At 41.7% G+C, this 144,179-nt stretch overlaps 9 protein-coding genes across 18 annotated transcripts in view; 5 read left to right on the top strand and 4 right to left on the bottom strand.

The window, feature by feature from the left end:
• The window catches only part of LOC110485277 (5-hydroxytryptamine receptor 3A-like), a 14,029-nt gene extending 10,098 nt beyond the window's left edge, over positions 1–3,931 (top strand). Inside the window, exons 9-10 of the mRNA XM_036941876.1 lie at positions 2,112–2,261; positions 3,057–3,931. Coding sequence (XP_036797771.1) covers positions 2,112–2,261; positions 3,057–3,280 — 374 coding nt within the window. The 3' untranslated portion in view covers positions 3,281–3,931. The remainder of the gene's footprint in view (positions 1–2,111; positions 2,262–3,056) is intronic.
• Positions 3,932–37,655: 33,724 nt separating this feature from the next.
• On the top strand, positions 37,656–50,795 carry LOC110487426 (5-hydroxytryptamine receptor 3A). Its single transcript, XM_021559360.2, has 9 exons — positions 37,656–37,726; positions 38,747–39,063; positions 40,699–40,743; positions 40,829–40,935; positions 41,146–41,315; positions 46,369–46,490; positions 48,501–48,711; positions 49,083–49,232; positions 49,655–50,795. Exons 1-9 carry the CDS (start codon positions 37,666–37,668, stop codon positions 49,897–49,899), a joined length of 1,428 nt encoding a protein of 475 aa, XP_021415035.2. The 5' UTR covers positions 37,656–37,665; the 3' UTR covers positions 49,900–50,795.
• On the bottom strand, positions 50,796–72,685 carry LOC110485275 (exocyst complex component 7). Its single transcript, XM_036939777.1, has 18 exons — positions 72,626–72,685; positions 72,224–72,289; positions 71,694–71,878; positions 69,956–70,061; positions 69,471–69,678; positions 66,360–66,905; positions 65,843–65,989; positions 64,590–64,732; positions 62,742–62,894; positions 60,727–60,825; positions 60,401–60,460; positions 59,987–60,122; positions 59,779–59,862; positions 57,413–57,533; positions 56,192–56,287; positions 54,678–54,747; positions 54,494–54,535; positions 50,796–51,018 (listed from the first exon to the last, which is right to left on the bottom strand). The coding sequence occupies exons 1-18, from the start codon at positions 72,683–72,685 to the stop codon at positions 50,815–50,817; spliced, it is 2,526 nt and encodes an 841-aa protein (XP_036795672.1). The 3' UTR covers positions 50,796–50,814.
• A 234-nt stretch (positions 72,686–72,919) lies between these two features.
• Positions 72,920–77,384, bottom strand: fa18b (FAM18B). Of its 4 annotated transcripts, XM_036939704.1 has the most exons (8): positions 77,166–77,356; positions 76,859–76,882; positions 76,362–76,441; positions 76,035–76,179; positions 75,705–75,794; positions 73,865–73,990; positions 73,543–73,671; positions 72,920–73,319 (listed from the first exon to the last, which is right to left on the bottom strand). In XM_036939704.1, the coding sequence occupies exons 2-8, from the start codon at positions 76,868–76,870 to the stop codon at positions 73,296–73,298; spliced, it is 606 nt and encodes a 201-aa protein (XP_036795599.1). In that variant the 5' UTR covers positions 76,871–76,882; positions 77,166–77,356; the 3' UTR covers positions 72,920–73,295.
• Positions 77,385–77,791: 407 nt separating this feature from the next.
• On the top strand, positions 77,792–79,941 carry LOC110485274 (protein amnionless-like). The gene has a single exon (XM_021556335.2). The coding sequence runs from the start codon at positions 78,110–78,112 to the stop codon at positions 79,544–79,546; it is 1,437 nt and encodes a 478-aa protein (XP_021412010.2). The 5' UTR covers positions 77,792–78,109; the 3' UTR covers positions 79,547–79,941.
• A 448-nt stretch (positions 79,942–80,389) lies between these two features.
• On the bottom strand, positions 80,390–89,379 carry LOC110487432 (tripartite motif-containing protein 16). Of its 2 annotated transcripts, XM_036941873.1 has the most exons (6): positions 87,537–89,376; positions 85,790–85,885; positions 85,268–85,501; positions 83,628–83,799; positions 83,186–83,275; positions 80,395–81,303 (listed from the first exon to the last, which is right to left on the bottom strand). In XM_036941873.1, exons 1-6 carry the CDS (start codon positions 88,797–88,799, stop codon positions 80,678–80,680), a joined length of 2,481 nt encoding a protein of 826 aa, XP_036797768.1. In that variant the 5' UTR covers positions 88,800–89,376; the 3' UTR covers positions 80,395–80,677. The 2 variants fall into 2 exon arrangements, with proteins under 2 accessions (XP_036797769.1, XP_036797768.1); XM_036941874.1 differs by lacking the exon at positions 85,790–85,885 and having other exon boundaries at positions 80,390–81,303; positions 87,537–89,379.
• Positions 89,380–92,805: 3,426 nt separating this feature from the next.
• Positions 92,806–122,102, bottom strand: LOC110487153 (Usher syndrome type-1G protein homolog). 2 transcript variants are annotated; one of them, XR_005035637.1, is made up of 5 exons: positions 121,721–122,102; positions 100,374–100,830; positions 98,512–99,384; positions 96,196–96,347; positions 92,806–95,937 (listed from the first exon to the last, which is right to left on the bottom strand). XR_005035637.1 is itself a non-coding variant. In XM_036941872.1 (4 exons), the coding sequence occupies exons 1-3, from the start codon at positions 121,882–121,884 to the stop codon at positions 98,551–98,553; spliced, it is 1,455 nt and encodes a 484-aa protein (XP_036797767.1). In that variant the 5' UTR covers positions 121,885–122,102; the 3' UTR covers positions 92,806–96,347; positions 98,512–98,550. The 2 variants fall into 2 exon arrangements, 1 of the variants encoding a protein (XP_036797767.1); XM_036941872.1 differs by having other exon boundaries at positions 92,806–96,347.
• On the top strand, positions 100,093–129,598 carry LOC110487424 (proton channel OTOP2-like). 5 transcript variants are annotated; one of them, XM_036941867.1, is made up of 8 exons: positions 100,093–100,253; positions 101,177–101,271; positions 126,134–126,549; positions 126,847–126,983; positions 127,109–127,167; positions 127,378–127,505; positions 127,824–128,695; positions 129,121–129,598. In XM_036941867.1, exons 2-8 carry the CDS (start codon positions 101,228–101,230, stop codon positions 129,289–129,291), a joined length of 1,827 nt encoding a protein of 608 aa, XP_036797762.1. In that variant the 5' UTR covers positions 100,093–100,253; positions 101,177–101,227; the 3' UTR covers positions 129,292–129,598. The 5 variants fall into 5 exon arrangements, with proteins under 5 accessions (XP_036797762.1, XP_036797763.1, XP_036797764.1 ...); XM_036941868.1 differs by having other exon boundaries at positions 100,094–100,253; positions 101,198–101,271; positions 129,121–129,597; XM_036941869.1 differs by having other exon boundaries at positions 100,095–100,253; positions 101,198–101,284; positions 129,121–129,596.
• A 7,909-nt stretch (positions 129,599–137,507) lies between these two features.
• LOC110487088 (proton channel OTOP2-like) lies at positions 137,508–142,805 on the top strand. Its single transcript, XM_021559012.2, has 6 exons — positions 137,508–137,828; positions 139,921–140,057; positions 140,183–140,241; positions 140,452–140,579; positions 140,956–141,827; positions 142,610–142,805. The coding sequence occupies exons 1-6, from the start codon at positions 137,531–137,533 to the stop codon at positions 142,778–142,780; spliced, it is 1,665 nt and encodes a 554-aa protein (XP_021414687.2). The 5' UTR covers positions 137,508–137,530; the 3' UTR covers positions 142,781–142,805.
• Positions 142,806–144,179: the final 1,374 nt, after the last annotated feature.

Raw genomic sequence — 144,179 nt, 5'->3', positions numbered from 1 at the left:
CACATAGAGTTGACCAGGCTGTTGCTTGTGGCCTGTGGAATCTTGTCCCACTCCTCTTCAATGGTTGTGCAAAGTTGCTGGATATTGGCGGGAACTGGAACATGCTGTTGGAACACAAGTTGATCCAGAGCATCCCAAACATGCTCAATGCGTGACATGTCTGGTGAGTATGCAGGCCATGGAAGAACTGGGAAATGTTCAGCTTCCAGGAATTGAGTACAGATTCTTGCGACATTATCATTCTGAAACATGGTGATGGCGGCGGATGAATGGCACGACAATGGGCCTCAGGATCTCGTCACGGTAACTCTGATTTCAAATTACCATCGATAAAATGCAATTGTGTTGGTTGTCCGTAGCTTATGACTGCCCATACCATAACCCCACCTCCACCATGGGGCACTCTGTTTACAACGTTGCAAACCGCTCACCCACACAACGCCAAACACGCTGTCTGCCATCTGCCCGGTACAGCTGAAACCAGGATTAATCCATGAAGAGCACACCTCTCCAGTGTGCCAGTGGCCATCGAAGGTATAGGATTTGCCCTATGAAGTCGGTTACGACGCCAGTCAGGTTAAGACCCTGGTAAAGACAACGAGCAGGCAGATGCGCTTCCCTTCGACTGTTTCTGACAGCTTGTGCAGAAATTCTTCGGTTGTGCAAACCCACAGTTTCATCAGCTGTCCGGGTGGCTCGTCTCAGACCATTATGGGATCAGCCGTCTTGCTTCAGGGGAAGATGTGGCGATATGCTGATATCTACAGTATCTAATGACGTTATGTCAAGTTCATAAACACACTGCCAGGCATGCACAGTACAACCTGTGATGTTCTATACTGAACAAAAATATAAAAGGCAACATGTAAAGTGTTGGTCCCAGGTTTCAAGAGCTGAAATAAAAGATCCCAGAAACGTTCCACATGCACAAAAAGCTTATTTCTCTCAAATGTTGTTCACAAATTTGTTTACATCCCGGTTAGTGAGCATTTCTCCTTTGCCAAGATAATCCATCCACCTGACAGGTGTGGCATATAAAGAAGCTGATTAAACAACATAATTCCACAGGTGCACCTTGTGCCGGGGGACAATAAAAGGCCACTCTAAAATGTGCAGTTTTGTCACAAAACACAATGTGTTGTAGGACCGCTGAGCTGACTGAAGACCGCGGGCATTCAACTCGCAGTAGTTGATATCGTTTCCACGGTAACATGTATTTACATCACATGATGAAGCTTTGAAACTATGTTGCAAGGTACATTCGCAGCAAGGTTATGTAGAACGAGTATCACATGAAACATTCCAGACACTGGTTCTTGCCATCTTGGCATACTTTTGATTTGACAGAGAACTATATGCTAGCCTAAGGTTAGACAGGCTAGCCTAAGGTTAGACAGGCTAGCCTAAGGTTAGACAGGCTAGCCAGCTCCCCCCAGTTTGGCAAAACATATGGTCGATAAGAGTTTCTATTCGCCTCTTCTTTTCTACTTTAGCCTACACACAGAACTGAATTAGATGACCATCTTGAGATGGCGAGTCACTCAGGTGGGGTGAAACCACAACCCAAAGACAACTTTTGTTTGGCTTCAATCACGACCGCTAGCATTTCATAATGAGACAAATCTAAAACGAGGCCAAATCAGGAATTTCAGCCGCCCTTTAAGAATGTGCAGAAAGCTCACTCCACAGCTAGCTTGAAATGTTGCCGAGGGAGCTATCAAATTGGATATTTTTCTATAGCTCAATTGTTTGGTACGGTGTCGAGGTGGACGGCTGATGTGTGTTTGGGAGCAGTGATCCTGAACAGCAACAGTGATCCTAGTGATCCGTTGGGAGCAGAGATCCTGAACAGCAACAGTGATCCTAGTGATCCGTTGGGTGCAGAGATCCTGAACAGTGATCCTAGTGATCCGTTGGGAGCAGAGATCCTGAACAGCAACAGTGATCCTAGTGATCTGTTGGGAGCAGAGTTTCACTATTTCCAGCCCGGTATGTCACAGGGACAGTAAAGAAAGATATACTGGTAGCAGCACACTGATGTTGGTTTCATGTATACAGGACCTCTCTGCCACCATATAACACTCACACATCTCTCTCGTTGTTCTCCATAGGAAAGCACTTCTGTTTCTGTTTGGTCATCCTGGTGTTGAGCACGTTGCAGTCTATGGTGCTCACACGCCTGGCTAAGTGTGGCACTCTCTGGCCCTGCAGCCTCTCCAAGTCCAAAGACTCACTGCTTAAAGACACAGGCAATGAAGAGGGTAAACGTTTTCATTCTTCTGTCATCTCAGTTACCCACAGGGCAAGATGTATTTTTTTCTGGTTGCCAAAGAAGACGTTACCAAACCTCCTTATTAGGGCAGCCAGAATTAATCAGTTAAGTGCACAATATTTTATTTACTATTAATCGCATTGTGTGAAAGTGTTGAATACACTGAAAACATCAAATACATAATCTATACAGCAAAAATGTACAATACCATGTAAAAACAAGTGGACATTGAGATGAAATAACGTCCTTTCTTTGACCTAATTTGACTAACTATTACATTAGACAGAATCAAGACGTCAATATTCTTAATGTTTCTTTGTATTTAAAAATCCTAAAATTACAGCTCCCTTTGGAATGTATTTCCCCTCCCCCAGTTAATTGTTGACAGCCCTAGTCTTTATGCAACCATTTCTAACCTGACCATGATGTCATAATGACTTTATTGCAATCAGTCTACATTAAGGGGTACCCCATTTAAATATATGCTTATAGGGGGTATTTAAACCATTTACTTAAACCATTTACTGACACTGTTACTGTTTGAGAGTTTTTATTTTTGCCATCATTTCCAATTGGTGGTCAAATATGACACCTGTTGGCACTTTTAGGGTTAAAAAAATAAAATCATCACCATAAACAAGTCGGGGTATTTTGTTAATGCACAACCATTCTTACTCTCTAGCTGCAGTTGGCGTCTTACCCAGCCTATTTCTCGCATGTCCACAAATAATAATGTTAATCATGTTATCCCTTTTCCTCTCATTTACTTTGTCTGATATTAAAGCCTCAGAGGAAGAGAAGAATACAGCCCTCCAGAAGGTGGTGAAGTTTCTCAACAAAATGGCTGCACAAGACCACAAAAATGCTATACACCATCGCCTTGCCAACAAAGTGGACTTGATCTGTTTCTGTATCTATCTCACCGTCCTCATCGTTTATGCAGTCGTCATTTTATTTTTCTCCTTTGGTTCTCGATGTGAGATCAACCATTTAGAATTCTGGCATTAAATTCTTTATTTGCGTTTAACAATGATATGTAAATAAACATAAAGTATGTGTGTATTCTTCAGTAGAGATTTAACAATATTTATTTCAATATCTTTGAAACACCTCTGCATATCTATCCATTTTCCATTCTTCCTGTGCCATCCAAATTCCTGCATAGCCTACTGGTCAACGTACTGTAGTCAAAAATAATGCGAACGATGATGGTCAGCGATGAAGATGCGTCTAGCAACTTGCTGGTGCCGAGGCCCAGCATGATGACTCAATCACGATTTATGATATTGTCTGAATGACAGACCATCTGGGGGCTATTACAGGGGTCAAACACCTTATCTGTGGCAATCTCGATGAAAACACATTCCCATGGAAGTCCTGGGGGTCACTGACGCCAGGATAAGATGTAAAGACGGATGAAACTTGAATCGACTAAATGAATGTTACTGTGTGAATGAAATTGTCATGTTTGGATTATTTCAAGAGTTCATAAAGGGCTATGTATTTTTATATGTTTTATAATACTATGCTATGTATTTTTCTACGCTTTTAAGACTTAGGATATTCTATATTCTCTTTATCGTGAAGATTACTGGTATGTACCATTTGCTAATTGTATTCTTATTGCGTAACTGTAATAAATCGGATTACTTTCAAATAGATACAAACCGTAGTCCTCACATTTGAGTAATATTCCTTGAATTATTATTTGGTGGAATGTCTAATGGTAAATGGTATTCACAATATACATAGCATATATATCTCTAACTGTGCATCTCTGAGCTAAGGTTAACTCAATAATGTAATGCTAGGACATCGATTGCAAGATATTACCTCCTTGTCCCTTAGCCTCTTAATGACTGCCTAATGGTAAACCTACACACGTCTTACAGTATTCCGAATGGTGACGCAAGGCTTGCAACCTTGGCAATACCCACTGGATCCGATAATGGGCCCATAGTGTTCACATGATAATGGAGTCAGGTGGTATATCATAGTAGGGTCATAGACCCCTACACTAATTCTGTCATCCTCAGACGAAGTGAATGTTCACTATTCTACATTACCAGGTTGTTAGCTAGCTAGGTAACATGACTAAACAATCCACTGGGCAAAAACTGGTTGAATCAATGTTGTTTCCATGTCATTTCAACCCCCCAAAAATGAATGTAATGACATTGAATCAACATGGAAAACTGATAGGATCAGCAGAAAGTCATCAACATTAAGGGCATTTCATATTTTTTTTCACCCAGCTTTTAAACCAAATCCAATGATGTGGTGACATTTGTTGTTGAATTCATGTTAGTTGACAACTCAACCAAATTTAAATCAAAACTAAACATTGAACTAACATCTGTGCCCAGTGAGAATGTTGTTTGTTATCAAACCCCCAAAATAGCGACCCACAACATGGTTATATACAATGCACATAACAAGTATAACAAGTAGCCTCTTAGAGAAAAGGGTTCCAAAAGGGTTCTGCGGCTGTCCCCATAGGTGATCCCTTTTTGGTTCCAGGTAGAACCCCTTGTGGAAAGGGTTCTACATGGAACCTTAAAGGATTGTACCTGGAGCCAAAATGGGTTCTTCAAAGGGTTATCCTATGGGGACAGCCTTGTTATCTAAGAGTGTAATATGGGGCACAACTTTTGAACGGTGTGGGCTACAGACACACGGTTTTCAGCAGTGGAAAGGTGCAAACATGATTGTGACGAAACCGTGCTCCGTTTGTCCTCTATGGCAGTCAGGGGTTGACCCTTAATGAATTCATGGAAAGGGGACAGTAGCTGTAGAATAGATGCAGTGTGATGACCTTATATTATCTCCTAACTAAGCAGGTTCTCAACCTTCCTGTTTCAAATTTAAGAGTATTATCTGGTGAGAACGCTTTAATTAAATATACCGGTGCTGTTGAGTGGAACAAACTATGACAGCAAGTCAGAGCCATGCCGACCACAACTTCATTTAAAGAGAATGTTAAAAGCTGGCGAACTGCAGCCCCCCAAACGATTCCTTCTCGTTTGAGTTTGAGCAGAGACTGTGTGTATGTTTTGTGTCCATCATAACATTCAATAATACATTAATTGCATTTCATCTTGCACCATGTGATCAATTACCAATCCTAAACATGTATTTTTCATCCTCTACAGTATGCTGTTATTACTGCCTGCAGCATGATCTCTTTTACAGTTGTTGGTTGGAGCAGGTCTCCAGAGCCGCTGAGCCGGAGGAGTTTGTATTAAAGGCCTCTGCATGGTCAATCTGACAGCTGCAGTGGTTGTACAGCACTTACTGCGATACGGGCTCCGCAAAAGTCAGAGCAGACATACAATAGATTTTTGGGGGGGTTTGTATCATTTGATTTACACAACATGCCTACCACTTTGAAGATGCAAAATATTTTTTATTGTGAAACAAACAAGAAAAAAAGAAAACTTGAGCGTGCATAACTATTCACCCTCCCCAAAGTCAATACTTTGTAGAGCCACCTTTTGCAGCAATTACAGCTGCAAGTCTCTTGGGGTGTCTATAAGCTTGGCACATCTAGCCACTGGGATTTTTGCCCATTCATCAAGGCTAAACTGCACACCCTCCATACGAAGCCTCCGACCCGACCACATTGGCGGTTCAAGCATAAATTGGCTTTTAATCCTGTTGTAGTCATTGCAGCCAGCAGGTCAAATGAACAACGAAATGAATGAGTCTCTCAGAAAAACTAGTCATGACTCTCGAGTCAGTAAAAAGAGTCATTAAAAATAACAAATTGTTCGCAAACTGCACATCACTACTGGAGAGACCCTACTTATTTGTACAGTAGTTGGCAGTGTGATGGACCCCTCTGACTGATTCAGGTCATATTCAAATCAGAGTAATTGTCTGTGAGTAAATCTGGAATGTGGTTCAAGTTGAGGTATAGAGAGCAGCCATTCAAGGTCAACCTTTTCTGCAACAGTAAATTCCTAGGGGGTACCTCCATGGTTTATCTTCTATTCTTTTACATTCTTAACATGGACATTCAATTGTGTGATAAAAAATAACCTTGAAATATAACTTCTATATATTCTGTGATGCAGCAACCTACTACAATCTTTTTGTTATTGTTGAATTTTACACAGTGTTAAATGATGATCATATCTGACAAAAAGGGAAATTATAATCAGTGTTTTACTGTTGCATTGAGCATTAACATATACATGTCCTAAATCTAGACTACAGTTGACCACACATCTGTTGGGCATTAACATATACATGTCCTAAATCTAGACTACAGTTGACCACACATCTGTTGGGCATTAACATATACATGTCCTAAATCTAGACTACAGTTGACCACACATCTGTTGTGCATTAACATATACATGTCCTAAATCTAGACTACAGTTGACCACACATCTGTTGTGCAACACTTCCCCTTACTGGAGAAGAAACAAATTTCTGTAGAAAACGGTTTTGTCGAAAAAATATTGTTGACAAAAAAATATACATAACAACACTCAGCTGTCAAAACAATCAATATTATAGTGGTTTATTTTGATTATATGATATTAGTAGCTGTAAATGAAATTTTCTTCCAAGCTGTGCACAATAGAGTTAAGTGGCCATTTACTGACTGATGGATCCTGCTGTAAATGTTCACAATAGCCAGCCAAGGAGACAAGCATGGGGACTAGTCTTGATAAATCCATCAGACAGATGTTGGTTTACACTGAATCTCCGTTTGGATATTGGTTAGGCTACAACTAGGCTGGAGGAAATGTTAGCTAAATTGAGTGCTGCTCATGATCATCTTGTGTAGTTAGCTCATTTATTAGAACATTTTGTTATTTAGTTTAACAAGTGGATTATTTTGCTCTTCACTCGCGGTCGCTTAGTATCCCAGGCCTACTCCTGACCAGAATCCTGTGCCTTCACTGACTTGTCTGATAATCAATCAATGTGATTTTGTTTCACTGAATCTCCGTCTGTATAGGCTATCTGGTTAAATGATTTCTGTTTGGGCAAATAAGTGGAGGTGTTTTAGCTCAATTATTTGTTTGGTCATCTGTCACTGATCAGAAACATTTAGCATGCAATGATGTAGTCTAAATCCAGAGTTGGCCTATTGTTTGGCTCGATCGACTCCAAAAACCCGCAGAGGTTGTGAAATATGAACACGAGACTCACACGCTTTTGAAAATAGGATTACTATTATTTTCTATCAGTATCACGATGAAGATAAGACCAGACACCAGCTCCCTAACAAAGTGGACTGAGTCTCGTTTAAAAATGGGCTCGGTTTAAAAATATCACTTTTTTTATATGATGGCGGTTCCACGTACTTTCCCTTGACAAGTTGTGTGGGAAAAATACTCTTTGTATTTTATTCTGTTATATTCTTACTATAAAGTATATGTATGTTGACTGTGATCGGGTAGGTGTGTCTTGTCTGTTAAATGAACAAAATAACAAACTATTGATTTTATTTGGATGTACAGCCCCGTAACATAGGTCTAAATAAACTCAAAATATGCTATTATTTTCTTTAAAAAAAATACTTTTTATTCGTCATGTTTCTTAGGACCTGCCTAAACAAATTAATAATATACATACAGTTGAAGTGGGAAGTTTACATACACCTTAACCAAATACATTTAAACACACACATTACCGGGGGCAAACTACCTGCCCTCCAGGACACCTCCAGCACCCGATGTCTCAGGAAGGCCAAAAAGATCAACCACCCGAGCCACTGCCTGTTCACCACGATACCATCCAGAAGGCGAGGTCAGTACAGGTGCATCAAATCTGGGAACGAGACACTGAAAAACAGCTTTTATCTCAAGCCCATCAGACTGTTAAACAGCCATCACAAGCATACTGACCACTTTAATAAATGGAACACTAGTCACTTTAATAATGGCATTTTAATAATGTTTACATATCTTGCATTACTCATCTCATATGTATACTGTATTCTATATTATCTATTGCATCTTAGCATCTGCTGCTCTGACATTGCTCATCCATATATTTATATATTCTTATTACATTCCTTACTTAGATTTGTTGTGGAATTGTTTGATATTACTTGTTAGATATTGTTGCACTGTCAGAACTAGAAGCACAAGCATTTCGCTACACTCGAAATACCATCTGCTAACCATGTGTATGTGACCAATACAATTTGATTTGCTGATCTAGGGTGTAATCATTAGTCCAACAGTTGCAAACGAGAGTTTCTGTTGGACAGATTCAGATATGTTTATCCTCATTTCAGTCCGTTTGCTTCCATTTCAGAAATGTTTTTCAACAGAATCGGCGGAATGGGTGCAGTCCTGATCACACGTAAAGACAGTTACATTTCATAGCAGCCAGATCATATAATTCCTTCTCGCATCTACCTGCTGTCCTACTCAACTTTTTCCTTTGCTTGGTAACTAGGTAACATAGCATCCCTCTCTGTTTGAGCCAGGTGTTTGGATAGGCTAAACTAGCTAGCTGCATTCGCTAGCTAAGTGAACGTGAAAAAAATACTAAATATAACTAGCTTTCTCTCTCTCTCTCTCACTTGCTTCTCCATTTTTTAAGAAATGTATTTGTTCAAAACTGTTCTACTGTTTTTTTCCTCTCTATTTGAGTCAACTACTCACCGCATTTTATGCACCGCAGTGCTTTGATTGGGTGGACATGTCAGTTCATGTTGCAAGAGCTCTGATAGGTTGGAGGAAGTCCTCTTGAAGTTGTTATAATTATTGTGTAAGTCTAAGGAATGGGGTGAAAACCACAAGCCTCCTAGGTTTTGTACTGAAGTCAATGTAGCCAGAGGAAGACAGAAACTAGCTGTCCTCTGGCTACACCATGTTTTTGAATTTTGAATTTCACCTTTATTTAACCAGGTAGACTAGTTGACAACAAGTTCTAATTTGCAACTGCGACCTGGCCCAGATAAAGCAAAGCAGTTCGACACATACAACAACATGGAGTAAACAAACATACAGTCAATAATACAGTAGAAAAATCTATGTACAGCATGGTGCTGCCCTATAGAGTGCTGTTGAGCCTACTGTAGACCTCCATTGCAAAATAATGTATTTTAATGAATTATTTGGTGACATGAATATATTTTGTATAGTTTTATCTTTTTATGTTTCACTATTTACATTTTTATGAAATTCACTGAGGAGGATGGTCCTCCCCTTACTCCTCTGAGGAGCCTCCACTGATGTATAGCCAACTGCTATGGTAACACTGCATGCCATCTATCATACATTAGGAGTTAGCATGGCAGCTTACACAGATCTGGGCCCAGGCTAGAACATTTGTACGACATGCACCACCAGCTTGGTATGTACAGCAGCCACTTCCAGCAGCATCACGAACCAGTTCAGCTGTTTCTCTGCCAGTCAACCTGTCTGTCCTGTGTGTGTGTGTGTCTCATACTCTTCGTCCTCGTCAAGTAGCTTCTCATCAAAAGCATCTTCCTCCAAGAAGTCCATGACCTCTCGGTCCTGCTTATCCTGCAGGTCTTCCTCAGAGATGACCCTTTAGCACGTAAGATGATGAATCTAAGGGAATTGTGAAGACACAAGATATCAACCTGTTTGTAAGGTGACAAAGTTCCATTTTATAATTCTAATGTTTTCTCTATAACATTTGAGAAAACAGTTAACATAATTGTATATCTGAAACTCCATAACTGAAATAATATGATCATGTATGCCTGTAGCAAAGACAAACCAGCTTGACCTCCAGCCTGAGCTTTCATAAGGCTTATGATCTATCATAAAGGTTATACATTCATTCTTGCATTTAACAGCCAGAAGGTTTACTATTTTGGAATCATATCACAGATAAACATTGTCAGAGTCGCGTCAATTCGAATCTGGTATCAGGATAAATATGACAATGAGTCACCGATTGTATACTATGTATTTTTTATTAGCTAAGCAATAAGTGGTAAATGCAATTTTCGTATATACGGGCTCTCTGTCCCACCTCGCAGGGCAAACAGAGAACTGACTTGTTCTTGACAAAGATATTATAAATATACCCTGACAGAAATAGTTCCTGCTTCCGAGCCGGCCTGTCAGAGTAGAGACTGGGCGTGGTTTAAACTCACCCAGCCTATCGTTGATTCTTGGCGCAGAGGCTGGTCCCAGCCCCCTAAGCGCTTCAGTTGATAGATGTAACTGTTGCTGTGAAGAATATCTATGCGCTCATGCTCGATACCGTTATCAGGCACCTGGCTCCTGTTATCTAACAAAAGACCGTTTGTTCTCGCAACACTACGTTCTGAATGTCCCCCCCCTACTCATTGCACAGTTCCTGTCCTTATTGTTATTCTGTATTTTTCCATCATGAGAAAGGCCCATGGCCCTGAAACTTAACAATGTTTCAAGTCAGCTATGTTGCATAACACCTACATACATCCACACAAGCCAACAGCAGATAATATTCAATCACATATATAGTAACGGGCTATAGTGCATAACACAGAATCCTCATAACATACACCTAATGAGATATCTACCTAGCTAATAACATTACTATACCCTCTCTCTTTTTTTCTGGATGTCAGGCTAGTATCTACTAATGCAATCACATCCCAGTTTGTATTTAGCTCTAATACTAATGAATACTCTTCAAATTGTACATTTTAGCATTTTACTTTGTACAGCCATCAAAAGAAAACATTAGCATCAAAACCACAAGACACAAGTTAAATCAAGTAGGCTACCTTGGTCTGTTTTGGGTGACTGACAGAATTTTGAAGAACAGCCAACAGGCTAGCTAGCTACCGTTAGTTAGCTCACAGACTTTCGTACTGCAGCTAGCAATCTAGCTAATGCTATCTGAGGAGACACACAGGGAAAAATGTACATAAAGTAGACAAGTAATTAGTAAGAAAACAAGTTTGCCATCATTATCATATCGTCAAATGTACTTTAGAAAGATGGCAATTGCCATACAACAGGTAGAACCGCTAGTCAAAAATAGCTAGCAATACTAATGGTAGCTGTCTAAAACTCATGAATAGCATGTCCTTTACTTATAATCTAAAAATAAATAGCTAATCACTTACTTCATGAATGGTTGCTGCTGCTGCCCGTTTCAAAATCCACGTGTGTACCTAGCCTGTTTTGCAATGCAGTCTGGTGAAAAGTGTGCTGTGCATATGCAAATGTTCCGAACTTCAGACTGAACTTCTCTTGACAATTATTATGAAAACCAAATCGAAGCCAAATCAGACGTAGTGATTGCTTGAATGGAAGACAGTGCAAAGACACTGCACAATCTCTTGCTTATGAGCGGGACCAGCACCAGAACTAGGAAGATATGTAAATAAACAATGAACCATCTTGTTCATTGGTCCATTATCATCAGATCGCCTTGTGACCTTATGCTTTGGGCCCAAAAACTTCCCATCTGAGCCAGATGAAATTCCAAGCATTTTTTTAAAAAACAGCCCTTACACAAAAAGGGCATTATCATATTTTCGTGAATTCCAGAGTGTTATTTCGACCTCATAACGTGGAAATAGCATGAAAAAAATGGGAAATAACGTTTTTTTTTTTAAAACTACACTGGGCCTTTAAACCTAATAATCTATAGGGTTTAATGACAGGTGGCAGTATTTCCGCTTCTGATCAGTCAAAGGTAGTAATTACATGTCTGTTGTGGTTGTTGTTTACACAGGATGGTGAAAGGAATCCTGGGAGGTTAATTTAAAAACTCATTATTTGGGGATTATGGCCAAGCACACACTGTATAATATCAAGAATCATAATAACGTGTAGACAGTTTGTGGGGGTGTGTATGTTCTCATGGAAGACTGCCGTGACCAAATGTTCCAGAGCAGCCTTTATAAGGGTCAGCCCAGGTGTGGCTTTGGCTTGAGAGGAAAGGAGAAGGCAAGTGGTGATCACTAAGCATCTAAAGGTTGGTTTTCAGTCCTTCATCTAACCGTTTCATTGGAGGAAACTCGTCATTTCTACTAAGACTGTGCAACAATGTCTAACTGACCATGTACTTTGTGACAGGAGGACGTGCAGGGATGAGACCCATGGACCACAGCGTGCTGAAATGTTGTCTCTTCTCTCTACTCTTGCTAACAGGTAAGACATTGGGCTCCATTTTACTCTTTTTAAAACAACACAAATTGCACCAGAAGAATGTCATCTTTATTGTTCCTATTAGCATTTGTAAAGTATTCAGACCCCTTGACTTTTTCCACATTTTGTTACGTTACAGCCTTATTCTAAAATTGATTAAATTATTTTTCCCCCTCATCAATCTACACACAATACCCCATAATGACAAAGCCAAAACAGGTTTTAAGAAATGTTTGACCCCCTCCCCCAAAAAACAAGAAATATCACATTTACATAAGTATTCAGACCCTTTACTCAGTACTTCGTTGAAGCACCTTTGTCAGCGATCACAGCCTGAAGTCTTCTTGGGTATGAAGCTACAAGCTTGGCACACCTGTATTTGGGGAGTTTCTCCCTTTCTTCTCTGCAGATCCTCTCAAGCTCTGTCAGGTTGGATGGGGAGCATCGCTGCACAGCTATTTTCAGGTCTCTTCAGATATGTTAGATCGGGTTCAAGTCCGGGCTCTGGCTGGGCCATTCGAGGACATTCAGAGACTTGTCCCGAAGCCACTCCTGCGTTGTCTTGGCTGTGTGCTTAGGGTCGTTGTCTTGTTGGAAGGTGAACCTTCACCCCAGCAGTCTAAAGGTCCTGAAAGCTCTGGGGGAATTTTTCATCAAGGATCTCTGTGTACTTTGATTCGTTAATCTTTCCCTCAATCCTGATTAGTCTCCCAGTCCATGCCGCTGGAAAACATCCCCACAGCATGATGCTGCCACCACCATACTTCACCGTAGGAATGGTGCTAGGTTTCCTCCAGACGCGACGATTGGCATTCAGGCCAAAGAGCTCAATCTTGGTTTCATCAGACAGGGGAATCTTGTTTCTCATGGTCTGAGAGTCCTTTAGGTGCCTTTTGGCAAACCCCAAGTGGGTGTTTTACTGAGGATTGGCTTCCATCTGCCACCTGCAGAGATGGTTGTCCTTCTGGAAGGTTCTCTCGTCTCCACAGAGGAACTCTGGAGCTCTGTCAGAGTGACCATCTGGATTTTGGTCACCTCCCCGACCAAGGCCCTTCTCCCCCAATTGCTCAGTTTGGCCAGGCGTCCAGCACTAGGAAGAGTCTTGATGATTCCAAACTTCTTCCATTTAAGAATGATGGAGGCCACTGTGTTATTGGGGACCTTCCATGCTGCAGAAATTTTGTTACCCTTCCCCAGATCTGTGCTTGACACAATCCTGTCTCTGAGCTCTTCGGACAATTCTTTCGACCTCATGGCTTGGTTTTTGCTCTGACATGTTTTTGCTCTGACAACTGTGGGACCTTATATGGGGTGGCAGGGTAGCCTAGTGGTTAGAGCGTTGGACTAGTAACCGAAAGGCTGCAAGTTCAAATCCCCAAGCTGACAAGGTATAAATCTGTCGTTCTGCCCCTGAACAGGCAGTTAACCCACTGTTCCTAGGCCGTCATTGAAAATAAGAATTTGTTCTTAACTGACTTGCCTAGTAAAATCATGTCCAATCAATTGAATTTACCCCAGGTTGACTCCAATCAAGTTGTAGAAACATCTCAAGGATGATCAATGGAAAGAGGATGCACCTGAGCACAATTTTGAGTCTCACAGTGAAGCGCCTGAATAGGTTAGGTTTTTTATGATTTATACATTTGCAAACATTTCTAAAGACCTGTTTTCACTTTGTCATTATGGTGCATTATGGTGATGAGGATTTTATTTGATTTGATCCATTTGAAAACATAACAAAATGTGGAATGAGGGAAAGTTGTCTGAATACTTTCCGAATGCACTGTATGTACAAAGGTATGTGAGCACCTCTTCAAATTAGTGTATTCCGGCTATTTCAGCCACACCTGTTGCTGACAGGTGTATAAAATCAAGCACACAGCCATGACAGACGTTGTCAGTATAATGCCCTTACTGATGAGCTCAGTGCCTTTCAATGTGGCTCCGGTCAACTGTAAGTGCTGTTATTGTAAAGTGGAAACAGCTAGGAGCAACAACGGCTCAGCCGCGAAGTGTTAGGCCACACCAGCACACAGAACGAGAAGCGTGTAGTGTCTAAAAATGGTCTGTCCTCGGTTGCAACACTAATCTGCCTCTGGAAGAAACATCAGCACAATAACTGTTTGTCGCGAGCTTCATGAAATGTCCACATACTTTTAGTCATGTAGTGTATTGGGGCGATAATGGACTAGCGATAGAGTATCAAGTCACTTTTGACAGATATTGAGTCACTACTATGAAGACATGCAACAACCTTATCCCATTTAATTTAGATTAAGTTGGTCATTTCTTGCACTGTGTTGTTGAACTATTGGAAGGCATCATTGGTTCCTGGAAAAGCACTATATAAATCCAATGTACTATTCTGAAATTAAATACCTGTCTCTGGTTCCACAGTGTCTGCAGCATACCCTCTATCCAATGCAGCCATTTTAGCTAGTGAAATGACTCCAGGCAATGCATCCAATACAGCCAATGCAGGCCAAGCACCCAATACAGCCAACACAGCCAGTACAAACCAACCATCCAACACAGCCACTTCACCCAGGGCAACGACACCCTCCTGTACAACACGTCGATGTCTGGCCAGCATGCTGATTGCGAAAGAAGCTCTGAGTCAGCCACAGTCTCCATCATGCATCTCAAATATCAGTGTGCCGTTAATAGTGTATGAAACTCTGTCTGTCGTAAGTCACTTTCTGTTCCTTTTAATTTAGTTTTGTACAATGTGATGAGTTTCAGAGATAACTTATTGACAGATATATCATTATGTGATGAGGAATTATTCTCTTCCTAATAGGACACAAAAAACCTCCGCTTCGAGAGTCGTCTGCAGGTCATACTGGTAAGTACACATCAAACATCAAGGGAGACATTCAAGTAAATGTGGCATTTTGTAATACTTCTCATGACTATGATTCTTCCCCCAAGCCATAAGACTGCTGAACACTGAATCAAACGGCCGGCCGGACTGTTTACATTGACCCCCCTCCTTTTGTTTTTACTCTGTTGTTACTCACTGTTTATTATCTATGCATGTCAACCTTTACCCCTACCTACATCTATACATGACCTATGACCTAGACTAACCTGTACCCCCACACACTGACTCAGTACCGGTACACCCTGTATATAGCCTCGTTATTGTTATTTTATTGTGTTATTTTTTACTTTAGTTTATTTAGTAAATATATTCTTAACTCTTGAACTGCATTGTTGGTAAAGGGCTCGTAAGTAAGCATTTCACGGTAAGGTCTAAAGCTGTTGTATTCAGAGCATGTGACAAATAACATTTGATTTGATTTAAAACTAGTCTTGGGAAGACCCTGATTTATCATGGGACACATCAGTCTATCATCATGATGTGGTGGTCCTGCCTGTCAGCAAAATCTGGACTCCTGAACTCCATGTGACTAATGGGTGAGTCCACTTACAACAGAATACAATAACCTATGTTAGGTTTCATTCATTTTAGGAGGCTTGGTGATGGAAAAGCACACTTCTAGATTTATCTCAGTCTTATTAGTATCATGGTTATTATATTTCTTCTGCCTACTCTAGAGTTGAAACGATTTAAGTTACTAACACGAAACCAACTTCCAAATGTCCAGACTGAGTGCTTGCATTCAGAATTGTTATAACATTTAGACTTTTTGAACTATAACCATTTTAAATGATCATAAAAGCTCCATAGGGTTGAATGGAAAGTATTTTAAAATGATCATAAAAGCTCCATAGGGTTGAATGGAAAGTATTTTAAAATGATCATAAAAGCTCCATAGGGTTGAATGGAAAGTATTTTAAAATGATCATAAAAGCTCCATAGGGTTGAATGGAAAGTATTTTAAATGATCATAAAAGCTCCATAGGGTTGAATGGAAAGTATTTTAAAATATGCCACTGCTCTGACACCAGTCAAGCTATCGACACCAACCAGCAAGTTCAACAAGTTCAAACTGAGACAACTTAGATTGTTTTTATACAGATTTGTTATACTATTTATACTTTCTGAACTATAACCATTTAAATTAACATGGGTTTGAATGAGAACCATAGGAATACACAGTAAGCTATTCAAAATGTTTATCAACTATAAGCATTGCATAAATTAGCATGAAATAAAACTCACCAACAATAACTCTTGAACTGTTCAAGCTAGAGACGCCAAACCGACGTTTACATGTTCACTAGATCAATCTTCAGTTGTCTGTTTAGAGTGGCCAAATGTTTAGGTGTGACAGTTTTAGTACATCAATCCTCAGTCTGTCCTCAACCTCTCATGTCTAAAGAGTGCAAACAACGATGAAGCACGGCAACAAGGATGTACTGGTGCACAGAAACGGGACTATAGAGCACATGGTCATCATGAACACTGTGGTGGGCTGTGAGGTCAATCTGTACAACTACCCCTTCGCTTCAGATTTCTGTGCCATCGGAATCAATGTATGGGTATTTAGTGGTAAGTGCATCACTTCAATCCTCATTCTGTCTGCTAAACCGCTCTTGCACACTTACTTACTTACCAAAGATCTTAATAAAAACAAGATGTTACTAAAAACAACTAAAACATTTTTAAATCTGTGTAGCCTACTGCAATTCAGTTTATTTGTCATCTTTGGAATTTTCTATGCTCCCTGACTGTCTAGTTTTTATTTTTGGGCTGGACACAGTAAATATTATTTTTGGTGGTTTTTTTAAATAGATTTTTATTTGAATTTATTTGGGGGAACAGACATATACAACAAAATGTACAATGTGGACCCAGAGGATATCACTTGAAAGTATTCATTAAAACGTTTCCAAAGTGGTCCTCAATGGTAAAACCACTAACACATATAATGATTAAAAGACCAGACAAAATTATAAACCACCATAAATACATTGATTTATATTGACATCCCAGAAAAGTGGCACTATTCACTGCCCTTCTCCCTAACCTTAAAAATCAACCATATTCATTTCACATTAAAACAATCTGTTCATTGAACATCATACCGATCCTTCAAATAAATCCACCTGACCAGCGATCCTTCAAATAAATCCACCTGACCAGCAGTAGGGGGCACAAGGGGCAGTGGAGTGGTTTCCTTTACTTAGACAACCTTCTCCAAATGAAACATTTTGCCTGCTTTTTAAAGCTATTTTTACTTTTTATTTGCTTGATCTCCAAGAGAAGACTATTCCATAGACAAATGACTGTATGGAAAAACGTGCTCCTAGCAGTACTGTTTACTCTTGGGATTTTACAAGACATAACACTAGCTCTGGTATTGAGACTGTGTTGGTTATAGACCATTTCAATGTGTTTTTTTCATATAACCTGGAGCACGATTATTTAAGATGTCAAACATATGATTAAGTTTAAGTTGGTCCACTCTGGACTCCAAAGGCAACAAGCCCACCTCCCAGAACTCCTGTACCCCTATGTGGGTCCTAGCGGGGACATTCAGCATATACCTGATAACATTATTTTGCATGCCCTGCATTCTCTTTTTCAGCTTTTTTTGAAAGCCCACTATACCAAGCAGAGCAGGCATAATCAAAATGACACTGAATCAAGGTTGAGAGAAGCAGTTTCTTAACTTTAATGTTAAAATATCTAGTGTTACGATATAATAATGTCAATTTGTTTGCCATTTTAGAAAGAATTTTAGCAGCAATCAGGTCTCCAGAAAGGGATTGATCTAGGAACACACCAAGATAAGTTACACTTGTTTGAGATTCAATCTCCTTGCCTGCACAGTTTACCGTTATCTTGTCAGCCCTAAACAATCTACGTTTTGTTCCAAACAAAATCGATTCAGTTTTTCACAAATGTAGTGACAATTTGTTGTCAGACAACCAATCTCGAACAAAATGCAATTCCTTACTCAGGGTCTTCTTTATGTAAACTGTATCCTTCCCTGATTTGTATTTATTTATTTCACCTTTATTTAACCAGGTAGGCTAGTTGAGAACAAGTTCTCATTTACAACTGCGACCTGGCCAAGATAAAGCATAGCAGTGTTAACAGACAACAACACAAAGTTACACATGGAGTAAACAATAAACAAGTCGATAACACAGTAGAAAAAAGAAAAAAAGAGTCTATATACATTGTGTGCAAAAGGCATGAGGAGAGGTAGGCGAATAATTACAATTTTGCAGATTAACACTGGAGTGATAAATGATCAGATGGTCATGTGCAGGTAGAGATAGGTGAGATACTGGTGTGCAAAAGAGCAGAAAAAAATAAAAACAGTATGGGGATGAGGTAGGTAAATTGGGTGGGCTATTTACCGATGGACTATGTACAGCTGCTGGGATCGGTTAGCTGCTAAGATAGCAGATGTTTGAAGTTGGTGAGGGAGATAAAAGTCTCCAACTTCAGCGATTTTTGCAATTCGTTACAGTCACAGGCAGCAGAGAACTGGAAGGCGGCCAAATGAGGTGTTGGCTTTAGGGATGATCAGTGAGATACACCTGCTGGAGCATGTGCTACGGGTGGGTGTTGCCATCGTGACCAGTGAACTGAGATAAGGTGGAGCTTTACCTAGCATGGACTTGTAGATGACCTGGAGCCAGTGGGTCTGGCGACGAATATGTAGCGAGGGCCAGCCGACTAGAGCATACAGGTCGCAGTGGTGGGTGGTATAAGGTGCTTTAGTAACAAAATGGATGGCACTGTGATAAACTGCATCCAGTTTGCTGAGTAAAGTATTGGAAGCTATTTTGTAGATGACATCGCCGAAGTCGAGGATCGGTAGGATAGTCAGTTTTACTAGGGTAAGTTTGGCGGCGTGACACCTGGGTACTTATAGATGTCCACATATTCTAGGTCGGAACCATCCAGGGTGGTGATGCTAGTCGGGCGTGCGGGTGCAGGCAGCGAACGGTTGAAAAGCATGCGTTTGGTTTTACTAGCGTTTAAGAGCAGTTGGAGGCCGTGGAAGGAGTGTTGTATGGCATTGAAGCTCGTTTGGAGGTTAGATAGCACAGTGTCCAAGGAAGGGCCAGAAGTATACAGAATGGTGTCGTCTGCGTAGAGGTGGATCAGGGAATCGCCCGCAGCAAGAGCAACATCATTGATATATACAGAGAAAAGAAGCTGATACCAGTATGGCTGAATCATCAGCATAAAGCAAGAGTTTGTACTACTGTATCTGGCATATCATGAACTTAAGAAATAAGAGAGGTCCTAAAATTGATCCCTGCGGTACTCCACAGGATATTTCTTTGGCCTCTGACAAAACATCACCATTACATACACCATTACAAACATCACCATTACATACACCATTACAAACATCACCATTACATACACCATTACAAACATCACCATTACGTACACCATTACAAACATCACCATTACATACACCATTACAAACATCACCATTACATACACCATTACAAACATCACCATTACGTACACCATTACAAACATCACCATTACATACACCATTACAAACATCACCATTACATACTTGTGTTCTGTTGGTCAGATAGGTGGATAAGTCAAGTATCAGTGGAATGAGATGTTCTAAAGCCAGATTGGAGTTCATAAAGAAGTTTGTGCTCCAGAAGGTATCCCTCAAGTTGATTAAAAACTTTGGAAGGTGGTGAGGATTGACACAGGCCATTTGTTTTACTGCTCTTCTTGTGGAGCGGAACCATCCGGGCTGTTTTGAGATCCTTGGGAAATGTACCACTACTAATATAAAGGTTTACAATATGCGTTATCATTTTAGCAGTGACACAAGCACTATCCTTTATGAATCTTGCAGGAAGGTTATCCAGCCCAGTTGCTTTGTTTGTGCTCATTAAGCATAGTAGATTGGAAACATTGTCCTCTGTTACCATGCACAGCTCAAACAAATAATTTGTGATACCTTTGGTATGGTAAAAGTTGTTAATGAAGGACTGGCCATAGTGTCCAGAACAGGTGGGTAACTTCTTAACCAGAGATGAGGCTATAGTGGTAAAAAAAAATGTGGTAAAATCATTTGCAACCTTTGCCTGCTGATAGCATAAAACATCAATATCCAGGCCAATACTACAGGATTTTACCTTATGGGGAGTTTTTAAGCCAATGTCCTTTAAAAATGTCCATAGTTTACAAGACAGATGTAAGTTGTCATTAACGGCGTCTATATAATGTTGGGATTTGGCCTTTTCCATTTTGTACCTTGCCTGGTTTCTACAGTTAATATAACTGTCATAATCTTGTTGTAGATTTGTCCTTCTGAATCTGGCCAGGTAGCGATGCCTTTTCCGTATGAGGTCTAAGATCTCAGAAATGATGCATTTCCCTGACCGCTGTTTGACTGGAATTTGTTTAAATCGGAGCCAGAGATTCGAGTGCAGACAGAAACAGATCTTTAAAAAGATACCAAGCTTGATCAACATCATCACAGTTTAGTACAGGAGACCAATACAACATTTCAAGTACTTCTACAAAACGTTATTTTGAGTATTGTTTCATAGACCGTACCTTCATGTGTATTTATTACCTGCCTCTAGTAGTATTTTGGATTTCTTACGGGTACAGTAGGTTACCGTATGATCACTAAAACCAATATTTAAGACTCCTGACTGACAGATGTTCTCTTGATCTGATACAATAATCAAATCCAAAGTTGATTTACTGTCAATACACACCCGGGTTGGCTCAACAATCAGTTGTTTTAGTCCAAATAACTGATTAAAGTTATATAGGGCATTTACTAGTGTACTTTTCTTGGGTGATAACTGCACATTTGTATTAAAATCACTAAACAGAATACATTCTCTATCAGAAAATACAATTCGATTCAAGTAAATCATAGAAATGGTTCTGCTTAGGAGGCTGATAGCACACACCAACAAGTATAGGACGACATTAAGGAAGATGTACCCATGCAACCTCAAGACCATCCATTTTCAGATCTGAACGAGGGTTAAAATGCATATAATTCCTAGTAAACACACACACCGCCACTGTTTCGGTCAACTCTATGAATGCTATAACCTGATAGCTCAACCTCACCGTCCTCAATTGACCCATCGAGCCATGTTAGGGGGCTGGAAACAGTGAATATAATTTTGGTACTTTTTAGTGGGCTGCACACAGTGAATATTATTTTGGTGCTCATTAGTGGGCTGGACACAGTGAATATTATTTTGGTGCTCATTAGTGGGCTGGACACAGTGAATATTATTTTGGTGCTCATTAGTGGGCTGGACACAGTGAATATTATTTTGGTGCTCATTAGTGGGCTGGACACAGTGAATATTATTTTGGTGCTCATTAGTTGGTTGGACACAGTGAATATTATTTTGGTGCTCATTAGTGGGCTGGACACAGTGAATATTATTTTGGTGCTCATTAGTGGGCTGGACACAGTGAATATTATTTTGGTGCTCATTAGTGGGCTGGACACAGTGAATATTATTTTGGTGCTCATTAGTGGGCTGGACACAGTGAATATTATTTTGGTGCTCATTAGTTGGTTGGACACAGTGAATATTATTTTGGTGCTCATTAGTGGGCTGGACACAGTGAATATTATTTTGGTGCTCATTGGTGGGCTGGACACAGTGAATATTATTTTGGTGCTCATTAGTGGGCTGGACACAGTGAATATTATTTTGGTGCTCATTAGTTGGTTGGACACAGTGAATATTATTTTGGTGCTCATTAGTGGGCTGGACACAGTGAATATTATTTTGGTGCTCATTAGTGGGCTGGACACAGTGAATATTATTTTGGTGCTCATTAGTGGGCTGGACACAGTGAATATTATTTTGGTGCTCATTGGTGGGCTGGACACAGTGAATATTATTTTGGTGCTCATTAGTGGGCTGGACACAGTGAATATTATTTTGGTGCTCATTAGTTGGTTGGACACAGTGAATATTATTTTGGTGCTCATTAGTGGGCTGGACACAGTGAATATTATTTTGGTGCTCATTAGTGGGCTGGACACAGTGAATATTATTTTGGTGCTCATTAGTGGGCTGGACACAGTGAATATTATTTTGGTGCTCATTAGTTGGCTGGACACAGTGAATATTATTTTGGTGCTCATTAGTGGGCTGGACACAGTGAATATTATTTTGGTGCTCATTAGTTGGTTGGACACAGTGAATATTATTTTGGTGCTCATTAGTGGGCTGGACACAGTGAATATTATTTTGGTGCTCATTAGTGGGCTGGACACAGTGAATATTATTTTGGTGCTCATTAGTGGGCTGGACACAGTGAATATTATTTTGGTGCTCATTAGTTGGCTGGACACAGTGAATATTATTTTGGTGCTCATTAGTGGGCTGGACACAGTGAATATTATTTTGGTGCTCATTAGTGGGCTGGACACAGTGAATATTATTTTGGTGCTCATTAGTGGGCTGGACACAGTGAATATTATTTTGGTGCTCATTAGTGGGCTGGACACAGTGAATATTATTTTGGTGCTCATTAGTTGGCTGGACACAGTGAATATTATTTTGGTGCTCATTAGTGGGCTGGACACAGTGAATATTATTTTGGTGCTCATTAGTGGGCTGGACACAGTGAATATTATTTTGGTGTTCATTAGTGGGCTGGACACAGTGAATATTATTTTGGTGCTCATTAGTGGGCTGGACACAGTGAATATTATTTTGGTGCTCATTAGTGGGCTGGACACAGTGAATATTATGTTGGTGCTCATTAGTGGGCTGGACACAGTGAATATTATTTTGGTGCTCATTGGTTGGCTGGACACAGTGAATATTATTTTGGTGCTCATTAGTGGGCTGGACACAGTGAATATTATTTTGGTGCTCATTAGTGGGCTGGACACAGTGAATATTATTTTGGTGCTCATTAGTGGGCTGGACACAGTGAATATTATTTTGGTGCTCATTAGTGGGCTGGACACAGTGAATATTATGTTGGTGCTCATTAGTGGGCTGGACACAGTGAATATTATTTTGGTGCTCATTAGTGGGTTGGACACAGTGAATATTATTTTGGTGCTCATTAGTGGGCTGGACACAGTGAATATTATGTTGGTGCTCATTAGTGGGCTGGACACAGTGAATATTATTTTGGTGCTCATTGGTTGGCTGGACACAGTGAATATTATTTTGGTGCTCATTAGTGGGCTGGACACAGTGAATATTATGTTGGTGCTCATTAGTGGGCTGGACACAGTGAATATTATGTTGGTGCTCATTAGTGGGCTGGACACAGTGAATATTATTTTGGTGCTCATTGGTTGGCTGGACACAGTGAATATTATTTTGGTGCTCATTAGTGGGCTGGACACAGTGAATATTATGTTGGTGCTCATTAGTGGGCTGGACACAGTGAATATTATGTTGGTGCTCATTAGTGGGCTGGACACAGTGAATATTATTTTGGTGCTCATTAGTGGGCTGGAAACAGTGAATATCATTTTGGTACTTGTTAGTGGGCTGCACACAGTGAATATTATTTTGGTGCTCATTAGTGGGCTGGACACAGTGAATATTATGTTGGTGCTCATTAGTGGGCTGGACACAGTGAATATTATTTTGGTGCTCATTAGTGGGTTGGACACAGTGAATATTATTTTGGTGCTCATTAGTTGGCTGGACACAGTGAATATTATTTTGGTGCTCATTAGTGGGCTGGACACAGTGAATATTATTTTGGTGCTCATTAGTGGGCTGGACACAGTGAATATTATGTTGGTGCTCATTAGTGGGCTGGACACAGTGAATATTATTTTGGTGCTCATTAGTGGGCTGGACACAGTGAATATTATTTTGGTGCTCATTAGTGGGCTGGACACAGTGAATATTATTTTGGTGCTCATTAGTGGGCTGGACACAGTGAATATTATTTTGGTGCTCATTAGTGGGTTGGACACAGTGAATATTATTTTGGTGCTCATTAGTGGGCTGGACACAGTGAATATTATTTTGGTGCTCATTAGTGGGCTGGACACAGTGAATATTATTTTGGTGCTCATTAGTGGGTTGGACACAGTGAGATATTATTTTGGTGCTCATTAGTGGGCTGGACACAGTGAATATAATGGTTCACAAACATGTTGGATTGGATCAGTCCTTGGAGTTTTGGCTGTTTTTTCTCCGTTTCAGGAAGGAAAAAAATACCATTACACCCTTGTTTGTAAATTATAATAATAATGATCGACAATATTTACTGCAAGTTATCGTCCAAATGAACGCCTGCCAGAATTAATCAAACAGCTTCTTAGGGCCATGATTGACAGCTAGTATGAACTTGAGAAACATTGCTTTGATATTAATGACCTTAGAACCTGATACCAGAGCCACTGTAAGAATGGATCCTATCAGTGATGTTGTTACACCAAAGTGGCTCCCTCAGAAATATTAGTTAGGCTACTACCACTGTAGTAGGGTTTAAAACGTTGACTACTTTACTCAAAATCATTTCTCATTTAAAACTGTTTTTTTTAATGTGATGGTTTTTCCATCCATTTAGTTTTTCCCATCCTCTCCTGAGAACCCAGATAAAACCGAACCAAGAGCCAAAAATCATTGGAATGAACAGGAACCAAATATGTTGTGAATCGTTACACCCACAATGCCTATGGTTAGAAACATTTTTTTTGTTGTTATAAGCTATGTTATGATCTATGAATGACTGAACTGGTTTCAAATATCTGCCTTTCCAGGATGTGGCATGTTCCTGAACTTTGGGAAAGTGAGCACAACTAGTGCAAACCGCGGAGACTGGCTAACCGAGGAGGTGGAACTCAATGCTAAAGGAGGCAGAGATGATCGCAACTATCTATGGGTTAGTGAGTGTTCCTGGTGATTTCAGTAGTTTATGTGACATGTAGAGTAAAGTATCTATCTATGGGTTAGTGAGTGTTCCTGATGATTTCAGTAGTTTATGTGGGACATGTAGAGTAAAGTATCTTTATCTATGGGTTAGTGAGTGTTCCTGGTGATTTCAGTAGTTTATGTGACATGTAGAGTAAAGTATCTTTATCTATGGGTTAGTGAGTGCTCCTGGTGATTTCAGTAGTTTATGTGGGACATGTAGAGTAAAGTATCTTTATCTATGGGTTAGTGAGTGTTCCTGGTGATTTCAGTAGTTTATGTGGGACATGTAGAGTATCTATCTATGGGTTAGTGAGTGTTCCTGGTGATTTCAGTAGTTTATGTGACATGTAGAGTATCTATCTATGGGTTAGTGAGTGTTCCTGGTGATTTCAGTAGTTTATGTGGGACATGTAGAGTAAAGTATCTTTATCTATAGGTTAGTGAGTGTTCCTGGTGATTTCAGTAGTTTATGTGACATGTAGAGTAAAGTATCTTTATCTATGGGTTAGTGAGTGCTCCTGGTGATTTCAGTGGTTTATGTGACATGTAGAGTAAAGTATCTTTATCTATGGGTTAGTGAGTGCTCCTGGTGATTTCAGTGGTTTATGTGACATGTAGAGTAAAGTATCTATCTATGGGTTAGTGAGTGTTCCTGGTGATTTCAGTAGTTTATGTGGGACATGTAGAGTAAAGTATCTTTATCTATGGGTTAGTGAGTGTTCCTGATGATTTCAGTAGTTTATGTGGGACATGTAGAGTAAAGTATCTTTATCTATGGGTTAGTGAGTGCTCCTGGTGATTTCAGTAGTTTATGTGGGACATGTAGAGTAAAGTATCTTTATATATGGGTTAGTGAGTGTTCCTGATGATTTCAGTAGTTTATGTGGGACATGTAGAGCAAAGTATCTTTATCTATGGGTTAGTGAGTGTTCCTGGTGATTTCAGTAGTTTATGTGGGACATGTAGAGTAAAGTATCTTTATCTATGGGTTAGTGAGTGCTCCTGGTGATTTCAGTAGTTTATGTAGAGTAAAGTATCTTTATCTATGGGTTAGTGAGTGTTCCTGGTGATTTCAGTAGTTTATGTGACATGTAGAGTAAAGTATCTTTATCTATGGGTTAGTGAGTGTTCCTGGTGATTTCAGTAGTTTATGTGGGATATGTAAAGATACTTTACTCTTCCTGTTTTATAAGGCGAAGCTTGAACAACAATTACACCCAAAAAAGACAATACTCTTGAATCAACATTAGCTAGATGTACACAACCAATGGTGAAGGATGTGGACTCATTGACATTAGAGTTCTGAAAACACCTGACAGTTTGATTTTGAAGTGTAATGCTCTTCTCTTTCAATGTCAAACTAACGTTTAGATGCAAAAACTCTTTCTCTCTTGCCTACCTGTCTGTCTTCACAGGTGTCGCTGAAAATGCGGTCTGAAAACCCGTTTCTGTCCCTGGTCCTGCCCAGTATACTGATCATTGTGGCAGATGTGGTGAGCTTCTCCCTGCCACTGGGAGGGGGCGAGCGTATCTCATTCAAGGTTACACTGGTTCTCAGCTTCATCATGTTCCTCATCATCCTCAACGACCTACTGCCTGGAGGAGGCCAGTGCAGCCCCATCATCCGTGAGTATCCCGTGTGTAATGCACCAGAATGAAACAGCATTTTGTTATAAACGGTGTGTATGTAACAGAGTTAAGAATGTTCCATAAACTTATTTCACAGCTAGCTTGAAATGTCGCCAAGGGAGCTATCGAATTTGATATTTTTCTGCAGCTCAATAGTTTGTTTGGTATGTTGTCAATTTGGGAGCAGTGATCCTGAACAGCAACAGTGATCCTAGTGATCCGTTGGGTGCAGAGTTTCACTATTTCCAGCCCGGTATGTTACAGGGACAGTAAAGAAAGATATACTGGTAGCAGCACACTGATGTCGGTTTCATGTATACAGGACCTCTCTGCCACCATATAACACTCACACATCTCTCTCGTTCTCCATAGGAAAGCACTTCTGTTTCTGTTTGGTCATCCTGGTGTTGAGCACGTTGCAGTCTATGGTGCTCACACGTCTGGCTAAGTGTGGCACTCTCTGGCCCTGCAGCCTCTCCAAGTCCAAAGACTCACTGCTTAAAGACACAGACAATGAAGAGGGTAAACGTTTTCATTCTTCTGTCATCTCAGTTATCCACAGAGCAAGATATATTTTCATGGTTTCCAAAGACATTAACAAAACGTCCTTATACAACCATTGTTAACCTGACCATGAAGTCATAATGACGTTACTGCAACCAGTTTTACTGGGGACCCCATAAATGACCATCATCATAAACTAGTCAAGTTGTATTTTAATGCTCAACCTTTTAATTCGTACCCTTTAGCTGCAGTCTTTCCCAGCATCTTTTCTTGTTAGCATCATTTGTCTGGCGTTTACGCTGGTCTGGACAGCTACTCCATTTGTCTGGCGTTTACGCTGGTCCGGACCGCTACTCCATTTGTCTGGCGTTTACGCTGGTCCAGACCGCTACTCCATTTGTCTGGCGTTTACGCTGGTCCAGACCGCTACTCCATTTGTCTGGCGTTTACGCTGGTCCAGACCGCTACTCCATTTGTCTGGCGTTTACGCTGGTCCGGACCGCTACTCCATTTGTCTGGCGTTTACGCTGGTCCAGACCGCTACTCCATTTGTCTGGCGTTTACGCTGGTCCGGACCGCTACTCCATTTGTCTGGCGTTTACGCTGGTCCAGACCGCTACTCCATTTGTCTGGCGTTTACGCTGGTCCGGACCGCTACTCCATTTGTCTGGCGTTTACGCTGGTCCGGACCGCTACTCCATTTGTCTGGCGTTTACGCTGGTCCGGACCGCTACTCCATTTGTCTGGCGTTTACGCTGGTCCGGACCGCTACTCCATTTGTCTGGCGTTTACGCTGGTCCGGACCGCTACTCCATTTGTCTGGCGTTTACGCTGGTCCGGACCGCTACTCCATTTGTCTGGCGTTTACGCTGGTCCGGACCGCTACTCCATTTGTCTGGCGTTTACGCTGGTCCGGACCGCTACTCCATTTGTCTGGCGTTTACGCTGGTCCAGACCGCTACTCCATTTCATCTTTCATCTGTCACTGAAAACTATGTCATGAATGGTTTAAGGTTTAAATGAAGGATGTGCCGAGTACAAAACGAATATCGGACAAAACGAATATCATAACGGATATGGAAACTTCCAAATGCAATAATGATACAAGTCTTTTTTGTAGTTACCTGTGATCAGAACATGTTCAGCTGCCAGCACGCATCTGTGTCACAAATAGTGTGAAGCGTTGTAAATAGCCTAACTAAATCGCCTGTAAAGAAACGGGCGGGGTATAGGATAAGGCTGCTGTCACGATTAGAACAAGCGCATCTCTCCCTCTCTCACTTCCTGACTGTCATTCCCCGGCACCAGTCACACATGTGCCGGGTTCACGTGCTTATCGATACTTCCTAACTTGTTGTAGTTGTACACGGGAGGTTGGTGGCACCTTAATTGGTGAGGACATGCTCATGGTAATGGCTGGAGCGGAATGAGCGGAATGGTATCAAATACATTCAACACATTGTTTCCATTCCATTAGCTCTGTTCCCGGTCATTATTATGAGTCCTCCGGTCAGCTGCCTCCTGTGTTATACACCTACCTAGAGAAGAACCTTTTAACCACTTTCAGGAACAAGTGTTCTGTCAACAATGTCACTAAATAATGTAGGAACTCTAAACAAGGCACAGCAACCCTGGCTATTGGCGCCGTACAGACAACATCAGCTGCTATAGAACCACACAGGGTCACAGATACATTATCAGTGTTTCCGGCCCAGAATGGAGCCAAACTTTAACCATAACATTCAACACTGGCAGACATTTGATACTGGCAGTTTAACAAGTCATCAACAGATATGAGTTTAATATTATTCATCTTAAATTCCTCACTAAATCCTGTGCATTTTTAGCTGTCGGGATCGTTTCTTAGCTTTGATCAATGTGTGAATGAGTGAAGGAACATACAGATGCGTTGTGAGTTGTGTGAATGAGTGACGGCGCAGTAATTTGTGAATGAGGTTATGTTTCTTTACCTGCATTTAAAGCACACGTCTGGGTTTTCTGATCTCGAGTAAATCCGATTACAACAATCAACTGTGATAAAATGAATACGGTTACAAATAGTTTTTACAAAAATGTCTTCGTTTTTTATCTCTTATTTAATAGTGTTATATTTAGGTAATAAGGCCTGAGGGGACGTGGTATACTGTATGGCCAATATATCACGGCTAAGGGCTGTTCTTAAGCACGTCACAACGCAGAGTGCCCTTACCCGTGGTATATTGGACATATACCACAAACCCCAGAGAGACCTTTTTGCTATTATAAAACTGGTTACCAACTAAATTAGTGCAGTAAAAATGTATGTTTTGTCATACACGTGGTATACGGTCTGATATACCATGGCTGTCAGCCAAATCAGTATTCAGGGCTCGAACCACTTATTTTATAATAACTTATATATTTTTTTTCCCTCTCTCTTACTTTGTCTAGTATCCAAATCTGATATTACTGTCATCAAACTGAAAGCCTCTGAGGAAAAGAAGAATACAGCCCTCCAAAAGGTGGTGAAATTTCTCGACAAAATGGCTGCACAAGATCAGAAAAAAGCAAGACGCCATCGCCTTGCCAACAAAGTGGACTTGATCTGTTTCTGTATCTATCTCACTGTCCTCATTGTTTACGCAGTCGTCATTTTATATTTCTCCTTTGGTTCTTCATGCGAGATCAACCATTTAGAATTCTGTGAATACTAAATTGTTAATTTGCTTTTAACAAAAATATTAAAAGAAATGGTGGTCATATGATAGAGAAAGCATTCCTATACCGTTCCTATTATGGTGTCTGTGAGAGCACAGGCAGCGCCATTGAGGCAATCTCCATTTTGAAGTAGTCAATTTTCTTCTTCTACTATTTCTATGAGTTGGTAAACAAACTGAAAGGGTGCATCCTGCCACATGTAGTGAACAGGTATAAAGTTAAGGTTGATGATTTACTGCCACATGTAGTGAACAGGTATAAAGTTAAGGTTGATGATTTACTGCCACATGTAGTGAACAGGTATAAAGTTAAGGTTGATGATTTACTGCCACATGTAGTGAACAGGTATAAAGTTAAGGTTGATGATTTACTGCCACATGTAGTGAACAGGTATAAAGTTAAGGTTGATGATTTACTGCCACATGTAGTGAACAGGTATAAAGTTAAGGTTGATGATTTACTGCCACATGTAGTGAACAGGTATAAAGTTAAGGTTGATGATTTACTGCCACATGTAGTTATGGAATGTTTGCTCACAATAATTAATTGGCTGATCCCTACTGATGACCCAAATGGAATCATGTGATCCTTCCTTAGTCCTTCCTTCAAAATGGTTCAAGTCCCATGCTGCTGCCAATGCTAATACAGGCGTTTGGCCACAAGAGGTCTCTATCACTCTTTATGGTTTGGTCATCACAAATTTGGCAAGAACTAGCAAAAAGCTACCGTTTGAGCTTCTGTGTGGGAAAAAAAATGTATTTGTGTATTCTTCACTAGAGCTTTAAATTGCAACATGTTTAAAAATAGATAGTCATATGTGGAATAATGCATTTAGCAATTAGAATTCTAATGAATACATGTAATGGGGACTGTAGTGCTATAATCCCCCAGAATAGAGGCCTAGAACTCTAATGAATACATGTAATGGGGACTGAAGCTGTAGTATTAGTAGTGTGGAAACAAATCAACAGTGTGTTATTTACTATAGAGGCAGTGTGAAGGCCTTATATTATCTCCTAACTAAGCAGGTTCTCAACCTCAGGCTGAGATATCAAATAGTCTCTCGATCATCTCCTCCACCTGCGCTGGGCTGTATTTGTGGTATCTCTCAGGGTGTTTGGAGAAATCATGGTCACATCTGTGTAAAGTACAGGTAAAGGACCATAATAAATTAATATCACTGTACCAGCGTTCTGTATGAAATTCTTACTGCACATCAATATTGAACAGTGGTGAATTAAAAATATACTTGACATACAGTGCCTTGCAAAAGTATTCATCCCCCTAGGCGTTTTTCCTATTTTGTTGCATTACAACCTGCAATTTAAATGGATTTTCATTTGGATTCCATGTAATGGACGTACACAAAATAGTCCAAATTGGTGAAGTGAAATGAATAAATCAAATGTAAAAAATATAGAACGGAAATGGCTATGAAGCCCCTAAATAAGATCTGGTGCAACCAATTACCTTCAGAAGTGACATAATTAGTCAAATAAAGTCCACCTGTGTGCAATCTAAGTGTCACATGATCTCAGTATATTTACACACCTGTTCTGAAGGGCCCAGATTCTGCAACACCACTAAGCAAGGGGCACCACCAAGCAAGCGGCACCATGAAGATCAAGGATCTTTCCAAACAGGTCAGGGACAAAGTTCTGGAGAAGTACATATCAGAGTTGGGTTATAAAAAAATATCAGAAATTTTGAACATCCCATTAAAAAAATGGAAAGAATATGGCACCACAACAAACCTGCCAAGAGAGGGCCGCCCACCAAAACCCACAGACCAGGCAAGGAGGGCATTAATCAGAGAGGCAACAAAGAGACCAAAGATAACCCCAAAGGACCACTTTAAGCCGTACACTCCATACAGCTGGGCTTTACGGAAGACTGGCCAGAAAAAAGCCATTGCTTCAAGAAAAAATAAGAAAACACTTTTGGTGTTCACCAAAAGGCATGTGGGGGACTCCCCAAACATATGGAAAAAGGTACTCTGATCAGATGAGACTAAAATTGAGCTTTTTGGCCATCAAGAAAAACGCTATGTCTGGTGCAAATCCAACACCTCTCATCACCCTGAGAATACCATCCCCACAGTGAAGCATGGTGGTGGCAGCATCATGCTGTGGGGATGTTTATCATCGGCAGGGACTGGGAAACTGGTCAGAATTGAAGGAATGATTGATGGCGCTAAATACAGGGAAATTCTTGAGGGAAACCTGTTTCAGTCTTCCAGAGATTTGAGACTGGGACGGAGGTTCACCTTCCAGCAGGACAATGACCCTAAGCATACTGCTAAAGCAACACTCAAGTGGTTTAAGGGGAAACATTTAAATGTCTTGGAATGGCCTAGTCAAAGCCCAGACCTCAATCCCAATTGAGAATCTGTGGAATGACTTAAAGATTGCTGAACACCAGCGGAAGCCATCCAACTTGAAGGAGCTGGATTAGTTTTGCTTTGAAGAATGGGTAAAAATCCCAGTGGCTAGATGTGCTAAACTGATAGCAACATACCCCAAGAGACTTGCAGCTGTAATTGCTGCAAATGGTGGCTCTTCAAAGTATTGACTTTGGGGGAGGGGTGAATAGTTATGCACACTCAAGTTCTGTTTTTTGTTGTTGTCTTATTTCTTGTTTGTTTCACCCAAAAATATTTTGCATTTTGAAATTGGTAGGCATGTTGTCAAATGATACAAACCCCCCCAAAAATCAATTTTAATTCCAGGTTGTAAGGCAACAAATTCAGAAAAATGCTACTGTAGATATCAAAACATACATGGTACACCTCAGAGTTTCAGCTACAGTATTTGAAACATATCATTTATCCAACCACTATAGAAGTATTTTTACAAATTCAATTTTAAATGCAATGGGCAAATTATAAATCAATATCATGTTTGCAATTCCTTTTCGGTCAATGGGGTGTACATTTTGTTATTTTGATTTCCGAGTCAAAACGGAGTGAAAAAAATGAAAACGAGAGCCTTATACCCATCGAGTCACTTCCCGTGGAAGGATCAACTGGTTTCAGGGAGACGAGGACCGAACCTACAGGCACAAACAGAAGACTTACACATAAAAGTCTTGGACGATGTAGGAGTGCGGTGTCAAAGCCTGACAAATCGTGTCAATACAATATATAAAAAGCCAAACGGATCCTCGATCTGCCCCAAAATGTTTTTTTGAAGCTCATTAAAGAAGGACGTGTGGTCAATGGTGAGAGCTTATGGTGAGGCAGGAAAAGCCTGTCCCTGGTGCGTGTGTTTGCATGTGTGTTCATTTCTGGACTGATGTAATGGATATAAATTCCATTAAAGAAATGCACTAGAAGGTGAATATAATTGCTTCAAACCACTCATTGCATTATATTATAGCACTGCAGTGGTAGTTTTAGTGCTGGCACCTATTGTAGACATACTGCCTAGTAGCCAACGCAACTTGTAGAATGTGCAACTCAATGCATTCAATCCTGACTTTTTGTTTTCACAGCATCTCCACAAACAACAGACAAGGAGCCAGAGATCATCAGACACCAGTGGATAACTGAAGTACCAAAAAAGCCAGTAGATGGCATACTGACAGAGACTTTTTAAAAGTATAAAGTACAAGTCATATTATATACTGAAGTGGTGCAGCGGTCTAAGGCACTGCATCTCAGTGCAAGAGGCGTCACTACAGTTCCTGGTTGGAATCCAAGCTGTATTACATCCGGCCGTGATTGGGAGTCCCATAGGACGGCAGGGGTAGGTCGTCATTGTAAATAAGAATGTGTTCCTAACTGACTTGCCCAGTTAAATAAAACTATTTAAATAAACATTAAGGGCAGACGTGCGTTCTGTTTGCTATGTTGCAGAACGGTTTGTACCGAACAACACGTTTTCCAAAAATGCCGTTGTACGTTCTTGAACAGACTTTTTAGGTATGTTTGCTCCCGTTTGGTGGGTGCGGCGAAGTGTGAATTGAAGCAATGAGTGACATGTTTAAAGGGCAGTGGCCATGCTGACAGAGTTCCCCAACCCAACCCCTCCCATTCATTTTTTTACTGATCGTGCAGCACAGCACCGTTTCCATTCAATTGAACGTTCCAGAACGTAAACACGTACTGACCGCAGCCCTGGTTTCCCTGACACAGATTAAGCCTAGTCCTAGACAACAACAAAAAAAGCACTTTCAATAAATCATCTCCACTGAGCTTGATTTTTACTCTAGGACTAGCCTCAATCTGTGTCCATTAGCAGCAACAGAAATATTACACTAAGTAGGTGTAGGTAGGTACAGAGCCATAGTGGGCAAACTATTCTCCAACTTGCCACTAAAATTACCATGACATTTTCATTCATTATTTAGTTTTATTGTGGCCATGGAACCTTTGGGTCAGCATAGCACCCACCAAAATTGTAATGTCAAACACCCTACGAGAGTTTTTAAACCCAGTCTCTACGTTCAGCGGTGTACACTTTTGACATTAGGATATTCTGTGGGAGCAGCAAGAACCTTTTAGCACTGAGGTTGCTAATAGGTCAAAGAATATGGCTCCGTTTCACAACCAGGGGCAAATGAGCAAGAATTACTACATTGAAATTAGGACTGTGTTTTACTTTCTTTTTTTGTTTTACTCTTGACCGAAAAACAACTGGAAAATGGGCTTTCTGTTCACGTTACATTTTCAAACAGCTCCATACAAGTGTGATCTATTACCTTTCAGTAGAGGTGGTAGTACATTACTGTCATCTAGTGGGTGAAAAATTGTACAACATGGGTATTCTGTACATACACTACAATTCTGCCATTTTTTAGACTTGACCCAGGATTAGGACCATGCCTTTGAGCAGTTCTTTTCTAGGCGGTAACACCAATAACATAAAACTCAGTAAAAAAAATAAAAATAATGAATTGTCTCTTTCCTAAATTAGCCTTGGATGGAGATAGGGATTTGGACATGTGGTTTTATTTAATTCTCCTTACTGACCAATGATTATGCCAGCGATTCTGATACAACCATTAATTCATACATTGTGCCCCTGGCCTGAGAGGATGGAAGTTCAATATGTAGCTAATGTATGTAGGCCAATGTTTACTAGCGGCACATCGTTGCCCATGAAAGGAAGTTCGGTTGCGAGCAAGTATTTTAGCCAGGTAGCCTAGGAGAACTGAAACTAAAAGTGTGTACTGTATGACAGAGTAATGAAAGACAGGAGGATGGCATTGGCGTTTCTCTACAAGTAGGGTGAGTCAACATGTTTTTTCAACTTTGCATGCACACGCACACACAGTCTTGAACAACTAACCTTGTGGGGACACACAATTCAGTCTCATTCAAAATTCAATTTTCCCTAACCCGTACTCTAACCTTAACCTGAAAACCTACCCTTAGCCCTAAACCTCCTAACCCTAGCTCCCAACCCTAATTCTAACCCTAACACTAATTCTAATCTTTACCCTAAACCCCCTAGAAACAGCAGTTGAACTTGTGGAGACAACAAAATGTCCCCAGTTGGTCAAATTTTGGTTGGTTTACTATTCTTGTATAGTTAAACACGTCCACACACAAACAAATCAGTACTGAACAGCCACATCATTTTATCCATGCCTCGCTACTGGTAGTTGATTTTGGTAGTTACCTGTATGTAATTAAGCTATAGAATAAGTAGTACATGATTGTAACAATAAAATAAAACTGTGTGTATCTGAAGAAGTCTTCTTTTAAAAGTGGCACGTTTGGATGTCTGCCTGTTTATATAAGCCTCAGTTATTGGTAGGACCAGACCGACATAACTCAGGAATAATATGTGTCTGTTGCTAGTAATGTAATAGATAAAAAGAAAATGCTTCAGCCACTAACATCAGCATTGGTCAGGGTGAAAGCCTGTCAACGATTACATAAACACTCTCCTGACTTCTGTTGAGAACTACATCCATGTAACATATCTGCATGCATTTCTCAACAAATAGTCTTTTTCTAAAGGATTGTGCTTATTATAAATTCCTCCTGAGGTGTGTATGGATAAATACATAATGGGCCGGTTTCCCAGACACAGAAGAAGCTATTACTGTGGAGAACATGTGTCTGGGAAACTGGGAGTCATTCTGCCATGTTTACAGACTAGAGATGGCATGGTATATCCTCTTCTCTATGGCTCTCAAACACACAGTAATGGAACATTTCTGCTGAAACGCAGAACACCATATCATCCATGACCCATCTCCTGTGGTCATGGTAGAGGTGCAGTGTACATGTGGACCCCCAAAGTACATCTGGTTATTCTCAACAGTCTGGAAATGATTCAGTTGTTCCTGATGCTTTCATCAGAGGAAGGAAACACCAATTTTGAACATCTTTGAACATCTTGGCCATGTTCTGTTATAATCTCCACCTGGCACAGCCAGAAGAGGACTGGCCATGTTCTGTTATAATCTCCACCTGGGACAGCCAGAAGAGGACTGGCCATGTTCTGTTATAATCTCCACCTGGGACAGCCAGAAGAGGACTGGCCATGTTCTGTTATAATCTCCACCTGGGACAGCCAGAAGAGGACTGGCCATGTTCTGTTATAATCTCCACCTGGCACAGCCAGAAGAGGACTGGCCATGTTCTGTTATAATCTCCACCTGGCACAGCCAGAAGAGGACTGGCCATGTTCTGTTATAATCTCCACCCGGCACAGCCAGAAGAGGACTGGCCACCCCTCATAGCCTGATTCCTCTCTAGGTTTCTTCCTAAGTTCTGGCCTTTCTAGGGAGTTTTTCCTAGCCATCGTGCTTCTACACCTGCATTGCTTGCTGTTTGGGGTTTTAGGCTGGGTTTCTGTACAGCACGTTGAGATATCAGCTAGATGTAAGAAGGTCTATATCAATAAATTTGATTTAATTTTGATTTGAACCCTTCTGATGCTATACATAAACACTATTACATCAGAATTACTCTTTAATTTAAACTGTGGGTAGTTTCATATGTCCAGACAATTAGTCCACAACCAGCTGTCAAAACAAGCTGCTTCATGAGCCACTAGTGAGGAGATAGCAACCTTTCTCCATTACCCAGAGAGGAGACGGCACCACTGAAACCACAATGCTGTCTGGTGCCCATGCATGATGACATTTCAAATAAACCAACTCAATCCCTTTTGTATTATTGTCTGTATGAAGTCTGTATGCTCAACAATATGATAACAGCCTACGGTCCTATTGAGGTCCAGTGAAACATATAGCCAACTATAGGGTTTGGAGGCAGGTGGAGGTGCAGTATATCCACTTCTGCCTAGTCACAGTAATTACCTGTCTGTTGTGGGTTGTTGTTTACACAAGATGGTGAAATGAATCCTGGGAGGTTAATTTAAAAACTCATTATTTGGGGATTATAGCCAAGCACATCCTGTACAATATCGAGGATAATATTCTAATGTAGACAGTTTGTGGGGGTGTGTATGTTCTCATGGAAGACTGCCGTGACCAAATGTTCCAGAGCAGCCTTTATAAAGGGTCATCCCAGGTGAGGCTTTGGCTTGAGAGGAAAGGAGAAGGCAAGTGGTCATCACTAAGCATCTAAAAAGGTAGGTTTTCAGTCCTGCTTCTAACAGTTTCATTGGAGGAAACTCGTTATTTCTACTAAGACTGTGCACCAATGTCTAACTGACTATGTACTTTGTGACAGGAGGACGTGCAGGGATGAGACCCATGGACCACAGCATGCTGAAATGTTGTCTCTTCTCTCTACTCTTGCTAACAGGTAAGACCTTGGGCTCCATTTTACGCTTCTTAAAACAGGCACAGATTACACTAGAAGAATATCGTCTTTCTCGTTCCTATTAGCAGATTTTAAGTAAACATTGCGAAACAAGCATTTAAAATGGTTAGCGCAAGCTGAAATATTCAAAACATGTTTAAAATTGCCTCGTCCCAGATTATCTTACTAAAGTCATGAAAAACAATTAGAATAAAAATATTCAAATACATTTTTTAAGTGTATTGAAGCTCTATAACATGTTGCACTAAAAGCTGGCAATGTAGTATGTTGTTTGATCTAAACATGGTACTCTTATCTCTAGTCCATTATCACTCCAATATAACTGATTTAGAGTACCAGGTTTAGATCACTTTTCAGACTTATTGAGTCACTACTATGAAGCCATCAGAAATACTCTAAATGGGGAGATGGGAAACTCCATTTGATTCGTATTAACGTGTACACGCGTTGTCAATTTGCCGCACAGTGCATTATGGGTAAATATGGGACAAGGAGCGCACTCCTTCAATGAGCGAATGGGAGTCAATTGAGCGCTAGCTCAAAAACCCAACATTAGCATGAATTACACGGGAAAAGCACAACATTAGAAATATATTCTGAGATATGTATCTTGTTTACCTAGTTATTTTATTTGTGACATTACTTACTTAAGAAAATAAACATGTTATGCGTCTGGAAACTAACTTTCTACAAGGGATTTCGGCGCGATTAGTTTAACAACCGCGTGAGACAACATATGACAACGTGAACGCGATTGTCAATGAGCGGAGCGTTATACGTTATCCATTAATTGACCAATGAGATTCCTATCTCCCCATTTCTTAAAGTATTTCTGCTACCATGAAGCAAGTCAACAATCTTATCCGATTGAATTTAGATTAAGTGTTTTATTTATGGTACTGTGGTTGTTAAAATATTGGAAGGCATCATTGGTTCCTAGAACATCGCTATATAAATCCAATGTATTATTCTGAAATGATATACCTGTCTCTGGTTCCACAGTGTCTGCAGCAGACCCTCCATCCAATGCAGCCATTTTAGCTAGTGAAATGACTCCAGGCAATGCATCCAATACAGCCAATGCAGGCCAACCACCCAATACATCCAACACAGCCAGTACAAACCAACCACCCAACACAGCCAGTACAAACCAACCATCCAACACAGCCACTTCACCCAGGGCAACGACACCCTCCTGTACAACACGTCGATGTCTGGCCAGCATGCTGATTGCGAAAGAAGCTCTGAGTCAGCCACAGTCTCCATCATGCATCTCAAATATCAGTGTGCCGTTAATAGTGTATGAAACTCTGTCTGTCGTAAGTCACTTTCTGTTCCTTTTAATTGAGTTGTGTACAATGTGATGAGTTTCAGAGATAACCTATTGACATATATATAATTATGTGATGATTAATTATACCACAGCGTTGTTGAATACTCATTTCTAATTGGCTGAAAGGGCATTCTAAAATGGATATTAAAACCAGCTAACGGGAGAGTTGAAAAATATATTGTGCCAGTTGGAAAATAAATTGGGACACCTTGCAATCATGATGCATTATGCAGACCGTACTTGCTACAAAGTTACAAAAAGCTAAACCAACAACCACACAAATCGAAATTGGATACATTGTAAACGCAGGTACAACGGGGAAAAACTTCGCTAGATATCATTGATTTGTTTTTGCATCTGATGACCTTACAATTTTGCAGTCATGACGGCGGCACTATGCTGTCAAATCTTCCCACGTTTCTAGTTTGACCAGCTGTTTTCAACTGGTATTTTTGATTTAGGTTCCCAGACTTGCTAGCAACAAACTATTTAGCCAGTTTATAGCCTAGTGTGTGATATGCAATGCAATCTTCTCGTAATGAGATGAGCTCACTTATGGATGTATCCAAATGAATGTCAATAGAGAGAGTCTTAAACAAACAAATCTACTTTGCTGTTATTCTGACTGCAGAGATCGTGATTTTCGATCGAGATCGAAAATGGACAAATTCACTCACTCATCAAGAGAACACATCCCTACTGCCTCTGATCTGGCAGACTCACTAAACACAAATGCTTCGTTTGTAAATGATGTCTTAGTGTTGGAGTGTATCCCTGGCTGTCCATCCATTTTAAAAACAAGACAATGGTGCCAAGACAATCTGCTTTGCTTAATAAGGAATCTATTTATACTTTCTCTTTTGATACTTAAGTATATTTTTAGCAATTACATTTACTTTTGATACTTAAATATATTTAAAACCAAATACTTTAACTTTTACTTGAGTAAAAGTATAGTATAAAAGTAAAGAATACCTTATTAGAAAGTTACTCAAGTATGACTATTGAGTACTTTTTCCACCACTGCAAAAACGTTGGCAGCGAGCTAACAAATAGAACGCGACCATAAATATCTAACTAATCGAACGAACGACGGTCTCTAGCAACAAAAATATGTGAATGTATGAATTATCTTTATGAAAATATTAAAACATTTTTATGCCTAGCAGTAAATGTGTGCTTTAGTATTTTCTTTGGCAACTGTGATATAAGTGGGATAAACTCCTCAGTTCTGTACATTACAATGGAAAAATAAACTGCAAACGGACTTGACACCGCCGCGTCGTCCATTATTTCCAAGGTAATCATCATCTTCTCAGATATAATGGCGGTCTGCAAACCAACGTTACAGGTGCATGCCGTGTAAGGTCAATGTGTGAGGTCAATCACGGTTTACAACATTTCTAAATCATCCTACCTAAATGTAGTACTTCTGTGGAAAAAACAGAGCCCTACTAACTTCTAATAGACCCTCTCCCATCCCCAAAATCCCCCCCCAACGATCCTACACTTCCATCTGTCCCTCTCTTCAACATACTTACAATATAACACATGCTCCACCGTTTCTTTCCAAGGGAATGTACAGAACGTTGGTATTTATCCCTTATTATCTTCTAAATAGGACACAAAAGATCTCCGCTTCGAGAGTCATCTGCAAGTCATGTTGGTAAGTACACATAAAAAATAATCCAGAAACATTCAAGTAAATGGGACATTTTTGTAAAACCACTCATTATGATTATACACTACAGTCTTGGGAAGACCCTGATTTATCATGGGACACATCAGTCTATCATCATGATATGGTGGTCCTGCCTGTCAGCAAAATCTGGACTCCTGAACTCCATGTGACTAATGGGTGAGTCCACTTACAACAGAATACAATAACCTACCAGTAAGTTATATTTAACTTATTCTTGATTCCTTTTATAACATGATCTTCTAAATAGTGAGTAAAACATCTACAGAAATCAGAGATACAGTATTTATTTTTGGAGTGGCCAAATGTTTAGGTGTGACAGTTTAGTAGATCAATCCTCAGTCTGTTCTTAACCGCTCATGTCTAAAGAGTGCAAACAACGATGAAGCACGGCAACAAGGATTTGCTGGTGCACAGCAACGGGACTATAGAGCACATGGTCATCATGAACACTGTGGTGGGCTGTGAGGTCAATCTGTACAACTACCCCTTCGCTTCAGATTTCTGCCCCATCGCCATCAATGTATGGGCACTTAAAGGTAAGTGCCTCATTTCAATCCTCATTCTGTCTGCTAAACAGCTATTGCGCACTATTACTTACCAAAGATCTTATTAAAAACAAGATGTTACCAAAAACAACTAAAACATATTTTTTAAAATCTGTATAGCCTACTGCAATTCCGTTTGTGAAGCAATTCAGTTTTTGTAATCTTTGGAGTTTTATATGCTCCCGGACTGTCCTCCCTACCAATGATGTACAGTGCCTTCAGAAAGTATTCATACCCCTTGACTTATTCCACATTTTGTTGTTATGGCCTGAATTCAAAATTATTAAATATATTGTTTCTCTCTCACCCATCTACACACAATACCCCATCATGAGAAAGTCTTTAGAAATGTTTGCATATTTATACATTACAAAAAAAACACAGAACTCGAATTTACATAATTATTCACACCCCTTTCCTATGACACTACAAATTGAGCTCAGGTGCATCCAACTTCCTTTGATCATCCTTGATATGTCACTATCCACCTGTCTATGTAAGGTCCCATAGTCGACAGTGCATGTCAGAGCAGAAATTATACCATAAGGTCCTAGGAACTGTCCGTAGATCTCCGGGAATTGTGATGAGGCATATCTGGGGAAGGGTATAAAATAATTTCTAGAGTGTTGAAAGTTTCCAAGAGCACAGTGGTCAACATCATTGGGAAATAAATTAAAACATGGAACTACCCAGACTCTGCCTAGAGCTGGCTGTCAAATCAAACTGAGAAACCGGGCAAGAAGGATCTTGGTCAGGGAGGTAACCAAGAACTCAATGACCACTCTGATAGAACTATAGAGTTTCTTGGCTGAGATGGGAGAACCTGCCAGAAGGACAACAGTCTCTACAGCACTTCACCAATCTGGGGTTTATAGGAGAGTGGCCAGACGGAAGCCACTCCTGAGAAAAAGGCGCATGACAGCACGTCTGGAGTTTGCAAAAAGGTATTTGAAAGACTCGAGCATAAGGCAAAAATATTCTGTGCTCTGATGAGACAAAAATGGAACTCTTTGGCCTGAATGCAAACCACTATGTCTGGAGAGAACCAGGCACAGCTCATCACTCTCTAACGCCATCCCTACCCTGTTGAGCAGCAGAGATTGAGAGACTGGTAAGGATAGAGAGAACATTGAATGGAGCCAAATACATCCTTGATGAGCACCTGCTTCAGAGTGCAAACGACGTTAGACTGGGGGTGAATACTTGCAGCCAAAGCAACGATGGAATGGCTTCAGAACAAGAATGTGAAAGTCCCTGAGTGGCCCAGTCAAAGCCCAGACTTGAATCTCATTGAAAAAAACTTAAATTGCTGTTCATCGCCACTCCCCATCTAACTTGAAAATCTGCAGGGAAAAATGGGAGAAAATCCCCAAAAATCAGATGTGTAACACATTTATTTTTAGAATAAATCAAGGGGTATATAAACCCTGGATTGCTGATGCTATGTATTAGCCATTGAGAGGCATTGAAGCAATACCCCAGTAGGAGCAGTGCTCCATAGGAATGAATGTAATTATACAGTATTTCAATTAAATGTTTCAAGGACAAAATGACATGCATTTAAGTATTGTTCTGTTATTGTGGTGACAGTAACATTTGTAATTCCAAAAAAGTATACTTTGAAACTCCCCTAAAGTCTATGCCCACGACCCTGTGGACATCGAATTAGCATAATAATCCCCATAAAAATCTGTCAATTTAAGATATCTGTTTTTCTCATGAAATGTGTTTCAATCCACTGCACCTGCCAATATCGCCCTTCCGCATCTGCGATGAAAGGTGCCAGAGCTAGGGCGGTGTTTATCAGACCATGAGACATCCCGAAAATCGGTCTTCTCACAAATGTCTGTAGAGTCCATACGGTTTGGCCTACAAACTATTAAGATGAGACTCTCAGGAACATGACGGTTCTCTCCGTTTTTGCTCTATGACCCCCACAACAGTCACAGGACTGGTCTGAAGTCAGTACTGCCGATATGCCAACTTCTGTCTGTAGCATCCCAACAGTTTGGGCTACACACTATGACCCTTCTATGGAAAGGTGAGTCTCTCACGAGCCTAGTTTAAGTTTAAAGAAAAAATGTATGCAAGAATATATGGAGATAGTTTAGTGCCTAAAATATGGGGTTAAATACTGTGTATCCATGTATGAAGCTGTTATTCAAGGTGTTTCTATGGAGTCTGTAAAATAATAAATGTAGCAAAAACAAATGTAGACATTAATAAATTCTTCCAAAAAAATACAATGATGGGGGGGGGGGGGGGGGTGCCAAGATGTAGGCACGGTGGTTCAACACAGCGCCCCCCATCAGTCATCTACTGTACAGTGTGTGTATATATATATACATCATTGTCCCTTCCAGGTTTGTGGTGACAGAGGTGTGTTTGGGCCGGTGTAGCATGCTGCAGACCCAATTGGCCTTTTGGGCTGGACAGTGAATATTAGGGGTGTAATGGTTCAAACATTTTGATTTGGTTCAGTCCTCGATTTTTTTGCTCAATTTTCAGGAGGGGAAAAAATGACCATTATACCATCCTGTGTAAATGATAACGATGGGCAATCTTTAATGTAGGCTTAAGCTATCTCCCACATTAAATAAGGTAAATGAATAAGTTAAACCTCTTGATATTCCCCATCCCGCATGCGGGAGTGTAATCATCGCCTGACAATAAGTAGCATAACGCAACGGACATAAATATCCCTAGAAAATATTCATGAAAATCACAAATGAAATATATTGAGACAGAGCTTAGCCTTTTGTTAATCACCCTGTCCTCTCAGATTTTCAAAATATGCTTTACAGCCAAAGCTAGACAAGCATTTGTGTAAGTTTATCGATAGCCTAGCATAGCATTTTGTCCAGCTAGCAGCAGGCAACCTTGTCACAAATCAGAAAAGCAATCAAATTAAATCGTTTACCTTTGATGAACTTCAGATGTTTTCACTCACGAGACTCCCAGGTAAATAGCTGAAGTTCATTTTTTCCCAAAATATTATTTTTGTAGGCGAAATGGCTCCATTTGTTCTTCACGTTTGGCTGAGAAATCGACCGGAAATTGCAGTCACGAAAACGGCAAAGAATATTCCAAATTAGCTCCATAATATCGACAGAAACATGGCAAACGTTGTTTATAATCAATCCTCAAAGTGTTTTTCTAATATCTATTTGATAATATATTCGTCGGGACAATTCGTTTTTCAGTAGGACCGATTGGAGTAATGGCTACCTCTGTATTTTACGCGAGAATCTCTCTCGGAGCCACCATGTGACCACTTACGCAATGTGGCCGCCTACGGCTATTCTTCAACATAAATGCGTAAAACTACGTCACAATGCTGTAGACACCTTGTGGAATACGTAGAAAGCGTAAGCTGGTTCATAGCACACTCACAGTTCAATAGACTCATTGGAACGCAGCACTTTCAAAACCTGGGGCACTTCCGGATTGGATTTCTTTCAGGCTTACGCCTGCAACATCAGTTCTGTTATACTCACAGACAATATCTTTACCGTTTTGGAAACGTTAGATCGTTTTCTATCCAAAGCGGTCAATTATATGCATATTCTAGCATCTTGTCCTGACAAAATATCCTGTTTAAAACGGGAACGTTTTTTTTTCTCCAAAAATGAAAATACTGCCCCCTATTACCAACAGGTTTTAAGCACAAATAAGAATTATATAAACAACATAACAAATGCAAGCGTATGTGTTGTATAGTTCAAGTCAGAGTGAAATAGACAGATACTGGGGTGAATGGTTTTAGCAGTATTGCATGACGATAGACATGAGAACTGGGGGTGTTATAAAGAGCATATTTTATGTGTCGTATAGTTCAAGTCAGTAGAGTGAAATAGACAGATACTGGGGTGAATGGTTTTAACAGTATTGCATGACGATAGACATGAGAACTGGGGGTGTTATAAAGAGCTTCCGGAGGAAGACCAACACTATGTTCTGAGCGGTATGAAACACCATGAGAGGAGGCAGTGTTTTATTAGTGTGTATGCTGAAAGCAAGAACACTCTAGAAATCCATATTCTTATTTGATTTCTCCTTAAGCTTTAGCCTTATTGGGGAAGTTCATGATTTTACAACTTGATGTTAGATGGTTCCTCACCCTGAAAGTATTCTATGGGCCTGGAGAAACATTAACCCATGGTTCAGTTCTCTCTGAACAACAACTACTAACAAATCAAATGTATTTATATAGCCCTTCGTACATCAGCTGATATCTCAAAGTGCTGTACAGAAACCCAGCCTAAAACCCCAAACAGCAAGCAATGCAGGTGTAGAAGCACGGTGGCTAGGAAAAACTCCCTATAAAGGCCAAAACCTAGGAAGAAACCTAGAGAGGAACCAGGCTATGTGGGGTGGCCAGTCCTCTTCTGGCTGTGCCGGGTGGAGATTATAACAGAACATGGCCCAAGATGTTCAAATGTTCATAAATGACCAGCATGATCGAATAATAATAAGGCAGAACAGTTGAAACTGGAGCAGCAGCACGGCCAGGTGGACTGGGGACAGCAAGGAGTCATCATGTCATCACATTAGCCACCGCTAACAAAAAAAATCAACGTGAGTGATCGGGGCAATTGTCAACATTTCATGGCCAAATCAACCATATTTAGTTTGACGTTACTTAATGGTGATTTGGACACTTGTTTTTTATTGCATTTTGCAAATGATGTGGCACTTCTCTCTGAGACCCCACGCTAACAAACAAAGGATATGGCTGCCAGAATGAATCAAAGTGAGGTTGTTTCACCAAAGTGGCTCTGAGATATGTGTTACAGTAGGCTACCACCACTGAAGTATTATAGATTTTGTATTATTATTTCAAAAACAAAAAAATTACGTAAAAACAAAATGGGTCATTTTTCCATCCTCTTCTGAGAACCAAAATAAGAGTCATATCAAGAAATGAACCGAACAAAAAATGTAAATCTTTACACCCCTAAAACACCAGATTTTTAGGGGTGTGAAGCTACGTACGGTATGATCTTTGAATGACTGAATTAGTATCAAATATCTGCTTTTACAGGATGTGGCATGTTCCTGAACTTTGGGAAAGTGAGCACAACTAGTGCAAACCGCGGAGACTGGCTAACCGAGGAGGTGGAACTCAATGCTAAAGGAGGCAGAGATGATCGCAACTATCTATGGGTTAGTGAGTGCTCCTGGTGATTTCAGTAGTTTATGTGACATGTAGAGTAAAGTATCTTTATCTATGGGTTAGTGAGTGCTCCTGATGATTTCAGTAGTTTATGTGACATGTAGAGTAAAGTATCTTTATCTATGGGTTAGTGAGTGCTCCTGATGATTTCAGTAGTTTATGTGACATGTAGAGTAAAGTATCTTTATCTATGGGTTAGTGAGTGCTCCTGATGATTTCAGTAGTTTATGACATGTAGAGTAAAGTATCTATCTATGGGTTAGTGAGTGTTCCTGATGATTTCAGTAGTTTATGACATGTAGAGTAAAGTATCTCTATCTATGGGTTAGTGAGTGTTCCTGGTGATTTCAGTAGTTTATGTGACATGTAGAGTAAAGTATCTTTATCTATGGGTTAGTGAGTGTTCCTGGTGATTTCAGTAGTTTATGTGACATGTAGAGTAAAGTATCTTTATCTATGGGTTAGTGAGTGTTCCTGGTGATTTCAGTAGTTTATGTGACATGTAGAGTAAAGTATCTTTATCTATGGGTTAGTGAGTGTTCCTGGTGATTTCAGTAGTTTATGTGACATGTAGAGTAAAGTATCTTTATCTATGGGTTAGTGAGTGCTCCTGGTGATTTCAGTAGTTTATGTGACATGTAGAGTAAAGTATCTTTATCTATGGGTTAGTGAGTGCTCCTGGTGATTTCAGTAGTTTATGTGACATGTAGAGTAAAGTATCTTTATCTATGGGTTAGTGAGTGCTCCTGATGATTTCAGTAGTTTATGACATGTAGAGTAAAGTATCTATCTATGGGTTAGTGAGTGTTCCTGATGATTTCAGTAGTTTATGACATGTAGAGTAAAGTATCTTTATCTATGGGTTAGTGAGTGCTCCTGATGATTTCAGTAGTTTATGACATGTAGAGTAAAGTATCTATCTATGGGTTAGTGAGTGTTCCTGATGATTTCAGTAGTTTATGTGGGACATGTAGAGTAAAGTATCTTTATCTATGGGTTAGTGAGTGCTCCTGGTGATTTCAGTAGTTTGTGTGACATGTAAAGTATCTTTATCTATGGGTTAGTGAGTGTTCCTGGTGATTTCAGTAGTTTGTGACATGTAGAGTAAAGTATCTTTATCTATGGGTTAGTGAGTGTTCCTGGTGATTTCAGTAGTTTATGTGGGACATGTAGAGTAAAGTATCTTTATCTATGGGTTTAGTGAGTGTTCCTGGTGATTTCAGTTGTTTATGTGGGACATGTAAAGATACGTTACTCTTCCTGTTTTTAAGGGCAGAGCTTAAACAACATTTACACAGAAAAAAACAATACACCTAAATAAAGATGTATCTGATGTTTTTATACCTTTCATAAGTAGTATGAAATAAGTAGTACCTGCACATCCCAGGCTATGTATTGTGTAGATCTATACCTGCACATCCCAGGCTATGTATTGTGTAGATCCATACCTGCACATCCCAGGCTATGTATTGTGTAGATCCATACCTGCACATCCCAGGCTATGTATTGTGTAGATCCATACCTGCACATCCCAGGCTATGTATTGTGTAGATCCATACCTGCACATCCCAGGCTATGTATTGTGTAGATCCATACATGCACATCCCAGGCTATGTATTGTGTAGATCCATACATGCACATCCCAGGCTATGTATTGTGTAGATCCATACATGCACATCCCAGGCTATGTATTGTGTAGATCCATACCTGCACATCCCAGGCTATGTATTGTGTAGATCCATACATGCCACAATTCCAAATTTGCAGTGCGTTTATTTTCCCATTAATTGGGGTTAAGGCATAGTTGGATCTGCACAACCGATGGTGAAGGATGTGGACTGATTGACATAAGGCTTCTTTTGAGTTCTGAAAACATCGGACAGTCTGATTTTGGAATGTAATGCTCTTCCCTTTCAATTTTAAACAAATGCAATACGTTTAGACGCAAGAACTCGGAAAAACAAATTATTTCAGTCTGGCCTACCCATCTGTCTTCACAGGTGTCGCTGAAAATGAGGTCTGAAAACCCGTTTCTGTACCTGGTCCTGCCCAGTATACTGATCATTGTGGCAGATGTGGTGAGCTTCTCCCTGCCACTGGGAGGGGGCGAGCGTATCTCATTCAAGGTTACACTGGTTCTCAGCTTCATCATGTTCCTCATCATCCTCAACGACCTACTGCCTGGAGGAGGCCAGTGCAGCCCCATCATCCGTGAGTGTCCTGTGTGTAATGCACCAGAATGAAACAGCATTTTGTTATAAACGGTGTGTATGTAACAGAGTTAAGAATGTTCCATAAACTTATTTCACAGCTAGCTTGAAATGTCGCCAAGGGAGCTATCAAATTTGATATTTTTCTGCAGCTCAATAGTTTGGTATGTTGTCAATTTGGGAGCAGTGATCCTGAACAGCAACAGTGATCCTAGTGATCCATTGGGTGCAGAGTTTCACTATTTCCAGCCCGGTATGTTACAGGGACAGTAAAGAAAGATATACTGGTAGCAGCACACTGATGTCGGTTTCATGTATACAGGACCTCTCTGCCACCATATAACACTCACACATCTCTCTCGTTCTCCATAGGAAAGCACTTCTGTTTCTGTTTGGTCATCCTGGTGTTGAGCACGTTGCAGTCTATGGTGCTCACACGCCTGGCTAAGTGTGGCACTCTCTGGCCCTGCAGCCTCTCTAAGTCCAAAGACTCACTGCTTAAAGACACAGACAATGAAGAGGGTAAACGTTTTCATTCTTCTGTCATCTCAGTTATCCACAGAGCAAGATATATTTTCATGGTTTCCAAAGACATTAACAAAACGTCCTTATACAACCATTTATAACCTGACCATGAAGTCATAATGACGTTACTGCAACTAGTTTTACTGGGGACCCCATAAATGACTTTCATCATCATAAACTAGTCAAGTTGTATTTTAATGCTCAACCTTTTAATTCGTACCCTTTAGCTGCAGTCTTTCCCAGCATCTTTTCTTGTTAGCATCATTTGTCTGGCGTTTACGCTGGTCTGGACAGCTACTCCATTTGATCTGTCACTGAAAACTGTCATTTTACAGAAAGGTAAAAATGATTGACATCTTTATTTAATCATGTTATATTAATAATAGGTTATCCTTTTTTCTCTCCTTTACTTTGTCTAGAATCCAAGTCTGATATTAAAGCCTCAGAGGAAGAGAAGAATACAGCCCTCCAGAAGGTGGTGAAGTTTCTCAACAAAATGGCTGCACAAGACCACAAAAATGCTATACACCATCGCTTTGCCAACAAAGTGGACTTGGTCTGTTTCTGTATCTATCTCACCGTCCTCATTGTTTATGCAGTCGTCATTTTATATTTCTCCTTTGGTTCTCGATGTGAGATCAACCAATTAGATTTCTGGTCATAAATTCTTTATTCGCTTTTAACAACCATCATTTCAAAAAAATATTGGTGTATTTGGGTCTTCAGAAATTTTGCAAGCACAAACAAAAAGCTAGTTGTTTTGAGTTTCTGGGTAAAATAAATAGATGTGTTTATTCTTAAATAGAGCTTTAACAATATTTATTTAAACATGTTTAGAACTAGCCAGTCATATGTGTAATAATACATTTAGCAATTAGGGCTCTAATGAATACATGTAATGGGGACTGAAGCACTGTAATCCCCCAGAATAGAGGCCTAGAACTCTAATGAATACATGTAATGGGGACTGAAGCTGTAGTATTAGTAGTGTGGAAACAAATCAACAGTGTGTTATTTCCTATAGAGGCAGTGTGAAGGCCTTATATTATCTCCTAACTAAGCAGGTTCTCAACCTCAGGCTGAGATATCAAATAGTCTCTCGATCATCTCCTCCACCTGCGCTGGGCTGTATTTGTGGTATCTCTCAGGGTGTTTGGAGAAATCATGGTCACATCTGTGTAAAGGACCATAATAAATGAATATCACTGTACCAGCGTTCTGTATGAAATTGTTACTGCACATCAATATTGAACAGTGGTGAATAAAAGAACACATGAATTGTTCATAGAGACCAAACATTCATGGGACATCCCAGTTTCACCTACAATATTTGAAAAGCATCAGTTATTCAACCACCTTATGTGTGCTGAATTCCAAATGGACCCCCTATTCCCTAGCCACCCTAGCAGATCTAAGAGGATTGGATAGGTAGAAGCAATATGACATTTTCACTAGGCCAATCAGAAGGCAAGATGAAGGTATTACCATAATGCTTGTATCCATCCAATCCACTCAGATCTACAGGAGTGGTTGGGGAGTAGGGGCTGGTGAATAGGGTCTAGTGAATATGGAGTAAGGGCTAGGGAATAGTTGATTCTGAATTCAGCAGCAGTCTCCAGTAATAAGCTCTGTGATATGCCATGACTCCCCTCAGCAGAAAGGCTGTGTAGGCCTTGGACACCACCTCTCTCTGGGCCTGACAGATGGCCTGGCGCTGCTCTCTGTCTGGGATGGCCCACGCTTTCTGAGCCTTATACAGTTCCTCCAGGCCCTCGTTGAAGCTCTGGACGACACGAGGTCAAAGGTCATATCATTTTTTGGGGGGACCGTCATGTTATCACATATGAGGGCACTGTTTTGTAACAGAAAATGCAAACATTACAATCTTTATATAGCATGTCACAAACGGTGCCCCATAAATACGAGCCCTAAGCTGACATTCAGATTCAGAAAACTTTAATGTCCTCAAAGAGGACATCTTGCAGCAGTCATAAAATATATAACATCTAAAAATATAAAATAAGCTGACATGTTGGGTTTAGACGTTTGTGATCATTCTGTTTTTTGAGTATGAATAAGGGTTGTTGTGTAGAGATGTAACATGGTACTGATTAGGGCTGGGAATTGCCAGGGACCTCACGATACCATATTATCATGATACTTAGGTGCCAATATGTTATGTATTACGATTCTATATGTAATGTGATTCTCATGATTCTATATGTATTGTGATTCTCATGATTCACTATGTATTGTGATTCTCATGATTCACTATGTATTGTGATTCTCATGATTCACTATGTATTGTGATTCTCATGATTCACTATGTATTGTGATTCATGATTCTATATGTATTGTGATTCTCATGATTCTATATGTATTGTGATTCTCATGATTCTATATGTATTGTGATTCTCATGAATCTGTATGTATTGTGATTCTCATGATTCTATATGTATTGTGATTCTCATGATTCTATATGTATTGTGATTCTCATGATTCTATATGTATTGTGATTCTCATGATTCTATATGTATTGTGATTCTCATGAATCTATATGTATTGTGATTCTCATGATTCACTATGTATTGTGATTCTCATGATTCTATATGTATTGTGATTCTCATGATTCTATATGTATTGTGATTTTCATGATTCTATATGTATTGTGATTCTCATGATTCTATATGTATTGTGATTCTCATGATTCACTATGTATTGTGATTCTCATGATTCACTATGTATTGTGATTCTCATGATTCTATATGTATTGTGATTCTCATGATTCTATATGTATTGTGATTCTCATGATTCTATATGTATTGTGATTCTCATGATTCTATATGTATTGTGATTCTCATGATTCTATATGTAGTGTGATTCTCATGATTCTATATGTATTGTGATTCTCATGATTCTATATGTATTGTGATTCTCATGATTCTATATGTATTGTGATTCTCATGATTCTATATGTATTGTGATTCTCATGATTCTATATGTATTGTGATTCTCATGATTCTATATGTAATGTGATTCTCATGATTCTATATGTATTGTGATTCTCATGATTCACTATGTATTGTGATTCTCATGATTCTATATGTATTGTGATTCTCATGATTCACTATGTATTGTGATTCTCATGATTCTATATGTATTGTGATTCTCATGATTCACTATGTATTGTGATTCTCATGATTCTATATGTATTGTGATTCTCATGATTCTATATGTATTGTGATTCTCATGATTCTATATGTATTGTGATTCTCATGATTCTATATGTATTGTGATTCTCATGATTCTATATGTATTGTGATTCTCATGATTCTATATGTATTGTGATTCTCATGATTCTATATGTATTGCTATTCGATACTGATTTTATTGTGATTCTCATGATTCTATATGTATTGTGATTCTCATGATTCTATATGTATTGTGATTCTCATGATTCACTATGTATTGTGATTCTCATGATTCTATATGTATTGTGATTCTCATGATTCTATATGTATTGTGATTCTCATGATTCTATATGTATTGTGATTCTCATGATTCTATATGTATTGTGATTCTCATGATTCTATATGTATTGTGATTCTCATGATTCTATATGTATTGTGATTCTCATGATTCTATATGTATTGTGATTCTCATGATTCACTATGTATTGTGATTCATGATTCACTATGTATTGTGATTCTCATGATTCTATATGTATTGTGATTCTCATGATTCTATATGTATTGTGATTCTATATGTATTGTGATTCTCATGATTCTATATGTATTGTGATTCTCATGATTCTATATGTATTGTGATTCTCATGATTCTATATGTATTGTGATTCTCATGATTCACTATGTATTGTGATTCTCATGATTCTATATGTATTGTGATTCTCATGATTCACTATGTATTGTGATTCTCATGATTCTATATGTATTGTGATTCTCATGATTCTATATGTATTGTGATTCTCATGATTCTATATGTATTGTGATTCTCATGATTCTATATGTATTGTGATTCTCATGATTCTATATGTATTGTGATTCTCATGATTCTATATGTATTGTGATTCTCATGATTCTATATGTATTGCTATTCGATACTGATTTTATTGTGATTCTCATGATTCTATATGTATTGTGATTCTCATGATTCTATATGTATTGTGATTCTCATGATTCACTATGTATTGTGATTCTCATGATTCTATATGTATTGTGATTCTCATGATTCTATATGTATTGTGATTCTCATGATTCTATATGTATTGTGATTCTCATGATTCTATATGTATTGTGATTCTCATGATTCTATATGTATTGTGATTCTCATGATTCTATATGTATTGTGATTCTCATGATTCTATATGTATTGTGATTCTCATGATTCACTATGTATTGTGATTCATGATTCACTATGTATTGTGATTCTCATGATTCTATATGTATTGTGATTCTCATGATTCTATATGTATTGTGATTCTATATGTATTGTGATTCTCATGATTCTATATGTATTGTGATTCTCATGATTCTATATGTATTGTGATTCTCATGATTCTATATGTATTGTGATTCTCATGATTCACTATGTATTGTGATTCTCATGATTCACTATGTATTGTGATTCTCATGATTCACTATGTATTGTGATTCTCATGATTCTATATGTATTGTGATTCTCATGATTCTATATGTATTGTGATTCTCATGATTCTATATGTATTGTGATTCTCATGATTCACTATGTATTGTGATTCTCATGATTCACTATGTATTGTGATTCTCATGATTCACTATGTATTGTGATTCTCATGATTCTATATGTATTGTGATTCTCATGATTCTATATGTATTGCTATTCGATACTGTGATTTTATTGTGATTTGATGTTCCAAACATATTGCTCACCATATGTCTGCTGCTGAGACGAGAGAGAGACATGAGAAAACTAGTTTTGATCAGTCATGGAAATAAAAAAGTGCTGAAAACAAATCGTTTCCCAAATAAATTGGCGCCTTATTTAAAATGAAGATGGAGAACAAGCTATGAAGGACAAATACTGGAGTTTTGGTGCAGGAACAACCAACTAGCACAAATATAATATTGCGGTATTGTCAAAACGATACGATATATCGTCAAAGATAATATCTCGATATGCATCTGTATCGCCCCCCCTCCATCACTAGTACTGAAACAGATCCTTTAGGTACATGGAGGAATCTGGCCTCCTTGTCTTACCTTGAACTTGTCTTTAATCACCTGACAGTCTTTCTCTTTCAACTGAAGCCCGATGGGGATGACATATGAAGGATAGAAAAGGTGGGATTAGGTTTGAATAAAACGAGCAAATCCACTTAAAGGTAGATAGTGTCATTTGAGAAATATCCTTTTTTAATTTAATATACAGTCTCAAAACATCTACCCTCACCTTGTCACCTGGCTTAAAGGTGGGCAGATTCTTTTCAGTCAGGCACTCGGTCACCTTCAACCAACTGCAACACACAAGCAGCACACATTCACTGCACAGATCAGTCATGTTCAGTAGCATAATCATTCATTGGACTGCCCACAAGTCTGGAACCAACAAGCCTGAACAGCTTATACCCCCCCCCCCAAGCCATAAGACTGCTAAATAGTTCAAAAGTTAACCAATAGGTACAAGGACTATCTCCATTGGTCCTTTTTGCATGAACTCTTTTGACTTATCAAATACACTGCTGTTACTGTTTATTCTCTACCTCAATTACATCGTACCCCTGCACATCGACTTGGTACTGGTACCCCGTATATACAGCCAAGTTATCGTTTACTCATTGTGGATTTATTCCTGGTTATTATTTTCCTATTATTTCTCTCAGCAGTGTTGGGATGGTCCCGCAAGTAAACATTTCACTGTCCGTCTACACCTGTTGTTTACGAAGCATGTAACAAATACATTGTATTCAAGTTGTAGCATAAGACACAAGATTTAATGTAGCATTGTCCCCATGTGAAGTAATGGTAATGCTTCACTTAAAGCCTGCAGTTATAATGCATTATGATGCAGTTATAATGCTGTATCATGCATTATGATGCAGTTACAATGCCGGTATCATGCATTTTGATGCAGTTATAATGCCGGTATCATGCATTTTGATGCAGTTATAATGCCGGTATCATGCATTATGATGCAGTTATAATGCATTATGATGCAGTTACAATGCCGGTATCATGCATTTTGATGCAGTTATAATGCCGGTATCATGCATTTTGATGCAGTTATAATGCCTGTATCATGCATTATGATGCAGTTATAATGCATTATGATGCAGTTACAATGCCGGTATCATGCATTTTGATGCAGTTATAATGCATTATGATGCAGTTACAATGCATTATGATGCAGTTACAATGCATTATAACACTTGTCATGAGCATGTATGACCACCGTATAATCTATATTATAATATCATAAACCTAGGCAACAAACATGAGCTGGTAGATCAGTCAACCCACACCGGAGAGGGGGAAATTTGATTCAAAACATTATATTTCCAAGGGAAAGCAAGTGCCAGGATCGCACAGGAAATATGGGTGTTTTTTAAATATTCCAGAGTTGACAATATTAGCAGCATATCCAGAGACCGAAAAACTGAACTGATGAATATAATTTTGAGGAGGAAGTTGCATTTGATGATTTACCGGCCGGCCGTAAGGGCAGTATGCTAACCTGGTTACCAATCTGTTCCTGTCATCATTCCACTCATTGTCATGCAAAACTTGTTTTAGCAATGACAGGGAGTACAAAAAGTGGAATGTTAGCAGAAAAGGCTGTGGATTTCAGGCTAGCAGGAGGCAGCTAGTCTCTTCTAATAATACATAATGATCAGGACTAATGTTAGACAATGTTAGATTCCATCACTCCCTTCTTCCTCCTCTGGATTCCTGGTCCCTCACCTGTGCTGGTACACCTGCTTCTGTTGCTCAATCAGTTCCCCGTACTCAACCTCCGGATCCCTGCCGCTGGTTTTAACCACTTCAAACAGAGATGACCTGCAGGTAGATGTCCCTGTCATAACCCCTGTGAGCTGTGACAAATTCACTTACAACCCAGAACTAAAGTACATGGAAAGTCAAAATGTAGGGCACTTTGAGTGATCATTATGTTGTGTAGGCCTAGTTAATATCTCAACCTTAGGGATCTCTAATGTCTCAAATAAAGATTTATTATAGTTCCGGACTGTTCTGGAACGGGTGTTCTGGTAAACTGCATGACCAGGTTCGTATTCATTAGGGCACGTCACAGAAAATGTTTTAAAATGTTTTGTAACTGAAAAATAAAATGTGCGTTTCTCATTACTTAAGTCCAGGTGGTCCCTCCCCTCCCTGTTTGACTGTTTTCTTCCATTTGTTGCCTAATAAACATGACCCTTGTAATGGGAATATTAATGTTTGTGTTTTTCTTATAACTAATTTTTGTGTTCTATTCATCTGCTGTTCTATAAACCAATTTCTGTGTTCACGCAAGTGGCTGACTGTAAAAATCACCTATCAGTAGCTGCAATTTGACAGTACGCTCAGATCGTGTTTTGAGAACAAACAAAAAATATCTCAGTTTCAAGGTCTCAGCTTAGAGAGAAAGAAGCCTTGTGAGGTGTTGGTCTGTCACATGTTGTGAAACAGTATTGGTCTGTCACATGCTATGAAACAGTATTGGTCTGTCACATGTTGTGAAACAGTATTGGTCTGTCACATGTTGTGAAACAGTATTGGTCTGTCACATGCTATGAAACAGTATTGGTCTGTCACATGTTATGAAACAGTATTGACCGGTCACATGAATGAAACAAGACGATAATAATTAATGCATTATGCTAAATCATGCAAATATAACTTGTCTGTGTATAGTCGTATATAAGACAACTGCTGGGACTGCCCAGGCAGAGCTCCTTATTGACATGTGTACTATGGTGCATTGAGTTGGTTGGAACCTCTCCAGCGCGCTGACAATAAACAATGGTTCATTTAAGATTGACTTTGAGTGTCCCTGTGTAAGAATTTTTCCACAACACCCTGTTCATTAATATGCAAGGCCCTAATGCCAGACTCAAGCAACGGTTCATCCACACTGTGTATTACAGCTAACACACACTTTGGAAATGTACAGAGAGGGCCTACTTCTTCATTGACTTGAGGATGTAGTTGTAGTTGTTGAGGAGGAAGATGGCCCCGAGAGCGTGGTCCTCGTACACCTTGGCCTTACTCTGTAGGTTGTACTGGAGATGCTCCAGCACTTTACCTGGAAAAGGGAAATCATGAACATCATGTAAAACCACGGTGGCAGTCAAGGTTCCTCATGTAAAACCACATAGCCACCACATGGTGGCAGTCAAGGTTCCTCATGTAAAACCACATAGCCACCACATGGTGGCAGTCAAGGTTCCTCATGTAAAACCACATAGCCACCACATGGTGGCAGTCAAGGTTCCTCATGTAAAACCACATAGCCACCACATGGTGGCAGTCAAGGCTCCTCATGTAAAACCACGTGGCAGTCAAGGCTCCTCATGTAAAACCACATAGCCACCACATGGTGGCAGTCAAGGCTCCTCATGTAAAACCACATAGCCACCACATGGTGGCAGTCAAGGTTCCTCATGTAAAACCACATAGCCACCACATGGTGGCAGTCAAGGTTCCTCATGTAAAACCACATAGCCACCACATGGTGGCAGTCAAGGTTCCTCATGTAAAACCACATAGCCACCACATGGTGGCAGTCAAGGCTCCTCATGTAAAACCACATAGCCACCACATGGTGGCAGTCAAGGCTCCTCATGTAAAACCACATAGCCACCACATGGTGGCAGTCAAGGCTCCTCATGTAAAACCACATAGCCACCACATGGTGGCAGTCAAGGCTCCTCATGTAATACCACATAGCCACCACATGGTGGCAGTCAAGGCTCCTCATGTAAAACCACATAGCCACCACATGGTGGCAGTCAAGGTTCCTCGTGTAAAACCACATAGCCACCACATGGTGGCAGTCAAGGCACTTGAACTAAACACCACCTGTGGCTGATTCTGACTCATAATCAGGGGTGAAAGTAGATTATGGGACCTCCAGTATCGAATTTACTTTCTTTGGAGCCAAAAGCCAGAAGCCAGCATATTGCCTTAGCTTAATGGCGTCCGCATGCTTCCCAGCCGAAACAGTTCGAAAGAGTTTGTGCATATATTATGACAACATTTTGTGACGTTTTTCTTCGTTTTGTACTTCGGTAAGGGTTTTTTTCAGTTGTTCAGGCACACACATTGTTTTCTTGAGGCAGGTTGAAGTCGGTAGCTGAAGTCTACCCCCCTTCGTCTGTGATTGGTCAACAGTAGGGATTCTTCAGTAAAGTCTTTGTTGTCATTCAATGAGAGACGACTCGTTTTTATGCATATTTTTTCATTGAGAAACACTGCACCAAACATCTTAGTTAGATGTAAAGTTGTGCAACTAAGATCTCTGCAAAAAAAAATAATGACATAATTCTTGAGCTATCTTAGATCAATTCTGGATAGAAATTTGGCTTGTCACCTAAAACACTCACAAACACAATCAAGAGCATCCTGTCGGGTTGTATCACCGCATAGTACGGAAACTGCTCCGCCCACAACCGTAAGGCTCTCCAGAGGGTAGTGAGGTCTGCACAAAGCATCCCCGGAGGCAAACTAACTGCCCTCCAGGACACCTACACCACCCGATGTCACAGGAAGGCCAAAAAGATCATCAAAGACAACAACCACCCGAGTCACTGCCTGTTCACCCCGCTATCATCCAGAAGGCGAGGTCAGTACAGGTGCATCAAAGCTGGGACCGAGAGACTGAAAAACAGCTTCTATCTCAAGGCCATCAGACTGTTAAACAGCCTTCACTAACAAAGTGGCTGCTGCCAACATACAGACTCAAATCTCTGGCCACTTTAATAAATGTAATAAATGGATTTAATCAAGGTATCACTAGTCACTTTAAATAACGGCACTTTAATAATGTCTACATATCCTACTTTACTCATCTCATATGTACATACTGTACTCTATATACCATCTACTGCATCTTGTCTATGCCGCACGGCCATCACTCATCCATATATTTATATGTATATATTCTTATTCATCCCTTTACATTTGTGTGTATAAGGTAGTTGTTGTGAATTTGTTAGATTATTTGTTAGATATTACTGCACTGTTGGATCTAGCACAAGCATTTCGCTACACTCACATTAACATTTGCTAACCATGTGTATATGACCAATACAATTTGATTTGATTATTTTGAGGAAGTGTAAACTGGCTACGGTGTCTCAAAATGGACAAACCGTACTATTGTCACTTTTTAAAATAATTTCTAAGCGAAGTTATGCGAGCCCACTCGACTTCGGCTAGCCGCCAGCTGAACTGAAGCATGCGGACGCCTTAAGACCCAACGGTTCAGCGTCTTGCCCTTGTCAAAGGTGTCATTCTGGATATTAGACACAGCCATGTTGAACACTCACAGACATAAGGACTCAGTGCTCTCTGATTGTCATTCCCCTTGGACTCCTGACTGTCTGATGGCTGTTCTTCTGATTCATCTGCATCTGGTGAACAAAACAATTCTATATCTACACGTCTTATCTCAATGAGGAAAAACCAACCATCTAATAACCATCTAGTTTTGTAACCGAAAACTCAATCTAATAAACAAAGAGAAACACTCCGTACCAGTGTCATGTTGAACGTCCACCTGAACACTACTGGACACCTCCATAGTTACTGTGTCACTGTCTACATCATGAGGATAAAGGATGGACCGAACAGCATCTGCAAAGGACAGCAACTGCTGCAGGAATAGAATTGTCTGGAGACAGTAAGAGAACAATTAACATATTAGACATCTTTAGTTAGGTCAGTTCAAATGGGATAAAAAATAAAATATACTTTATTCTACATTTAGTGAGAAACTGACATGTGTCTTCTGTCTAGTATCCCATGATGCAACAATATCAGGAAACAAACCCCCTCTGGAACAAAACACCCTTGCCCTTACACAAATCTAGATAAGCACATCGGCATTACTGATTTGCTTAATTGAATGGAAACTGATGGAGAGGAAACATCAGAAAAGAGAGCTGTTACATTGCTGTTGAATTCATGCACCGTTCCATCCTTGGACATACTCTCCCTATCAGGGTTGGTCTGTGAGAGAAAGGGGAAAATTACAATTCGGGGTTGAGTTTCTCAAAGCTTCCAGATCCTTTTACGTCATAGGAATGTACGCAATCACGGCCCAAATACATGATCTCAGTGCTATGAAGCTTTTGGGAAACTCCCCCGCTTGTCTGTCTGATTAAATCATATTATCACAACGATCCAGTCTGAGGTTCCCTTGCTGGATGATGAAAGGTTCTATAATTCAAAGTCCTTCCAACTAAAACAATCTTTGAATGGTTAGAATGTCGTACCTTGACGTGAGCAGAAAAGTCTGTCAGTGCTCTGGCTGCCAGGGTCTTCATAGATGTAACGAGTTTGGAAAGCTTGGCCAAGGTGCCGCTTGTTGTGCACTGACAGGCAATATGAAACATGACATCACACAGTCAGCCATAATAATACAGTGGTGGACAAACGTTTTGAGAATGACACAAATATTCATTTTCATAAAGTTTGCTGCCTCAGTGTCTTTAGATATTTTTGTCAAATGTTACTATGGAATACTGAAGTATAATTACAAGCATTTCATAAGTGTCAAAGGCTTTTATTGACAATTACATGAAGTTGATGCAAAGAGTCAATATTTTCAGTGTTGACCCTTCGTTTTCAAGACCTCTGCAATCCGCCCTGGCATGCTGTCAATTAACTTCTGGGCCACATCCTGACTGATGGCAGCCCATTCTTGCATAATCAATGCTTGGAGTTTGTCAGAATTTGTGGGGTTTTGTTTGTCCACCCGCCTCTTGAGGATTGACCACAAGTTCTCAATGGGATTCAAGTCTGGGGAGTTTCCTGGCCATGGACCCAAAATATCAATGTTTTGTTCCCCGAGCCACTTAGTTATTATGGCAAGGTGCTCCATCATGCTGGAAAAGGCATTGTTCGTCACCAAACTGTTCCTGGATGGTTGGGAGAAGTTGCTCTCGGAGGATGTGTTGGTACCTTTCTTTATTCATGGCTGTGTTCTTAGGCAAAATTGTGAGTGAGCCCACTCCCTTGGCTGTGAAGCAACCCCACACATGAATGGTCTCAGGATGCTTTAATGTTGGCATGTCACAGGACTGATGGTAGTGCTCACCTTGTCTTCTACGGACAAGCTTTTTTCTGGATGACCCAAACAATTGGAAAGGGGATTCATCAGAGAAAATGACTTTACCCCAGTCCTCAGCAGTCCAATCCCTGATCTTTTTCCTAGAGAGAAGTGGCTTCTTTGCTGCCCTTCTTGACACCAGGCCATCCTCCAAAAGTCTTTGCCTCACTGTGCGTGCAGATGCACTCACACCTGCCTGCTGCCATTCCTGAGCAAGCTCTGTACTGGTGGTGCCCCGATCCCGCAGCTGAATCAACTTTAGGAGACGGTCCTGGCGCTTGCTGGACTTTCTTGGGTGCTCTGAAGCCTTCTTAACAACAATTGAACCGCTCTCCTTGAAGTTCTTGATGATCCGATAAATGGTTGATTTAGGTGCAATCTTACTGGCAGCAATATCCTTGCCTGTGAAGCGCTTTTTGTGCAAAGCAATGATGACGGAACTTGTTTCCTTGCATGTAACCATGGTAGACAGAGGAAGAACAATGATTCCAAGCACCACCCTCCTTTTGAAGCTTCCAGTCTGTTATTCGAACTCAGTAAACATGACAGAGTGATCTCCAGCCTTGTCCTGGTCAACACTCACACCTGTGTTTATGAGAGAATCACTGACATGATGTCAGCTTGTCCTTTTGTGGCAGGGCTGAAATGCAGTGGGATTTTTTTGGGGGGGGATTCAGTTCATTTGCATGGCAAAGAGGGACTTTGCAATTAATTGCAATTCATCTGATCACTCTTCATAACATTCTGGAGTATATGCAAATTGCCATCATACAAACTGACACAGCAGACTTCGTGAAAATTAATATTTGTGTCATTCTCAAAACTTTTGGCCACGACTGTACATTTCCCTCAGTATACTGACCCCAATTCCAGACAATTCAGGAACACTGAAATTCCAATTCTCTTCAATGCTTTTCAAGGAGGAAAGTCTGGAATTTGAATTTGGTTAACTTTCTGAATTGACAGGAATTGAAATATAATTTACCCCAACCCTGACCCCCCCTGACCCTGACTCCCCAGACCATGATCACCCCCCTGACCCCAAAACCGCTGACCATGACACCTCCTGTCCCCAACCAAGACCCCAACCCTGACCCCCCAGACCATGACACCCCCCTGAGCACACAACAATAGAGAGAAAGCTCAACTTTACACTGTCCTCTCAGGATTATATGGCACCTTTAGTAACGTGTTAAACTCTTTGTCCTCCTCCATGAGACGGCCCAGGACAGGTAACATGGCGACAAGGGCTGTGTAGTCGTGACGTGAACAAGCTCGTCTGACAGAGGACATGATGTTCTCCCCATTCCGGATCAGCTGGTTCAGAGCCACCTGAAGGAAATAAGATTACAATTACAAATTAGAACAATTTTATTGTTCACTCAATGTGCAAATTTGTCTTCGGCTTCACCATATAAAAACAGACATTAAACACCCTCATGAGCACATCCTTCTCAAGACCATTAAATAAACTCATAAACAAAAGTGCTGCAGTGCAAGATTATGTACATAACACCATGTACATAACACCATGTACATAACACCATGTACATAACACCATGTACATAACACCACGTACATAACACCATGTACATAACACCATGTACATAACACCACGTACATAACACCACGTACATAACACCACGTACATAACACCACGTACATAACACCACGTACATAACACCATGTACATAACACCATGTACATAACACCATGTACATAACACCATGTACATAACACCATGTACATAACACGTACATAACATGTACATAACACCATGTACATAACACGTACATAACATGTACATAACACCATGTACATAACACGTACATAACATGTACATAACACCATGTACATAACACGTACATAACATGTACATAACACCATGTACATAACACGTACATAACACGTACATAACACCATGTACATAACACCATGTACATAACACCATGTACATAACACCATGTACATAACACCATGTACATAACACCATGTACATAACACCATGTACATAACACCATGTACATAACACCACGTACATAACACCATGTACATAACACCATGTACATAACACCATGTACATAACACCACGTACATAACACCATGTACATAACACCATGTACATAACACCATGTACATAACACCATGTACATAACACCACGTACATAACACCATGTACATAACACCATGTACATAACACCATGTACATAACACCATGTACATAACACCATGTACATAACACCATGTACATAACATGTACATAACACCATGTTCATAACACCATGTATATAACACCATGTACATAACACCATGTACATAACACCATGTACATAACACCATGTACATAACACCACGTACATAACACCATGTACATAACACCATGTACATAACACCATGTACATAACACCATGTACATAACATGTACATAACACCATGTTCATAACACCATGTACATAACACCATGTACATAACACCACGTACATAACACCATGTACATAACACCATGTACATAACACCATGTACATAACATGTACATAACACCATGTTCATAACACCATGTATATAACACCATGTACATAACACCATGTACATAACACCATGTACATAACACCATGTACATAACACCATGTACATAACACCATGTACATAACATGTACATAACACCATGTTCATAACACCATGTACATAACACCATGTACATAACACCATGTACATAACACCATGTACATAACACCACGTACATAACACCACGTACATAACACCACGTACATAACACCATGTACATAACACCATGTACATAACACCATGTACATAACACCATGTACATAACACCATGTACATAACACCATGTACATAACACGTACATAACACGTACATAACACGTACATAACATGTACATAACACCATGTACATAACACCATGTACATAACACCACGTACATAACACCATGTACATAACACCATGTACATAATGACAATAAAGTTGTAATATGTTATTCATCACATTTTAATACCCTTCACTTCTGACCTGGATGAGAGTTTCAAAGGTATTGGAGCAGTTCAGAGGGAAGACTTTGGACACCATGGTGTATTCACTCTTGGCCAGGGACAAGAAGGCCGTGATGCAGGCCATGTAGGTCTCAATCTCAATGTGTAATATGCTGTCCCGCCCTAGTGACACAAGACAGGAGTGAAAGGGTGAGTGCCATGGAAATATCATTAACACTACATATCATCTATCTATAGTTTAATGAAACCTTTATTTAACCAGGAAGTACATTGATATAAGGAATCCTTTATTCTACCAGGAAGTTTTAAATAGAGTCCTATATATAACCAGGAAGTACTTTGATATAAGAAATAAAGGGTAATTATTTTAGGGAAACCTGGATCTATGGCATGCTTAGTAATATGTTCACAAAGGAATGTGCAAACAGAAAAGCATCCCCTGTAACTGTGTCTACAGTGGCTTGTGAAAGTATTCACCCCCTTGGCATTTCTCCTACTTTGTTGCCTTACAACCTGGAATTCAAATAGATTTTTTGGGGAGTTTGTATAATTTGATTTATACAACATGCCTACCACTTTGAAGATGCTAAATATTTTTTCTTGTGACACAAACAAGAAAGACGACAAAAAAAACTGAAAACTTGAGCGTGCATAACTATTCACCTATTCGGCCCTCTCTTGGCAGGTTTGTTGTGGTGCCATATTCTTTAGTTTTTTTAATAATGGATTTAAATGGTGCTCCGTGGGATGTTCAAAGTTTCTGATATTTTTATAACTCAACCCTGATCTGTACTTCTCCACAACTTTGTCCCTGACCTGTTTAGAGAGCTCCTTGATGGTGCAGCTTGCTTGGTGGTGCCCCTTGCTTAGTGGTGTTGCAGACTCTGGGGTCTTTCAGAACCGGTGTATATATACACTGAGATCATGTTACACCTAGATTGCACACCTAGATTGGACTTTACTTAACTAATTATGTGACTTCTGAGGGTAATTGGTTGCACCAGATCTTATTTAGGGGCTTCATAGCAAAGGGGATGAATACATATGCACACACCACTTTTCCGTTTTTTATTTTTTTGAAACAATAAAAAAAAATCATTTCACCAATTTGGAATATTTTGTTTATGTCCACTACATTAAATTGAAATAAAAATCAATTTAAATTACAGGTTGTAATGCAAACAAAATGGATAAACACCAAGGGGGATAAATACTTTTGCAAGGCACTGTATAACCATCATGAAGGTGGTGTGCAAGGTGGACTTTCATGACCTGTTTTTTTGTTCTTCTTGACGGCAGAATCCACACGCCTGCTCTGCAACACCGGGCAGAGGAGGTTCCTACTCTTGTGGTCCTTCAAACCCTTCATGGAGCAGTCCAACTGATTGGAGCGCACCATGGCGTAGTGGGCCTTGAGGTCTGTGGAACAATAACAGCACGACTGATTACCATGACCACTGATCAATGGAGCAAAGGGTGTTTATGTTGTGCTGTTGGGACTCAGGTTAAAATCCTAGGTCCGCTGTGGCAGAGATAAACCGTGTTACAGATACACGAGCCCTAGAACATAAAGAAACAGATACAACAAACATATAATACAATGAAGTGAAGGATAATTGTTCGGGGAGAGGTCAGGGAACCCCCCCCTCCCCCAGAGGGGACATGTGGGAAGGTCTTGGCCCTCACCAAAATGTCAGTTCAGTTACGTATATTCAAGAAAGCTAATTGATACAGATACGCCTCCACCCTCTCAATAGAAGAGATGCCACCAAGGCTGCGTTTAACTTACCAAAGGCTGAGCTGGGCTTGGGTCTGAAGTATGGCAGGATGTAGGAGGTGGAAGCTGGGGGCTTGGGTTTGCAAGATGGGTAGGTATGGGAGGTGGAGTCTCTAGGCAGAAATGGGATGGACTCCAAAGATGGTTGTCTAATATCGGGAATATTCAGTCTGCTGCACAGCTTCGAGGTGGATACCTTGGTGAAAGAGCAACTGGATTCCAGTTTTCCAAGGGAGTCTAGTGATGGATTCTTGTCTAGTGATGGCTTTCTGTCCAGGGACAGCGTTTTGAATTGACCAAATGACTTCAGGCCGATCATCTTGGTGAACAGGCTGTTTGCTTTCAGTTTTCCAAGAGAGTCCATTGATGGCTTGTTTTCTATGGATGGCTTTCTGCCTAGAGACTGTGTTTTGAGTTTGGAGCAGTAGGATTTATTGGTGAAAAGGCTGCTGGGCTCCAGTTTTCCCAGAGAGTGGTGGGATGGGTTTCTTTCCAGTGACCGAGTTTTGAATTTACTGGCAGAGACTCTCCTCTTAGCTGTCAGAGCTGCATCCTCACCTGGATTAACACTGACATCATTAACACCCTCATCTGGATTAATACTGACATCATTAGCATCCTCACCTGGATTAACACTGACATCATTAACACCCTTATCTGGATTAATACTGACATCATTAGCATCCTCACCTGGATTAACACTGACATCATTAGCATCCTCACCTGGATTAATACTGACATCATTAGCATCCTCACCTGGATTAACACTGACATCATTAACACCCTCATCTGGATTAATACTGACATCATTAGCATCCTCACCTGGATTAACACTGACATCATTAACACCCTCATCTGGATTAATACTGACATCATTAGCATCCTCACCTGGATTAACACTGACATCATTAACACCCTCATCTGGATTAATACTGACATCATTAGCATCCTCACCTGGATTAACACTGACATCATTAACACCCTCATCTGGATTAATACTGACATCATTAGCATCCTCACCTGGATTAACACTGACATCATTAGCATCCTCACCTGGATTAATACTGACATCATTAACACCCTCATCTGGATTAATACTGACATCATTAGCATCCTCACCTGGATTAACACTGACATCATTAACACCCTTATCTGGATTAATACTGACATCATTAGCATCCTCACCTGGATTAACACTGACATCATTAGCATCCTCACCTGGATTAACACTGACATCATTAACACCCTCATCTGGATTAATACTGACATCATTAACACCCTCATCTGGATTAATACTGACATCATTAACACCCTCATCTGGATTAATACTGACATCATTAGCATCCTCACCTGGATTAACACTGACATCATTAACACCCTTATCTGGATTAACACTGACATCATTAACACCCTCATCTGGAGTCATACTGACATCATTAACACCCTCATCTGGATTAATACTGACATCATTAGCATCCTCACCTGGATTAACACTGACATCATTAACACCCTCATCTGGATTCATACTGACATCATTATCACCCTCATCTGGATTAATACTGAGATCATTAACACCCTCATCTGGATTCATACTGACATCATTTTCACCCTCATCTGGATTCATACTGACATCATTATCACCCTCATCTGGATTAACACTGACATCATTAGCATCCTCATCTGGATTAATACTGACATCATTATCACCCTCATCTGGATTAATACTGATATCGTTAGCATCCTCATCTGGATTAATACTGACATCATTATCATCCTCATCTGGATTAATACTGACATCATTAGCATCCTCACCTGGATTAACACTGACATCATTAACACCCTCATCTGGATTCATACTGACATCATTATCACCCTCATCTGGATTAATACTGACATCATTATCACCCTCATCTGGATTCATACTGACATCATTATCACCCTCATCTGGATTAACACTGACATCATTAGCATCCTCATCTGGATTAATACTGACATCATTATCACCCTCATCTGGATTAATACTGACATCATTAGCATCCTCATCTGGATTAATACTGACATCATTATCACCCTCATCTGGATTAATACTGACATCGTTAGCATCCTCACCTGTATTAACACCGACATCATTATCACCCTCATCTGGATTAATACTGACATCGTTAGCATCCTCACCTGTATTAACACCGACATCATTAACACCCTCACCTGGATTAACACTGACATAATTAGCATCCTCACCTGTATTAACACCGACATCATTAACACCCTCACCTGTATTAACACCGACATCATTAACACCCTCACCTGGATTAACACTGACATAATTAGCATCCTCACCTGGATTAACACTGACATCATTAGCATCCTCACCTGTATTAACACTGACATCATTATCACCCTCATCTGGATTAATACTGACATCATTAGCATTTGCTGCACTCTGCCTTTAACATCAGGGTTTGGTTCAGTGGTTCAGGGACAAGCAACATAGAACACGTATTTGTAACGTCTTATTAGACATGTTTCAAAATAGTTGTTTTTTTCCTAAAGAACACGACCCAAGAATCCACTGAATTATGTGGTTAAACTTTACACCAGGGTTGGGATCAATTCCATTTAGAAAGTTAAAAAACAAATTCCAATTGCAAATGTTCCTCACTGAAAAGCATTGAAGTGAATTGGAATTTCAGTGTACTTCTGGAATTTACTGGAATTGACCCCAACCCTGGTTTACAACATGGACAAGAATGCTGAGAGTAAGGACCTCCTCCTGTTAGTGACAGAGACATACTGCAGGTGAACAGGCAGTACCACTACCTTACCTACAGTATCAGCCAGGTGGAGATGGGCAGCACCACTACCTTACCTACAGTATCAGCCAGGTGGAGATGGGCAGCACCACTACCTTACCTATCAGCCAGGTGGAGATGGGCAGCACCACTACCTTACCTACAGTATCAGCCAGGTGGAGATGGGCAGCACCACTACCTTACCTACAGTATCAGCCAGGTGGAGATGGGCAGCACCACTACCTTACCTACAGTATCAGCCAGGTGGAGATGGGCAGTACCACTACCTTACCTATCAGCCAGGTGGAGATGGGCAGCACCACTACCTTACCTATCAGCCAGGTGGAGATGGAGATGATGTCCTGAAGCCTAGTTTGGGGTATGAGTTGTACCTCCTCCACTCCGCCTGCAGACCCATTCAGTGACTTTTTGTCCAGGACATCCAGGATTCTGACTGTCTGCACTGGCTTGCTGTAGCGCCCCAACAGGACTTGGAACTCGGACTCCAGCTGTGACTTGGCACTCTCTAAACGACCTCTCTGCAAAAACAGTTAGAGTACTGTTGGGGTCAATTCCAATTCCATGACTATATAGTGATTTAAATCTAACAGTTATTGGATAGTGACTGTAGTGATTTAATAGCGACCATCTCTTCTAGTAAAATAAGGCATCTTGTGATTAATGAGCACCCTTTCACTGAAACGAAACATACTCTATTCTCTTGTCCAACTGTTTGATAGTATTCATACTTCTACAAAGAGAACCTGGCTTGATTGAATTAGAGATGGCAACAGAAATACATGAAGACAGTGTTACCAGCATATTCAGCTCAGGCCCGTCCGGGTCTTCCTGTTGAAAGTACTCCTCTGCTTTCTTGAGTCGGTGAACACAGGCTAGATAGTCAGAAAGTCTTCCTGTAGGCCTTTGCAAAGAAACACATGTACATACAGAAAAAAATTATGTATTTAATTCTAAAATTATCAGTTGATCAGTCATGTATTTGACACACATAGTTGACACAAATATGACTATTCTCCCTCTCCTACTCCCTTGACCCATACTGAACCTCTATTAACAGAACATCATACTGAACCTCTATTAACAAAACATCATACTGAACCTCTATTAACAGAACATCATACTGAATATCTATTAACAGAACATCATACTGAATGTCTATTAACAGATTATACCGAATCTCTATTAACAGAACATCATACTGGCGGAGGCGGAGGTCTTTGTGGGCTATACTCAGCCTTGTCTCAGGATGGTAAGTTGGTGGTTGAAGATATCCCTCTAGTGGTGTGGGGGCTGTGCTTTGGCAAAGTGGGTGGGGTTATATCCTTCCTGTTTGGCCCTGTCCGGGGGTGTCCTCGGAGTGGGCCACAGTGTCTCCTGACCCCTCCTGTCTCAGCCTCCAGTATTTATGCTGCAGTAGTTTGTGTCGGGGGGCTAGGGTCAGTTTGTTATATCTGGAGTACTTCTCCTGTCCTATTCGGTGTCCTGTGTGAATCTAAGTGTGCGTTCTCTAATTCTCTCCTTCTCTCTTTCTCTCTCTCGGAGGACCTGAGCCCTAGGACCATGCCCCAGGACTACCTGACATGATGACTCCTTGCTGTCCCCAGTCCACCTGGCTGTGCTGCTGCTCCAGTTTCAACTGTTCTGCCTTATTATTATTCGACCATGCTGATCATTTATGAACATTTGAACATCTTGGCCATGTTCTGTTATAATCTCCACCCGGCACAGCCAGAAGAGGACTGGCCATCCCACATATGCTCTCTCTAATTCTCTCTTTCTTTCTCTCTCTCGGAGGACCTGAGCCCTAGGACCATGCCCCAGGAATACCTGACATGATGACTCCTTGCTGTCCCCAGTCCACCTGACTGTGCTGCTGCTCCAGTTTCAACTATTCTGCCTTATTATTATTCGACCATGCTGGTCATTTATGAACATTTGAACATCTTGACCATGTTTCATGTTTTGTTATAATCTCCACCCGGCACAGCCAGAAGAGGACTGGCCACCCCACATAGCCTGGTTCCTCTCTAGGTTTCTTCCTAGGTTTTGGCCTTTCTAGGGAGTTTTTCCTAGCCACCGTGCTTCTTCACCTGCATTGCTTGCTGTTTGGGGTTTTAGGCTGGGTTTCTGTACAGCACTTTGAGATATCAGCTGATGTACGAAGGGCTATATATAAAAAAATAAAATAAAAAAATAAATACTGAACTTTTATTAACAGAACATCATACTGAACCTCTAACAGAACATCGTACTGAACCTCTATTAAAAGAACATCATACTGAACCTCTTAACAGAACATCATACTGAACCTCAATTAACAGAACATCAGTAGTACTCTTTTCACTCTCTCGTAGTTTCTCAATACACACTGTGCTGGCTTGGATCATTGTCATTTTCCAGTATAATTCCAGCAACTAAATGTAACCTAACCAGGCCAGTGCAGGCCAACTCCACACAGTATTGTGAATAGGGTATACGAGGTCAAATATGGGGCTTGTGTGAGTGTGTGTTACATCGTTCTCCCTACTCTCACCCCTGTATGATGACCTTGTCTGTGTCTCGGACGGCTTGGTAATGACTGATGGCATCGTCCAGGTAGAATAATGTCTTCTGCGTTGTCCCCTTCAGCTGCAGTAGGTTCTGTGTGCTGTCGTGCATGGGAATGACCGAGTTCTCCAGGTGCTCCAAACGGCCCTCCAACGACGAGAGAATGGACACCTAGGCCACCACACCTTGAGCTACACTGTCTCACGTTAAATCTTGCATATAACTGAAGCTATCTTAAGACATAAGACATAGCATTTGAACTCTACTTAATTTGCAATTCAATACATTAACTCACCAATACGTTTTAGCTAATAATATTCTGTAAGAAGTGCAGGAACTCAAGTAGTAGCACATTTGAGGTGTGGTACTCAGTTCCAGTGAGCTCCGGCCCATATCAAGCACTGATTTAATTAATATCTGTGACACAGTAACTTTAGTTGGACACGAGTCAGGTAGCTAACAGTTAGCTAGCTTATGTAAGAAGATTCAAGTTCTTTGATTTCAGATTAAGCTTACCATGCCTTTAGTCAGCTGATCACTTCTTTTGAGGCTGTCGCTAACGAATGTCAGCAGATCTTGATCCTTGAGAAGAAAACGGATTGGTAGCTAGCTAGTTTAATCTAATTTGGCTAACGTTAGCTCTCCCTACATATTATTGTTGCATTTAATGAGGCTACAGTGAGTTCTCATACAAATAGTCAAAACGTTAGTAAGTCTACTACTCTAGCAAGCAATGTCATATAATATTTGGACATACATGTGAAGGGTTCACTAGCCATTGTGTGGTCTGAATGACACCCTAACCCAGGCGTGTTACTAGATACAAGCTACAGCTGCTAACGTTAGTCCTAGTTCATGGATGATAACTTGATTTTGCTAACGCTAGCTACTGTAACTTGCCAGCGAGCCTAACGTTACCCGTTTGAGCTTCTCCTCAATCTTCTCTCTCCACAAATATGTTTCATCTGTCGCAGTCATTCTGTTAACAATTCCCTTTTTAGGTATAACTTTACTATTTTATTGTCAAGCATTTGTAAAACAGTTCACCCCCTGCCAGGTAAATGAGTAAGCCAACTGAACCACAGGTTAATTAAACGGGTTGTTGACGGTTAGTCAAGTGGCTTCTGCTTCTTTGCGCCAAACTTCCAAGGACAAATTCCATTGGCTGCATTTAGTGTGGACATTTTTTTGCATGATATTATTACAACTCACTTGACTCACACACTTTTGTTTTTATTCATTCACCCAGACATTTTATGTAAATGTAATATTTACAAATGTCTTATATTACAATCAGCAGTTATTAATCATTAACAAGGTTGTATTTGAATATTTAGCAGGAAAACAAATGAAACAAACATACAAAGAAGCCTAGTAGTCTCTTAGTTTTATACTACATCGTTTGTAGGACTCTGTAGGAAACAACCCCGTGCCCTCAGAATAGAGAGATGCCTTCCACCTGTTCAACAGGAATTAAGAAAAATAACAGTAGCCTATGCCTCAGTTAAAGCAAGGCAAGATCCTCTTGATAACATAAAATATTACATTAGCAGAAATGCTAACGTTTCTTCTCTCTGCACAGCCACCTCTAGGGTCCCTGTTTGGTCATTGCCTATATAAAGAAAACAAACATGAATGTTTAGATGGCAGAAATATCATATAACTAACTATATTATCACAGACAAAAGTAGTCCATGTTGCAACTGAACCCGATCTCAAATGGGAAATAAAATTCTAGTCGAAATTCAAAATGAGTTGGTGTTTATTATCCTCCGAATTGCTACCTATGAGCTGAAATGTCTAATATGATCTGTTTTTAAATAAGAACTATATACCTGTTTGAAGAACTGGCTGCCAAGGTAGTTGGTTGCCATGCTCCTCAAGTTGGTCTTCCCGCCTACTTTGCATCGCACATATCCATACAGGTTGGCCCACTGCAATGCCACACCCATGATCACCACTGCCTGCAAGGGGACATGACATAAAAATGCAATGCGTTGTGATTATTTATGTTTCTTTGAGAACCCAAAACAATGCATGTATCTGTTTATGTTAAATCATATAGCTAGCTTCATACTAGGTTTGACATATTCATTATCGGGTGGGAAATTAGAGATGTCTAAATTCAAATGGAGAAAGGAAAGGTACTGAACCCACCAGCCACTTAAACTTGAAGGAGAAGAGAGTACTGAACACAAAGATGACCCAGAGGACTGGACACACAACCAGACCCAGCCAGAAGATCTGTGATTCAGAGTTGGTTGGAACTTTTCTACTGGTTGCCTACAGAGAGAGTTGGGGAAATTAAGCACATGTCTACAGAAGTCTTAGTTGTTGCAATTCTTTCAGTCATAGACTCTTTGCTTTGTTTAATTGATTGAACAGTCTGATTTTCTATATACTGTTTTTTGGGGGGTGCAATTTTCATATAAGCCCTCTTGGATTTCCAAACTCACCTTGTTGTTTATCGGCACTGTTTGTCTTTCACTTGTATTTTGTGGGTGCGAATAAATAAATGAAAATTAAACTAATAGACAGGCACAACTACAACTCCACTCAGCCTGTTACCAACCCTTAGTAACCTTCTTGACCAGATACAATACTATTTTACAGTAAACAAGTTGGCTGAGAGAAATTGATAAAAAGATTGTGGGGGCTGTTTTGTTAGACTTCAGTGCGGCTTTTGACATTATTGATCATAGTCGGCTGCTGGAAAAACATACATGTAATGGCTTTACACCCCCTGCTATATTGTGGATAAAGAGTTACTTGTCTAACAGAACACAGAGGGTGTTCTTTAATGGAAGCCTCTCCAACATAATCCAAGTAGAATCAGGAATTCCCCAGGGCAGCTGTTTAGGCCCCTTACTTTTTTCAATCTTTACTAACGACATGCCGCTGTCTTTGAGTAAAGCCAGTGTGTCTATGTATGAGGATGACTCAACACGTCAGCTACTACGGCAACTGAAATGACTGCAACACATAACAAAGAGCTGCAGCTAGTTTCAGAACGGGTGGCAAGGAATAACTTAGTCCTAAATATTTCTAAAACTAAAAGCATTGTATTTGGGACAAATCAATCCCTAAACCTCAACTAAATCTTGTAATGAATAATGTGGAAATTGAGGTGACTAAACTGCTTGCAGTAACCCTGGATTGTAAATTGTTATGGTCAAAACATATTGATACAACAGTAGCTCAGATGGGGAGAAGTCTGTCCATAATAAAGTGCTGTTCTGCCTTCTTAACAACACTATCAACAAGGCAGCTCCTACAGGCCTTAGTTTTGTCACACCTGGACTACTGTTCAATATTGTAGTCAGGTGCCACAATGAGGGACTTTGGAAAATTACAATTGGCTCAGAACAGGGCAACATGCCTGGCCCTTGGATGTACACGGGGAGCTAACATTAATGATATGCATGTAAATCTCTCATGGCTCAAAGTGCGTGAGAGATTGACTTTATCACTACTTGTTGTTGTAAGAAGTGTTGACAAGCTGAATGTGCCGATCTTTCTGTTTAAACTACTAGCACACAGCTCAGACACCTATGGATACCCCACAAGACATGCCACCAGAGGTCTCTTCACAATCCCCAAGTCCAGAACAGAATATGGGAGGCGCACAGTACTACATAAAGCCATGACTACATGGAACTCTATTCCACATCAGGTAACTTATGCAAGCAGTAGAATCAGACTTTTTTTTTTAAATAGATAAAAATACACCTTATGGAACAGTGGGAACTGTGAAGAGACACACAAATGTACAGACACACGCATACAAGTACTAGCACATACGTATATTGTAATATGGTATTATACATTTTGTATTGTAGATATGTAGTGGTAATATGATGTACTGTTTTATCTTTTGTTTTATATGTAAGTGCCTTAATGTGTTTGGACCCCAGGCAGAGTAGCAGCTGCATTGGCAGCAGCTAATGGGGAGCCGTAATAAATACAAATACAGTCATGGACTATACTGCAACCGTACTGGTCTGGACTCAAACACCCAGTGGCTCTGTCCATCCTCATCCACCTGGTTCCACCACCTGAGGCCCACCATCAACCTGCCAGACACATTCTGAGAAAGAAACACAATGGGATCACTGACCAACTGGACCTATAAAACAAAGGCAACTTTGACCCTTTTCACACTACTCCGTCAAGCGGTGCTAGCCTGGCCTGGTTACACATCCAACAAATCGCTGGAAACATGTGGGAAAGGGCAACGTGAAAATAAAATATCCAGGCCAACACGATAGTGTGAAAAGGGTATGACCAAATAAAGTTGTACCACATCAAACTGTGACAACCCACCCACCTTGACTGTCCAGAAGTCACATGAAAGGAGGAGGATGATGGTGACCATACAGACGATGAAACTACTGCTCAGGATTTCACACAGTAGGTAGACTAAGATGGCACTGGTGCGGAAGAAGAGATGGAAGAACGTGGCCAGGGGATGCCTAAAACAAGAGCAGGTTTTGATCACACACACGCGAGAGAGAGAGAGAGAGGAATAGTTCACATTTACAGCAAAACAACATCTCTTGTTCTGGTGATCAGAATAGCTGATACGGGTTGAAATGAAAATATCCGTTTGTTCTGTTACTCCTCATCAATTAGTGAATCAACTTCCAAAACGCACTTGATTTCTGATTTCTTCTGTCTGGTGGGGGTATCATCATCGTCCTCACCAAAGAGTGGAGCATCTGCCTCCTGTGAATCCTTTCAAGAAAGAAATGAGCTGTCAAACAAGGCTCATTTTGAGGTGGCTAACGCTACTTAGATAGCTACTACTGTAACTTACAAGCTACCTGACATGACAGTGAGTGACATACTAATTAGATGGCTCTGGGGTAATTTGTGCATTCTAGCTAAATAGTTCGGTTTAAAACATTACAAAGGTTTATCTATTCAAATAATTGCAGAAAAACGTAGCTAGCTAGCTAAAAGAGCAAGTGAAGTTAAGTGAGCAAGCTAGCTAACAGTTAGCTAGTAAGGCTCACTGAAATAGGGCAACAAAGTTAGCTAAGAAAAACGCCATGAGAGCAACTTGAACAGCAAAGCGTTACCAGGCATAGTGTCATCAATAATTAAAGATATAAAACAACTTATTTGTTTGAAAATAGTAAGAGATCTCACCAGTCTCATCATCTTTGACACTCACTTCCGGGTGACGTGTAGGTAAACAATAAACATGCTTGTATGAAGGACCCCACTCATGGGTGCAGAATATGTTGCCTGATTGCAACTTTGTAAAGATCTGAACCAGAGATTTGAAATTCTAATGTGATGTGAAATGTGATATCACTAATTGTATAAATTAATATATTAATTCATTAAAAAATATATTCATGGCGATATCTTTACCTCGAACATAATTTACTGCTTGTGATTAGACTGATCATTTTCAGGTCTTTAATTTTTAATGGTTTCATTTCATACCCACCTTGATCATCTGCAAAGCGTCTCACCCCCAAGAAAAGAATCCATCACCAATATGTATAGCGCCCACACGACCCTATATCAGAGGTGCGTTCAATTGTTGCCGAACGATTACTTCTGAACAACTCGTTTCTCCAAAACGTTATGGAACAGACTTTGAGGTATGTTTGCGCCAATGACTGGAAATATGAAGGTTTGCTTCCATTTGGTGGGTGTGGCTTGAAGCAATGAGTGACGTTTTTAAAGGGAAGTGGACATGCGGACAGTTTTTCCCAACACACAACCCCTCCCTGTTTTTCAACTGTTCGTTCAGTACAGAAATGTTTCTGTTCAATTGAACGTTCAAGAACGTAAAAACATACTGAACGCAGCCCAGGGTCAGCTGTGTAGTGTTAGTGCAAAAATCAAAATGTACACACAGGAGGGGCCCCCAGGACCGAGTCTGGGAAACTCTGCCTTAAATGACTGGTCGCAATCAAGAAAGTATATGGGAACGTTTGACAAATCTTTTTTTTTTTTTTTACATAGAATGTTTAGATTTAACATTGATGAGTTCCCAATGACTTTTTAAAATGTCAATTCCACCGCTGGTCACAAGAAACATCCCTATAGCAGCTTTACTTTTACTGTAGATGCACATTTTTTTAACACTATACAGTTTTCACCATACAGTTTTTAGGCATAAAGGCTATGAAAAGGTGTAGGCCTAAATCAAAGCACTTTTCTTTCATAGAGACATCTACACTGTTATTTTGGAGTGTTATTACTGCGGCTGCAACAGCAGTTAATCTTTGACCAAGCTGGTGACCAGCCGGTAAAGATGAGTCTACCAGAGCTCATCAACTTCATAATCTGGGAACCTGTGCACTCACTCCCTCATGTGACAGTCACACTGCCAGAGACAAAGGTCACCCCGTAGTTCATCCACTTCTGTCACAAGCATTCAGGATGCCAAAAACACCAGCCGTGTTTCTTCTCCTCGGTCTCTGTCTGTTCGGGGCAGCTGACGCCCTGTACAAGCAGTGGATACCCGACACTAACTATGAAAACAAGACCAACTGGGACAAAGGGTCCGTGCCCTGCGGTAACGACATAGTGCAGTTCTCGGCTCAGAGGAAAGTGTCTGTGTATGTGGAGACGGTCCACTCTGTCCAGGAGATCCGGCTACCGGTGGACGGAGAGTTCATCCTTCCCTCGGGGGGCGGCTTCACGGTCAGTAATGGAGGGGACCCCGGTTGCGGGGCCGGCGTCACCGCCCAGTTCAAAGATGCAGAGTCTCTGCAGTGGTTCGACCCGGCGCTGTGGCAGGCGGCAGAGTCTTCAGACGATCTGGAGAAAGGTCGCTTCCTGTTCTCGGTACACGAGGAGAGCGTACCCTGCCAGTACGACAACGTGGTGTTCCGCGCTGGCTCCTCGTTCCGCGTGGACACTACCTCCAACCAGCCCAGCGTCCCTGTCCAGAGTGTGTCCGTTCTGGGGAAGAAGTTCAGCAGCAGCTCAGAGTTCACCCATTATCTGGGGTCACACTCTGGCCGGCTGCAGTTCCACGGAACCTCATCCCCCAGCGTCGGGGCTTCTGGCTGCAGTGATGCCTCTGGCTGTGACTGTGGGAACTCTGCGAATCACAACAGGATCTGCGGCACTGTGACATGCGCTCCTATGAGCTGTAAGAAGCCACTGTACCCCATAGGACACTGCTGTGACATGTGCAGTGCCATCGTCACCATCCAGTATTCCTCAGGCTTCATCCTTGAGTCTTATCGGATTCGACTGCAGCACCTCTTCCTTGGTCTGCCCTCGTACCAGTCCATTCAGCTAGGCATGTCCAAGGTGCTCAAATCTCAGTATTTCCTCGGGGTGATCCCACGTGCGGCTGCAGCTGAGATCCAGATCGTGCTCCTGGATGGGGGGTCTGGTGCGGTGGCAGAGGCCCTGGCTCGGGACATATTGAAGGATGTCCAATCCCAAGGCTCAAACCTGGGCATAACCGGGGCTGAGTTCCAGGCCTCTTCTGGGGCCACCAGTGGTGACGGGGCAGGGGACAACGCAGGAGTTGTGGTGGGAGCCGTGTTCGGCATCCTGATAGTAGTCGTTGGTCTCCCCCTCCTGGCTGTCCTCTTCCGCAGAGGCGTCATAAAAATGCCAAGCATGCCCACCATCTCCATCCCTTCTCTGAGCAGCTTAAGGAGAAGCCAGGAGGAGATCGGGGACTTCACGGACCACGGCTTTGAAAACCCCATCTTCGACAAGCCCACCATGATGCCCGAAGTACCAGGTATCTATGGGACTGAAGCCGCCAACTCTATCTCCCTGACGCCGTCAGGTGTGCATTTTGTTAACCCTGCGTATGATGAGAACGAGACCTCAATCGATTTCTCTGCCTGAGACTGTGTGTCATGGTATCTGTAAATATTTTGTGCACATTCTTATGAGAATCATTTCTTCTTACGTGTTGTAATGTATCTAAAATGTAAACATAATATGTTTCATGCTTCATTTCATATTAATTATTAGGTATTTTAAAAAGTCAAGCAATTCATATTTGTAAATCAATTCTAAAAAGATTTGGCAAAAGCTTTGTCACATTGTTAATATGATTTACATTGGATTGACCATTGACACAACAATGAAAGACAGCCCTTGAACTCATCTTGGTAGTTAGTACTCAGCACAATGTCAAATAAACATAGTATGTTTTTGCATATGAAAGACCAATCACAGTAGGTAGCAAGTCAGTCACTTGCTAACCTGTTCCAATAAAAAGAGCGGTTAAAAAGTTATTACTCAGTCCCTCAGTGTCATGTTTTGTTCTATATCAAATCAAATTATATTTGTCACATGCGCCGAATACAACAGGTCCAGACCTTACTGTGAAATGCTTACTTACAAGACCTTAACCAACAATGCAGTTCAAGAAATAGAGTTAAGAAAATATTTACTAAAATAAACTAAAGTAAAAAGTTAAATAAAAAGTAACACAATAAAATTACATAGCAATAACAAGGCTATATACAGGGGGTACCGGTACCAAGTCAATGTGCAGGGGTACAGGTTAGTCAAGGTAATTTTGTACATAGATAATAAACAGCGAGTAGCAGCAGTGTAAAAACAAAGTCTGGGTGGCTATTTGATTAATTGTTCAGCAGTCTTATAGCTTGGGGGTAGAAGCTGTTAAGGAGCCTTTTGGACCTAGACTTGGCGCTCCGGTACCGCTTGCCGTGCGGTAGTAGAGAGAACAGTCTATGAGTTGGGTGACTGGAATCTGGAGAATTTTTTTTTTTGGGCCTTCCTCTGACACCGCCTAGTATATAGGTCCTGGATGAGTGCAGATACCCCCTGTAAATTCCCTGTCTGTTGTCTTGTGATACTTGATGCTGTGTCCTGTTAAATAAGTACAGTATCAGTCACTTAAGGCAACTGCTTATGAATAGAATAGATACTTTATTGTATTTGTGAGAAACAGAAATGTGTACTGGTCCGCCTCTCTAACCTAACTACACTTCTGCAGTCAAAGTATTATGATTCTGGACTGACAGGAGCTGATGTTGCCACGGGAGTGATGGGGGTGGCAGGCAGAGTTGAGCTCTTCATTAGTGGGGGGTCCTTAGGACCAACCAATAACACCACACTGTCCTTCTTTGAGAGCCAGACAGTAGGATACAAGGGCTCCATGAACTCAGCCTTGTACCTGTGGAGGAGTGTCATAGCGATGTCAGTCACACCATAGAAAGCTAATGAGCCTGAGTCAAAGTCGATGTAGACGCCGATTCTCGTGAACACACTTGTGGCTTCCACGACCGCCTCCATATCAGCATGCCAAGTGGAAAAGCTCCGCCCCTCCCTTCCGAGGCTCCACGAGAAGTCATTTCCTGTGATGCAGCTGCCTCTCTCCACGCCTTTCCGGTCGATGCTCTTGTAGGTGAGTCCCACGTGCACGCCCTCCCCACTCAACTCTGCCTCAAAGTAGTGTCGGCCCAGGTAGAGGCTCTCTGAGGTCATCACCTGGCGCCAGTACTCGAAGCGTTCGGGCGTGTCTGGGTAGCTGTGCTGCCAGGGCGTGGTGTTGGTCACCTTCCTGTCGTCTTCAGTTAGTCTCAGGAACTTGTGGACAGTGTCTGGGTCAAAGGTCAGACTGCTGGCATCTGCCAAGTAGACACATTTAATTTAATAAACTTTATTAATCGTCAGAGGGGAACATGGATTTGTCGCCAGCACAGGACACATGCAGGCAGGGACAATACAAACACACACATACAGTGCCTTGCGAAAGTATTCGGCCCCCTTGAACTTTGCAACCTTTTGCCACATTTCAGGCTTCAAACATAAAGATATAAAACTGTATTTTTTTGTGAAGAATCAACAACAAGTGGGACACAATCATGAAGTGGAACGACATTTATTGGTTATTTCAAACTTTTTTAACAAATCAAAAACTGAAAAATTGGGCGTGCAAAATTATTCAGCCCCCTTAAGTTAATACTTTGTAGCGCCACCTTTTGCTGCGATTACAGCTGTAAGTCGCTTGGGGTATGTCTCTATCAGTTTTGCACATCGAGAGACTGAAATTTTTTCCCATTCCTCCTTGCAAAACAGCTCGAGCTCAGTGAGGTTGGATGGAGAGCATTTGTGAACAGCAGTTTTCAGTTCTTTCCACAGATTCTCGATTGGATTCAGGTCTGGACTTTGACTTGGCCATTCTAACACCTGGATATGTTTATTTTTGAACCATTCCATTGTAGATTTTGCTTTATGTTTTGGATCATTGTCTTGTTGGAAGACAAATCTCCGTCCCAGTCTCAGGTCTTTTGCAGACTCCATCAGGTTTTCTTCCAGAATGGTCCTGTATTTGGCTCCATCCATCTCCCCATCAATTTTAACCATCTTCCCTGTCCCTGCTGAAGAAAAGCAGGCCCAAACCATGATGCTGCCACCACCATGTTTGACAGTGGGGATGGTGTGTTCAGCTGTGTTGCTTTTACGCCAAACATAGCGTTTTGCATTGTTGCCAAAAAGTTCAATTTTGGTTTCATCTGACCAGAGCACTTCCACATGTTTGGTGTGTCTCCCAGGTGGCTTGTGGCAAACTTTAAACGACACTTTTTATGGATATCTTTAAGAAATGGCTTTCTTCTTGCCACTCTTCCATAAAGGCCAGATTTGTGCAATATACGACTGATTGTTGTCCTATGGACAGAGTCTCCCACCTCAGCTGTAGATCTCTGCAGTTCATCCAGAGTGATCATGGGCCTCTTGGCTGCATCTCTGATCAGCCTTCTCCTTGTATGAGCTGAAAGTTTAGAGGGACGGCCAGGTCTTGGTAGATTTGCAGTGGTCTGATAATCCTTCCATTTCAATATTATCGCTTGCACAGTGCTCCTTGGGATGTTTAAAACTTGGGAAATCTTTTTGTATCCAAATCCGGCTTTAAACTTCTTCACAACAGTATCTCGGACCTGCCTGGTGTGTTCCTTGTTCTTCATGATGCTCTCTGCGCTTTTAACGGACCTCTGAGACTATCACAGTGCAGGTGCATTTATACGGAGACTTGATTACACACAGGTGGATTGTATTTATCATCATTAGTCATTTAGGTCAACATTGGATCATTCAGAGATCCTCACTGAACTTCTGGAGAGAGTTTGCTGCACTGAAAGTAAAGGGGCTGAATAATTTTGCACGCCCAATTTTTCAGTTTTTGATTTGTTAAAAAAGTTTGAAATATCCAATAAATGTCATTCCACTTCAAGATTGTGTCCCACTTGTTGTTGATTCTTCACAAAAAAATACAGTTTTATATCTTTATGTTTGAAGCCTGAAATGTGGCAAAAGGTCGCAAAGTTCAAGGGGGCCGAATACAGTGCAAGGCACTGTACTTATTCAAAGGCTACCTCAGTCGCTATAACACATGTGAAAGGTTACACCAAGTCAGGCTATTTCTCAAAAGGGTTAGCTCATTGTGAAGAGCACTAGCTATGCAAATCAAATTGGAAATGGTTGCTAATGCAATAAAAAAAGACATCTTACACGTGAGGAAGTCGTCTCGCATCTCAGGCTCAGGCAGTGAAAAAGACTTTGACATCTTGGGATGGACCATGGTTGTAATGCCCAGTTTCTCTGTAGGTCAGTGTAGGAGAAAGAGAAGTTATCCTCCAGGTAATACAGAGAGAACTCTCTATAATACAATGCATTGGGAAGACTATGGGGACTATGGTTACTTGGGGACTATGGTTACTTGGGGACTATGGTTACTTATCCAACCGTTATGTAACTTTTATTTAGCTAAGTCATGGGGAGAATATTCTCTTTTACACTAACAACTTGGGTCGTTTTCATTATGTCATGAAACAGCATATGTCAACAACAAAAACAAACAAAGGAACATGAGCAGTTTTTCCAGGCTTCTATAGTTTTCTTGTGTTTGGTGCCTAATGAACACAGCCCTGGTTAAAATGTGTACACTTATCACCAGTCCTGCAGATGTCCTTCAGTTTGTCCCTGTAGGTAGCCTTGAGCTGGTCACACAGTTCCTGGGTGGACTCAGTGAGCAGGCAGCTGAAGGAGGCCAGGCGATCTGTGAGGCCGACGTAGAGCCCAGGCAGACAGATATCCACAGCCCCCGTCTTCCACTCGGAGTATTCCTACATTCACCAGCAGGAGGAGCCACTCACACTACTAAGACAGCTATATATCTTCTTCCCAAATGACACCCTATGCCCTTTATAGTGCACTACTGCTGCTCCATCACAGCATGAAAGTAGTGTACTATAAAGTAGTGCACTATATGGGAACTAGGGTGCCATTTGGGATGCACAATAAGACTCCGTCCAGAAATAACCCCAAACCTCTACCCCCGAGACATTTCAGATAGGTTAAAGCAATATGGTAGTATTGCTTTCCCTTGAATAGACTTGGTAGGTTCTTGGCTATACTGTTAATACCTATCAAATCCTTTCACAATCTAAATGAAGTGTCTATGGTAAGCAGCGGAGGCTGGTGGGAGGAGCTATAGGAGGACGGGCTAATTCTAATGGCTGGAATGGAATCAATGGAAAGTATCAAACACATCAAACATATGGAAACCACTAACTTCCATTCCAGTCATTACAGTGATCCTGTCCTATAGCTCCTCCCACCTGTCACATCCCTCACACTGTGGACACTGTCAACATTACAAAACCGCTGACCGAGATGAGTCAAAATGACTGACCGAGACAATATTTAACAGATCATAGGGGAAAGCTGAGGCAAAGGGTAAGATATTAGTCCTCTCAGGATAGGGCTCAGAATGAGTCCTATCCTGAGCAGTCAGGGGCGGGAGGGTAGCCTAGTGGTTAGAGCGTTGGTCTAGTAACCGAAAGGTTACTAGTCCAACAAGGTACAAATCTGTCGTTCTGCCCCTGAACAAGGCAGTTAACCCACTGTTCCTAGGCTGTCATTGAAAATAAGAATTTGTTTGTTAACTGACTTGCCTAGTTAAATAAAGGTAAAAATAAATACATTTCCAAACACTCCAGTGTGATGCAGTAAATCTACAGAGCCTTCAGAAAGTACCCCTTGACACTTGTGTTACAGCCTGAATTTAAATTCAATTTTTTTGTTGTCACTGGCCTCAATATCAATGTGGAATTATGTTTTTCAAACTTTTTACAAATGAATTCAACATTTTACGCTGAAATGTCTTGTCAATAAATATTCAACGCAGCATCAACCAATAGAATGTAAAAAATAAATAAAATACCTCTCACAGTATCATGATACAGGAGACTTGAAGGCAGCAGGTTGATATTGTGCTTTTCAGCAACAACACTAGCTGCATGTGTTCTGTTTCATTTCATGTGTGACACTCACCAGGGAATGGGGTCAATTCAATTTAAATTCAGTCAGTTCATTTTCCTCAATGCTTTCCTACAAATTTGAGTTTAATTCCTGAATTTACTGAATTGAAATGGAATTAAACCCAACCCTCTCTGGTGCACTCTAAAGTTGCCCCGGGCCTAGACGCTGATCTTGGGTCAGTTTAGCATTTTTCCCACTAATGGTTAAGGTTGGAGGAGATCCAAGGTCTGTACATAGGATACGTTTCACCCCGGAGCCACAGTCTCTCACCTGCAGGAAGTCTACATCCCTCTTGTTCCTGAAGAGTCTCTCCACTCTGGCCAGGGTCTTCTTCAGCTCTTGGCTCTTCTGCTCCAGGTGGGCCTGGATGCCCTCGGCCTGACTGAGCGCCTGCCTCTGCTCCCCCTCCAGAACCTCCGTGGCCCTCCTCCGGGCCTCTTCTACGGCCCCTTGCAGCAGATAGAACTGCTGCTCCATCACAGCACGTACCCCTGCCACCGAGCTCTGGGGAGAGAAAGATGGAGAGAATATGTGATAAATAGAAAGAGGAGGAATGGAGAAGTACTTAGTAAATGTGTATCAGCTGTATGTTTCAAGGTTCATTAAGATCAGAGACGATGTTATAAGTGATAAATGAGCAATATGCGAACGTGGGGAAAGAATGTATGGAGAGAATGTGTGACATACTTTTTTTTAAAGGAGAGGAGGAGGTGCTTAGTTGTATCAGCTGTGTGTTTAAGGTTCATTGAGATCAGAGGAAATGGTCAAAGTAATGCGGGTGTAGTGAAAAACCTCTATGGATGCAGTGTTGCTCTGTAGCTTGCCAATGGAATTCTCTGCCACTGAGACGGTCTTCATAATCTCCCCTTGTTTCTTCTGCAGCTCTGTCTATAGACGATCTCACACACACACACACACACACACACACACACACACACACACACACACACACACACAGGGCTCTGTTTCTTAAAGAGTACCATGTGATGGGACCAGTGCCAGGTTACCAGCATAGCCCATGGGAAATGCATTTGCTTTATTTACTACAGTAGCTTTGAGAGAGGGCAACCTATTGGACGAGAACAATGGGCAGGCTGTACGTATCACATGTCACACAGAAGGTTTCTTATCACAGAGAAACATACTGAAGTCTTGTGATAAACAAATGATGTCATAAAAACTCATTTGCCTGGAGACTCCCTATCCTATGCTCCCTACATTGTGTCCTGGATCACTAGACAATACTGACACTAAAAAGAGGAGTTTTGGACTTCAAAACCACAACAACCGGTGCCTTTTGAGAAGTGTAACTTGGTATAAAAAGAAAAAGTTTGGTTTTACCAAATGTTAACATTCTGTCAGAAATAACTTAATACAAAACTAGTTTTCCCATCTCAAGAGGTTAAAAAAAGACAACAGGAAGTACCTATGAAAGGGGCAATCGGCAGTTGCTGAAGCCATTTTTCTACTTATAAATTAATTATATGTCCCCATTGACTCTTGAAGAATATAACTTAGAAATGCCTCAAGAGCTTAATTCAACTGTCATACCCCATCAGAACCCAAAATATAAGCTTGTTTTACTGCAATGTTTGTAAAACAAAGTCAATGTAAACACACTATTTAGCCACGAAACATGTTTAAAACTATAATTGTCATATCATTGATGGTCAGTCCTTTAATCCATAGCTCTGTCTGTGAATTTGAGAGTGGTTTTATTTCTCCATCCTTCAGCTTTGTACTGAAACAGGGGCGGGGAAAACACTTTATTATTGTTTCAACTGCTGAGTGCCAAATAAGGCAACGGAGTTGAACGTAACCGGGTAGACCATTTCCTCTTGAATAGTTTCACCATATTAAATCGAGAGTTCAGTTCACGTAACAGGGTTGACCTTAAAATGAGGGGCCGACGTAAATTAATCACTAATCACATGAAATAAATAATCCTCTCCAGACAAGACTTTGTCATCAACATAACCAGGTCTTTACAATGATGATGAATGTTGGGGTTAAGTGGGTTCAAATCTTCCCAGAAGTCACAGCGGGTGCAAGGAGTGACATGTCAAAATTGTTAATTTTGGCACTTTAACAAATCGTTTTTCATATTAATCTGCCGTGGACAGATTCATGTGATTCAACTTTTGCGAGAATTCCCCTTCTGGGTAATCAAGATTATATTCATATTAAAGATTTATTGAATTCTCCATATGGTCTATATTAAAGGACACTTCATTTAATATAACAAGCTTTTAAAATGTAATATTGGTGCACAATTTCTACTTAAAATATCAAAGGGATGCAAAAGGCAGTGTTTTCGTGGAACCACCCAAAACAACATGTCCATGCCAGAGAAAAGGGAGCACTCATACAGTTATCACTCACTGTCTGTGAAATGGAAGTGTGTTGTGTGTCTGTATGTATCAGTGGAGGCTGGTGGAGAGAGAAAGGGGAGGACAGGCTCAGCCATTACAAAGAATCCAGTCCTCCCTAGTTCCCCCTCTACCAGCCTCCACTGGTAAAATATAAATGTTACCAATACCTGGATCTGTCTTCGAGCCTCCTCTACAGGTACAGTACTGTGCCCCAGATGCCCCTGTCCCTCACACTCGCAGCACACACACACACCGCAGCCGTCCGTCAGGCAGTATAGTTCAAGCGGTAGCCGGTGCTCCTCACAGGTGCGACACTCGATGTCCTGTAAGGGCTCCACCAGCCGGTGATTCTGGAACCTCTGGTTCTCCAGGTGGGGTCTGAGGTGGGCCTCGCAGTACGACACCAGGCAGGTGAGGCAGGACTTCTGGGCCCGGCACGGGATCTCAATGCAGGAGTCGCACAGCACATCTTCTGGGGTGACAGTAAACCCGCTAGAGATTGTCTGGGGCTGGGTGTTCTCCCCTGGTTTATCGTGCGTTGTTGTTGTGTCCTCTTGTTCCCGGTTCTGAGGCTGGGTGTTCTCCCCTGGTTTATCGTGCGTTGTTGTTGGGTCCTCTTGTTCCTGGTTCTGAGGCTGGGTGTTCTGCCCTGGTTTATCGGGCGTTGTTGATGGGTCCTCTTGTTCCTGGTTCTGAGGCTGGGTGTTCTCCCCTGGTTTATCGTGCGTTGCTGTTGGGTCCTCTTGTTCCTGGTACTGAGGCTGGGTGTTCTCCCCTGGTTTATCATGCGTTGTTGTTGGGTCCTCTTGTTCCTGGTTCTGAGGCTGGGTGTTCTCCCCTGGTTTATCATGCGTTGTTGTTGGGTCCTCTTGTTCCTGGTTCTGAGGCTGGGTGTTCTCCCCTGGTTTATCGTGCGTTTTTGTTGGATCCTCTTGTTCCTGGTTCTGAGGCTGGGTGTTCTGCCCTGGTTTATCGTGCGTTTTTGTTGGATCCTCTTGTTCCTGGTTCTGAGGCTGGGTGTTCTCCCCTGGTTTATCGTGCGTTGTTGTTGGGTCCTCTTGTTCCTGGTTCTGAGACTGGGTGTTCTGCCCTGGTTTATCGTGCGTTGTTGTTGGGTCCTCTTGTTCCTGGTTCTGAGGCTGGGTGTTCTCCCCTGGTTTATCGTGCGTTGTTGTTGTGTCCTCTTGTTCCTGGTTCTGAGGCTGGGTGTTCTCCCCTGGTTTATCGTGCGTTGTTGTTGGGTCCTCTTGTTCCTGGTTCTGAGGCTGGGTGTTCTCCCCTGGCTTATCGTGCGTTGTTGTTGGGTCCTCTTGTTCCTGGTTTAGGTTCAGGTCCCACATGTTTATCATGGATGTGGTGACATCTTTGCTTCCAGTTGTGGGATGACTCTCTTCTGTATTCTCTTCATTCTTGATGATGAGGGTCTCCATGTTCTCTTTCTCTGGCTTGTGGATGTCCTGTGTGTTGCTGGTGTGCCAAGACACAGTACCTCCCTTACTCTCTCCTCTCTACTTCAGGCTGCAGGGTGAGACAGCTGGGCCTCTGTCTGGGTCTCTGGGCCTGAACAGGCAGACGGTGCAGATCTTTCTTCACATCTTAGTCTATCATGACATCCTATACAGGCCTCACTACTCTTATAATTCCTATTCTCTCGCTCAGTAAGTCACTTTCTCTCTCTCTCTATCTCTCTCAAAAACACTTCCTCGCTCTCTGTCTTTCTTTCACTCTCACCGTCTCTCGCCCTAACTCTCACACCCTAAGACTGTCTCTCTGAAAGTCTCCTCTCTAACTCTCTGTCCAGCTCCCTAACTCTCACACCCTAAGACTGTCTCTCTGAAAGTCTCCTCTCTAACTCTCTGTCCAGCTCCCTAACTCAAGATAATGTAGTGAGAAGACAAGAACAGAACTGAGCACCGCGCCTTAGTAACTTTATCCGTGTGAGTCAGCGGCAGCAGCAGGAGCCTCCTTTTGTTACACTCCTCCCTTGTCTCTCTTTCTCCCCTTTTCTCACTCTCTCCTCCCTCATTCAGTTGGGTTCAGGGAAGGCGGAGTTGGTTTGAGTGGAGAGAAGGGGGAAGTAGGTATTGAGGGCAAGGAATGTGGAGATCTCTGTTTTAACAGGACAAATACAATATAAGCACCCCCAAAATTATTATTATTATTATGAATCATGAAATCATTACTGTACAGCCACACTCCCTCATAGAACATCCCAGACGTGGCAATTCCAAAGTTGTTGTCTAATAATAGCATTTCGTAGAAAAAATAATGTTGTATCAACAAAGATGATCTGGGTCAGCTGGGATGACTGTCTTCTGCAATATAATCTGTGAAAACTGGAATGTCAACATCTTGGAGAAACCTGCATCACTGAAAAGTTAGCTTTTCAGGAGTCATCACAATGTGTTTGGAATGACTGGTCCTACACTAAAATTATTATATGTTCACAGTAGTTGAAGGAGAATAACTAACAAACGGACATACATTGAGATTAAAGGTTTTTCAGATGCCGTTATGGTTGACATGATCACAGAAGAGTCATCCAATGTCTGGAGAAACTACATCACTAATGTACTGCGAAGTTAAGGAAGTCAAGGAACCACAGTGACCAGGCCTTACCTAGTGTTTCCTTCTGAGTGACCAGGCCTTACCTAGTGTTTCCTTCTGAGTGACCAGGCCTTACCTAGTGTTTCCTTCTGAGTGACCAGGCCTTACCTAGTGTTTCCTTCTGAGTGACCAGGCCTTACCTAGTGTTTCCTTCTGAGTGACCAGGCCTTACCTAGTGTTTCCTTCTGAGTGACCAGGCCTTACCTAGTGTTTCCTTCTGAGTGACCAGGCCTTACCTAGTCTTTCCTTCTGAGTGACCAGGCCTTACCTAGTGTTTCCTTCTGAGTGACCAGGCCTTACCTAGTGTTTCCTTCTGAGTGACCAGGCCTTACCTAGTGTTTCCTTCTGAGTGACCAGGCCTTACCTAGTGTTTCCTTCTGAGTGACCAGGCCTTACCTAGTGTTTCCTTCTGAGTGACCAGGCCTTACCTAGTCTTTCCTTCTGAGTGACCAGGCCTTACCTAGTGTTTCCTTCTGAGTGACCAGGCCTTACCTAGTGTTTCCTTCTGAGTGACCAGGCCTTACCTAGTGTTTCCTTCTGAGTGACCAGGCCTTACCTAGTGTTTCCTTCTGAGTGACCAGGCCTTACCTAGTGTTTCCTTCTCAGTGACCAGGCCTTACCTAGTGTTTCCTTCTGAGTGACCAGGCCTTACCTAGTGTTTCCTTCTGAGTGACCAGGCCTTACCTAGTGTTTCCTTCTGAGTGACCAGGCCTTACCTAGTGTTCCCTTCTGAGTGACCAGGCCTTACCTAGTGTTTCCTTCTGAGTGACCAGGCCTTACCTAGTGTTTCCTTCTGAGTGACCAGGCCTTACCTAGTGTTTCCTTCTGAGTGACCAGGCCTTACCTAGTGTTTCCTTCTGAGTGACCAGGCCTTACCTAGTGTTTCCTTCTGAGTGACCAGGCCTTACCTAGTGTTTCCTTCTCAGTGACCAGGCCTTACCTAGTGTTTCCTTCTGAGTGACCAGGCCTTACCTAGTGTTTCCTTCTGAGTGACCAGGCCTTACCTAGTGTTTCCTTCTGAGTGACCAGGCCTTACCTAGTATTTCCTTCTGAGTGACCAGGCCTTACCTAGTGTTTCCTTCTGAGTGACCAGGCCTTACCTAGTGTTTCCTTCTGAGTGACCAGGCCTTACCTAGTGTTTCCTTCTGAGTGACCAGGCCTTACCTAGTGTTTCCTTCTGAGTGACCAGGCCTTACCTAGTGTTTCCTTCTGAGTGACCAGGCCTTACCTAGTGTTTCCTTCTGAGTGACCAGGCCTTACCTAGTGTTTCCTTCACAGTGACCAGGCCTTACCTAGTGTTTCCTTCTGAGTGACCAGGCCTTACCTAGTGTTTCCTTCTGAGTGACCAGGCCTTACCTAGTGTTTCCTTCTCAGTGACCAGGCCTTACCTAGTGTTTCCTTCTGAGTGACCAGGCCTTACCTAGTGTTTCCTTCTGAGTGACCAGGCCTTACCTAGTGTTTCCTTCTGAGTGACCAGGCCTTACCTAGTGTTTCCTTCTGTTTAAAGAGAAGGGATGTTTCTAGACAACACTATGTTTCCGCCGCACCCTAACTTCCTGCAACTATTTATAACCATACTCCAACTTATCTTACAGTAATGTAGTGAGAGACTGAGCTGGTAACAGAATTATTTAGACATTTTGGAAATCTAACAAACGCACATCTGTCTTTCATATACAAATACAGCTCGGGGAGGGGCTCGTTTCAGCCTGACTCATTTGCTCTGTTTCACTTTTGTTGAAATGGAACAATTCAGTTTAGGTCCAGACTAGGCTAGATTCAATATAAACAGGAAATGTAAACAGGAATGAGATTGTCTGGATATAGAGCCGTTGTAAACAATGCGAGTAAGTCTGGCATAGAAACAGAATGACAGAACATTGAATGGAAGTCAGGTACAATGACCGGTTATGACCAGAAATCCAAGCTCATGTTGTGATCCAGTTAGTTGTAATTTAACGCATACCTGGAAAATGACTCAATAATATCCTTGATTGACAAAACAGTCCTTACCTACTGTGCACATATTAATCAGTGGGAACGATCTTGGGCCTCTGAGTATCGGTTTACTTAAATGACCCATAACCTCTGACTCCATTGTTTCCCCTATCCCTCTTCCTACATCCCAATTTTCATTTTTCTGGAAGTGTGCTCTAGTTTATTTCCCTTCATGGATTTAAAACTGAAGGTTGGCATCATTCATTTTGTGAAAATGCATGTACATGCATGAGGAGTGCACAATTACACACTTCGGGGGAAAGGACAGAGAATCGGGATGCAGGTTGACGAAGTTAATGAGGATTACTCCCAGGTCGGTCGGGTGCAGGGTGAGGAAGTTAAGGAGAATTACTCCCAGGTCGGTCGGGTGCAGGGTGAGGAAGTTAAGGAGAATTACTCCCAGGTCGGTCGGGTGCAGGGTGAGGAAGTTAAGGAGAATTACTCCCAGGTCGGTCGGGTGCAGGGTGAGGAAGTTAATGAGGATTACTCCCAGGTCGGTCGGGTGCAGGGTGAGGAAGTTAAGGAGAATTACTCCCAGGTCGGTCGGGTGCAGGGTGAGGAAGTTAAGGAGAATTACTCCCAGGTCGGTCGGGTGCAGGGTGAGGAAGTTAATGAGGATTACTCCCAGGTCGGTCGGGTGCAGGGTGAGGAAGTTAAGGAGAATTACTCCCAGGTCGGTCGGGTGCAGGGTGAAGTCGCTCCTAGTTGCTCCCCCACTAATGGTTAAGGTTAGGATTGTAGTAGGGGAAGCTGATCCTAGACCCTGGAGCGGCCTGCCTCAGTCAGAGTCCTGTCTGTTGCAGCTTCACATACACAATGCAGAGAAGGACATATTAGTAGATTTGTTTATTTAAAAACACTGTTTGATCTTTAAAAAAATGAGGCATTCAATGTGGACATTGTTGGACATTGTTTAGGTTTCATGTGCATCTGATAAAATCCACCACCAAAACCAATGACACATACAATATTATTGGGAAGACTTCGTCACATGATCAGAACAGAGACATACAGAACATTCCATAGACATACAGCGCAGACTGAAGACTACAGTGATGGTTAGAGGCAATAGAGAACTTTTAGCCTCTATGGGTGCTCTTCAGACAAAACGGGTCCTTTAATCTAAATGGACAGAAATAGTTTCCAGAAATGACATCCTCGTACAGAAAGAGGCACATAACCATGAGAAAAAGCAGAATACCTGCCTACAATTGAAGACTTGTGCAGTTTCATGAAATTGATAAAATCCAGTGTTCCAGGTTTCTATGAAACAGGACCTATTTTTTAACTGGGCAAGTCAGTTAAGAACAAATTCTTATTTTCAATGACAGCCTAGGAACAGTGGGTTAACTGCCTGTTCAGGGGCAGAATGACAGCTCGGGGATATGAACTTGCAACCTTTCGGTTCCTAGTCCAACTCTCTAACCACTAGGCTACCCTGCCGCCCCTATAATGAATGACAATATAATGAGTGAATATACTTTTCCTTCTCCAATGATGCAGCTTTTCTGTGTTGGAATGGTGCGGCCGTACCCCAACAACAAAACGGTGTGGCCATATACCCATCATTAAAAATAGGAATGCTAGTAGACCGCTGATTGGCCAGCTCATCCTCCTTAGGAGGATGACATCATGACATCTATATACTGCATCAGAAAATCATCAGAAAAATAACTATGACAATGGATTTAACTGTGTGTGAGGTTTACCTATCGAAACATTAAAAAATCCACCCAATACGTGTTTAGTTGAACATTCTCACATAGCGTCAACTTTCAATGAAAAAAATTAATTGGCCTCCTTTATCAGTGAACCAAACTGAAAGTGGTTGACCTGGCATACTGTGTGTAAACAAATGTACTGGTACAAAATGGAACAATGAATGAAGATGAATGACCCGAGCCAAACCAATCAACAGGTACAAAAAAAATGCCTTAATAGCAAAGAACTGGTAATGCACAAATAATGGTAATATTGTAGCGAATTGGAGGCAGCCTGACTATGACTCGTAACCACCCTACAAATTTGATACATTATCTCCATCAACAATGGAAGTATCTATACAAAACTATGGATTTGACACCTTGGCTGGGATTCTACGCAAGGCGCGTTATAGCACTCACTATACAGCCGACAGTGTGCTTTGTAAAGACATTTTCCCAGAAGTTCGCGGAGATCGCATTCATTGTAAAAGCTGCGTATACAGACTAAAGAGTAAATGACCTTTAAAAACCTGTTATGGTGCACAGCGTTATAACACATCTTGTATTGAATCCCGGCCTCTGTCTAATGGATTAATCAACAAATACAAACAAATAACCATATGCTCATGTATGTAAAAATCCTGTCCTTAACAAATGCACTGGCACTAGGAGCACAGGCCTAGGGGATGGTAGTACGGTGTCTAACATGCCCCATGTACTGACACCAGGAACACAGGCCCAGGGGATGGTAGTACAGTATCTAACATGCCCCATGTACTGACACCAGGAACACAGTCTCAGGGGAGGGTAGTACGGTATCTAACATGCCCCATGTACTGACACCAGGAACACAGTCTCAGGGGATGGTAGTACGGTATCTAACATGCCCCATGTACTGACACCAGGAACACAGTCTCAGGGGATGGTAGTACGGTATCTAACATGCCCCATGTACTGACACCAGGAGCACAGTCTCAGGGGATGGTAGTAAGGTATCTAACATGCCCCATGTACTGACACCAGGAACACAGTCTCAGGGGATGGTAGTACGGTATCTAACATGCCCCATGTACTGACACCAGGAACACAGGCCCAGGGGATGGTAGTAAGGTATCCAACATGCCCCATGTACTGACACCAGGAACACAGTCTCAGGGGAGGGTAGTACGGTGTCTAACATGCCCCATGTACTGACACCAGGAACACAGTCTCAGGGGATGGTAGTACGGTATCTAACATGCCCCATGTACTGACACCAGGAACACAGTCTCAGGGGATGGTAGTACGGTATCTAACATGCCCCATGTACTGACACCAGGAGCACAGTCTCAGGGGATGGTAGTACGGTATCTAACATGCCCCATGTACTGACACCAGGAACACAGTCTCAGGGGATGGTAGTACGGTATCTAACATGCCCCATGTACTGACACCAGGAACACAGTCTCAGGGGATGGTAGTACAGTATCTAACATGCCCCATGTACTGACACCAGGAACACAGTCTCAGGGGATGGTAGTAAGGTATCCAACATGCCCCATGTACTGACACCAGGAACACAGTCTCAGGGGATGGTAGTACAGTATCTAACATGCCCCATGTACTGACACCAGGAACACAGTCTCAGGGGAGGGTAGTACGGTATCTAACATGCCCCATGTACTGACACCAGGAGCACAGTCTCAGGGGATGGTAGTAAGGTATCCAACATGCCCCATGTACTGACACCAGGAACACAGTCTCAGGGGATGGTAGTACAGTATCTAACATGCCCCATGTACTGACACCAGGAACACAGTCTCAGGGGATGGTAGTACGGTGTCTAACATGCCCCATGTACTGACACCAGGAACACAGTCTCAGGGGATGGTAGTACGGTATCTAACATGCCCCATGTACTGACACCAGGAACACAGTCTCAGGGGATGGTAGTACGGTATCTAACATGCCCCATGTACTGACACCAGTCTCTGACACCAGGAACACAGTCTCAGGGGATGGTAGTACGGTATCTAACATGCCCCACAGGGGCCAACGTATTGGGGTCAGACAGAGAGGTGTTGGAGGGGGGCAGGCCACACCTCCTTGTTCTTCTCTCTGTACACTGTGCCACATGACATACAAGAACACTGCTGCACATCAACACTGTGTTCTGTGGATACAGATCCAGGCAGTCTTTGGCTGACTGCGTATGGTGACGCAATGCTCCAAAAGATGGCATGCCACAGCTCTCTGTCCTTCACGGAAGCAGCAAGGTCCTCTGTAGTTAATTAAAACGGTCAACAGTGTCATTTAGTTCATTGAAAGGGTCAACAGTGTCTTTTAGTGCATTAAAACCGTCAACAGTGTCGTTTAGTTCATTAAAACGGTCAACAGTGTCATTTAGATCATTAAAAGGGTCAACAGTGTCTTTTAGTGCATTAAAACCGTCAACAGTGTCGTTTAGTTAATTAAAACGGTCAACAGTGTCTTTAGATCATTAAAATTGGAAACAGGGAAGTGGACTTCTAGAACTCACTCTGATGAAGCTGGAACGATCCAAAATACCTTTCAGATTTCTTCAGCTCTTCTCCTTCATTTACAAAGTCCATAGAAAGCTCAGGTTTCTGTATTTTACTTGTCTTCTTTTGTTCACTGAGATGTTTATCTTAACAATGTCCTCCTTTCTGCCTAACAAGTCACAGGGTGACCCAGGGAATGAAATTACAACATTTCTCTGAATGTCCTTACATAATCACAGAGTCAGACAAGCGTGTCCCTGAATGTTGCATACACTACAACAAACCGCTATTTATGTTGTAGCCGTAAAGTCTCTGAATGTTGCATACACTACAACAAACCGCTATTTATGTTGTAGCCGTAAAGTCTCTGAATGTTGCATACACTACAACAAACCGCTATTTATGTTGTAGCTGTAAAGTCTCTGAATGTTGCATATACTACAACAAACCGCTATTTATGTTGTAGCCGTAAAGTCTCTGAATGTTGCATACACTACAACAAACCGCTATTTATGTTGTAGCTGTAAAGTCTCTGAATGTTGCATATACTACAACAAACCGCTATTTATGTTGTAGCCGTAAAGTCTCTGAATGTTGCATACACTACAACAAACCCCTTTGAGACATTAGCCCTGACAACACTGAGCAACAATGCTCCACTGACCTACCTTTAAGGTATGGAAGAGCATTCTGCTGGACCTATACAGTGTGTCCACCTAGTGGTCTCCAGAAGAATGGCAACGACATATTTGAAGAGGAGACAGGAATGAATTCTATGCCTGATTGTTACTATTATCATCAACCAAAGAAAAAACTAGATGCCTACCTTCATAACTATGTGTAGAGGAGAGCAGCGACAATACTAACATGTCCCAGTGAAAAATCCCCACACTACACACTCAGATGTAATCTGGAGGTTAGGTTTACTCTGTAGGTTAGGTTTAGTCTGTAATGTAGGTTTACTCTGTAATGTAGGTTTACTCTGTAATGTAGGTTTACTCTGTAGTGTAGGTTTACTCTGTAGTGTAGGTTTACTCTGTAGTGTAGGTTTTTCTCTGTAATGTAGGTTTACTCTGTAGTGTAGGTTTACTCTGTAATGTAGGTTTACTCTGTAATGTAGGTTTACTCTGTAGGCTAGGTTTACTCTGTAGTGTAGGTTTACTCTGTAATGAAGGTTTACTCTGTAGTGTAGGTTTACTCTGTAATGTAGGTTTACTCTGTAATGAAGGTTTACTCTGTAGTGTAGGTTTACTCTGTAATGAAGGTTTACTCTGTAATGAAGGTTTACTCTGTAGTGTAGGTTTACTCTGTAGTGTAGGTTTACTCTGCAGTGTAGGTTTACTCTGTAGGCTAGGTTTACTCTGTAGTGTAGGTTTACTCTGTAATGTAGGTTTACTCTGTAATGTAGGTTTACTCTGTAGGCTAGGTTTACTCTGTAGTGTAGGTTTACTCTGTAATGAAGGTTTACTCTGTAGTGTAGGTTTACTCTGTAATGTAGGTTTACTCTGTAATGAAGGTTTACTCTGTAGTGTAGGTTTACTCTGTAGTGTAGGTTTACTCTGTAATGAAGGTTTACTCTGTAATGAAGGTTTACTCTGTAGTGTAGGTTTACTCTGTAGTGTAGGTTTACTCTGCAGTGTAGGTTTACTCTGTAGGCTAGGTTTACTCTGTAATGAAGGTTTACTCTGTAGTGTAGGTTTACTCTGTAGTGTAGGTTTACTCTGTAGTGTAGGTTTACTCTGTAGTGTAGGTTTACTCTGTAGGTTAGGTTTACTCTGTAATGTAGGTTTACTCTGTAGTGTAGGTTTACTCTGTAATGAAGGTTTACTCTGTAGTGTAGGTTTACTCTGTAGTGTAGGTTTACTCTGTAATGTAGGTTTACTCTGTAGGCTAGGTTTACTCTGTAATGAAGGTTTACTCTGTAGTGTAGGTTTACTCTGTAGTGTAGGTTTACTCTGTAGGCTAGGTTTACTCTGTAGGCTAGGTTTACTCTGTAGTGTAGGTTTACTCTGTAGTGTAGGTTTACTCTGTAGTGTAGGTTTACTCTGTAATGTAGGTTTACTCTGTAGGCTAGGTTTACTCTGTAATGAAGGTTTACTCTGTAGTGTAGGTTTACTCTGTAGTGTAGGTTTACTCTGTAGTGTAGGTTTACTCTGTAGAGTAGGTTTACTCTGTAGGCTAGGTTTATTCTGTAGTGTAGGTTTACTCTGTAGGCTAGGTTTACTCTGTAGGTTAGGTTTACTCTGTAGAGTAGGTTTACTCTGTAATGTAGGTTTACTCTGTAATGTAGGTTTACTCTGTAGGTGAACAGTAGTAGTAGAGGTATACAGTACCTACACAGCATCTTCAGATCCAAAAGTGTCATTCACCATTCACAGCAGGGTGTCCTCGATGTAGTCAGGGTCCTCAAGAGTCTCCAGACGTCTCTTGCAGGCATCTAGGATTTTCTTCCTGGGTCCCAGGGGGATGTGGATGCTCTTGAGGTCCTGGTCCGAGCACAGCAGCAGCGCCTCCAGGTCAATCTTCTCCCGCCTGAAGACGGTGAGGAACTCGCCCATGGTCTGCGCAGCCAAGAACACCTCCAACGGGCTGGTCACGGCCTCGAAGTCATCATCCAGCCCCAGCTCCAGCTCGTCCCAGGGAAGCTCCTGGCGGTTCCTTTCCCGGAGGCTGCTGGCACTGCCGATGCTGTCCCCCCCATCGTCCAGGCTGGGCGAACGCCGCAGCCGGCTGCGCAGCCGCACGTTGGTGCTGCCAGCCCGTTCGGTTCCTCCGCTGAGGCTCCCCTCGTCACGCCCGCCGATGCCGAACAGGCCACCGCTGATATAGTTGCGTCGGAATACCATGGTTCCCAGACCGGGCCGGTTGAAGAGAGAGTCGTGGCCCGAGTCGGTGCTGACCTCAGAGTATTCCATGTCGGGCCGGTAAGACAAGTCTGGCTCGCTGATGGCACGAGAGATGGCGTCGTCGTTGGCGTCTCCGTGGAATATGTCTCGGAGGTTGCCGCGGCGCCCTGCGCGGTCCCGAGGGCCGACATAGGTTCCCTGTTTAAGGAACATGACATCGTTGCCCAGCTGAAGGCCCGAGAGGGAGCGCACGCTCTTCCTGCCGTCCTCGTAGATCTTGAAGGTCCCGTCCCCTTGCTTCCTCTTCTCCAACCTCTTCTGGATCTTGGTCTTGCCTCGGGTTGTGGCGTGAAGCGTAGCCTGCAGGGACAAAGAGCAACACAGGCTTCAACCACTAGTTATAGAGGAGCACACATCTAAAATTTAACAGACTTTCTCCACTGATGGGAAATGTTGCTGTTCTAACTGTTGTGCATGTGAAACGATACAGCAGCAGACATAACAGAGAGGGAGTTTCACATGCAACAGTTAGAACAGCAACATTTCCCATCAGTGGAGAAAGGAGAGGATACAATGACAGTTATTTGCAGTCTATAATTATGTACGCCATGTTGACAATTAAAGGGACATTACATTTGTAAAACTTAAGATAAGTCAATTTCCCAGGTCATTCATTTTATAGATGCAGCTTTGTACTACAATCCTAAATGAAGGGAAAAGAGAAGCATCATATTATTTCCAGATGTGCTGTGTTCATCTTTCCCATTTATTCATTTAGCTTGAGGCATCATATAGCTGGAGCTACACAAACAATGGCGTGGAATGTGCACTCCTCTTGACATCGGACTATTTTTATTTTTTAAAACTATTTTTATCTGACAAACGTTGGTTTTGGAGTGGAATGTCCCTTTAAATAAATATTCAAAAGCCAAAAATGGCTGGATGAGGCTGTATTGTACTGACCTAAGAGTACGGCACACTGTCACACCCTGATCTGTTTCACCTGTCCTATGCTTGTCTCCACCCCCCTCCAGGTGTCTCCTATTTTCCCAATTATCCCCTGTATACCTGAGTTTTCTGTTTGTCTGTTGCCAGTTTGTCTTGTCCCGTTAAGTCCTAACAGAGTGTTCCTGTGTTCTAGTTTTTCCTTAGCCTTCCCAGTTCTGACCTTTCTGCCTGACTCTGATTTGGGAGACACCTGGAGGGGAGTGGAGACAAGCACAAGACAGGTGAAATAGATCAGGGTGTGACACACACTGACGGTGGTGTTTAGGTGGTGCAGCTTGTACTGACCTGAGAGTATGGCACACTGACAGTGGTGGTGTTTAGGTGGTGCAGCTTGTACTGACCTGAGAGTATGGCACACTGACAGTGGTGGTGTTTAGGTGGTGCAGCTTGCGGCTCACTGAGCTGCTTGTGTAGCTGGTGAAGCTCATGGCGTCTGACATGGACTGCTCCGACGCTGCCTCTTTGTGGAACTTGCGCTCCATACGCTTGTGGTGCTTCCGCTGCAGCTTCACACACTCCTTAATCCTCCTCTCGGCCTCGCGGAAAGCCCGCTCCTTCAGCTTCCCCACCAGCTTGGGGTTGAGGGCCGACTGCTTGGCGGCGATGGAGTCCAGGTAGCGGACACAGTCCATGTGGCTTTTGGTGGCGGCCATGTCCAGGGGCGTGTGGTAGTCGTTGTCCAAGCACCACATGTTGGCACCGAAGGACACCAGGAAGGACAGGCAGTTGTGGTGGCCGTTGGCGGCCGCCAGGTGGAGAGGTGTGTTCCCCCATATGTCACACTTATCAGGGTTGCCTCTGCAGAACAAGAGGAAGTACAGACATCAGCTAGAAGGTTGATCCAGAGAGGCTGAAAGAAGCAACGGGCATATAGCACACACATGGCCTCCATATTAGGAAGTCTTCATTCTAATATGGATGTTGTACAGAGACCAGGGATGAACAGGACTATGTAAAAGTATTTCAAATACTTGCACTGTGCTGGATTTAGTCCCCCCCCCCCCCCAGAACCAATGGAGTAGTCCCAAATGTGAAAATATCAAGCTAAATCTAATGCACCACAAATACGTGCTCTTAGTAAACAAGATACTTTTTTTCCCACTCTTACCTGTACTTGAAACATCATTTTTGCAACGATGTCAAGACCATCCCCAACTCTTTACAGTGCCAACGAAGACCCGTGCCAAGACAGGTGATGATGCTGTTACAAGTCATGCTGTTCTGTTCCAGAGGCATTCAGTAAGTGCTATCTGTGAGTAATATGAACCAGGAGAAGGATAACCCACTCTCAGATACTCCTAAACATAGCAGGTACTTAGTGAGAAAGCCCATAATTTATTTTTTTTATCATGATTTCAGCACTGAGATCTCATCCATGGGCTGTTCATCGAATCTTCATAAATCATGTTTAACCTTACATCACAGTACCCTTTAGCACTGGTAAATCTCTGCAGCCACAGCACCAGCAACAACACAGTAAACTAATTCTTAATGACACCAAACAGATACACAAGTTATGAGATGAACAATACCACTGTTTGGATCTGTTGTCATTATGTTTTAGAGGATTTCTCTGGCTTCTCCATGCTTTTCATTCCCCTGCCATCAGCTTACCATGACCCCATGGGCACCTCAGCCTCCACTAGGACCTACACCTCTACACTACAGTCAGCCTGTAACACAACCACCGGCTTGTCAACACCACTACACTAACCAGTGTCTTGTTTCACGGGAGGCCCGGGTCAGGCTGCCCCTGACTCGGGAGCGTACTACCGGGGTGTGCATACCTGGTGATGTCATGCTCAATTCCTTCAGTCGCGCAGCATTGGAGCTGAGTCTTCCCAATGTAGGGCCAGTACAGATGACTTAACGTGACTAATATTTGTTTAGGGACAGTACAGATGACTTAACGTGACTAATATTTGTTTAGGGACAGTACAGATGACTTAACGTCACTAATATTTGTTTAGGGACAGTACAGATGACTTAACGTGACTAATATTTGTTTAGGGACAGTACAGATGACTTAACGTCACTAATATTTGTGTAGGGCCAGTACAGATGACTTAACGTGACTAATATTTGTGTAGGGCCAGTACAGATGACTTAACGTGACTAATATTTGTTTAGGGACAGTACAGATGACTTAATGTCACTAATATTTGTTTAGGGACAGTACAGTTGACTTAATGTCACTAATATTTGTTTAGGGACAGTACAGTTGACTTAATGTCACTAATATTTGTTTAGGGACAGTACAGATGACTTAACGTCACTAATATTTGTTTAGGGACAGTACAGATGACTTAACGTGACTAATATTTGTTTAGGGACAGTACAGATGACTTAATGTCACTAATATTTGTTTAGGGACAGTACAGTTGACTTAATGTCACTAATATTTGTTTAGGGACAGTACAGATGACTTAACGTGACTAATATTTGTTTAGGGACAGTACAGATGACTTAATGTCACTAATATTTGTTTAGGGACAGTACAGATGACTTAACGTGACTAATATTTGTTTAGGGACAGTACAGATGACTTAACGTCACTAGTATTTGTTTAGGGACAGTACAGATTACTTAATGTCACTAATATTTGTTTAGGGACAGTACAGATGGCTTAATGTCACTAATATTTGTTTAGGGACAGTACAGATGACTTAACGTCACTAGTATTTGTTTAGGGACAGTACAGTTGACTTAACGTCACTAATATTTGTTTAGGGACAGTACAGATGACTTAACGTCACTAGTATTTGTTTAGGGACAGTACAGTTGACTTAACGTCACTAATATTTGTTTAGGGCCAGTACAGATGGCTTAACGTCACTAATATTTGTTTAGGGACAGTACAGATGACTTAACGTCACTAGTATTTGTTTAGGGACAGTACAGATGACTTAACGTCACTAGTATTTGTTTAGGGACAGTACAGATGACTTAACGTCACTAGTATTTGTTTAGGGCCAGTACAGATGACTTAACGTGACTAACATTTGTTTAGGGCTGAGGGGCAGAGTTCTAATGTGTTCCATAAAACATTGATAACATATCACAACGTGATTCGTATTGCAGTTCTATTCCCAGGAAAAGGGAATTGTTTACAGGAATTACATCAAAGGTGAAGTCCTGTTTACCGCCAGCTTGTACTTCAACTTATCCTTTCAGAGGTTTAAATATTAACAGGAAGTTCCTCTATTTAAAGGCAGTGTATAAACAGCTGTCAGATTTGGAATGGTTCTGGATGGTGGTACACTAACCTTATTGCTGATCTTAAAGGGGAAGTTCCATGATTTTACAACTTGATGTTAGATGGTTCCTGACCCTGAAAGTAGTCTATGGGCCAGGAGACCAACTTTAATCCATGGTTAGTTTTTAAATGTGTATATATTTTATTTATCCAGGTGAGTCAGTTAAAACCCCTTACACTGGTGGGCATTGGGCTAAATGACATTTTTCCTCAGAGGAAATATGGAAAGCATAAGCATAATCATGGTAGCATTTAAAAGGGAACCGTTTGGAGATTATGGGACAAGTATTAGACTAAAGGTGAGGACAACAGTTCACCTGACACAAGACTGAATCCACTGTTGATTTAATGTGATTTTTCGTTTTACATTTACAGCACTTTTTACTGCATTTGTTTAACTAAACCAGAAAATAGTCTGGATACATTCAGTAACATGATAAGAATATTGTTGGGAAATCTGGGGTAGGTGCAACATAAGACAATAGAATGACAAGGGTTTGAGTGAGAGGACTAACTGGTGTCTCCAAGGGGCCACACACCTCTCCAAGTGTGAACAGTTCCTAAGTAACTTCAATGCATTTCTATGACTCAAAGGAGAGTCTTCAACTTTAAGGTGTTTTTGTATGTTCTATAGCCAACATGAGCGCTCCATTATAACATGACATTAGTGTTAAGGCTTTCACAAGGCAATTCAGAGCAGCAGATTGTCATTATTTTGCACATAGAATGGAGTCAAGAGTGCATTCAAATACGTGGTCCACGGCAAATCTTTGTCCCAATACAACAAACATTGTCTCATTCTGTTCAGAACAAACCCAGGGTATAACACCATGTCATCTTGTAACTGTACATCAGTGTTCATAAATGCTGACACTGTTTATTACATGAGTGTTTGATGATATGGAAATGTGAAGTGCACATGTATACAGCCACTGCCTTATGATATAGGCCCTTATCAGAGTTCAAAGCTGCCTGTAAAGGACTACAAACAAATTCTTATTTACAATGACGGCCTGGCCAGTGAGGACCAGGAAGTGTGGTGCAATAAATCAAATCACAACAAAACATGTGACAACACAGAAGGACAGGGACATGTGACAACACAGAAGGACAGGGACATGTGACAGGACAGGACAGGGACATGTGACAACACAGAAGGACAGGGACATGTGACAGGACAGGACAGGGACATGTGACAACACAGAAGGACAGGGACATGTGACAGCACAGGACAGGGACATGTAACAGGACAGGGGCATGTGACAACACAGAAGGATGGGGACAGGACAGGGGCATGTGACAACACAGAAGGACAGGGACATGTGACAACACAGAAGGACGGGGACATGTGACAACACAGAAGGACGGGGACATGTGACAACACAGAAGGACAGGGACATGTGACAACACAGAAGGACGGGGACATGTGACAACACAGAAGGACGGGGACATGTGACAACACAGAAGGACGGGGACATGTGACAACACAGAAGGACGGGGACATGTGACAACACAGAAGGACGGGGACATGTGACAACACAGAAGGACGGGGACATGTGACAACACAGAAGGACAGGGACATGTGACAACACAGAAGGACAGGGACATGTGACAACACAGAAGGACAGGGACATGTGACAACACAGAAGGACAGGGACATGTGACAGCACAGAAGGACAGGGACATGTGACAGCACAGGACAGGGACATGTGACAGGACAGGGGCATGTGACAACACAGAAGGATGGGGACAGGACAGGGGCATGTGACAACACAGAAGGACAGGGACATGTGACAACACAGAAGGACAGGGACATGTGACAACACAGAAGGACAGGGACATGTGACAGCACAGAAGGACAGGGACATGTGACAGCACAGGACAGGGACATGTGACAGGACAGGGGCATGTGACAACACAGAAGGATGGGGACAGGACAGGGGCATGTGACAACACAGAAGGACAGGGACATGTGACAACACAGAAGGACAGGGACATGTGACAGCACAGAAGGACAGGGACATGTGACAGCACAGAAGGACAGGGACATGTGACAGCACAGGACAGGGACATGTGACAGGACAGGGGCATGTGACAACACAGAAGGATGGGGACAGGACAGGGGCATGTGACAACACAGAAGGACGGGGACATGTGACAACACAGAAGTGACAACACAGAAGGACGGGGACATGTGACAACACAGAAGGACGGGGACATGTGACAACACAGAAGGACGGGGACATGTGACAACACAGAAGGACGGGGACATGTGACAACACAGAAGGACGGGGACATGTGACAACACAGAAGGACGGGGGCATGTGACAACACAGAAGGACGGGGACTGAGGTCACAGTCTAAATCATTTAGAAACAGGGGTCACAGTCTAGAAGATTTAGGAACTGAGGGGTCACAGTCTAAATCTTCAAGGAACTGAGAGGTCAGTCTAAATCTTCTAGGATCTGAGGGGTCACAGATGTACACAGAATAATAGAGAACAATGAAACAAATATATTTTATATTGGTTAGGGTCTGGTAGGGTTTTATTTATTATTGAACCTTAATTTAACAAGGCAAATCAGTTAAGAACATTCTTATTTTATAATGACGGCCTAGCCTGGCCAAGCTCTGCCTTATGGGACTCCTGATCATGGCCGGTTGTGATACAGCCCGGGATCAAACCAGGGTCTGTAGTGACTCCTCTAGCACTGAGATGCAATGCCTTAGACCACTGCGCCACTTGGTAGCCCATTAGGGGGTCAGATAGGGTTAGGTAGAGTGTATTCTACTTGTACAGTAGAGGTCAGGTATTATTCAACACTGTTCTATTGTTGGAGGATATGTTGACAGGCCGATTGATGGAAATGTGAATGCGTGCTGTTTATCATAATCAGTGAGCCATAGGTACAGTACACAGTGTAGTAAATGTTTTATAAGCTGTATACCGTGGGAATTCCTAGAACTAGGGTTGTTATCAGTTACTTTATCACCACACTGTCTAAGTGGACCCGCCATTGTGTTACTTTGTGTGCATTTTCCCTCAACAAAATGGTGGAATGATGAAGCCCATCTTGCTTCTCTGGGGATCCCTTGCATGTTGAACTGTAGATGACATCGCCATAGTCAAGCATGGGGAAGATCATCTGTATTAGTGTCAACCGGGCAGAGGGGTGAAAGAGGTCCTGTTACGACAGAGTCAATCCAATCACTTTCTTGACAACAACCCTTTTGATTTGAACGAAACCTTCCATACATATTTGCCCATTTTAGAAGTGATCAGAAAGTGACTCTTTTTCACATTGAAGAGATAAAGGTGCTCAATGTTGACCCGTGTTGCATACCCCACCATACCACGAGACTTGTCTTCATCACTTGGAAAAGATCAACGGTTGAGATTATCTTTTAAAAGCTTACAAACAGGGTTGTCAAACTATTTGATACTTTATAAAAAACATTATTCTTTTCAAGAAATTGACATTTTTAAACCTTTACATGTTGTGTCTCAACCGATGGAGGCACAACACAACCTCCGATGATGTGCAGTCTAAGTTACAACATATGCAAATGTAAAAATGATCTGAACACTCGTAAACTCCATTTACGTTAAATGTAAATAAATAAAAGACCAAAAAACTGTTTGACAACTGTATTTCTCCATCCACTTACTTCATCATTTCAGCCAATCACTTTTCCTGGCATGTTTTCCATCTGGTCCTTTAGATTGCTGCTGCTTATTACTATGATAAATCACATGGCCAGGACGTTTGCTATCAAGCTAATATATCTAATAAGTGGTGCAAGGCAAGTAGGGCTGACCCCAATTAGTCGATGGTTGATTGTTTGGTCGACCAAGATTTTTTTATTCGAGCAGTGTACACACACACTACCGTTCAAAAGTTTTGGTCACTTAGAAATGTCCTTGTTTTTGAAAGAAAATCACTTTTTTTGTCCCTTAAAATAACATCAAATTGATCAGAAATACAGTGTAGACATTGTTAATGTTGTAAATGACTATCGTAGCTGGAAACCGCTGATTATTTTAATAGAATATCTACATAGGCGTACAGAGGCCCATTATCAGCAACCATGTGTTCCAATTGCACGTTATGTTAGCTAATCCAGGTTTAGCATTTTAAAAGGCTAATTGATCATTAGCAAACCCTTTTGCAACAAAATATTTCTTGCTCATATGATTTGAGAAACGAATCATCAGGAGTAGGCAGCGTCATAAGTGAGTAAACTGAGATACAACTAGGGAGTTAATCAGGGCAATTTGTCCATAAATAGACAGGTATATTCCTCCATGGTTGCAGGATCTTGTCTATTTTTACAAGTTTTCTATTGAAATTCATTGTGTAGAGCTCATTTATATATTTTGTGATATGAATACCAAGTATGTCTACTTCACCATAAACCCATTTTAAAGGTAAACTGCAGGGTAATGTAAAAGTAATTTTTTAAAGATCCAATACGTAATATTGTACACGTATCATAATTAGGTTTTAGTCCAGAAGAGTTATCTAGATCTTCAGCGAGACATTGCAGGGATCTAGATTGCGAACTTAATATAAAACGTGAGTCATCGGCACACATGGACACCTTTGTTTTTAAGCCTTGGATTTCTAATGGAAAGTGTTGTATAAATCTACAGGGATGCTGTCAAAAAGTGGTTGAATTCAAATGAATTTACCTGATATAAAAACCCAAGTCTGTAATTTTCCAGTTTTCTTTGAAAAGCCATTAGGACCTTCACTAACATCAGCCACCGCTAGCTAGCTAACAATCAATGGAAGTGAGAGGCTGTGAACTGTTTAAAAAAAAAAATAATAATTCCAGATGACCTTTAAGCAATAATTGAGTTGATTTCAGTTGACTTTCCAACATAAATGCTTTAACAGACAGGGTTTGAGCTCCGTCGTAGCATCCCTATATACTGTAGCATTAGTTCTCCAACAGGCTTGATCAATAGTTGATGAGGTGCAGCTAGCATTGCACTGGTCGCAGGGGCTAGGGATACATTATTGATGGACAAAGCTGCAAGGTTTTCACAGACAACGGAGAAGCTGTGTGCCTGCCACGCTAGTCCCAACCAGAGCCAGGATTAGCACCTTTCACCAACCTGACCTTGATTTATTGTGACCAACCCGGGTCTCGTGTGCAACACAACAGTTTTAGTCCAATGAGTTAAAGGCATTAACTAGGAACGCCAGCAGATTAACACCTCACCTGCCTGATCCTGATCCCACCCCCCCCCCCCCCCCCCCCCCCCAGGAGAGCCATAGGATTAACTAACTCCTAACTTGACTGATTTTAACTTCTTCCTGCCCTGATCTGACAATCCACACTTAGAAAAAAAGGTTCCAAAAGGGTTATTCGACTGTCCCCATAGGATAAACCTTTTTGGTTCCAGGTAGAACCCTCTGTGGAAAGGGTTTTAAATGGAACCCAAAAGGGTTCTACCTGGAATGAAAAGGGGTTCTTCAGAGGTTTCCCCTATGGGGACAGCTGAAGAGCCCTTTTTGGTTCTAGATATAACCCTGCACTCTGAGAAAAAAGTTGCTAACACATTACTGTACTTAGCCTTCTGAGCTAAAGCCTCTGCATTAGCTCAGGGAGCCAAATTATTAAAATATCACCTGCCCAACCCTGGTTTCTCACAGTCTAGTGTTACCTACAAGGGTTCAAACTGGGTCGCCGGAATTTATTCACTGTCTCCTCTCTAGTGTGCCAATTTTAGTGTCTTGTTTTGCATGTGTCGTCTTGTCTGGGACATAAGACAAAGGTGGTCTGAGAAGTCTAAATCGTCTAAGAACTGAGAGGTCACAGTCTAAATCTTCTAGGAAATGAGAAGTCACAGTCTAAATCTTCTAGGAACTGAGGGGTCACGGTCTAAATAATTTAGAAACTGAGGGGTCACAGTCTAAATCTTCTAGGAACTGAGGGGTCACGGTCTAAATCTTCTAGGAACTGAGGGGTCACAGACGCATACAAAATAACAGAACAATTAAAAAATATACTTTATATTGGTCTCTACTATTCTGTATATATGAAACATCCTTGAATTCATCTGACCTGCTTATTCTACTGTACAGGTATGGTCAGGGTTGGGTAGGGCGTATTGTACTTGTTTAGGATCAGGTAGGGTCAGGTAGGGTTAGGGTCAGGTTTAGGATCAGGTAGGGTCAGGTTTAGGATCAGGTAGGGTTAGGGTCAGGTTTAGGATCAGGTAGGGTCAGGTAGGGCTAGGGTCAGGTAGGGCTAGGGTCAGGTAGGGTTAGGATTAGGTAGGGTTAGGATTAGGTAGGGTTAGGTGTAGGGTAGGGTTAGGGTAGGGTTAGGATCAGGTAAGGTTAGGATCAGGTAGGGTTAGGATCAAGTAGGGTTAGGGTCAGGGTCAGGTAGGGTCAGGTAGGGTTAGGTTTAGGATTAGGTAGGGTTAAGGTTTAGGATCAGGTAGGGTTAGGGTCTGGTAGGGTTAGGGTCAGGTAGGGTTAGGGTCAGGTAGGGTTAGGGTCAGGGTCAGGGTCAGGGTCAGTTAGGGTCAGGTAGGGTTAGGTAGGTTTAGGATCAGGTAGGTTTAGGATCAGGTAGGGTCAGGTAGGGTCAGGGTCAGGTAGGGTTAGGGTCAGTTAGGGTAGGGTAGGGTTAGGGTCAGGTATATGGTCAGGGTTGGGTAGGGCGTATTGTACTTGTATAGGGTCCGGTAGGGTTAGGGTCAGGTAGGGTTACGGTCAGGTAGGGCTAGGGTTAGGGTCAGGTTTAGGATCAGGTAGGGTCAGGTTTAGGATCAGGTAGGGTTAGGTTTAGGATCAGGTAGGGTTAGGGTCAGGTAGGGCTAGGTTTAGGATTAGTTAGGTTTAGGATTAGGTAGGGTTAGGTTTAGGATCAGGTAGGGTTAGGGTCTGGTAGGTTCAGGTAGGGTTAGGGTCAGGTAGGGTTAGGGTCAGGTAGGGCTAGGTTTAGGATCAGGTAGGGTTAGGGTCAGGTAGGGTTAGGGTCAGGTATGGTCAGGTAGGTTTAGGTTAGGTTTAGGATCAGGTAAGGTTAGGTTTAGGATCAGGTATGGTTAGGATCAGGTAGGGTTAGGGTCAGGTAGGGCTAGGGTCAGGTAGGGCTAGGTTTAGGATTAGGTAGGGTTAGGTTTAGGATCAGGTAGGGTTAGGGTTAGGGTCCGGTAGGTTCAGGTAGGGTTAGGGTCTGGTAGGGTCAGGTAGGGTTAGGGTCAGGTAGGGTTAGGGTCTGGTAGGGTTAGGGTCAGGTAGGGCTAGAGCTAGGGTCAGGTAGGGTTAGGGTCAGGTAGGGCTAGGTTTAGGGTCAGGTAGGGTTAGGGTCATTCTGTTCTATTAAAACCTCTTCGGGCTAGGGGGCACTATTTTCACGTCCAGATGAAAAGCGTGCCCAAAGTAAACTGCCTGTTACTCAGGCCCAGAATCTAGGACATGCATATAATTGGTAGATTTGCATAGAAACTCTAAAGTTTCTAAAACTGTTCAAATAATGTCTGAATATAACAGAACTTATTTGGCAGGCGAAACCCTGAGAACAAACCATCCAGGAAAAAGACAAATTAAGGTTACTGTGTTTTCAATTCGTTTTCTATGGGAAACTATATTTATGAGGCATCTGGTTGCAGTTCCTATGGCTTCCACTAGATGTCAACAGTCTTTAGAAATTGGTTGATGATTTTCTTTTGAGAAATGAAGAAGTACGGCTGCTCGTTGTGAGTGTCAAGCCAAGTGGACTATTGTTTGTTGCGCACGACCTGGAGCTCGCTCCACGTTGAATTTATCCGCTATTGAACACAGTATAATCCGTCTTAAATTTGATTTGATTATTTATGTTTTAGGATACCTAAGGTTGGATTAGGAAAGTTGTTTGGACCAAGTTTAGAGGTAATTTATTAGATCATTTGTAGTCATGTTAGGCGAGTTGGAACAGGTGTATTTCTGAATCAAACGTGCCAAATAAATTGACATTTTGGGGATATAAAGAAGGAATTTATCAAACAAAAGGACCATTTGTGATGTTTCTGGGACATTTTGGAGTGCCAACAGAAGAAGATCTTCAAAGGTAAGGCATGAATTATATCGTTATTTCTGACTTTCGTGTTGCACCTCCCTGGTTAAAATATGTTTGTCATGCATTTGTATGATGGGGCGCTGTCCTCAGATAATCGCATGGTTTGCTTTCGCTGTAAAGCCTTTTTGAAATCTGACATGCCGACTGGATTAACAAGGAGTTAAGCTTTATTTTTGATGTATTGCACTTGTGATTTCATGAAAGTTTAATATTTATAGTAATTTAATTTGAATTTGGCGCTCTGCAATTTCACCGGATGTTGTCGAGGGGTCTAGCCGTAACAAGTTAAGAATATGTATCACAGTTTAACTGAGTTACAAGAGTACTTTTCTTCATTAAATCTTTATTTGTCAAAATGCAAATAAATATTTTTTTTTCTCTAATTTTTGATTATTAGCGTCTTTTGGGGCTCCTTATTTGTCTACTCTCCTGGTAAATGTTTTGGGGTGCAAATGTATGTGCAAAGGGGACTCAAAGGGTCAAGTGCTTTAAAGGACTGTGTCACAAATGCCCGGGCCTCTGGGCAGACGAATCTCAAATAAATCTAAATATCAGTGCTATTATATAATATCTGCCAATTACCAGACACTTTATCCAAAGCCACTTACATTGACGCATACATTTTATGTCTGGTCCCAGGAATCCAACGCACCATCATGGCATTGCACACATCATGCTCTACCAACTGAGCTACAGACGACCAGCTATTTGATGATACATAATGTTTATTATGCAATTACAGCTCCAGTTGTTAGACATTACATGATTTTACACATCCCTCACTCTTCTCTGGGCACCTTTTACTGCAGGTCATAGCCCAATAATAACACACGATAACCCTTGTTCACTTAAAATATGATAAGAATGGAATTGAAAAGGACTCCACTGTCCTCAGTATCCTGACTATGCTTGTTGTTACATCATAGAATGACAGATTGTTGCTCCCTACTGCTACTGTTTCACTATCCCCTATAAATTCACTATAAATCCACTGTAAATCTGCCAGGCCTGTATTTCAGCAGCAAACCCAATAAAGTTGTCAGACATCACTGAAATGATCTCCCTGGATCTCAAGGGTGCTGCTGTCTAGTAGTCACTGGTGTTGTGAGAAACTATGGAAGTATCTTTAGTACCGAATGTCACGCACACTTTTTCATGGTGTTAGAACTGCTGTTTATCATAATCAGTGAGAGATGGGTACAGTACACATTTAGTGTAGTAAATGTTTTATAAGCTGTATACCGTGGGAATTCCTAGAACTAGGGTTGTTATCGGTTACTTTATCACCACACTGTCTAAGTGGACCCGCCATTGTGTTACTTTGTGTACATTTTCCCTCAACAAAATGGTGGAATGCACAGAGGACTAATGAACCACATCAAACCTAATTTGGCATTTTCTTACAGTATATTTGTGTTCCTGAAATGCACACAAGGCCCACTTTAGTCTGTGTGAGAGAACGAGAGATCAGACTATGCCTGGCAAAAGCAGACACACTGACAGAAAGAAATGGAGGAGAGAGAAAGAGAGGAGAGAGAGATACATGACAAAGAGAAAGAGAAAGGGAGAGAGGGAGACAAAAAATTACACCAAACACATTTGGCCCTTTCACTGCTTGAATACCTCGGTCACCTGACCTGTTCGACAATGGGAGCTTATAGAGCACCCTCCACCTACACCCTGCCATGCTCTCAGCCCCCACAACCCCCTGCCACTGATGCCCCTTCACTCCCGCTAAGCTCCTGATGTGCCTAACTTCCTTGACCCTGAGGGTGAACAGTGCATTGCCCCCCACCTTCGCAAACTTCCCCAGGATCAGAGTGTTAAAAGTCAGTACATCCTCCGGACCTTCCTGCCAGTCCCTAGTGTCTGCTGTCACTTGCAATGGTGGAAACGGTGGCTTAGGCAGTTTCTTGATGCCATTAAACATCCCTGCAGGGTGGCTGAACAACCTTAAAGGGATCTGTGGGTTGTGGAAGATGGCCTCCCATGGCCCATGCACCACACCCCCTTCTCGTGTGGTCCTTGGCTGTTGCCAGGCCCTCAGTACTAGAGTGTAAAAGTCTAAGACCCCTGCTGTGTTCGGCCTCATGAGGAGAAGCTGCTGGTCCAGCCCTAAATTGCCAGCCCTCCTCAACAGAGCACATGCTAGTTCCCTCCAGCCATCAGTGTGGTATAGTCTCTGTGCCACTTTGGGTCAGAAGCCTGCCACCCTGCTCTCCAGGTCCATGAGGCCTTGTCTCCCCTCCTGGACAGGCAGCAGACCGCCGGGGCCGTTGAGAACAGTTTATATCATAGGGACGATGCCACCAAGTTGTTGATGATCAGCACCCTCCCTCTGTATGACACTTGGTAGAGGAGCCACCTCCACTTCGCCTGGCTTCGACACCACCGCTTATGACACTCCCTCCCGGTTCTTCCTGACCCACCCCTCCAAGCCCAGATACATCCCATGAATATTGAGCCCTTCACAGACCCACTGCAACCCCCCCCCCCCTGGAAGCTACCCTGTCCCTCCATGCCCCACATAACAGAGCCTCACTCTTGCCCCAGTTTACCTTAACCGAAGACGCCCCCTTGTAACCTCTCAAACTAGACCCCGTAGTTTCTGCTCATCCCTAATCATCTCTGAGACGTCAGCAGCATATGCTGATACTGCTACACCTGTCCCCAACCCTGTCTGGCACGCACACTGCCCACAGCCTCCTGTGTAGCAGGCCCAGAAGTTCCTCAATAGTAAGCGTGCATAGCTGCCCCGATAGAGGACCTCCCTGGAAAATGTCCCACCCTACCCAGACTGGCCTACCCAGGCTGGCCTACCCAGGCTGGCCTACCCAGGCTGGCCTACCCATGCTGGTCTACCCAGGCTGGCCTACCCAGGCTGGCCTACCCAGGCTGGCCTACCCAGACTGGCCTACCCAGACTGGCCTACCCAGCCCCCCCGCCCACCTTCACCATACATTTTAACACGGGCCACAAAATTCTCCCCACAACCGACAGCAGACAGCAGGTTGAACAGATACTCATGGTCCGTCCTATCAAAGGCTTTCTAATGAAGAAGGTCCAAAGGTCCACATTCTGAAGCCTTGATTATTATGTCTCTGATTATGAACAGATGGTCTGTGATTGAGCATCCTGGTACACAGTACATTTGGTCCCAGTGGGACTTCAGTCTGTTAGAGAGGACCTTGGCAAAGACCTTATAGTCCCCACAGAACAACGCTACAGGCCTCCAGTTCTTTAGGTCACTCGAGCCACCCACCCACAGCTTAGTTGCAACTCCTCCGACGCACTCACGCAACACACACAAAAAGTCCTGTCCAATTCACTTTTTTATAAAAGTCCACAGGCAGACCATCGACCAGCGGGGCGCGGCCAGAGGCCATCTTGGAGATGGCAGCCGAGAGTTTGTGAAACGTCCGGGGAAAATCATTTTAATTTCTCTGAGTTTGGGAACGTCCGTGAGCAGAACCTGAGAACACACAGGAGTTACACACCCGTCAGGCTCCCTCATCTCCCCACAGCAGAAGTTACACCACCAGACAAACTCTGTTTTTTCAACCCCAAAGAAGAAAGAGCTGGGAGCATCCATCCCTCTCAACATGGAACATCCATCCCTCTCAACATGGAACATCCATCCCTCTCAACATGGAACATCCATCCCTCTCAACATGGAACATCCATCCCTCTCAACATGGAACATCCATCCCTCTCAACATGGAACATCCATCCCTCTCAACATGGAACATCCATCCCTCTCAACATGGAACATCCATCCCTCTCAACATGGAACATCCATCCCTCTCAACATGGAACATCCATCCCTCTCAACATGGAACATCCATCCCTCTCAACATGGAGCATCCATCCCTCTCAACATGGAACATCCATCCCTCTCAACATGGAACATCCATCCCTCTCAACATGGAACATCCATCCCTCTCAACATGGAACATCCATCCCTCTCAACATGGAACATCCATCCCTCTCAACATGGAACAGCCATCCCTCTCAACATGGAACATCCATCCCTCTCAACATGGAACATCCATCCCTCTCAACATGGAACATCCATCCCTCTCAACATGGAACATCCATCCCTCTCAACATGGAACATCCATCCCTCTCAACATGGAACATCCATCCCTCTCAACATGGAACATCCATCCCTCTCAACATGGAGCATCCATCCCTCTCAACATGGAGCATCCATCCCTCTCAACATGGAACATCCATCCCTCTCAACATGGAACATCCATCCCTCTCAACATGGAACATCCATCCCTCTCAACATGGAACATCCATCCCTCTCAACATGGAACATCCATCCCTCTCAACATGGAACATCCATCCCTCTCAACATGGAACATCCATCCCTCTCAACATGGAACATCCATCCCTCTCAACATGGAACATCCATCCCTCTCAACATGGAACATCCATCCCTCTCAACATGGAACATCCATCCCTCTCAACATGGAACATCCATCCCTCTCAACATGGAACATCCATCCCTCTCAACATGGAACATCCATCCCTCTCAACATGGAACATCCATCAGTTCAGATAGATGATCTAGCAGCCCGGCCCCACCATCTCAGCCTCTACCTCACTTATGAACCTCTCAAGCTCCCCAGTACTCTCCTGGACTCTGAAAGAAAACACCCAGCGTAGTTCAGATAGATTATCTAGCAGCCCGGCCCCACCAGCTCAGCCTCTACCTCACTTATGAACCTCTCAAGCTCCCCAGTACTCTCCTGGACTCTGAAAGAAAACACCCAGCGTAGTTCAGATAGATTATCTAGCAGCCCGGCCCCACCAGCTCAGCCTCTACCTCACTTATGAACCTCTCAAGCTCCCCAGTACTCTCCTGGACTCTGAAAGAAAACACCCAGCGTAGTTCAGATAGATGATCTAGCAGCCCGGCCCCACCAGCTCAGCCTCTACCTCACTTATGAACCTCTCAAGCTCCCCAGTACTCTCCTGGACTCTGAAAGAAAACACCCAGCGTAGTTCAGATAGATGATCTAGCAGCCCGGCCCCACCAGCTCAGCCTCTACCTCACTTATGAACCTCTCAAGCTCCCCAGTACTCTCCTGGACTCCTGAAAGCTGAATACTGCTGACAGAACAGCTGAAACTGGGCTTTCCCTATGTTCTACCACTGACTGAGACTCTCCTTTCCACTGTCCCCACCTCTACCAAAAGCCTTGGAAGCTTGAGAAAAGGTGGCATCTTGTAAGAGCTTTTACGTGTCATTTCCAATGGGACACCTGACAGGGCCCTGGTGAAACAGATAACTGAGCCATGGAAATATAAGGGTCTGAAACCCCAGCTGGGAGTACTGAGGCCCTCACCAGCCTATTGCTCTGGTACGATCCTCATCCTACAGCCAACCACCTTCACCCTCGTATACCACTTTGTGGTGGGATACTTAGTTCTCTATGTGACCACTGTCGTTACAATCTCCCCCCCTACACAAGGTATGTGTGAAAGCCCCTGTCTTAAACACCCAAACAGGACCCCCCCCCCCTCCCAACCCAACCCATATTAGGTGTATACACATTTATGGAGGGAAAGAGAGAGAGAGAGGGACAGAAAGAGAGAGAAATAGAGATTAGAGAGAAAATTCCACCGAACTTTTGCCAATGAACTACTTTGCTAATGGGCTTCTTTCTCTGGACAGGAAGGGAAACCAGGTCAGCCAGAAACACACTGAAGAGAGCTTTGTGTACTCCAGTTTACTGGTGCTTCCTAATCTAAACCCAACATACAGTCAGGTCCAAAATTATTGGCAACCCTTGATAAAGATGAGCAAAAAAGACTGTAATAAATAAATAATACAAATACTGAGTTATATTGTTTGCTCAATCAAATTTGATTTGATTGTACGCTCAATAAAATTGGGAAATGTTTACACATCTCTTTTTTTATCACATGTTAAACACTCTCTTTCTCTGATCAATTTTATTAGTATATAAAATAATATTTCCCCTTTTTTTGTGCATACAATATCTCAGTATTTGTATTATTTCATACAATCTTTAAAAAAAATCTTTATCAAGGTTGCCATAAGTTTTGAACCTGACGTTATCTAAACAGGCTCATTGGCCACTGGTCATTTGCACTGATTGTCCCAAATTAGATGTATTCATTTTCTATCCTGAATAGAATGTTTGATCTGAATTAATTTTATAGCTACTGACAAATGACATACATGGAAACTAAGTGACATTGTCTGTCTGTAAAAAAAGCATGACACTTTACACGTTTTTACTGAAAGAAGAAATAGCATGATGATGACGTGATGAGTTGTCCATTGTTGCATCACATAATTCTGACCTGCACAATAACCAGTAAAGTAACATTCTACATGTAGAATTCTAATCTCACCCTCTCTGACGTTCTGGTGTTTTTTCAAAAAGCAATGTTAAGCTGAGGAGAGGATACAACAACAGCCTTAACTGATCATGGTAGGCTTCCTTTTTTGGCAAACATTTATGTTGCTAGGATATGATTAGAGATGGACACTTTTATGGTTATCTGAAAAACAGTGACATAACTAAGCAGTAGCTTGCTCATTGGTTAGTCTATAGTTGGAGCCAGTAGTCCCTCCACAAAGAAATCAATCAATGCACATCATCACGTCAACAAAACATTTATCAGATCCAATGTGATATTTTTGGGGGGTATTTGGAAGTTTTATTGACAGATAAAGAATATGAGATGAGTGATACAGTAGTGTAGAGTGACTGGTAGAACAGGGGATTGAACCACTGCCTCAGGGCACTGCTAGGGGCACTATGTGACATTAAATGTCTGGAACTAGCTAACCTACTCAGTTAATAGTCTATCAATGGAAAGGTTCATGATTAAACTGGTCTACACAGCTAGGCTATATCCTCGTGGCTGACCCTAGCTGTGCCAGTCAATATATGTCTGGGGTTATTTGGGGAAAAGGAGAAGGCAATTTTTGTTCTAACCAAATGAACAATAGATATATGATTTTCTATTCTATGATATTCCATGATATTCTATTCCATGATACTATATTCTATTCTATTATATGATATTCTATTCTATTCTATTATATGATATTCTATGATATATTCTATTCTATGATATTCTATGATATGATCTATTCTATAATATATTATTCTGATATTCTATTCTATGATATTCCATGATATTCTATTCCATGATACTCTATTCTATTCTATTATGATATTCTGTTCTATTATATGATATTCTATGATATGATATATTCTATTCTATGATATTCTATTCTATGATATGATATTCTATTCTATGATATTCTATTCTATGATATGATATGATATTATATTATATTATATTATATGGTATTCTATTCTATGGTATTCTATTATGTGATATTCTATGGTATTCCAAAACACAGAAAACATAATCTGTCCAATAAAAGTACAGGAAATGTTCACAGTAGGTAGGCCTCTCTACAGTATGCACTATTAGTGTGGTCAGTGTGGTGGTGGTATTGGTGGCCTTTTACTTGTTTACCCCGAGCCAAAACAGTTCATTTCAATGGAACAAACATACACGACTTCAATAAATACTCACTGACCACCACCTAGGCATTATTGGTGTGGCTAACCTGCCACAGACAAGGAACAAACTAAAGATCAGCAGGCTACAGCAGGCTACTGATCTCCTCTTTCATGTGTTATTATGGCACACCCCTCTAGCACTACTGGTGCTGCACCTTGCTACTGACCCTACTAGCCCTACCTAATGTTACAAACCTTTAATACTAGTCCTACCTAATGTTACAGACCTTTAATACTAGTCCTACCTAATGTTACAGACCTTTAATACTAGTCCTACCTAATGTTACAGACCTGACCTAATGTTACAGACCTTTAATACTAGCCCTACCTAATGTTAGACCTTTAATACTAGTCCTACCTAATGTTACAGACCTTTAATACTAGTCCTACCTAATGTTACAAACCTTTAATACTAGTCCTACCTAATGTTACAGACCTGACCTAATGTTACAAACCTTTAATACTAGTCCTACCTAATGTTACAAACCTTTAATACTAGTCCTACCTAATGTTACAGACCTTTAATACTAGTCCTACCTAATGTTACAGACCTTTAATACTAGTCCTACCTAATGTTACAGACCTGACCTAATGTTACAGACCTTTAATACTAGTCCTACCTAATGTTAGACCTTTAATACTAGCCTTACCTAATGTTACAGACCTTTAATACTAGTCCTACCTAATGTTAGACCTTTAATACTAGTCCTACCTAATGTTACAAACCTGACCTAATGTTAGACCTTTAATACTAGCCCTACCTAATGTTAGACCTGACCTAATGTTAGACCTTTAATACTAGCCCTACCTAATGTTACATACCTGACCTAATGTGACAGACCTTTAATACTAGCCCTACCTAATGTTACAGACCTGACCTAATGTTACAGACCTTTAATACTAGTCCTACCTAATGTTAGACCTTTAATACTAGCCCTACCTAATGTTACATACCTGACCTAATGTGACAGACCTTTAATACTAGCCCTACCTAATGTTACAGACCTTTAATACTAGTCCTACCTAATGTTACAGACCTTTAATACTAGTCCTACCTAATGTTAGACCTTTAATACTAGTCCTACCTAATGTTACAGACCTTTAATACTAGCCCTACCTAATGTTACATACCTGACCTAATGTGACAGACCTTTAATACTAGGCCTACCTAATGTTACAGACCTTTAATACTAGTCCTACCTAATGTTAGACCTTTAATACTAGTCCTACCTAATGTTAGACCTGTAATACTAGTCCTACCTAATGTTACAGACCTTTAATACTAGTCCTACCTAATGTTAGACCTTTAATACTAGTCCTACCTAATGTTACAGACCTTTAATACTAGTCCTACCTAATGTTAGACCTTTAATACTAGTCCTACCTAATGTTACAAACCTGACCTAATGTTAGACCTTTAATACTAGCCCTACCTAATGTTAGACCTGACCTAATGTTAGACCTTTAATACTAGCCCTACCTAATGTTACATACCTGACCTAATGTGACAGACCTTTAATACTAGCCCTACCTAATGTTACAGACCTGACCTAATGTTACAGACCTTTAATACTAGTCCTACCTAATGTTACAGACCTTTAATACTAGTCCTACCTAATGTTAGACCTTTAATACTAGCCCTACCTAATGTTACATACCTGACCTAATGTGACAGACCTTTAATACTAGCCCTACCTAATGTTACAGACCTTTAATACTAGTCCTACCTAATGTTACAGACCTTTAATACTAGTCCTACCTAATGTTAGACCTTTAATACTAGTCCTACCTAATGTTACAGACCTTTAATACTAGCCCTACCTAATGTTACATACCTGACCTAATGTGACAGACCTTTAATACTAGGCCTACCTAATGTTACAGACCTTTAATACTAGTCCTACCTAATGTTAGACCTTTAATACTAGTCCTACCTAATGTTAGACCTGTAATACTAGTCCTACCTAATGTTACAGACCTTTAATACTAGTCCTACCTAATGTTAGACCTTTAATACTAGTCCTACCTAATGTTACAGACCTTTAATACTAGTCCTACCTAATGTTAGACCTTTAATACTAGTCCTACCTAATGTTACAGACCTTTAATACTAGTCCTACCTAATGTTACAGACCTGACCTAATGTTACAGACCTTTAATACTAGTCCTACCTAATGTTACAGACCTTTAATACTAGCCCTACCTAATGTTACAGACCTTTAATACTAGCCCTACCTAATGTTACAGACCTGACCTAATGTTACAGACCTTACCTAATGTTACAGACCTTTAATACTAGCCCTACCTAATGTTACAGACCTTACCTAATGTTACAGACCTTACCTAATGTTAGACCTTTAATACTAGCCCTACCTAATGTTACAGACCTGACCTAATGTTACAGACCTTACCTAATGTTACAGACCTTACCTAACGCTACAGATCTTACTAGACCGGACCTAATTCCCACAGAGGTGATGCGTTCCATAGGAGAATATACATAAACTACACAGAGCACTGCATGAAGGGGTAGGCTAGCTAGTATAGGTGGGCAATAGAATAACTATTTAACACAGGGGGAACTTTACCTATCGTATCTTTCCATGATAAGAGTGCGCAATAATACTTAGATGTCTACCAAACACAATATTATTAACCACACGATATATGGACACTATCTATCCTTAGCTTCTGCACGAATTGAGCAAAAGGAATACAACATTCCACACGTGACAAAGTACATTTTCAGTTCTTAAAAGCCTACTTGCCCTCTGCCCACGATAAGTCGCAGAGCCTCCAAGTTGCCATGATAAGCGGCCCATAACGTCGGTGTCATGCCATCTTCATCCGGCGCGTTCAAGTCCTTCCGCGTAGCCTCCTTCAGCAGGTCCAGGTAGCCATCCCGGGCCGCCTTGTGATACCTGTCATTCATGCTACCAACGGGCCCTCGACTCCATTGCTCTCGGTCGTCATCTACCCATCTCTCTGTCTAAATGGCAGGCACCACAGGCTAGAGTTCCACTGCCAGCCTCCGCCTGTGTTTCATTGTAAGCAAGCGCCGTGCCTCTGGTCTGAAATGTTATTGTAGCGTATGCCGTTGCAGTGACGGCCGCGCGAGCCGAGAAGGAACGCGCATTTGGTATCCAGGGGCTATCGTGTCGGGGCTGTTGTTAGGTTGTCTGGTCCCACAGGAATATAATTGTTCTGGTCTACATGATGTGCACAAAATGCACGGAGCCTAATATAAATGTGAAAGAACATAGAAAAATAAAGAAAAAAGCGTGGAATATATAGGCATTTAAAAATAACTTCAAGTTCAATATTCATATTCTACACACGCTCTTAGAAAAAGGGTTCCAAAGGGGTTCTTTGGCTGTCGCCATGGCAGAGCCCTTTTTTGTGTCTCGGTAGAACCATTTTTGGTTCCAGGTAGAACCCTTTTGGGTTCCAGGTAGAACCCTTTCAACAGAGGGTTCTACATGGAACCAAAAAGGGTTCAACCTGGAACCAAAAAGTGTTATTCGAAGGGTTTTCCTATTGGGACAGCCAAAGTACCATTTGGTATTCTAAATAGTGCTTAGGAGTGTAGGTATTCATTTCCAATAGCCATTTAGAGTCCGCTGAAATGTTGATTCATGCATAGAACAACATAACATTTGATATGCTTTTAAACATTTCATACGCCATTATAAAGGCTCATACACACTTATAAGAAGTTGTACCTCATAACAGCAGTCTGCCAGTGTTACTGAACAGACCATCATATCCACTGACTCATCATTAAAGGTGTGATGTTATGATTTGAGTTTTGATGAGCACATCACAATATGATGAGCCATGTTGTGACAGTGAAATACTAAAATGTTGAAAGGTGTTTTTCTAAGCCGAAGCTTGTTATACATCCACACATGAGTGTTCTTTTGATAAATCATTAAAAACACTCCCTATGTGTGAACATATAACAAAGCATGTTGTTTCTCATAGATGTTTGACATTTATGACTGTCTGTACATTGGTGTTGTTGTCTGTAAATCAGGCTGTGGCTAGGGACGGCTATAAAAGCCATGAGGGACACGGCTCCCCCAGGCACTCTGAACCTGATCACACACACCTCCCACAAGGTAAGCAGCTGCTCAGGCATCCTCATATTGATCATCAATGTATTGATCTATAGGTATAATATTGACTGAGTGAACTTAATCCTGAGTCTAACTCAGATTTGTATGTTGTTCATAGAACTCAAAAACATGCTTTATCAAATCAAATTGTATTTGATAGGAAAGGTGTAGACCTTACAGTGAAATGCTTAATTACAAGACCTTAACCAACAATTCAGTTTTGAGAATAACTCAAAATAAAACATAAAAATAATAATAAAAGTAGCAAATAATTAAAGATCAGCAGTAAAATAACAATAGCGAGGCTATATACAGGGGGTACTGGTAGAGTCAATGTGCGGGGGCACCGGATAGTCAAGGTAATTGAGGTAATATGTACATGTAGGTAGAGTTATTAAAGTGACTATGCATAGATAATAACAGAGTAGCAGCAGCATAAAAGGGGGGGGGGGGGACAATGCAAATAGTCTGGGTAGGCATTTGATTAGATGTTCAGGAGTCTTATGGCTTGGGGGTAGAAGCTGTTTAGAAGCCTCTTAGACCCAGACTTGGCGCTCTGGTACCACTTGCCGTGCGGTAGCAGAAAGAACAGTCTATGACTAGGGTGGCTGGAGTCTTTGACCATTTTTAGGGCCTTCCTCTGACACTGCCTGGTATCGAGGTCCTGGATGGCAGGAAGCTTGGCCCCAGTGATGTACTGGGCCGTACGCACTACCCTCTGTAGTGCCTTGTGGTTGGAGGCCGAGCAGTTGCCATACCAGGAAGTGATGCAACCCGTCAGGATGCTCTCTGGTGCAGCTGTAGAACCTTTTGAGGATCTGAAGACCCATGCCAAATCTTTTCAGTCTCCTGAGGGGGAATAGGTTTTGTTGTGCCCTCTTCACGACTGTCTTGGTGTGCTTGGACCATGTTAGTTTGTTGGTGATGTGGACACCAAGGAACTTGAAGCTCTCAACCTGCTCCACTACAGCCCCGTCGATGAGAATGGGGACGTGCTCAGTGCTCCTTTTCCTGTAGTCCACAATCATCTCCTTTGTCTTGGATATTTATTTTATCATTTGTGTGTACTTAAATTAAGTAACTCAGTATCTCATTATGTCTGACACTCTTATTGACCTGTTAGATAAATAATTCAGTCAAGTCCAGGAAACCAATTGCTTTTGATAAACTGAGCAAATAATACTGGGCACTGCAGCCTTTTCTCACCATTAGTGTGTTTACCAGACTGCCACTCTAATGCGTTTGTATTGAGATGATGTGGATGGCTGTAATCAATTCATAGAATGTCAAACTGACCAATTGGAACCCCATTCATAAGCATCCAATTAAATTGATACTATCCCAAGTAACCTAGTAGTCTAGAGTCCCACTCTCTTTAGCTAACATGCTACTCCTTGCCACTCATTGTCATTGCCAAAGTGACTGGCCTTTACACAATCTCAACATTCGCTGGATTTATGGTGGAGTTGCTCATTGGTTGTTGGAAATAACATTCATATTTTCCATGACAACATGTGGTGGTGCCTTGGAAATAGAATTTATAACAAAGTCAAAAAACAACATTTAGCTGTTAGTTGTATTTTGACATTTTGTGGCTGGAATTGCAGTATGTATTTAGTGTGAGAATTTAGACTTCAGCTAGCAACTTTAAACATACTGTTTTAGCCTGGACAAATAAAAAACGGTTGCTATACCAACGTGTTCTGTGGAGTTCCAATATTTGCATAATCATTGTGATTGGAGGATAGCTGTGAGGTTGATCGACTCAGGATCAAATCCTCTGAATCAGGATCAAATCCTCTCATTAATGATAGAAGGTTTGAAGTTGAAGTTGAAAGGAAGGCCAGTCTCGTTGTACATGACATGGAGTACCAGGAGTGGATTAGCTAAAGAGACTTGTACCCACAAAATCCATAAAATGTTAAATTTTCCACAACAATGTATATGCTAATACATCCATCAATGCATTATAATAAGTACACCCAATGAATTACAGTTTCATCTTAAAAGTACAGAGAACTAGGCTATATCAAGTGCTGTTAACACTTAGTAAAAAAAAAGTATTGTGATAAATAAAGACAAATACTATTTCAACTGGACTTTTATCAGCATTTACAGTTGGGCTGATTTAAAAATACATGTTTATGTACTGCAAAGTGGATGTAATAACTACACCGTCATGTGAATATTTCAGAAACGTCACCCACATATTTCATTACATTGGCTAGGTTATTGTTAGATTGCGAACAAACTTGCCGCTGCGAGACAGTTTGTCAGTGCTGCAACACAGGCATTTTGAAAAATCACTTTTGAACCAGCCCACCTATATGGTGTGTAATGATTCATATATTATGAGGAAATTCGGGGATCCAGTAGGGTATTTCCAGTTTCCGTTATGTTAGCCTATGATTCACTGTGTTTTCAGACCTCCGTTTTGGTATTGGGGAGTAGCCTTCTGTTGTTCTAAGGAACAGTCAGTGCTGCCGTAGAAACAGACTTATTAGACAGAAACTGAAAATCTACTATTTTTTTATAAAAGATAATAAGTTGGTTTCCAGGAAACAAAACATACCTGACCTCGTGTAGATAAAATACCAATGTGTGTTAGTAAATATGAACTGTGAGGATTTCTTTGTTCATTTCAATTTAGTCAAACACTGGCATTGACCCAAATCAAGCAAGATAAACTCATATTCGTTGAAGCATGGTGGACTGGCACTGCTTCTGATGATAAACAGGGAAATGATAAGAAACCTTTTATATTGTCAAATCACTGATAGGGTTGACATTGATGATGAAATGAGGTTAGAAGCTGGGTTATGGGTAGGAGGGACCTCCTTATACAGGCAGAGCCTTTTAGTGGATGGTTAGGTGTTCACACAACTCTGATCAGAACAGACATACTTTCTGAACTCATTAGATTTTCTACCTTTGGATAGGATATTACATTTTGAACAGAGCAAGCTTGGATTGTAACAAATCACAAACAAACTGTGGACTAGACCTTTGCAGAATGAGAAACATCATGCACTTGACCTTTGGCTTCTTTTCATGCGAATCCAGCAAGATGACATCTGATCCTGAGATGGCAGTTGAGGAGGGCGACATATCCCCCCTGCCCACCAGGCCCACCCTCCCTTCCACCCAGTGTTCCATCCACTTGGGAGTCCAGGCGGGGAGTATGAGGAGGGGGAGCGACGTCTTCCCGACCAGCAGGGGCACGGTGAGGGAGAGGGGCCGTAACCGCAGCTGGCTACTCTCTAGCATCATCACTTTCAACGTCCTGATCCTAGGTATTGCTCTGGTCAGTGGCAGTGTCTTCAACAACGTTAAGATCAACGCCATCAACCTGCAGATCTTCCTCATCATCCTCATCATCCTCACCACTGCCTGGATGCTGTACTACACCATCTACACATCCAGGGAAGATCATGCCGTGCTCTACAAGGATAGCCATGCCGGGCCTGTGTGGCTCAGGGGTAAGAGAAGACACTTTTCTGTTCTTCTGGGTAGACAGCTGCTAAATTCCAGAGTTCCCAGTTGTTTGTTTTTATCCCTGGAAATCTGGAAAGTTTGTGGAATTTTGCAACCTTACCCTGTAGGATTCACTGTCTGGTAATACCACTGGACTGAATGAATCATCTCTCTTTGGATTGGGGAAGAGTTCTATTCTAATAGGATATAATTCACTATACCTAGACAAAGGTTTACATTCACCCATTGTTTTTAATGAGTGTGTTTATTTCTACTTGGATTTCATTCTGTTTTTTCTCTAGGTGGACTGGTGCTGTTTGGCTTATGCAGTCTGATTATGGACGTGTTTAAGATTGCTAACTACGTAGGCTACCTGCACTGTGACTCTGCTGTGAAGATAGCGTTCCCTGTCGTACAAGCTGTATTCATACTTGTCCAGGTAAGAACACAAGTTCTGACATCTCAAATGGAGCTTCCATTAGGTGATATGACATTAAGGAAACCACTGAGGGATTTGGCTGGTGGGAAAAATGCAAGTATAGGTGATCATTGTATCTTTCTCAGACATACTTCCTCTGGCTCCACGCTAAAGACTGTGTACAGCTACAACGGAACATAACTCGGTGAGGGTAACTAACTGCTACTGTATAACTGAATGTATTACCATTTAATTATGTAAATTGATGGTTGGACATTTAACATTCCCCTTGGGAAGCATAAAGTCTTATCTATTATGTTATGTTATATTATATTCTTACAGAATTAAATAGGATATACAAATAGTTAGTATTCTATTCTATTCTGTTCTGAACTCCTGTGTTTCCCTCTTGAAGCTGTGGGCTGATGTTGACTCTGTCTACCAATCTGATGTTGTGGATGGCAGCAGTCACAGAGGAGTCCATACACCAGACTGTTGTTCCACCAGAGCACGGCAACAGCACACATTCCTATGACATCAGAGGTAGAGAACATTGTGTTGTTGAATCTTCTCTCTAGAAAATCTAAGTGAAATACTACAGGGTTGGGTTCAATTCCATTTCAATTCAGTATGTAAACTGAAATGGGAATTCCTTGTTTAAGGGTTCAATTCCATTTCAATTCAGTATGTAAACTGAAATGGGAATTCCTTGTTTAAATAAAGGATCAATAAAATACATTTTCAGTTTACTTTCTGAACTTACTGTATTTAAATAGAATTACCGTCGACTTTGAAATACAACCAACCGACATAACAAAACATCACCTCAGAGTCAAACAATAGTGTTTGATTTTATTTCAGCCCCTGGTGGATCCAGCAGCTGTAACTGCAGCCACTCTGCCTGTGCCGTCTTAGAAAAGGCCTATTACTACCTGTACCCCTTCAACATCGAGTACAGCCTGTTTGCCTCGGCCATGGCCTACGTCATGTGGAAGAACGTGGGCCGCCTGGTAGACGAGCACAACCACCACGCGCTCCATTTTCGCCTGAAGGACGTGCTGGTGGGGCCTGCGGTCGGGCTGGTCATGCTGGTGGCGGGCCTGGGAACCTTTGTCATCTACAAGGTGGATGTGGAGAAGGGGGACCCGAGGAAACGTGACACGGTGCTGATGATACACTACGTGATGAACACGGTGGCTGTGACGCTCATGTCCGTCTCGACCGTGGCTGGTTGCGCCATCTACCGGCTGGACCAGAGGGACCACGTGTCGGGGAAGAACCCCACACGGAGCCTGGATGTAGGCTTGCTGATCGGCGCCTCATTCGGACAGTTCACCATCTGTTATTTCACCATCGTGGCTGTGGTGGCAACGGGGGCCGAGGGCCACCTCAACGCTCTCAACCTGGCTGTCTCCCTGCTCACTGTGATCCAGCTCTGCCTGCAGAACATCTTCATCATCGAGGGCCTGCATCGCGAGCCCTTCCACGAAGACATGCACCAGGCCTCTGTATTCACAAACCCATACGTCCTTCAAGCCCAAGCCCATAGAGACATACACAACCTGCCAGGGACATTCATGGAGACCAAGACGTCCCCGGCCCTCACAGTTCACAGTATGCATGTTGCTCCTTCTGCTCTTTCTAGCTCCCCCCTACCTCAACGCCATAGGCTGACCTGGAAGAGGAGGGCCCTGAAGGAGATCTGTGCATTTCTGCTGCTCTGCAACATCCTTGTGAGTAGCCTACTGAGTACCCACCACTGTCCTTTTCAAAATGGCTCTTTTAAAGGGCTTGTTAACCTAGGATGTTGTCCTTTCATCCAAAACCATTTTTATTAAGTTTGGATGAAACGCCCTACCCACAGGGTACTCACTGGTTGAATCAACTTTGTTTCAATGAAATTACATTGAACCAACATGGAATAGACGTTGAATTGATGTCTGTGCCCAGTGGGTATGTACAGTAGGTCGAAAATAAATGGAAACTACTGAACCATCCCTTTAAATTCACTTTTTTCCCTGTTTGCCTAACTTGCTCATGAGCCAAAAGACTCCCTAGGATTTGTGCAGTACAATACATCATAGTAGAGTATGATCCTAACTAGTATGTTTAAGTTGAAAGATTGGACTGAACATCTTCACTCTGTTTCCGTTGACAGCTCTGGATCATGCCGGCGTTTGGCGCCCGCCCTCAGTTTGACAACACGATTGGAGCAGAGTTTTACGAGTTCACCATGTGGGCGGCTGTTGTGAATATCGGACTCCCCTTCGGAATCTTTTACCGTATGCACTCAGTCGCCAGCCTCTTTGAGGTCTTTCTAACCTCATAAGCTGGCGAATTACAGAAACAATTCTGAAAATGTATAAAGATCATTTTTTTACAATCTGTTTTATTGTTATTCTTTGTTCTGTCCTGAGCATGCACTGAAACATATATAAAGAATAAAATTATATAATACAATTTCATTTTTAAAAGAAATATGTCAATATCAGTGAGCTATTAAACTGTATCTAGTAAACTGTATAAATAGTTTTATATTAATTATAATTGATGATGACTTTGTAATAAATTGCACATACATTTATGTAAACATTTTCTGGGATATGAGTCATTCTTCTTTGTGGCACACTGTAACACAACACAGACCAATCACTGGCACTACTTATTTTTACTATCTCATGAGTTTACAACAACTGTCTTACCTGTAACACAATGTATTGGGCGGCAGGGTTAGAGCGTTGGACTAGTAACCGGAAGGTTGCAAGTTCAAATCCCTGAGCTGACATTCCGTCATTCTGCCCCTGAACAGGCAGTTAACCCACTGTTCCTAGGCCGTCATTGAAAATAAGAATTTGTTCTTAACTGACTTGCCTAGTTAAATAAAGGTCAAATTAAATATGTTTTATTACCCCATTGATTACAAACATGGTTAAAACTATCATTTTAATCTTATGGATGGTAAGATTTTGCATAGACCAGTCTATGGATGCATATTTCTCCACTCCCGTCCCTCAAGTGGGGGAACGACTGCATTGTTCTTGTTTGAATCGCAGGTTGCCCCTTTAACATTACGTACAGTACACCCAAAACAGTACTTAACCAGTGTTCCCTTCTCTGTATTATCAAAGGTATTCTGGTCTGGCTTCCTCTTTCTGTTCTGTCTACTCTAGATTCCACTGTGTTACATAGCGCAACTAGCCTGGTCCCAGATCTGTTTGGGTTATACAGCTCAACTAGCCTGGTCCCAGATCTGTTTGGGTTATACAGCTCAACTAGCCTGGTCCCAGATCTTGTCAAAGTTTGTGGCAAAGCGGCAGATAGACAATTCACACAGCTGTGCCAAGTTGGCAGCTATCTTCTCAACTATCTGCACCAGACAACAACCTGCATTAGTTCCTCTTCTCAACTATCTGCACCAGACAACAACCTGCATTAGTTCCTCTTCTCAACTATGCCAGTCAGTTGATTAGGGAATGCCTTACAGGTGTGCTGATTAGTAATCCTGCACAGCTGTGTTGGGTGTTGTCTTCGGCTGGCCTGGTGCTGAAGTTAGTGCAGCCTTCCACAGTGCGGAACTGAGTCCACAGTGCTGCAGCCAGTGTCTCTGTCCATGGTGCTGAAGCGAGTGTACCTGCCTACTATGCTGAGGTGGGTGGCTCTGTCCATGGTGCTGCACTGGGAGTCCTTCAGCCACACCTATGCCCATGTCTCTCACGGTGTCACGGTGGCTGGATCTTTTTTTGTAATTTGTAATGGACTGTAGCCCCTGCCAAACGGGCATCGGAGCCTGTGTAGTATGATTCCACCTCATACCTATATTTTTATTTTGTTAGTTTAATGACTCTGCGGAGGTCGTAGCGGGACTTCTTGTTCCTGTCCTCAGCTGTAGCCTCAGGGTTGTCTGCGAAAGCCTTGTGTGCTGTAGCCTGGTCCTTTAGCTTAGCGCCAACCTCAGAGTTAATACAAGGCTTCTGATCGGGGAAGCAGCAAACCTTCACAATGGGAACCGTGTCGCAGATGCATTTCCTTATGAAGCCGGTGACGGAGGAGCTCGTCGATGTTGTCGGCGGAGTATCTGAACATATTTCAATCAGTGCAAACAAAGTAGTCCTGTAGCATAATCTCTGATTCTGATGACCATTTCTCAACGGTGCGAGTCACAGGTACTTCCTGTTTGAGCTTCTGCTTGAAAACAGGAAGCAGGAGTACGGAGTAATGATCTGATTTGACGAATGGCGGACAAGGAAGGGCCTTGTATGCTTGCTAGCTGGTAGAGTAACAGTGGTCTAGGAGATGTGTTGATGGAAGTTGGGCATGACTTGTCATATTGACACTGAATTAAATCACCGGCGACAAGGAAGGCAGCCTCCAAATGTACGTTTTCCTGCTTGTTTAAAGCCTAGTACAGTTTGTTAAGTGCCATCTTGTTATATTTCCTGTCCTGAGGTGGAATGTTTACAACAGTCATGATAACAGCTCAAAACCCATTCAGGAGGTGGAAGGGTTGGCATTTGACCATCAGGTATTCCAAGACAGGTGAGAAATGAGTCGAGACTACCCCTGCACATGAGTCAGCACATCATTTGTTGTTGATGAAGAGGCAAACTCCCACGCCCGCCCCCCCCCCCCTCGATTTCCCTGACTCTTATATGCTAGTTGAATGGATAATCCATCGAGTTGGATAGCCATTGCGGGTATCTTGTCCGAAAGCCATGTTTCAGAAAAGCATTGAATATTTCAGTTACGAGAGTCCCGTTGGTAGCAAATCCGCGTTTAGAGGTCATACATCTTATTATCAAGTGACTGTACATTGGGCAATAAAATGGAAGGAAGAGGTGGCCGGTTTTACCTTCACCTTGATCTGGTCAGGAATCCCCCTCTCCTGCCTCTCTGGTGTCTGTTTTGGGTTGGAATTACAGAAAGAGACCAGGGCAGATGAGTCCAAGTTCAAGTTCAAGTTGAATCCAGAATTGGGGTAAGTAACTGCAGATCTGATGTTCAGAAGTTATTGTCGGTTATAACAAATGATAGTGGATACATTTTGTGAATATAAAGTAAGATAAATGCCAAAAGAAACACAAAATAGCAGAGTTGGGTCGGAGTTCGCAAAACAGCAGCAACAGCGCCATCTATATTTCCGAAGCCACCCATAAGGCTATGTGAAGTTGTGAAATATCTATGTGCTATTAGTAACAGCAGCAATTGAGTTGATTCCCATGTTTTTCACCTTTCCAGGCATGTTTCGTCAGTGATTACTTCAAGGAAGGGAGGACTTGCACATCATACTTGCACATCATCATCTGCACATCTATCACTCCCGTGTTCATTTGCTAAATTGTAATTACTTTGCTACTATGGCTTATTTATTGCCTTACCTCCTCATGCCATTTGCACACACTGTATATAGACTTTCTTTTTTTCTATTGTGTTATTGACTGTACGCTTGTTTATTCCATGTGCAACTCTGTGTTGTTGTTTGTGTAGAACTGCTTTGCTTAATCTTGGCCAGGTCGCAGTTGCAAATGAGAACGTGTTCTCAACTTGCCTACCTGGTTAAATAAAGGTGTTCTCAGCTGGCCTACCTGGTTAAATAAAGGTGTTCTCAGCTGGCCTACCTGGTTAAATAAAGGTGAAATAAGATAACGGAGGATGCACTTTTAAGGAACATGAATGGGGGAGATGGTTAGACAGCACTGCCATCTACGGTCCAAATGAAGAACAGGAAAAAGAAACAACTCAACTCTGGATCAGAAAATTCTTCTTATGGTCCTTTACTGGTTCCTTTATGAAACATGTATAATATAGTATTATACAGCATAATTCAAGAAAGAAATACTACTTTAAACATCAAACACAGTATTTACAGTCGACAATGCTGATTGCAGAATGACATGCAGACAAATATAACATTGTACATGTAAGATACAGCCATTGACTTTTACACAGTAACATAAAGTCAGTTTGGATGTTTGTTTCTTTCAGTCTGGAACAGACAATAGTGTCCTTTTCAAGTTCCTGAAGAGATACAGTACCTTTAACAGAATGTGACTGGCAGAACGGGTGTTGTATGTGGAGGATGAGGGCTGCAGTAGATATCTCAGACAGGGGGCAGTGAGGCATAAGAGGGTTTTATAAATACACAACAACCAGTGGGTCTTCAAATCAAAGTTTATTTGTCACGTGCCCCGAATACAACAGGTACAGTTGTATACAACCTTTACAGTTGTACAACCAATACAACCTTACAGTGAAATGCTTACTTACAGGCTCTAAACAACAGTGCAGTTTTTTTTACATTTAAAAAGGTATTAGGTGAACAATAGGTAAGTAAAGAAATAAAAACAACAGTAAAAAACAGTAGTGAGGCTATATACAGTAGTGAGGCTATATACAGTAGCGAGACTATATACAGTAGTGAGGCTATATACAGTAGTGAGGCTATATACAGTAGTGAGGCTATATACAGTAGTGAGGCTATAACAGTAGTGAGGCTATATACAGTAGAGAGGCTATAACAGTAGTGAGGCTATATACAGTAGTGAGGCTATATACAGTAGTGAGGCTATATACAGTAGTGAGGCTATATACAGTAGTGAGGCTATATACAGTAGTGAGGCTATAACAGTAGTGAGGCTATATACAGTAGAGAGGCTATAACAGTAGTGAGGCTATATACAGTAGTGAGGCTATATACAGTAGAGAGGCTATAACAGTAGTGAGGCTATATACAGTAGCGAGACTATATACAGTAGTGAGGCTATATACAGTAGTGAGGCTATATACAGTAGTGAGGCTATAACAGTAGTGAGGCTATATACAGTAGAGAGGCTATAACAGTAGTGAGGCTATATACAGTAGCGAGACTATATACAGTAGTGAGGCTATATACAGTAGTGAGGCTATATACAGTAGTGAGGCTATAACAGTAGTGAGGCTATATACAGTAGAGAGGCTATAACAGTAGTGAGGCTATATACAGTAGTGAGGCTATATACAGTAGTGAGGCTATATACAGTAGTGAGGCTATATACAGTAGTGAGGCCACATACAGTAGTGAGGCTATATACAGTAGTGAGGCTATATACAGTAGTGAGGCTATATACAGTAGTGAGGCCACATACAGTAGTGAGGCTATATACAGTAGTGAGGCTATATACAGTAGTGAGGCTATATACAGTAGTGAGGCTATATACAGTAGTGAGGCCACATACAGTAGTGAGGCTATATACAGTAGTGAGGCTATATACAGTAGTGAGGCTACATACAGTAGTGAGGCTATATACAGTAGTGAGGCTATATACAGTAGTGAGGCTTTTAACAGTAGTGAGGCTATATACAGTAGTGAGGCTTTTAACAGTAGTGAGGCTATATACAGTAGTGAGGCTATATACAGTAGTGAGGCTATATACAGTAGTGAGGCTTTTAACAGTAGTGAGGCTATATACAGTAGTGAGGCTTTTAACAGTAGTGAGGCTATATACAGTAGTGAGGCTATATACAGTAGTGAGGCTTTTAACAGTAGTGAGGCTATATACAGTAGTGAGGCTTTTAACAGTAGTGAGGCTATAACAGTAGTGAGGCTATATACAGTAGTGAGGCTATATACAGTAGTGAGGCTATATACAGTAGTGAGGCTTTTAACAGTAGTGAGGCTATATACAGTAGTGAAGCTTTTAACAGTAGTGAGGCTATATACAGTAGTGAGGCTATAATGAGACTCACTAAATCATTATCAGATTATTACCAATCCCACAAGATATGACTCCAAGCACCCAGAATAGGCTACTCTCCTTGATGTTATCCTAACAAATAATCTGCTCAGTGAAACAACCTGTCCTGCTTTGTCATAGACTCTTGCTAAAAAACTTTAATGAGCAAGTCTTCCTTCATGACCTGGCCTCTGTAAATTGGTATAGAATCAGCTTGATCTCCTCTGTCAAATTATTTTTTGATATTTTCAGTGGTATCGTTAACAAATATGTGCCCATAAAGAAAATAAGAATTAAAAACAGGTTCAGCCCCTGGTTCAACCGTGATCTGGTAGAGTTACTCCACCTCAAGAATTCTATTTGGCAAATCGCTCAGCACAAGCATACTCAGGCTGACTGGCTCTCGTTCAGGCAAATTAGAAATAAGTGCAGTCAGGCTATCCGGAAGGCCAAAGTTAGTTACTTTAAGGAGCAGTTCTCTCTCTGTGGGTCTAATCCCAAGAAGTTCTGGAAAACGGTTAAAGACCTGGAGAATAAACCCTCCTCCTCACAGCTGCCCATGTCCCTTAATGTTGATGATGTGGTTGTTACTGACAAGGAGCACATGTCCCTTAATGTTGATGATGTGGTTGTTACTGACAAGGAGCACATGCCCCTTAATGTTGATGATGTGGTTGTTACTGACAAGGAGCACATGTCCCTTAATGTTGATGATGTGGTTGTTACTGACAAGGAGCACATGCCCCTTAATGTTGATGATGTGGTTGTTACTGACAAGGAGCACATGCCCCTTAATGTTGATGATGTGGTTGTTACTGACAAGGAGCACATGTCCCTTAATGTTGATGATGTGGTTGTTACTGACAAGGAGCACATGTCCCTTAATGTTGATGATGTGGTTGTTACTGACAAGGAGCACATGCCCCTTAATGTTGATGATGTGGTTGTTACTGACAAGGAGCACATGTCCCTTAATGTTGATGATGTGGTTGTTACTGACAAGGAGCACATGTCCCTTAATGTTGATGATGTGGTTGTTACTGACAAGGAGCACATGTCCCTTAATGTTGATGATGTGGTTGTTACTGACAAGGAGCACATGTCTCTTAATGTTGATGATGTGGTTGTTACTGACAAGGAGCACGTGTCCCTTAATGTTGATGATGTGGTTGTTACTGACAAGGAGCACATGTCCTTTAATGTTGATGATGTGGTTGTTACTGACAAGGAGCACATGTCCCTTAATGTTGATGATGTGGTTGTTACTGACAAGGAGCACATGTCCTTTAATGTTGATGATGTGGTTGTTACTGACAAGGAGCACATGTCCTTTAATGTTGATGATGTGGTTGTTACTGACAAGGAGCACATGTCCCTTAATGTTGATGATGTGGTTGTTACTGACAAGGAGCACATGTCCCTTAATGTTGATGATGTGGTTGTTACTGACAAGGAGCACATGTCCCTTAATGTTGATGATGTGGTTGTTACTGACAAGGAGCACATGTCCCTTAATGTTGATGATGTGGTTGTTACTGACAAGGAGCACATGTCCCTTAATGTTGATGATGTGGTTGTTACTGACAAGGATCACATGCCCCTTAATGTTGATGATGTGGTTGTTACTGACAAGGAGCACATGGCTGAGCTCTTTATCCACCACTTCATTCCTTTTAAGATGACACCATCTATCTTTTCATATTTGTGCAAATCTTTCTAAAACAGAAAATGGACACAATTCAATACATCAATCAACAAGGAGGTAAGAATATAGTCTGTAAGAACATGTTGAAGGCTGGATGTATTGGCTGAAGATGACTGAACTGCTCTTTTTTCATTTGTTTGTTTTATTTAACTAGGCACGTCAGTTAAGAACACATTCTTATTTACGATGACGGCCTACCCCAGCCAAACCTGGACGACACTGGGCCAATTGTGCGCCACCCTATGGGACTCCCAATCACAGACGGATGTGACAGCCTGGATTCAAACCAGGGACTGTAGTTACACCTCTTGCCCTGAGATGCAGTGCCTTAGACCACTGCACCATTCAGGATAATTCATTTAACAGGTGTGGCCGTGCCTCTTAAAAACTTGATCTGACGTCTCTAAACAAGTTATGTATTTTATAGGGATAATCAAGGTGGTCAGCTGATTTGCCTAAGGTGTTTGTCTTCGATTTCCTGTCAACCTCAGGGCCATTCAGAGTCATAAAGAAAGGGGGTGAACAGATGAGCTATTGTCCCTAGTGGCCTTTATGGCCCCATCATATAATGAAGCCAACATTCCAGCTCTGTTAAACCACTTCAGGACATGAAGGGTGATGCTGGTTCCTGTGTTAATGTGTAATTGTAAATTACCCCCCATTGTGGTCTATGGTTCGTATCCCTCGTGGTCTATCGTTACAGCAGGAGCATGATGGGCGGGGCACTGCTTCTGATGATAAACAATGTCATATCACGGATGGGCTTGACATTGATGATGAAATGAGGTTAGAAGTTGGGTTACGGGAAGGAGGGACCTCCTCATACAGGCAGAGCCTTTGAGTGGACGGTTAGGTGTTCACACAACTCTGATCAGAACAGACATACTTTCTGAACTCATTAGATTTTCTACCTTTGTATAGGATATGACATTTTGAACAGAGCGAGCTTGGATTGTAACAAATCACAAACAAACTGTGGACTAGACCTTTGCAGAATGAGAAACATCATGCACTTGACCTTTGGCTTCTTTTCATGCAAATCCAGCAAGATGACATCTGATCCTGAGATGGCAGTTGAGGAGGGCTACATATCCCCCCCGCCCACCCTCCCTTCCACCCGGCGTTCCATCCACTTGGGAGTCCAGGCGGGGAGTATGAGGAGGGGGAGCGACGTCTTCTCGACCAGCAGGGGCACGGTGAGCGAGAGGGGCCGTAACCGCAGCTGGCTACTCTCTAGCATCATCACTTTCAACGTCCTGATCCTAGGTATTGCTCTGGTCAGTGGCAGTGTCTTCAACAACGTTAAGATCAACGCCATCAACCAGCAGATCTTCCTCATCATCCTCGTCATCCTCACCACTGCCTGGATGCTGTACTACACCATCTACACATCCAGGGAAGATCATGCCGTGCTCTACAAGGATAGCCATGCCGGGCCTGTGTGGCTCAGGGGTAAGAGAAGACACTTTTCTGATCTTCTGGGTCTACAGCTGCTAAATTCCAGAAACTTTTCCAGAGTTCACAGTTTTTGTTTTTTCCCTGAAAATCACTGGAAATAAATCATCTCTCTCTCTGTTAAAATCACTGGACATTAATAACCTCTCTTTCTGTTAAAATCACTGGACATTAATAATCTCTCTCTCTGTTAAAATCACTGGACATTAATAATCTCTCTCTCTGTTAAAATCACTGGACATTAATAATCTCTCTCTCTGTTAAAATCACTGGACATTAATAATCTCTCTTTCTGTTAAAATCACTGGACATTAATAATCTCTCTCTCTGTTAAAATCACTGGACATTAATAATCTCTCTTTCTGTTAAAATCACTGGACATTAATAATCTCTCTTTCTGTTAAAATCACTGGACATTAATAATCTCTCTTTCTGTTAAAATCACTGGACATTAATAATCTCTCTCTGTTAAAATCACTGGACATTAATAATCTCTCTCTCTGTTAAAATCACTGGACATTAATAATCTCTCTCTCTGTTAAAATCACTGGACATTAATAATCTCTCTCTCTGTTAAAATCACTGGACATTAATAATCTCTCTCTCTGTTAAAATCACTGGACATTAATAATCTCTCTCTGTTAAAATCACTGGACATTAATAATCTCTCTCTGTTAAAATCACTGTACATTAATAATCTCTCTCTGTTAAAATCACTGGACATTAATAATCTCTCTTTCTGTTAAAATCACTGGACATTAATAATCTCTCTCTGTTAAAATCACTGTACATTAATAATCTCTCTCTGTTAAAATCACTGTACATTAATAATCTCTCTCTCTGTTAAAATCACTGGACATTAATAATCTCTCTTTCTGTTAAAATCACTGGACATTAATAATCTCTCTTTCTGTTAAAATCACTGGACATTAATAATCTCTCTTTCTGTTAAAATCACTGGACATTAATAATCTCTCTCTGTTAAAATCACTGGAAATTAATAATCTCTCTTTCTGTTAAAATCACTGGACATCAATAATCTCTCTCTCTGTTAAAATCACTGGACATTAATAATCTCTCTCTCTGTTAAAATCACTGGACATTAATAATCTCTCTCTCTGTTAAAATCACTGTACATTAATAATCTCTCTCTCTGTTAAAATCACTGGACATTAATAATCTCTCTCTCTGTTAAAATCACTGTACATTAATAATCTCTCTCTCTGTTAAAATCACTGGACATTAATAATCTCTCTCTCTGTTAAAATCACTGGACATTAATAATCTCTCTCTCTGTTAAAATCACTGTACATTAATAATCTCTCTCTCTGTTAAAATCACTGGACATTAATAATCTCTCTCTGTTAAAATCACTGGACATGGTATCCAAGAGTACATCTGACTCTGGGGAAGTAGTTGGCCCTGGCCTGCTGCTGTCATCTCTCTCTCTCTCTCTCTCTCTCTCTCTCTCTCTCTCTCTCTCTCTCTCTCTCTCTATGAAAAGCCAACTGACATTTACTCCTGAGGTACTGACCTGTTGCACACTCTACAACCACTGTGATGATTATTTGACCCTGCTGGTCAACTATGAACGTTTGAACATGTTGAAGAACAATCTAGCATTCATGGCCATGTACTCTTATAATCTCCACCCAGCACAACCAGAAGTGGACTGGCCACCCCTCAGAGCCTGGTTCCACTCCAGATTTCTTCCTAGGTTCCTGCCTTTCTAGGGAGTTTTTCCTAGCCGCCGTGCTTCTACAACTGCATTGCTTGCTATTTGGGGTTTTAGACTGGGTTCCTGTTCAGCACTTTGTGACATCTGCTGATGTAAAATGGGATTTATAAATACATGTGATTGATTGATTGAAGTAGATTAAGGGCCTCATTGCCAAAATGCCAGAGCATCCATTTAATAATATTTATTTCTGTTAAAATCACTGGACATGAATAATCTCTCTTTGGATTGGGGAAGAGTTCTATTCTAATAGGATATAATTCACTATACCTAGACAAAGGTTTACATTCACCCATTGTTTTTAATGAGTGTGATTATTTCTACTTGGATTTCATTCTGTTTTTTCTCTAGGTGGACTGGTGCTGTTTGGCTTATGCAGTCTGATTATGGACGTGTTTAAGATTGCTAACTACGTAGGCTACCTGCACTGTGACTCTGCTGTGAAGATAGCGTTCCCTGTCGTACAAGCTGTATTCATACTTGTCCAGGTAAGAACACAAGTTCTGACATCTCAAATGGAGCTTCCATTAGGTGATATGACATTAAGGAAACAACTGAGGGATTTGGCTGGTGGGAAAAATGCAAGTATAGGTGATCATTGTATCTTTCTCAGACATACTTCCTCTGGCTCCACGCTAAAGACTGTGTACAGCTACAACGGAACATAACTCGGTGAGGGTAACTAACTGCTACTGTATAACTGAATGTATTACCATTTAATTATGTAAATTGATGGTTGGACATTTAACATTCCCCTTGGGAAGCACAAAGTCTTATCTATTATGTTATGTTATATTATATTCTTACAGAATTAAATAGGATATACAAATAGTTAGTATTCTATTCTATTCTGTTCTGAACTCCTGTGTTTCCCTCTTGAAGCTGTGGGCTGATGTTGACTCTGTCTACCAATCTGATGTTGTGGATGGCAGCAGTCACAGAGGAGTCCATACACCAGACTGTTGTTGCACCAGAGGATGGCAACAGCACACATTCCTATGACATCAGAGGTAGAGAACATTGTGTTGAATCTTCTCTCTAGAAAATCTAAGTGAAATACTACAGGGTTGGGTTCAATTTCATTTCAATTCAGTATGTAAACTGAAATGGGAATTCCTTGTTTAAGGGTTCAATTCCATTTCAATTCAGTATGCCAACTGAAATGGGAATTCCTTGTTTAAGGGTTCAATTCCATTTCAATTCAGTATGTAAACTGAAATGGGAATTCCTTGTTTAAATGAAGGATCAATAAAATAGAATACATTTTCAGTTTACTTTCTGAATTTACTGTATTTAAATAGAATTACCGTCGACAATGAAATACAACCAACCGACATAACAAAACATCACCTCAGAGTCAAACAATACTGTTTCATTTTATTTCAGCCCCTGGTGGATCCAGCAGCTGTAACTGCAGCCACTCTGCCTGTGCTGTCTTAGAAAAGGCCTATTACTACCTGTACCCCTTCAACATCGAGTACAGCCTGTTTGCCTCGGCCATGGCCTACGTCATGTGGAAGAACGTGGGCCGCCTGGTAGACGAGCACAACCACCACGCGCTCCATTTCCGCCTGAAGGACGTGCTGGTGGGGCCTGCGGTCGGGCTGGTCATGCTGGTGGCGGGCCTGGGAACCTTCGTCATCTACGAGGTGGACGTGGAGTCGGGGGACCCGGGGAAACGTGACACGGCGCTGGTGATACACTACGTGATGAACACGGTGGCTGTGACGCTCATGTCCGTCTCGACCGTGGCTGGTTGCGCCATCTACCGGCTGGACCAGAGGGACCACGTGTCGGGGAAGAACCCCACACGGAGCCTGGATGTAGGCTTGCTGATCGGCGCCTCATTCGGACAGTTCACCATCTGTTATTTCACCATCGTGGCTGTGGTGGCAACGGGGGCCGAGGGCCACCTCAACGCTCTCAACCTGGCTGTCTCCCTGCTCACTGTGATCCAGCTCTGCCTGCAGAACATCTTCATCATCGAGGGCCTGCATCGCGAGCCCTTCCACGAAGACATGCACCAGGCCTCTGTATTCACAAACCCATACGTCCTTCAAGCCCAAGCCCATAGAGACATACACAACCTCCCAGGGACATTCATGGAGACCAAGACGTCCCCGGCCTTCACAGTTCACAGTATGCATGTTGCTCCTTCTGCTCTTTCTAGCTCCCCCCTACCTCAACGCCATAGGCTGACCTGGAAGAGGAGGGCCCTGAAGGAGATCTGTGCATTTCTGCTGCTCTGCAACATCCTTGTGAGTAGCCTACTGAATACCCACCACTGTCCTTTTCAAAATGGCTCTTTTAAAGGGCTTGTTAACCTAGGGTGTTGTCCTTTCATCCAAAACAGTTTTTATTAAGTTTGGATAAAACTTGGGCCTCCTGAGTGGCACGGTGGTTTAAGGCACTGCATCACAGTTCTAGCTGTGCCACTAGAGATCTTGGTTTGTGTCCATGCTCTGTGGCAGCTGGCCGCAACTAGGAGACCCATGAGGCGGCGCACAATTGGCCCAGTGTCGTCTGGGTTTGGCCGGCAGGGATGTTCTTGTCCCAACGGACAATAGCGAATCCTGTGGCGGGCCGGGAGCAATGCACGCTGACACGGTCGCCAGGTGTACGGTGTTTCCTCCGAAACATTGGTGCGTTTGGCTTCCAGGTTAAGTGGGCGTTGTGTCAAGAGGCAGTGTGGCTTGGCTGGGTTGTGTTTTTGGAGGACGCACAGCTCTCGACCTTCGCCTCTCCCGAGTCCGTATGGGAGATGCAGCGATGGGACAAAACTGTAACTACCAATTGGATACCACGAAATTGGGGAGAAGCATTTGGAATAAACGTCAACACCCTAGGTACTTCGAAAATAAGATGAAACTGCTGAACAGTCATTTAAAGTAAAACAAATATATGTTTCCATAACTTGCTCATGAAAACGGGGTTACTGGTTATTTCTACAGTACAATACATCATAGTAGAGTATGATCCTAACTAGTATGTTTAAGTTGAAAGATTGGACTGAACATCTTTACTCTGTTTCCGTTGACAGCTCTGGATCATGCCGGCGTTTGGCGCCCGCCCCCAGTTTGACAACACGATTGGAGCAGAGTTTTACGAGTTCACCATGTGGGCGGCTGTTGTGAATATCGGACTCCCCTTCGGAATCTTTTACCGTATGCACTCAGTCGCCAGCCTCTTTGAGGTCTTCCTAACCTCATAAGCAGGCGAATTACAGAAACAATTCTGAACTATTTTTTTGTATAATATTTTGTATTAAATATTATAACATGTTTTATTTTATTCCCACAACAAATACAAATGTATACATATGAACAACCATTTACAGCCGCACAGAAACAACAACTACATCTCATCTGCCCAGACCTCCATGCTCACATGCCCATCCCTAGAACAACAACTATGTCTCACCTGCCCAGACCTCCATGCTCACATGCCCATCCCTAGAACAACAACTATGTCTCACCTGCCCAGACATGCAAGCTCACATGCCCATCCCTAGAACAACAACTACGTCTCATCTGCCCAGACCTGCATGCTCACATGCCCATCCCTAGTGCCTGAATTTTTGTTTGCCAATTGCCTTAAATTGTACCAATTTGTTTTTCTCTGTGGCCCATGCTATTTCAACATTTCAATAATATATCATTAGATTTTTCCATTGTGTTAGTGATGGTGGATTGATTTCTATGTTTTTTGTATACATATTTTCAAGATGAGTGATGAGAAGAGAATCTTCCAGCCCATTGGGTATCTCACTACCCCCCCATATGCCATGTCTTGAAATGTCCAGACAGACGGATTAAAAGTAAGTTTACATTGTAATACTTCTGACAGACAATTTTCTAGCTCCGCCCACAACTTTTGGACTTTATAGCATTCCCAGAAAGCATGGATTATTGAGTTATTATTAATTTTTACACTTAAGACATGACTCTGCCCTTGTGCTGAAAAATATGTGAATTCTCTCTCTTGTATCAAAAATATCTATACGTTAATTTATACTGGATTAAGCATCATTTCGTTAGTTATGTTCCAACTTTCCCTCCTTCTTGTGTCAACGTCAATTCTTTTTAATTCTTGGTTCCTAGAGCTTGTATTTTTTTTCTAGGAGATAGTCAGTTGGATAGGCTCTCTGCAAGGTTTTCTTCCCTCTATCATATGAACATCATTTTCGGATTTTTTTTTTTTTTAAAGGTTGCTCTGAAGTCCAAACGATTTCAAATTGCATTTTTTTACATGTAACTTCTAAGTTGCATGTATTTCAAAACATCTACATTGGTTAGTCCAAACTTACTTTTTAATGATGTCATTTCTTTCCTGTTACCAAGTCATTTACAGTTTCTATGCCTTTAGTTTTCCATGTGGACCAATTTATCGGTGAATTCTGAAAAGCTTTTCCAAGAGTTGTTCCATAAGGTTGTGTTTTTAGGGAGTGATGTTGGTTCTTGTAGAATACGTTACATTTTCTTCCATATTGTTATATTGTTCTTATCTGTGAAGTTGTTAATGTTCTTAGCTTTATCCTTTGAAAATAAACATGTAGAACAATTCCGGGGATGAGCATTCGCATCTTCAATATTTACCCATTGTTCATCTTT

This window comes from Oncorhynchus mykiss, chromosome 13, assembly GCF_013265735.2.
Source record: "Oncorhynchus mykiss isolate Arlee chromosome 13, USDA_OmykA_1.1, whole genome shotgun sequence".
NCBI classification, from domain to species: domain Eukaryota; kingdom Metazoa; phylum Chordata; class Actinopteri; order Salmoniformes; family Salmonidae; genus Oncorhynchus; species Oncorhynchus mykiss.
This window is presented reverse-complemented; position numbering and strand designations above follow the sequence as displayed.

Bases quoted from the DNA above. Each gene is read 5' to 3' on its own strand.
- LOC110487424 (XM_036941867.1), top strand. From the start codon at position 101,228: ATGATGCTGTTACAAGTCATGCTGTTCTGTTCCAGAGGCATTCA. The intron at 101,272-126,133 runs GTAAGTGCTATC...ATGCGAATCCAG, and splicing joins TTCTGTTCCAGAGGCATTCA to CAAGATGACATCTGATCCTG. The intron at 127,506-127,823 runs GTAGAGAACATT...ATTTTATTTCAG, and splicing joins ACATTCCTATGACATCAGAG to CCCCTGGTGGATCCAGCAGC.
- LOC110487426 (XM_021559360.2), top strand. From the start codon at position 37,666: ATGAGACCCATGGACCACAGCATGCTGAAATGTTGTCTCTTCTCTCTA. The intron at 37,727-38,746 runs GTAAGACCTTGG...CTGGTTCCACAG, and splicing joins CTCTCTACTCTTGCTAACAG to TGTCTGCAGCAGACCCTCCA. The intron at 40,936-41,145 runs GTGAGTCCACTT...TCATGTCTAAAG, and splicing joins GAACTCCATGTGACTAATGG to AGTGCAAACAACGATGAAGC.
- LOC110485274 (XM_021556335.2), top strand. From the start codon at position 78,110: ATGCCAAAAACACCAGCCGTGTTTCTTCTCCTCGGTCTCTGTCTGTTC.
- fa18b (XM_036939704.1), bottom strand. The intron at 76,180-76,361 runs GTGCGTTTTGGA...CTCTTGTTTTAG, and splicing joins CAGAAGAAATCAGAAATCAA to GCATCCCCTGGCCACGTTCT. The intron at 75,795-76,034 runs GTGGGTGGGTTG...TTTCTTTCTCAG, and splicing joins GTGACTTCTGGACAGTCAAG to AATGTGTCTGGCAGGTTGAT.
- LOC110487088 (XM_021559012.2), top strand. From the start codon at position 137,531: ATGAGGAGGGGGAGCGACGTCTTCTCGACCAGCAGGGGCACGGTGAGC. The intron at 137,829-139,920 runs GTAAGAGAAGAC...TTTTTTCTCTAG, and splicing joins CGGGCCTGTGTGGCTCAGGG to GTGGACTGGTGCTGTTTGGC. The intron at 140,580-140,955 runs GTAGAGAACATT...ATTTTATTTCAG, and splicing joins ACATTCCTATGACATCAGAG to CCCCTGGTGGATCCAGCAGC.
- LOC110487432 (XM_036941873.1), bottom strand. From the start codon at position 88,799: ATGGAGACCCTCATCATCAAGAATGAAGAGAATACAGAAGAGAGTCAT. The intron at 85,886-87,536 runs GTATTGGTAACA...GATCGTCTATAG, and splicing joins AGGCTCGAAGACAGATCCAG to ACAGAGCTGCAGAAGAAACA. The intron at 85,502-85,789 runs GTTTTTCACTAC...TTCTCTCCCCAG, and splicing joins GCAACACTGCATCCATAGAG to AGCTCGGTGGCAGGGGTACG.
- LOC110487153 (XM_036941872.1), bottom strand. From the start codon at position 121,884: ATGAATGACAGGTATCACAAGGCGGCCCGGGATGGCTACCTGGACCTG. The intron at 100,831-121,720 runs GCAAGTAGGCTT...CTTGTTCTGCAG, and splicing joins CGACTTATCGTGGGCAGAGG to AGGCAACCCTGATAAGTGTG. The intron at 99,385-100,373 runs GTCAGTACAAGC...TTGTCCCTGCAG, and splicing joins TCAGTGTGCCATACTCTCAG to GCTACGCTTCACGCCACAAC.
- LOC110485275 (XM_036939777.1), bottom strand. From the start codon at position 72,685: ATGACTGCGACAGATGAAACATATTTGTGGAGAGAGAAGATTGAGGAG. The intron at 69,679-69,955 runs GTAACACTGTCT...CTGTTTTTGCAG, and splicing joins GGCCTGAGCTGAATATGCTG to AGAGGTCGTTTAGAGAGTGC. The intron at 60,826-62,741 runs GTGCCATATAAT...ATTGCCTGTCAG, and splicing joins AGTTTAACACGTTACTAAAG to TGCACAACAAGCGGCACCTT.